The 104877-nt window shown below is 44.8% G+C and overlaps 2 protein-coding genes across 14 annotated transcripts; both read left to right on the forward strand.

The window, feature by feature from the left end:
• The first annotated feature begins 27101 nt into the window (after window positions 1–27101).
• CNR2 (cannabinoid receptor 2) lies at window positions 27102–63832 on the forward strand. Of its 13 annotated transcripts, XM_060410670.1 has the most exons (6): window positions 27102–27250; window positions 39076–39214; window positions 39749–43516; window positions 47067–48018; window positions 48386–48528; window positions 61509–63832. In XM_060410670.1, exons 5-6 carry the CDS (start codon window positions 48520–48522, stop codon window positions 62637–62639), a joined length of 1140 nt encoding a protein of 379 aa, XP_060266653.1. In that variant the 5' UTR covers window positions 27102–27250; window positions 39076–39214; window positions 39749–43516; window positions 47067–48018; window positions 48386–48519; the 3' UTR covers window positions 62640–63832. The 13 variants fall into 13 exon arrangements, with proteins under 13 accessions (XP_060266653.1, XP_060266652.1, XP_060266656.1 ...); XM_060410669.1 differs by lacking the exon at window positions 39076–39214; XM_060410673.1 differs by lacking the exons at window positions 39076–39214; window positions 39749–43516 and adding an exon at window positions 53599–53643 and having other exon boundaries at window positions 47868–48018.
• Window positions 63833–74351: 10519 nt separating this feature from the next.
• Window positions 74352–93561, forward strand: FUCA1 (alpha-L-fucosidase 1). Its single transcript, XM_004005124.6, has 8 exons — window positions 74352–74798; window positions 81624–81758; window positions 83909–84046; window positions 86498–86603; window positions 89271–89471; window positions 90584–90768; window positions 92491–92590; window positions 92809–93561. Exons 1-8 carry the CDS (start codon window positions 74398–74400, stop codon window positions 92947–92949), a joined length of 1407 nt encoding a protein of 468 aa, XP_004005173.2. The 5' UTR covers window positions 74352–74397; the 3' UTR covers window positions 92950–93561.
• The last annotated feature ends 11316 nt before the right edge of the window (window positions 93562–104877 follow it).

Consider the following 104877-nt stretch of genomic DNA (forward strand, 5'->3'; position numbering starts at 1 on the left):
TCCATTCTTTTTAAGACTGAAAATAATATTCCACCGGTAAGGACATACCACATTTTGTTTACTCATTCATCTGTAGATGAACATTTGGGTTATTTCTATCTTTTGGCCATGGTGAATAATGCTGCTATGAGCATGGGTGTGGCAAGCACCTGTTCACGTCCCTGCTTTCAACTCTTCTGTTATGTACCCAAAAGTGGATGAACCACGTGGCAATTATATTTTTCGTGTTTTCAGCGACTACTATTCTGTGTCCCACAGCAGCTGCACCACTTTACGCTTCCATCAGCACGATGCAAAGAGGTGGACACGACTGAGCGACTGAGCTGCGACCGCAATCAGCACCACAGAAGTGTGCCGATTTCTCCACTCCTTGGCCAACACGTGTTATTTTCCGGGACTTTTGCTTTTGTTTTTATAGTAGCCATTCTGATCGTTGTGACAGGATATCTCGTTGTGGTTTGGGTCTGCATTTTCCTAATGATTTGTGATGTAGACCATCTTTTTTCATATACTTCTTGGCCATGTGTGTGTGCATCTCCCTAGAGAAATACATGTTCAGGTACTTTGTCCATTTTTGAATTGGGTCATTTTATTGTTGTTGATTTTTAGAAGTTTTTCATATACTCTGGATATTAATCCCTTATCAGGTATGTGATGTGTAAATATTTTCTCCCATTAAATAAGTTACCTTTTCACTCTGTTAAGAGTATCTTTTGGAAACCATTAGCTGGCTTTTGCAGGGGTGGGAGGGGGTTGTTTCTGAGAAACTCGACTCCTTTATGTCTTGGCACAGAGGGAATTCAGAGAGAGGCAAAGTGATAGATAAGATGATTTGTTAGAGTAGAATGCTTGTGAGGCTTACAAGCAGGTGAACGAGGGGGTGCCACACTGAGAACTTACTGGGCTACAGTTTTCAAATCAAAGGAAAAGTGGGGTGGAGAAAAAGACCGCTTTCTTCCTCATTCTGGAGTAGACATAATCTTCCACCATCAGCGGCTCCTCCAGGTTGGGCAGAGGCGTTTTCTTGTCCCTGCTTGGTCAAATCAGGACTGTCAGGATACTATGGAAATATTATTTCAGGTCTCAGTACAGTGGGGGTCTTTACTTTGAAATGTCACCGTTCAGGGCTTCCCTGGTAGGTCCAGTGGTTAAGAATCCACCTGCCAATTCGGGGGACACGGGTTTGATTCTTGGTCTGGGAAGATCCCACATGCCTTGGAGCAACTAAGCCCTGTGCGGCAACTACTGAAGCCCACGCACCTAGGCCCATGCACCCCAAGAGAAACCACTGCGATAAGCCCACACCACAGTGTAGAGTAGCCCCCACTCACGGCAGCCAGAGAAAGCCCAGGTGCAACAAGGAAGGCCCAGCACAGACAAATAGAAAATAAATCAATGCGTGTCGCCTTTCCATTAGTTATTGCTTTTCATGTGTGCAGAGAGCATGTCCTGGGAATCATGAACTTTCTGAGCTCACTGGGCAGGATGTGGCGCTGAAGCCACCGTTGTTTTATAGTTTGAGGGCACTTCTCAGGCTTCTGCTGTGTGGTTTCGTGGTTAAGCGAATCTGTTTTCTTAAGTGATCATTAACTTACAAGGGTCTCCCATGTCTTTTCTAATCACCTACTTTGTCTCTTTACTTTGACCCTGTCTCTTTGAGGCTCACCTGTTTTTAGTTTTCATAAAGTCCAACTTGCTTAGTTTTTCTTTTGTTATCGGTGTCATAATCCAACAATTTTTTTTTGCCAGATCTAACGTGGTGGAGCTCTTATTTCATGTTTCCTTAAAAGTTTTGCCTCTTTTGTTTAGGTCTTCGATGTATTGGGGGTTATTTTTTGAATACGGCATAAAATGAGAGTCCAAATTCACTCTTTTACATGTGGATATTCAGTTTTCCTTGCACATGTTTTGAAAAGGCTGACGTCTCCCCATTGAATGCCTTGGTACCCTTGTTGAAAATCATGGGACCGTATATTTGAGGCTTTATTTCTAGACTCTCTGTTCTACTCCAGTGTTCTGTACGTCCATGTTTATGCCCTTTTCCCATTGTTTTGGTTACTGTAGCTTCGTAGTAAGTATTGACATCAGAAAATAAGACATCCAACTTTGTTTTTGTGTTTTCAAGATTGTTTTGACTATTTAGGATCCTTAATATCTCATTACTTCTGCTATATTCTGTTTTTTGGAAGCTATTAATAGTCACTAAGTCCAGTTCACCATCATGAGAAGGAAATCACACAAAGGATATAAATAGTTATCCCTCAGTCTCTGCAGGTGATAGGAACCAGGATCCCACTCAGACACTAAAACCTGTGAATGCTCAACTGCTCTGTATAAAATGGTGTCGTATTGCTTATAACCTAGGTACATCTTCCTGTATACTTTAAATCATCTCTAGATTATATAACACCTCAGTTCAGTTCAGTTCGGTTCAGTCGTTCAATTGTGTCCAACTCTTTGCGATCCCTTGGACTGCAGCACGCCAGGCCTCCCTGTCCATCACCAACTCCCAGAGCTTACTCAAACTCATGTCCATCGAGTCGGTGATGCCATCCAGCCATCTCATCCTCTGTTGTCCCCTTCTCCTCCTGTCCCCAATCTCTCCCAGCATCAGGGTTTTTTCCAATGAGTCAATTCTTCGCATGAGGTGGCAAAAGTATTGGAGTTTCAGCTTGAGCATCAGTCCCTCCAATGAACACCCAGGACTGATCTCTTTAGAATGGACTGTTTAGATCTCCTTGCAATCTAAGGGACTCTCAAGAGTCTTCTCCAACATCACAGATCAAAAGCGTCAATTCTTTGGCGCTCAGCTTTCTTCACAGTCCAACTCTCACATCCATACATGACCACTGAAAAAAACATAGCCTTGACTAGATGGACCTTTGTTGGCAAAGTAATGTCTCTGCTTTTCAATATGCTATCTAGGTTGCTCATAACTTTCCTTCCAAGGAGTAAGCGTCTTTTAATTTCATGGCTGCAGTCACCATCTGCAGTGATTTTGGAGCCCCCAAAAATAAAGTCTGACACTGTTTCCACTGTTTCCCCATCTATTTCCCATGAAGTGATGGGACCAGAAGCCATGATCTTCCTTTTCTGAATGTTGAACTTTAAGCCAACTTTTTCACTCTCTTCTTTCACTTTCATCAAGAGGCTCTTTAGCTCCTCTTCACTTTCTGTCATAAGGGTGGTGTCATCTGCATATCTGAGGTTATTGATATTTCTCCTGGCAATCTGGAGTCCAGCTTATGTTTCTTCCAGCCCAGCATTTCTCATGATGTACTCTGCATAGAAGCTAAATAAGCAGCCTTGACGTACTCCTTTTCCTATTTGGAACCAGTCTGTTGTTCCATGTCCAGTTCTAACTGTTGCTTCCTGACCTGCATATAGGTTTCTCAAGAGGCAGGTCAGGTGGTCTGGTATTCCCGTCTCTTTCAGAATGTTCCACAGTTTATTGTGATCCACATAGTCAAAGGCTTTGGCATAGTCAATAAAGCAGAAATAGATGTTTTCTGGAACTCTCTTGCTTTTTCCATGATCCAGTGGATGTTAGCAATTTGATCTCTGGTTCCTCTGCCTTTTCTAAAACCAGCTTGATTATCTAGAAGTTCACGGCTCACGTATTGCTGAAGCCTGGCTTGGAGAATTTTGAGCATTACTTTACTAGCATGTGAGATGAATGCAATTGTGCGGTAGTTTGAGCATTCTTTGGCATTGCCTTTCTTTGGGATTGGAATGAAAACTGACCTTTTCCAGTGCTGTGGCCACTGCTGAGTTTTCCAAATTTGCTGACATATTGAGTGCAGCACTTTCACAGCATCATCTTTTAGGATTTGAAACAGCTCAACTGGAATTCCATCACCTCCACTAGCTTTGTGCGTAGTGATGCTTCCTAGGCCCACTTGACTTCACATTCCAGGATGTCTGGCTCTAGGTGAGTGATCACACCATCATGATTACAACACCTAATACATTGTAAATATTATGCAAATCATTGTAAATGCAATGTAAATATTGTATAAATAGTTGCCTGTGTGTGGACTAAAGTCTCTTCAGTCATGTCAGTCTCTGCGATTTCATGCCCAGCAGGCTGCTCTGTCCATGGGATTCTTCAGGCAAGAATACTGCGTGCAGGGAAGAAGCCGATTTTGACTCCATGTTTGTTTGACTTGCTTTTTGTTCCTTTTGTTATTATGTGCTTAGTCACTCTGTCATGTCCAATTCTTTGCGACCCCATGCACTGCAGCCCGCCAGGCCCTCTATCCATGGGGATTCTCCAGACAAGATTACTGGAGTGGGTTAATTATACATAATAGCCTGCCTCAGAGGATCCTGCCCCTCTGCCTGACTGTAAACTAAAGTGCCTTTGTTCAGCTCAAGGAGCGATAGTTTGTCCCTGCCCACCTGTGAATAGAAGAGATTAACATATGCCTTCTAGAGGCTGGCCATTCTCTTGCAGATGTTTTGCAAGACTGAAGACCCTTTCACTTTACTTTCCCACTGCCTCTCTCTATTCTGCCTTTTGACTTTAGTTCCTTATTGCTTCTTTCTCTCTGATCTATAAAAGAACCTGGCATTCAGACCCTGAGAAGATGGTTGCTTTGAGGTGCTAGCTTGCCATCTTCTTGGTCAGCAGGGTTTCCAAATAAATTCATTTTCCTTGCCTCAACACCTCATCTCTCAGATTCATTGGTCTGTTTTGCCGCAAGCAGAGCAAGCTTGGACTTGGTAACAACTAGAGTGAGTTGCCATGCCAACCTCCAAGGATCTTCTTGACCTCAGGGTTGAACCAGCACCTCTTAAGCCTTCTGTATTGGTAGGCAGATTCTGCTAGGGCCACTTGGGAAGCCACGTACATGTACACATTCTCATTTAATCCTGACAAGAACCCTGGGAATCTCTAACTCATTATGCCTAGTTTGTACTGGACGGTATTAAGTTTTAAACAGATGAAACTATTTACCTATGCATCACAGCTACAAAATGATGGGGCTGAGAAGCTGAAGTTGAATGGTTCTATGAAGACTTACAAGACCTTCTAGAACTAACACCAAAAAAGATGTCCTTTTCATCACAGAGGACTGAAATGCAAAAGTAGGTAGTCAAGAGATACCTGGAGTAACAACAGGCAAGTTTGGCCTTGGAGGACAAAATGAAGCAGGGCAAAGGCTAACAGAGTTTTGCCAAGAGAATGCACTGGTCATAGCAAACACCCTCTTCCAACAACACAAGAGAAGACTCTACACATGGACATCACCAGATGGGCAACACTGAAATCAGATTGATTATATTCTTTGCAGCCAAAGATGGAGAAATTCTATACAGTCAACAAAAACAAGACCAGGAGCTGACTGTGGCTCAGATCATGAACTCCTTATTGCCAAATTCAAACTTACATTGAAGAAAGCAGAGAAAACCACTAGACCATTCAGGTATAACCTAAATCAAATCCCTTACGATTAAAGAGTGGAAGTGTCAAATCAGTCCAAGGGATTAGATCTGATAGACAGAGTGCCTGAAGAAATACAGGCAGAGGTTCATGACGTTATACAGAAGGCTGTGATAAAAACCACCCCCAAGATAAAGAAATGCGGGAAGGCAAAATGGTTTTCTGAGGAAGCCTTACAAATATCTGAGAAAAGAAGAAAAGCAAAAGGCAAAGGAGAAAAGGAAAGACGTATCCATCTGAATGCAGAGTTCAAAAAATAGCAAGGAGATATAGGAAAGCCTTCCTCAGTGATCAGTGCAAAGAAGTAGAGGAAAACAATCGATTGGGAAAGACTAGAGATCTCTTCAAGAAAATGAGAGATACCAAGGGAACATTTCATGCAAAGATGGGTATAATAAGGGACAGAAATGGTATGGACCTAACAGAAGCATAAGATATTAAGAAGAGGTGGCAAGAATACACAGAAGATCTTCACGACCCAGATAATCATGATGGTGTGATCACTCACCTACAGCCAGACACCCTGGAGTGTGATATCAAGTGGACCTTAGGAAGCGTCAACGAATAAAGCTAGTGGAGGAAAAAATAATAATAATAAAGCTAGTGGAGGTGATGGAATTCCAACTGAGCTATTTCAAATCCTAGAAGATGATGCTGTGAAAGTGTTGCAAATCTGGAAAACTCAGCAGTGTCCGCAGGACTGGAAAAGGTCAGTTTTCATTCCAATCCCAAAGGAGGGCAGTGCCAAAGAATGTTCAAACTACTGAACGATTGTGCTCATTTCACCACTGAGCAACTGAACTGAACTGAACTGAGAGTCAAACCTGGCCTGTTTGATTCCAAAACTGTTGTTTTTAGCCATTGTACTTCTTATGCTCACTTGGCTGTTTCAACAGCTCAGAAGAATGTGAAGTGTTAGTGGTTATAATTCAGAGCTTATATTTACCACTGGCTAAAGGTTTAGATGACTGTGCATGAGTAGGAGAATGAGCTCTTCCAGTTGCATTTAGCTCTAGTCAAATGAATCCTATTTTGGTCCTTGTCGACTTGTTAGGGAAGTTAGCTACTCACTGTGGAAAAGGACTGACAAACCCACGAACACAAACATGCTGAAGAATTTCTCTTCTTGCTCCACGGGGAACGATTTAGGCTTTCCAGGCTTCTATAAGAAGAACCTCAGCCTGAGGGAAGCTTGTGGACATGATCTCGGGTGGCTTGGGTTCCCAACCAGAGATGGAGGCTGGGTCACGGCAGTGGATGCACCAGATCCTAGCCCTGAGACCAGTGGTCAGTGACAAGGGCCTGGCCCTTTGGCTTTGCAGAGAACGTCCACAAAGACGGAAAGTAGTGAAGCAAGTAAAGTATTTATCAGGAGGACAAAGAGCGCAGTATGTGTGGATAGACACACGGGCAGGCTTGGGAGAGAGTCCCTGAGTTGCTGAGTCATGCCCTCATGGCAGTTTGAATTACTTTGATGGGGCATTTCTTCCAGGTTTCCTTTGGCCAATCATTATGATTTGCCTGGTTCACAGTCCAAATTTGGTGCATCTCAACATCCTTTCCTGTGTACACACATCTCTCTTAGCCAAGATGGATTCTATCGCAAAGGCCTATGGGTAGAACATCCTTTGACATGACTTCTCTTTGACTTCCAAGGAGCCTTTTCTGCGAGCATTTGGTTGGGGGTCTCTAGCCTTTGGAATGAGAAATGTGTGGTATGTGCAGGCTTCAGCCTCCTCCCTTAATTGCCCTGCTATTCTTGTCTTGGAGTTTCTGTCAATAGAGAATAAATCTCCAATTGCTTTGTCCTGGGGGGCCCATCTGCCTCCTGCCTCAAACCTAACTTCCTGGGCAGCTGCCTCATAATATCAAATCTCTCTCGAACTTCCCCAGAGTTTCTGGGTCAGGTCACACACAAGCTAACTTTGAAAAGACGGGTTTCCACAGAACCTCTGGGCCTGAGAGGATTCTGCTTTCAAATAACTTCCCCCAGTCAGATTTCTGCTACTTGTGAATGGAAGACCCTCTTCCTTCCCTGAGAAATTTGTCCCTGATTCCCTCTGCTTCTCTTTATTCCCCTTCTTTTGAGACCACATCTGCAAACTTTCAGAAAGAAAAGGCTAGGTGGAGTTTTAAAGCCTAGAATAGAAAGTGTGATTTCGAAGTGTATCAGGAACACTGAGTTTTTTTTTTTTAATGTGTTTTGAAAGATGTTCTTGTTTTCATTACATTTTAATGAGCAAATATCATTACCTGAGTGCCTCAGCTTATACAAGGCACCCACACCTTCTATGTTTATTCCTGAGCTCCAGTTCAGTTTTTAGAACTGGACTGAATGTTGTGTGGGTGCAGAGATGAATAAGACATGGTTCTTGCCTTTAGGGAGTTTTGACGGCAGGAGTCAGCAACAAGAGCAACTGTGTACACTATATAATGCAGATCATGAAAAAGCGCTCCGAGGGAGCTACAGCTATAAAAAGGTTTCTGCACCTTTGCACACAGCACAGCTTGCATTTACAGAAACCCTTTCACTTACTTTCACAAGTGTTCCGCGAGTTTCACCCCACCCCACTGGGTCAACATAACGTTCAGAGCAAGGCTCTGGAGCTCAATGGCCTGGTTTTGAATCTCAGCCCTGTTACTCAGGCAATGCACACACCTGGGCAGGTTACTTAATGTCTTTGAGTCAGGTATCCTTGGTAAAATGGAGATGATTATCTCTATCTCACTGGGGGGTATGAGGGGTAAGGGACGTGGTGTGTTTAAAGGGCTCAGAGTGGGACTTCCCTGACAGCCCAGTGGTTAAGACTTGGCCCTTCCAATGTAAGGTCCTTGGGTTTGATACCTGGTCGGGGTATGCTGTGAGGCGTGACCAAAAATATTAATAATAATAATAAAATAAAGGGCTCGGAGCCTAGGAGGTACAGAATACTTAATAATGTCTCAATTTTCTTAATAATATTAGCAGTTACAGCATTTCCATTCTATAAGGAAGGAACTAAGGTTTAGCTGACTTGGGCAAACTGACTTACCCCAAATCACTCAGCTACTAGTCGTGGGACAGGGCTTGAACCCAAAGGTTGTGACCCCAAACCCAGTGCTCTTCCTATTGTTCAGCAGCCCAAAAGTTATGGGAATTTAGAACCTGACCTGGGGTCCGGGAAAAGGAGTTGGGGAACGGGGCTGGTGGTCCACTTTCCCTGCTGGAACACGAAGGCATTGACTCACTCAGGCAGTCATTCACTCATCAAACGTTTGCTGAGCAACTACTATGTGCCGAGAACAGCCGATCCCTATTTACCTAATCTGCGTGTTAACCCTTCAAGGTGAAAGTGAAAGTTACTCAGTTGCGTCCGACTCTCTGCAATCCCATGCACTATACAGTCCATGGAATTCTCCAGGCCAGAATACTGGAGTGGGTAGCCTTTCCCTTCTCTAGGAGACCTTGCCAACCCAGGGATCGAACCCAGGTCTCCTGCATTGCAGGTGGATTCTCTACCAGCTGAGCCACCAGGGAACCCTTCAAAGCCAATTATCCCATTTAACAAGTGAGGTAACTAAGACTCGGAATGGTGCAGTGATTTGCCTGGGATCACACGAATGAATAGAGAAGTAGAGATTTGAACTGTGAACCGCCCATCCCAGAGCCTGTGCCCATTGCTTACACCAGACTCCACTCCCAGCTTCAACACAACCTGGTCACCTTTAGGGCCTTTCCATCTGATCTGCACCTAGGTGAGCCTCCTTGCCCTCCACTCCCTGGGATAGGTCAGCGGCTGGGGAAAGGAAAATGGGAGACACTGGGACCAATAGGAAGATACTCTGAGTCCTGGGCCAGCCAGAGCTTCTGACTGCACAGCACATGATTGGGATTCCTGCCTTTATCGACTCACCTATTCATGCACGGCAAGTAGGGTTTATTTCAGCCAACTCCAGTTGACAGCGGCAGCCTGGAATGCTGCACTCTAGAGGATTGTGAGCTGCATTGGGCTCAGCAGAATAAGAACCTGGATCATGTCTCTTTTCTTATGAGAGGATACGAGGATGTAAGCAGCCTGAGGGCGAAGGTTTTGTTTTGCTCACTGCTGTAACCCCAGCATCTGGAACAGGGCCCGATAGGAATTAGGATCTTGACAAACATTCACTGAGAGACTTCCCTGTCAGTCCAGTGGTTCAGACTTTGCCTCCCAGTGCCGTGTGTGAGTTCCATCCCTGGCTAGGCAGCTAAGATTCCACAAATGTCTTATGGTCAAAAACACAAAACAGAAAACAGAAACAGTATTCTAACACATTCAATAAGGGCTTTAAAAACTCTCTACACCAGGGCTTCCCATGGTAGCTCCACGGTAAAGAATCTGCCGGCTAATGCAGGAGATGTGGTTTCAATCCCTGATCCAGGAGGATCTCACATGCAGCTAAGCCCCTGAGCCACAACTGCTGAGCCCAGGAGCCACACTCCTACTGAAGCCCACGAGCCCACGAGCCCATGGTCCACAACAAGAGAAGTGGCTGCAATGAGAAGCCTGGACAGCACAACTGGAGGGCAGCCCCTACTCGCCACAACTAGAGAAAAAGTCAGGCAGCAGCGAAGACCCAGCACAGCCAAACACCATTCCAGGCACAGAGGATGTTGTTGTTCAGTCGCCAGGTCATGTCCGACTCTTTGTGACCCCGTGGACTGAGACACACCAAGCTCCCCTCCCTCACCATCTCCCAAGGTGTGTCCAAGTTCCTGTTCATTGAATCAGTGACGCCATCCAACTGTCTCATCCTCTGTCATCTCCTTCTACTCCTGCCCTCAATCTTTCCCAGCATCAGGGTCTTTTCCAATGAGTCAGTTCTTTGAATCAGGTGGCCAAAGTATTGGAGCTTCAGCTTCAGCATCAGTTCAGTCTCTCAGTCCTGTCCGACTCTTTGCAACCCCATGGTCTGTAGCACACCAGGCCTCTCTGTTTCTCACCAACTCCAGGAATTTATTCAAACTCATGTCCATTGAGTCAGTGATGCCATCCAACCATCTCATCCTCTGTCATCCCCTTCTCAGCATCAGTTCTTCTAAAGAGTATTCAGTGTTGATTTCCTTTTTGATTGACTGTTTTGATCTCCTTGCTGTCCAAGAGACTGTCAAGCATCTTCTCCAGCACCACAGCTCAAAAGCATCCATTCTTCTGTGCTCTGCCTTCTTTATTGTCCAGTTCTCACATCCATATTTGACTACTGGAAAGACCATAGCCTTGACTATATGGACCTTTGTTGGAAAAGTGATGTCTTTTGCTTTTTAACACACTGTCTAGTTTTATAGAAGGGACCAAAATAGACCCAGATCCTTGCCTTGTGGAGTTTACATTTTAGGGAAGAGAAACAGACAAATGAAAAACTAAGTCAAATAATCAGTGGATATCAGATAATGAGTGCTTTGAAGAAACAGATCAAAGCCAAGGAGAAAGGAAATCCTGAAATAAAGTAGATTTGCCTCCTGGTCTATAAGACCCTTTGCAGATTTGAGTCCAGGGCACAAAGGATGGTAGATCTGGTCTCAGCCAAATCATAGATTGCCTTCTCCCTCCTTCCTAGAGAAGACTATGCTATATTTTCACACACAATGTCATATGGATATATGATCCTTATTGCTAAGTGTTGTGAGATTTTCTTACAAATGAGAATGTATTTATCGAAAAGTTTAGTTCTATGCCTTGACTCCTTCTAGGTCTAACCAAATCCCTTCTTCTATGGATCTTCTCTGCTAGGTCACAGGTCCCACTTCTCAATCTGTTTTTATTTTTTTCTTAGATGGTTATATCTGTCAGTTCAGTTCAGTTCAGTTGCTCAGTCGTGTCTGACTCTTTGTGACCCCACAGATTGTAGCACACCAGGCTTCCCTGTGGATCATCAACTCCCGGAGCTTACTCAAACTCATGTCCTTCAAGTAGGTAATTTCATCCAACCATCTCATCCTCTGTCATCCCCTTCTCCTCCTGCCTTCAGTCTTTCCCAACATCAGGGTCTTTTCAAATAAGTCAGTTCTTCCCATCAGGGGGCCAAAATATTGCAGTTCCAGCTTCAGCTTCAGCATCAGCATCTGTCAGTTAGTTGGTAGGTGTTTATTCGTCTGCTTATGTGTCTAAAACTATGTACAGTGAAGCGTCAATACTTGAAGGTTGTTTTTCTTTTCTTTCCATTTATCCAATGAGCGCTTACTACGTACCTACAGAAAGTCAGAGCTAGGCGGTCCCACCCCGTCCTCTAATGTTATAGGGGAAGCACCTGAGGCTCCGACTTGTTCTAGGTCACACAGCCAGGATGAGGCAGACCTAGAACTTGAACCCGATCCAGCCTTGCCTCCACTGTTGCTTCTTCAACCATCCAGGTGTTCCCCGCAAACTTTTGCTTGTGGACTGTTTTCCGTATTTCCTCATGGGTCCTGAAAGCTACTGGGAAATTGTTTATGGCACGTGTGAGAGATGGTGAGAGACTTCATTTGTGGTGGTGGTGGGCATCCTGGTAAGTGTAGGGGCCACTGCAATGGATGGTTTTCTGTTTGTTTTTTGGCTGCATTAGGTCTTCATTGCTATGTGTGGGTTTTCTCTAGTTGCGGTGATTGAGGCTACTCTTTAGTTGCAGTGTGTGGGCTTCTTACTGTGGTGGGTTTTCCTGTCGTGGAGCCCGGAGTCCAGGCTCTAGAGCTCAGGCTTCAGTGGTTGTGGTGCACGGGCTCAGTTGCCCCAAGGCATGTGGAATCTCCTTGGAACAGGGATAGAACCAGTGTCTCTGGCATTGACAGGCAGATTCTTAACCACTGAACTGCCAGGGAAGTCTTTGCAGTGGGTTTTTGCTGCAGGAGAGAGACTGGATGCAACTCTGAAAACCGTAGGGCCCACATGGGGCCTCATTGATAAGACGGCTTGTTATGTCAACCTCGAAAAACAAAGAATAAATCACAGTGATCTGTGAGACTGACCAAACTGCCCAAATGGCATCCTGTTATCTCACTGGCGCCTATCTTCTCAAAGCTGCAAGACCACCAGACTCCAGACCTCCAGCTATGTGACCATCGCTTCAGAGAACTGTTCACTGGTGGGGTGTAGGAAGGACTCCGTCAGAAAGGGAGAACGCTGGTTCTCCTTAAGAGCCAGTTACCCTCTGTTTTCCCTCTAGTAAATTTCCTTTTCTTACCTGACTGTCCGGCTCACTCTCTTTTTCTCTGCTCTCACCTTACAATGAGCAAGAGGGGATTTATCACCAAGGAGTAGGGTGGGTGTGAGTGGATGGAGAATTACTAAGAGGAAACATCAGGAGTAAGGGGGATGGGGGTTCCGGCTAAACTGATCCAACAGGATTCCTGCTGAAGTCCAGTCAGGGTGACCAATTATCGCCTGAGGGTGGTGGAGGATGAGAAATCCAATTAGATATGGAGGTGGATGGGACACAGAGGGTGAGGGATTCTAACTAAACCAACCTAGCAGGATTCTTTCTAGAACCAGACAGCAGAGATGAACATGAAAATCCAAAAGCTGAAGCCTAATTGAAAAGTCCCAGGGAGCCTGAGCAGAGTTTGGTCAAGGAGAGAATCTTCACTGCTACTCCGTTTCCAATTTAAAACCATGAAGTGTGTGTGTGTGTGTGTGTGTGTGTGTGTGTGTGTGTGTGTGTGTGTGTGTGTGTTAGCCGCTCAGTCCTGTCCGACTGTTTGGAACCCAGTGGACGGTAGCCCACCAGGCTCCTCTGTCCGTGGAATTCTCCAGGTATGCTGGAGAATGGAAGAACACTGGAGTGGGTAGCCGTTTCCTTCTCCAGGGGATCTCCCGACCCAGGGATCAAACATGCATGTCCTGCACTGCAGGCGGACTCTTTACCATCTGAGCCGCCAGAGAATCCCCAAACCGTGAAATAGTCCAGTCAACTTTCTTTTCTTCAAAGGTTCAAGGTAAATGTATCAACAGCTTCTTGAGTCAACCCTGAGTCAGGAGTGTCCAGCCAGTCGGACCCTTCGGCATCTGCCCAGAGTGGAAGCTGCCTTTGCTGACCCTAAGGTTGCTTCATCCCCAAGCCCAGCCAGTCAGGCGGCAGGAAGCGCTTCCCTCTGACCCACTTCCCTGGACCCCTGCACAGAGGTCCCAGGTGCGCCTCCTGTTTGTTCAAGGAGGGGTTCTTTCTGCTCCTCCCCTGCTTTTGTGCTCTTCTGCCCTCAGCCTTCACTCTCCTCGCCCATCCTCCGCTTCTCTGAACAGGGAAGTGAAAAGCGGGTTCTCTCCCCTCCCCGCTTCTGCAGGATATTTCCCCCACCACCCCCTCCAGGCTGCCTGCTCATGCCCCCTGTTCCTCGTGTCTTGCTGATCCCTCCGTGTCAGCACTTGGACCCTGAATGAGTCTTCTGCCTTTCTGACTCCTCCATAGACCTAAGCGCAGCTCTAGACACATAAGCGTAACGACTAGCTAATTGCCAGACAAAAATATAGCCATTTATGAAAAAAACAAAAGCAGGTTGAGAAGAGGAACTCCTGACCTAGCAGGGAAGACCTACAGGGGAAAGGATTTGGTTAGACCTGGAAGAAGGTGGTGGTGCTCTGCTTAGCCGCGTCTGACTCTTGTGACCCCATGGACTACATGTAGCCCATCAGGCTCCTCTGTCCATGGGATTTCCCAGCAAACATACTGGAGCCGGTTGCCATTTCCTTCCCCAGGCGATCTTCCCGACCCAGGGATCAAACCCACGTCTCTTGTGTCTCCTGCACTGGGAGGCAGGTCCTTTACCACCAGGTCTGGGAAGGAGTCCAGACCAAACGGAGAAGCAGAGGGACAGGGCGTTGCAGGCTGCTATGGCAGGATAAGCAAAGATGTGGAAGCCTGGATATGCAGGCAGCTCAGAATTCCAGACCTGGATAGGAGGGCCTCTCGCAAGGGCTGTTTTTGGTGGTGGTGTTGTTTTAAGTTTTATTGGAATATAATCGCTTTACAATGTTGTGTTACTTTCTACTGTACAGCAAATGAATCAGATATATATATACACACACACATATATCCTCTCTCTTTTGGATTTCCTTCCCATTGAGGTCCCCACAGAGCCCTGAGTAGAGTCCTCTGAGCTATGCAGTCAGTTCTCATTAGTTATCTGTTATATGCATAGTATCAATAGTGTATATACTATTGGGATTGTCGATCCCAGTCTCCCAGTTCAGCCTGCCCCCCTTTCCCCTCTTGTCCATACATTTGTTCTCTACATCTCTGTCTCTATTTCCTTTTTGCAAATAAGATCACCGATACCATTTTTCTAGATTCCAAGTGCGAATATATGACATTTGTTTTTCTCTTTCTGACTTACTTCACTTGGTATGACAGTCTCTAGGTCCAACCACATCTACAAATGCCCCAATTTTGTTCCTTTTTATGACTGAGTAACATTCCATTGTATACCACGTTTTCTTTATCTGTGCTTCTGTTGAGAGGCATTTAAGTGCTTCCGTATTCTGGCGATTGTACCTAGTGCTACGGTGAATGCTGGGGTGCGTGTGTCTTTTTGAATTACAGTTTTCTCTAGGTACATGCCCAGAGGTGGGATTGCTGGGTCATATGGTGGTTCTGTTGTCAGTTTTTAAGGAACTTCCATGCTGTTCTCCACAGTAGCTGTATCAGTTTGCATTCCCACCGACCGTACAAGAGGTTTTCCCTTTCTCCACACCCTCTCCAGCATTTATTGTCTAAGAAGGGTTTGCAGATTTCAGTTTGTGACCCACTCGTGGATGATTAAAAAGTATGTTTTTGGCTACAAATAGCATTTTAAAAATAGTAGATTCAAAGAGAATAAAGGAGATTATTACTGTTACATGAAATTGATATTGTAATTTTATACACACTATGTAAATATTATTTTTTGGATAGTTGGTTATTTAAATAATTAAATTACTATTTAAGTACAGTTTTTCTCTTTTACTAATACTTGCTACAAAAGCTAATGGAAAACTTGGACTATCTCAAAGACAAATATCAAGTCTCAAGTCATCCAATAACTGAAGTAATGATGTTTTGACCAGTAAACTCAATCATGGGAAGGAAATATTAGGGATGGTGGTCACTTGGATCTGTGTATCACAAATTCAGAGAGGGGCGCACTCTACACATTCAACAACCTCACCTGATCTTGGCTTAGCCTCAGCTCCATGCAGCTCATAATTCACATGCTCTTCACCAGAGCAGGGCTCCTGGGAACAAAAGTCCTGAAGGGATGTCTGCCTCTGATTAGATCAGTCTAAGATGATCTTGCATCATTCACTTTTATTTCCCTTGGAAAGACCCACAGAACTAAAGCATATTGGGGAGCGGGAGGAAGGTCAGCTGGGCCAATATGGTATTGTGTCCTGAATGCTAATCTTTTTTTATTCTTTAATTAATTTTCATCGAGTGTTGTTGTTGCTCAGCTGCCAAGTTGTGTTTGACTCTTTTCGACCCCATGGGCTGCAACGCGGCAGGCTTCTCTGTCCTTCACTCTCTCCTGGAGTTTGCTCAAATTCATGTCCACTGATGCCATCCAACCATCTCACCCTCCACTGCCCTTTTCTCTTTTTGCCTTCAATCTTTCCCAGCATCAGGGTCTTTCCAAATGGATTGGCTGTTCACATCAGGTGGCCAAAGTATTGGAGTTTCAGCTTCAGCATCAGTCCTTCCAATGAACGTTCAGGGTTGATTTCTTTTAGGATTCACTGGTTTGAACTCCTTGCTGTCTAAGGGACTCAAGAGTATTTTCCAGCACCACAATTTGAAAGCATCAATTCTTCAGCACTCAGCCTTCTTAATGTTCCAACTCTCACATCAGTACATGACTACTGGGAAAAACCACAGCTTTGAATATACGGATCTTTGTCGGCAAAGTGACGTCTTTGCTTTTTGATATGCTGTCTAGGTTTGTCACAGTTTTCCTTCCAAGGAGCAAGCATCTTTTAATTTCAAGGCTGCAGTCAGTCACTGTCTGCAGTGATTTTGGAGCCCAGGAAAATAAAATCTGCTTCCATTTTTCCCCCTTCTATTTGCCATGAAGTGAAGGGACCATATGCCATGATCTTAGTTTTCTGAATGTTGAGTTTTAAGCCAGGTTTTTACTCCCCTCTTTCACCCTTATCACGGGGCTCTTTAGTTCCTCTTCACTTTCTGCCATTAGAATGGTGTCATCTGCATATCTGAAGTTGTTGATATTTCTCCCAGCAATCTTGATTCCAGCTTCTGATTCATCCAGCCTGGTATTTCACATGATGTGCTCTGCATAGAAGTTAAATAAGCAGGAGGACAAGTACACTCTTGTAGTACTTCTTTCCCAATTTTGAACCAGTCGGTTATTTCATGTAATGTTCTAACTGTTGCTTCTTGACCGGTATACAGGTTTCTCAGGAGACAGGTAAGGGGGTCTGGTATTCCCATCCCTAAAAATTTTTCAGTGTCTTTCCACTCCTTTTCCATCCACTCATTGGAAAAGACTCTGATGCTGGGAGGGATTGGGGGCAGGAGGAGAAGAGGACGACTGAGGATGAGATGGCTGGATGGCATCACGGACTCGATGGACGTGAGTCTGAGTGAACTCCGGGAGTTGGTGGTGGACAGGGAGGCCTGGCGTGCTGCGATTCATGGGGTCGCAGAGTTGGACACGACTGAGCGACTGAACTGAACTGAACTGAACACAGTCAAAGGCTTTAGCTTTGTCAGTGAAGCAGAAGTAGATGTTTTCCGGAATTCTCTTGCTTTCTCTATGATCCAACAAATGTTGGCGATTTGATCTCTGGTTCCTCTGCCTTTTCTAAATCCAACTTGTACATCTGGAAGTTCTCAGTTCATGTACTGTTGAAGCCTAGCTTGAAGGATTTTGACCATAACATTACTAGCGTGTGAAATGAGCACGACTGTTCAGTAGTTTGAACATTCTTTGGCACTGCCCTTCTTTGGGATTGAAATGCAAGCTGAACTTTTCCAGTCCTGTGGTCATGGCTGAGTTTTCCAAATTTGCTAGCATATTGAATGCAGCACTTTAACAGCGTCATCTTTTAGCATTTTAAATAGCTCAGTTGGAATTCCATCACTTCCACTAGCTTTGTTTGTAGTAATGCTTCCTAAGGCCCACTTGACTTCACACTCCATGGTGTCTGGCTATAGGTGAGTGACCACACTACTGTGGTTATCCCAGTCATTAAGACCTCTTTTGCATAATTCTTCTGTGTATCCTTGCCACCTCTTCTTAATCTCTTCTGCTTCTGTTAAATCCTTAATATTTCTGTGCTTTTTCATGCCATTCTTACATGAAATGTTCCCTTGATGCCCTCAATTTTCTTGACAATTTTCTTGACAATTTTCTTCTCTAGTCTTTCCCATTTATTGCTTTCCTCTACCTCTTTACATTCTTCTTTTAAGAAGACTTTGATTTTTAAAATCTCTTCTTACTATTCTCTGGAACTCTGCTTCAGTTGTTTATATCTTTCCCTTTCTCCCTTGCTTTTTTCTTCTCTCCACCCTTTTTTAGATTCCTTTTCCCATGTAGGTCATTACAGAGTATTGAGTAGAGTTCCCTGTGCTAAACAGTCCTTATTAGCCATCTATTTTATATATAGCAGTGTGTATATGTTGATTCCAATCTCCCAATGTATCCTTCCACCCTGTCCCCACCTCCCATAACCATAAGTGTGTTTTCTACATCTGTGACTCTATTTCCGTTTTATAAATAGATTCATTTATAACCCTTTTTTTAGATCCCACATACAAATGATATCATATGACATTTTTCTGTCTTACTTCACTCAGTATGACAGTCGTTAGGACCATCCATGTTGCTGCAAATGATATTATTTCATTCTTTTTTATGGCTGAGTGTGAATGTTATAAATGTACTGGGTCATAATGCAAACTGAATTTTTCATGGGTTACAGTAAAAAAAAAAAAAAAAAAAAGTTAGCTCTTTACCAAAGCAGCCTGCTCGTTTCACAGATGAGGGAACTGAGGCTGCAACCCCAGGGACCAGACGCAGATCTCCCGACTCTCGGTGCTCCTCCTCCACAAACCATCCCACACCTGGGCTAAGGCAGTGGGCAGAACTCAGCTCTTACACGCTACAGCTCTCATTCTTTTTACCAGCCTGGGGACACTCCTTACTTATTCATCCAACACATACTTGAGGACTGGGTATTCATGCCAGGTACTGGGATAGTATGAAGTTTATAATAGGAATGTAGGATTTACTACCCGATGCTTATTTCTCTTGAGTTAACTTTCACATTTTTTGTTCCAGTTGGGGAAATTGGAGAACAATTATTCTGATTCTTGTTAAAACAGTGAGGAAGATTTAGCTCAGGAATATTGTGAGAGGAATGTTGCAGCAGAGGAGGGAGATGGGACTCACCTTCAAATACACCAAGTTCCCTACTTACGAACAAGTTCCATTCTGAGAGTGTGTTCATAAGTCCAATTTGTTCGTAAGTCCAACAGTTAGCCTAGGTACCCAACTAACACAAGCAGCTATATAGTGCTGTATAGGTTTATACTTAGCACGCAAATAATGCGTACATTAAAAAAAACACGAAAATAAGGAAAACATTTTTAATCTTACAATACCTTGAAAGATTGAAGCTGAAACTCCAATACTTCGGCCACCTGATGCGAAGAGCTGCCCTGATGCTGGGAAAGGTTGAAGGCAGGAGGAGAAGGGGACGACAGAGGATGAGATGGTTGGATGGCGTCACCGACTCAATGGACACGAGTCTGAGTAAACTCCAGGAGTCGATGATGGACAGGGAGCCCTGGCGTGCTGCAGTCCATGGGGTCACAAAGAGTTGCACTCGACTGAGCGACTGAACTGAACTGATACCTTGAAAAGTACAGTAGTGTAGTACCACAGCTGGTATACAGGGACTGGCATCGGGTGGACAGGGAAGAAAAGTTACTGCCTGGATAAGGGAGAGGAGGTAGGAGATGGTAGAGATGAAGGATCGTCAGCAATAGGAGACCGAGGGCAAGCTGCATCTCACTCACACCTGACATTGGTGGCACCGGTTCTGGTTCCTTGCTGGAAACAGATGCGTGTCTGCATCTTTGAAAGTGCACAGCTTGAAGGTTCATTCATAGGGGATTCACTGCACAGCAAAGGCAGCTGGGGATTTAAAGCCAAGGAACAGGGAGGGGGTGCCAATGGATGGAAAGTTACTAGGAAAAGTCCTTGAGGGCAGGGGGATTCTTGCTAAACTGATCTAATGGGATTCTTGCCAAAGGCCGTCCAAGGACTAAGACATCACGGTTGATAAGATATCAATGATGGGAGGATGATTTAGCCTGCTTGTTTGCTAGGACTGGGCTGGGCAGGCCTAAGGCAGGCTAGGGGCCAATATCAAGGCCAAGTTGAAAAGGGGACTCAGAGGAGGCCACCTACAGTTTTGTGGGGGATAGAGTCTTAGTGACAGCAACTGCATCTGCCTTATTTCTCTTGTGTTTGCACTTGTTCCTGATATGTCCATATGGCTTTCCATCAGTTGATAGGTGGTATTAGTACAAGGGGAGGGCTTCCCTGGTGGCTCAGACAGTAAGTCATCTGCCTCTAATGCAGGAGACCCGCGTTCCATCCTTGTGCCGGGAAGTTCCCCTGAAGAAGGGCATGGCAACCCACTCTGGTATTCTTGCCTGGAGAATCCCATGGACAGAGAAGTCTGGTGGGCTACAGTCCGTGGGGTCGCAAAGACACAACTGAGCGACTAATACACAGATACACACACATTAGTGTGAGCGAAAACTGAAGTTCAAGGAAATCCAGTAACTTGATCAAAGTCACATGGCCATTCAGTGGCAGAATCAGGAATAGGTCCATCCGCTTCAAAGTCCAGAAGCAGTGGACTGCTTAACCACCGTGCTGCCCCTTGCTTCCCACTGCCAGAACCCAGCTGGAAAATGAAAATCCAGTCCTTCGCTCTTGAAGACGCCAGCCACATGCAGGTCCTGGTTGGGAGCCCAGATGTCATTTGCCTTTGTTTGCACTGCTGTCTGAGCCCAGTGGTGAGAGACAAACCGAGGCTATTATTAAACTCTTTCTGGTTCCTGAGCCTGGCAGTCTCAGAGCTGCCCTCAGGCCCTGTCGACATTGTTATTTATAGAGCTGATTATTTCTGCTAGGGCTGGGCCGAGAGCCGGTGGAAATACCCGTGTGCTTCACCTGGGCACCGGAGCTCAAAGTCTGGCTCCAAACTCAGGTTCCATTGACTGGCCCTCTATTTCATCTCTTCTGCCATCCTCTAGCTCTGTCTTTTTTAAACTTTCACCTAGGTGAACCTTGTCTGTGACTTCTGTTTACTTTCGTAATCAGGAAAAAAAAAAAAAAAAAGGCCCAATAAATAACCATGGTGGGGTCTGATGGATTTCAGGGACAACTGTGAATGGATGTGGAGTCACATGCCCCCTTCTTTTGAAATACAAATCCCTCGGAAAAGGGAAGAATAGTTACCCTCGGTAAGGGGATGTGCATATATCCATCTATGAGAAGTTACCAGCTATCCTCACTGGGACGGGCCAGAGAGGGAGAGGTTGGGACAACATGGAAATGCCAGAACCAGAAGGGTCCTCAGGCAGAAGTTGTCAACTGGAAGTGCACAGGATAGATCCTGCCAAAGACATGTTGTTTGTTTAAACATGTTTGATTAAAAAAAAAAAAAAATCTAAGAATTCCAGATTTGAGGGATCTCTCAAAAAATCATGTGGTTTGGCCACCCAGCTGAACTCCCTCCTTCAAGGAACAATCAGCAGGACTTCCATGATGGTCCAGGGGTTAAGAGCCTGCTTGGCAATGCAGGGGACACAGGTTCGATGCCTAATCCAGGAACCAAGGTCCCACCTGCCTCGGGACAACTAAGCCCATGAGCCACAACTACTGAAACCTGTGTGCCGAGAGTCTGCTCTGCAACAAGAGAAGCCACCGCAGGGAGAACCCCGTGCCCCTAACCAGAGAGTAGTCCTCGCTCATCGCAACTAGAGAAAGGCAGGCTACAGCAAGAAGACCCAGCACAGCCAAAATACACACAATACACACATAAATTAAGAAAATAAATTTTAAAAAACAAACAAAAAAAAAATCGCCCCCCCCCCAAAAAAAAAACCAGCAGAGCCGAGAGCTATAGCCTCCTTTCCCCACGGCAAGGGCTCTCCAGCTGGCCACAGGCCTCCACTCTCTGACGTCACACCTATAGCCTCCTTTCCCCACGGCAAGGGCTCTCCAGCTGGCCACAGGCCTCCACTCTCTGACGTCACACCTATAGCCTCCTTTCCCCACGGCAAGGGCTCTCCAGCTGGCCACAGGCCTCCACTCTCTGACGTCACACCTATAGCCTCCTTTCCCCACGGCAAGGGCTCTCCAGCTGGCCTCAGGCCTCCACTCTCTGACGTCACACCCAGTCCTCTGCCTGCCCCCATTGTGCTTTCACTACTTGCCTTGCAGCCCATCAAATTCTTAAAGGGGCCATGACCCCCCCAAACCTTAAGAGCTATATTCCAAAGGTGCCGACCACCACTGCCCCTCTTACACCAGCGAAGCCTCACTAGTGGATCACGACACTTCTTCCTCCTGAGCTTAGATTCAGAATCCTTCTCAACATTATGCTTTAGGCAGCAATGACCAAAATACTGGACTTGGCCCTCAGGGTAAAATCTATTTGCCATTCCTGGAAACCCAATCATCTCATCCTCCGGAGGTGGAGACTTAAGGTCCAGAGACAGGAGGTAATTTCCCCAAGGTCTGCACAGCTTGAGGACAAGGTTGGGTAAGGATCCACATTAAGTGTCGCCCCCCCACCCCGCCGCCCCCGCACAAAGTCCATCCTAAAGGAAATCAGTCCTGAATATTCAGGACTGATGCTGAAGCTGAAACTCCATTACTTCGGCCACCTGATGCAAAGAACTGACTCCTTGGAAAAGACCCTGATGCTGGGAAAGATTGAAGGCAGGAAGAGAAGGGGATGACAGAGGATGAGATGGTTGGATGGCATCACCGACTCAGTGGACATGAGTTTGAACAAGTTTTAGGAGTTGGTGATGGACAGGGAGGCCTGGTGTGCTGCAGTCCACGGGGTCACAAAGAATTGGACACGACTGAGCAACTGAACTGATTGACTGACTTCTTTATCCATTCATCTGTCAATGGACATTTAGTTTGTTTCCATATCTTGGCTAGTGTAAATAGTGCTGTTATGAACATAGAGGGTGCATGTATCTTTTTAAATTAGAGTTTGGTCTGGATGTATGCCCAGGAGTGGGATTGCTGGATCATACGGTCACTCTAAGTTTTCCAAGAAACCACCGTATTATTTTCCATAGTGGTTGTACCAACTTGCATTCCCACCAACAGTGTAGGAGGGTTCCCTTTATCCGTATCCTCTCCAGCATTTGTCATTTGTAGACTTTTAAATGATGGCCATTTTGACATGTGAGATGGTACCTCATTGTAGTTTTAATTTGCATTTCCCTAATGACGATAAGTATCATTTCATGTGTCTATGGGCTATCTGTACAGTGTGTCTGTACTTTAATAAGCTCTCCTGGAGATGCTGATGAAGATAAATTTTGAGAAACGTTGACTGGGACCAAGTTCCTCGTTCCTGGTTGAAGAAACTGAGATCAGAAAAAGTGCTTTGACCAAGCAACATAGATTTGCCCCACACCAGAATCTAAATCCAGGTGTAGTCCAATTCCAGACCCTGCATTCAAGCCACCCCTCTATGTCAGAGAGTTTCACTTACTTTCAGCTTACACTCGCTTATTAAGTGTACAAGAGTGTCTGTCTCACAGCAGGCTTACAAACATTACTATCAAATTTTCGCCCAGTTTAACTAAGTGAGCCACTGTGTCTTAAGCATGCCCTATGCAACCACCTGGGCTTCATAGGTGGTGCTAGTGGTAAGGAATCTGCCTGCCAGTGAAGGAAGAGATGCAGGTTCGATCCCTGGATTGGGAAGATCCCCTGGAGGTGTGCATAGCGGCCCACTCTAGTTTTCTTGCCTGGAGGGTCTCATGGACAGAGGGACATGGCAGGCTACAGTCCACTGGGTCACAGAGAGTCGGACTTGACTGAAGCAACTTAGCACTAAAAGGGTGCTGACAGTAAAAATTTGAAAAGGTATACTAATCCTTTTCCATTTAATAAATGAATGTCAGGATTTTTAAAGCAGAAAACAGCAATGTCTGGAGATAGCATGTTATCCCACAAGCTTACCAGAGCATCTTGGTTTCATTTCCCAGGTTAACTCAGGTGTCCTGTATATGGGAAACTGAGTCATCTAAAGGGGACAGGTGGCCTAGACATTACCAAGGCTGCTTCCCTGAGGCCTGATAGGAAAGACACCACCCAGGGAAGGTGCTATGCTGTGCTAAGTCACCTCAGTCGTGTCCAGCCCTTTGCAACTCCATGGACTGTAGCCCACCAGGCTCGTCTGTCCATGGGATTCTCCAGGCAAGAATACTGGAGGGAAGGTTCCTCTTTCAATCAGGCCCCAAACATGGCAGGGCCCTGGGCCCAGCTATGGGCAGATACACCCAGTAGATGGCAGCACCTCACAGAACAAGGGCTGGTGAAGTGGGTTGTTCACTAGGAGCAGAAAACCAACTCTTGGAACCTCCCCGGAGATCCTGCTCTGACAGAGGAGGAAAGGCGCTTACCCACGACGCTGTTCAGTGCTGCCCAAGGTGTGGACAAGGACCGACAGCATCCCCTGGGACCAAACTCCCCTGGGAGTTTGTCAGGAATTCAGATTCTCAGCCTTCATCCCAGGGTACATAGTCAGAAACTTGGGGCGGGGTGGGCCAGCAGTCTGTTTAAACAAGCCCTTTAGATGACTCTGAAAACTGTACAAGCACCCATTTTTTTCTTTTTTCTTTTTTCTTTTAGAATATAGTTGATCAACAATGTTGTGTTCGTTTCAGGTATATACCAAAGTGATTCCATTACATATATATTAATATACATATATATTATATTCTATACATATATCTATTTTTTGGTCAAATTTTCCCATTTAGGTTATAATAGAGTATTGAGCACAGTAATGAAGAAAAAGAAACAATTTAGAGAAGAGCTCTAAAAATCTGCACAGAAATCCCCGTGAGTATTTTGCCAAGTCCTCAGCCAACATGTGTGTTTTAAAACTAGCGCTATCGTATGATCCAGCAATCCCACTCCTGGGCGTATATGCAGAGAAAATCATGGTTCAAAAGGATGTCTGCACTCCAGTGTTCACAGCAGCATTATTTACAGTAGCCAAGACGTGGAAGCCACCTAAATGTCCACTGACAGGAGAATGGACAGAGAAGATGCAGAGCATACGTACAAGAGAGTATTATTCTGCCATTAGAACGAAATAATGCCACTTGCAGCAACATGGAGGGACCTGGGAGCTATCGCCCCAAGGGAAGAAAGTCCGACAGAGAAAGACAGGCACCATGTGCTATCGCTTACATGTGGAATCTAGAAAAAGTGGCACCTCTCATTTCAGAAGTGGGGAAATGGAGGCCAGGCAAAGGAAGTAACTTGTTCCACAGCCAGGTAGCGGCAGAACCCGGATTCCCAGTGTTGTTTCCACCTTAGCCTCAAAACTAGCTCCCTCCTTTCCTCCAGTCATTATTCATTTCTCATAGACCCGCCTTCAGCCTGCCCTTCCACTCTCTGGGCTGCAATGGGGAGCCAGGCTTCGGCGGGGAGGGCAGCCTCCCCTTCTTCTTGATGGGGTCTCCTCAAAGCCAGGGGTCCAGGAGTCAGTGTCGTGACAGCATCTGATGGATCTTTCCTAGCTCATCCCTGGTGTTCCCCAATTCCCATGCAGACAGAAGTCTGATGTAGGCTGCAGGTGGCCCCCATGCCCCAACTACATCCTATCTCTTTTTCCCTCTTTCTTAATACCCCAGTGTCTCTTCTCATCCTTACTGTCAATTACTTGCTCCTAGGAGTGCCCCCCCCCCCCCAACACACAAGGGAAAAGTTATCAAATGGAAGGCCTTCCAGAGTGGGGTTTGCTCAGAAGGGACCTGGGCTGGGTCTAGAGCCATTTCTCAACTTCAGTGCTATTGACATGTTGAGTATGGATGTGAGAGTTGGACTATACACAAAGCTGTGTGCCAAAAAATTGATGCTTTTGAACTGCGGTGTTGGAAAAGACTCTTGGGAGTCCCTTGGACTGCGACGAGATCCAACCAGTCCATCCTAAAGGAGATCAGTCCTGATTGTTCATTGGAAGGACTGATGTTGAAGCTGAAACTCTAATACATTGGCCACCTGATAAGAAGAGCTGACTCATTTGAAAAGACCCTGATGCTGGGAAAGATTGAGGACAGGAGGAGAAGGGGATGACAGAGGATGAGATGGTTGGATGTCATCACTGACTCAATGGACATGAGACTGGGTAAACTCCGGGAGTTGGTGATGGACAGGGAGCCCTGGCATGCTGCGGTTCATGGGGTTGCAAAGAGTTGGACACAACTGAGCGACTGAACTGAACTAAACTGGATAATCCCTGTGTCCCAAGCATTGTAGGCTGTGTATGGCATTCTTGGCCTCCACCCACTAGATGTCAGTAGGATCCCTGCCAAGTGTGACATCTTCAGATATTGCCAGATGTCCCGTCTGGGCAGAGTTGCCAAATAAAAGTATAGAACGGCCAGTTACATTTCAATTTCAGATAAGAAACAATAATATTTCAGCACATGCAGGTCTCAAATATCACCATAATATAATTTTACTCGCTAAATCTATTAACGCCACCTCAGGGGCAAAATCTCCCTTCTTGAGAATTACTGGCCAAATCTAACCCTTGAGGCCTGGATTGTGAGGGGCAGTAGGTGAAAAGATCTAACGAGCTCATCAAAGGCCATTACCCCAGAAAGGCAAGAACTTTATCATACTCATCTGTGTATCCCTAGGGAGAAGCAGACTCTCATTAAATACTCTATCTGAGATAAGAGGTATGAGAAACGTTTGAACTGTATCAGGTTCAGGACTGGGCATTGGGTATACACTCCCTGCCCTCAGGGAGCCCATGGTCCAGCAGACATAAACTGAAAATGGTGTTTGATTTGACCCACTTAGCACTTTCAGATTTGACTTTATGGTCAACATTCTAAAACTGGAAGCCACTACGTAAAAGTCACTATTTCTAGTGTCTCTTAAAAGACGTGGTACATCTGCCAAATGCTTGGAACGTCTGGCAATTAGATCTGCACTCCCAGGTGGCAAGTCTTGCCTGGAGCTGAGAAATGGGTTCCCCTTTTCCCCATAGTCCCCACCACAGTCCCTCTTGCCCTGTACCAGCACCCTGCACCCATTTACATCAGTTATTTGCCTGGTGCCTGAAGGCAGTTGGATTTCAAAGCTCTGGTCTGATGGGGAAGAAGCATTAGCATAGAATGTCCTGTTAGGTGATCTGCGTGAGGCTGGTACTTGATCCCCGTTTTACAGATGAAGAAACTAAGGTGTAGGGAGGTTAAGTGAATTGCTCAAGATCATGAGAGCAAGGCTGGATTGGAACCCAAATCCCAGGACCCCTGGGCCTATGCCCTGGCCAGAGATCCCCCTGAGAAGCAACTCAACTGCAAGGGCAAGAACACCGTGGCACCGGGAACCCAGAGGGGAAGTGGTGACAGGGACGGAAGACCAGAGCTCCCCACACTCACTCATCTGTGAGAAGCAAATGCGCGAGAAAGCTGGTTTGAGGAGAGCAGCCCCAGGAGCTCTGCCTGGGCCACAGGGTCGGACCTGAGACACGCGATCACCAGGACTCAACGTCCAGCAAGGTCAGGGAGCTCAACCACCAGAAAACTGTGAGTAGATTTTGTTGTTGTTTTATTTAGGGCTTCTTCCTCATTCTAGAAAACCTGTGTTCTCATGGTACCCCTTCCCTCCAGGGTGATAAGAAGCTGGGTGGTCCTGCCTGGGGCCAGGGGATTGATGTTTCTGAGGACTCCTGAAGTTTTTCAGGACTAGCCCCTGGAAGGCTCATGGCCTGTGTGGTCCTCACCCTCTCAGCTAGGACAAGAATCAGCTCTCAGCTCCGCGTGCACCAAGGGCACACAGTGATGCTCGCAGCCTTAGAGAGCCTCGCTGTGTGCCAGGGACTGCTCCAAGGACCTTTCGTGGTTTAATTTTATTTAATCCTCACAACAGTCTGCCACTGGTGCTATTATCATTCCCCACTTTACAGACGGGGCTCAGTGACTCACCTGAAGTCACGTGGGCATTAAATGAGAGCGCTGGGCTTGAACTTAGGCATTCTGGCTCCCCGCACACTTCAGCCACTAGGCTCTCCTGCCTTACAAGGAGCAGGCTTAAATAGGAGATCATGGGCCAAGAAAAAAAAAAAAAAAGACTAGGGCCAGAAGAGATCTTGGAAATCATCTGATGAGTCCTGGCCTCCATTGTACAGATGGGGAAACTGACGCACAGAGAGACCCAGCTTGCCCGGGGGGCATCCCAGGAGTGTAGTGTGGTCTGGTCCACTCTAGACCCAGGAGGCCAGAGATCCACTTCGCTGGAGGTTCCACTCAGCAAACAGTAGGGCTGACAAGTGTACCCCGGAGTCAGTGCCTGAGTGTGAACCCCAGTGCTGCCTCTACTAACCCTGCTGCTGCTGCTGCTAAGTTGCTTCAGTCGTGCGGCCTCAGACAAATCACCCCACTTCTCCCAGGCTCAGCTTCCTTTTCTGAGAAATTCAGACCCGAGACCATCACTCACAGGCTCGTGGGAGGGTTGATGAGATGATGCCAGCGCTGCAGTCGGCACGTGTGCTGGGCTCAGGGAGTGGCTGAGGTGGAGATTCTGACCTTCACCCCATGCACCCTGGCCCTGGACTAGAGATGAGGATGAATGCGGCTGTGGGGCTGCTTTCCCCTAGAATGGGTAGCATGTAGACACCTTCAGGGCATGAAGACCAGGATGAGGTGGAGGAGGGGCTACGGAGGAACTGGGGGAGACCCTGGGATGTGGCACCCTGACAACACTGGCCCCAGCTCTGTAACCACCTTCTGGCTCACCTAGAGGTGGTCCCTGACCTGCCCTGAGCCCAAGCATCCACTTCTATCAATGACGCACGTCCTTTGCCCTTTGGTGGGTTCAGGTCAGATTACGGTGGGAAGGGGGCTTCCCTGGTGGCTCAGATGGTAAACAATCTGCCCTCATGCAGAAGACCCAGGTTCCCTGGGTCAGGAAGATCCCCTGAGGAGGGGAATGGCAACCCACTCCAGCCTTCTTGCCTAGAAAGTTCCATGGACAGAGGAGTCAGATGTGACTGAGCATAGCACACACACAAGGTGGAAAACAGCCCGGTTCAGCTGAGCGGAGCCCTTGGTGCCAGTCTTTCCTCTTCCCTCCTCATCTTGTCACGTCTCTTCATCTTTCTCCCTGATCTCAGATGTTCATAAAAGGTTCTTTTATACATTCTTATTAAAGCACATTCAATAGGACTCCAAGCCCCCATCCTACTGAGCAAGTCAGAAAGTGCATCTCAGTGTGAGGGGAGCTGTCCCCTCCCCTACTCCTCACCCTTAGGGTCACTTACGAGCACAGAGTGAGAGAAGCCGCCTGGGCTCCTCCTATGATGAACACCCCCTGTCCAAAGGGGTTTGATCCCCTGAAGTCCAGCCCTCCTCCTTTCCCCTCTATGCCTGGAGCCCAGATTCTTTGCCAAGGCTGGAATGCCCTGTGTCTTGGGTTCACCCTCCAGGGTATGCCACCCGGCAACTTCCCCCAGAGGTCCCGCCATTGCCCCAGGGTACTTCCAGGCCCCCAGCACTCACAGGACTCGTGACCTCGGGTGCTTTCCCTGTGTGGGGGCACCTCCTTTTTCCTTGGCCTTCGATCGCAGGTGCAGACTCTTCTCTCTCCACCCATGGGACACAAGCTTAACCTTCTCACTGAGCTTAGGTATTTTTTTTTTACAAAGGACAGGAAGAAGGGCTTTCTTCAAACAGCTTCTGCTTTCTGCCCCTGCCCCTGCCCCTGCAAAAAGTCCCCGAGCCGGGAGACACCAAGGGCACTCTTTGAAGGGAGATAGGTTGCGTTACCTTATAGAGAAGGAAAACCAAGCCTCAAGAGCAATGGGGAGTCACTCAAGGTCACATGGCCAAGGAGAAGAGCCAGGGTCAAGTCCTGCGCCGTGGGCTCCAAAGCTGTGCTGTCGATCACTGAACCTAAGGTTCAGTGGAGGACCCAAGTCTCCCTCACCAATCAGCCAGACGACCTTGGCTGACTCACATCTCCTTCGCAAACCTCAATCTCTTCACCTCTAAAAATGAAGCTATGGTAGGATTACCTACCCACCTCAAAGGAGTGCTTGTGTGTTTTCTGAAGTCACCTGATGTGAAGAGCCAACTCATTGGAAAAGACCCTGATGCTGGGAAAGATTGAGGGCAGAAGAAGGGGACGACAGAGGATGAGATGGCTGGATGGCATCACCGACTCAACGGACATGAGTTTGAGTAAACTCCAGGAGTTGGTGAAGGACAGGGAGGCCTGGCGTGCTGCAGTCCATGGGGTCACCAAGAGACAGACAGGACTGAGCGACTGAACAACAGCAACGTTTACTGAGCATTCTAGTACAATGTGCTAGAGCTCTGCTAGACCCTCAGTCTTACCTTTTTCAATTCTCACAGCAGCCTGTGAGGGAGATGCTATCGCTACCCACATTTGAGAGGTGAGAAACTGAAATTCACCCAGGCATAAAGCCTTGCCCAAGTTCACACGGCTGGTCACGTGGCAAAGCAAAGACCTAAACCCAGGTCTATCTGAATCCGGAACTGCGGTACATTGTGGTGAGAATCAGACAGGAGAACAGATGTGGAAAGTGCCTCCTAAGCACTAAGGTGCAAGGCGGGCCCCAGGGTCAGCCCTCCTCCAGCAGAAAAGGACAAGACCTTTGTTCCGTTTTCCCATCATATTCTGGAGAGGTAGGGTCTGCAGGGTGTCCTGCCCCCCACCTCAGGCAGCGAAGACCCCCAAAGGAAGGAAAATGGCAGACCAGGGCAGATAGATGGGGTAGGTCAGGCGGGAGGAGCCTCCCCAGTGTCATCATACCCAGCATGGGAGGGAAAGCTGTGAATATTACGTTCAAGCGGGTGACTGCGTGGGTAGGTCGGGCATCCTGTGGGTTTTGCTGCTTCTCTTCTCCTCCCCCAGCTGCTGACGCCCCCAGAGGGGAGGCCCCGGATCCATTCACCCAGCAAGACAGAGGCAGCCTCTCCCACCAAAGTCCCCCCGCCTTCCTCTCCTGGGGGGTTGGGGCCACCCCAAAGTTCCTCTTTGAGAATCACAGCTGCATTCAGTGTTGCCTCTGTCAGAACGCAACGAGTCCATCCTTTATGGGTCTCCGGGGATGTGTCTGGATCCTGGGGAATCTGATGAAGCCAAAAGCAGGGATTGGAGCTCCATGGACTGTCTCTGAGTCGTCATATAACACCCACTGCACAGGTGAGGCTGCCAAGGCTCAGACCCAGCAGGTAAATGGCAGAGACGAGAGTCAAGCCCAGGTCTGTCTTTCCACTGTTTTCCACCAGCTTATCCCAACAAGGAAGAAGCTATTCCAGAAGGTTCACATTATTAGAACATTTCCATTTAAAAAAAAATTAGTGAATAATTGTTTTGCCATTTAAAAGACATTTTTCTCAATGTGAGAACTTCTTAAGATAAATGGAAGGATTGGGAATTCCAGTGGTTAGGACTCAGCACTCTCACTGCCAGGGACCTGGGTTTGATCCCTGGTTGGGAAACTAAGATCCCACAAGCCACATGGCACAGCCAAAAAAAAATTTTTTTAATAAAATAAATGGAAGAATCAAAAGCAATAGTTAGTGGTGATCAAACAAATGATACTCTCATGACTTCCAACCGGGCGGTTCATCTTTTGACCACTGGAGTGGCTTTGGCTAATACATGGTCTTACACTGATCTTCATCTTATGTTGTTTAATTTATACCTCTAGTGAACCAATGATTAAAGAAAGGAATCAGGGACTTCCCTGGTGGTCCAGTGGTGAAGAATCCACCTTGTAGTGCAGGGGACCTGGGGTTCGATCCCTGGTCGGTAAGCCAGCTTGCCACAGCTGGAGGGTCAGCGCACCGCAACAAAGATCCTCCGAACTGCAGCCAAGACCCAATGGAGCCAAATAAATACATACATTGTTTTTAAAAAGGAAAAGAAAGGAAGCAAAGGGAACTCTGAGGCTGCATAAACAAGGAAGTAGAAGAAGGAAGATAATGACTTCACAGATTTGCCTCCAGACTTATCATTTGTGTTTATCTGATCAAATTCCTTACATGGCTTACCAGGAAAATTCTGTTACGAAATGTCAAAGATGGTTAAAAAGAGAAAACAACATGTACTTTTTATTTTTCTGTGTTGCACAGAAAAGTGATGTATACCTGCAAGGCATATGCAGAGAGGTGCTTATACATAGGGACCTGAGAGCTATTTTATCTTACCATACAACAAGCATAACATTGTTTTTAAAAGCTACAATTCAGCTTTTTAAGCAATCAGATGCAAGAACGCAAAACCTCAACTCACGTAAATGATCCTTCAAGGCTTTTGGGATCTCAGTTCTCAGACTAGGGATTGAACCGGGACCCCTGGCAGTAAGAGTGCCAAGTCATAACCACTGGACCACCAAGGAATTCTCCCTGTCAGTCTATTTTAATGTCCATTTGGTCCCTCCATAAAACATCATTTTAAAATTTGTTCAGCCACCATGCATTTTCTTCGGTCATGAATTTAAAGTAAATCAAGCACATGGGTCACTGCAAAGCGTGGAGAGATAAACTTTTGTTTTTACATATTAGGCATATAAGTTAAATAAATGTTAAGGAAATTTTGGAAAGAAGACACATTACAAACAATACCTTTGACTTAAAACACTTGCTTTTTCATGGACCATATGACACAGTCCATATAATTCTCATTGGGGTTTGTAAAATTATATATTACTGTGAAATAGTTCCTGCGTCAGAAGAGATGAAAGATGGTGTAGTCCAGTCACCTCATTCTATTTCTCTCTTTAAATTTTGGATATGATCCTTAAGTAACCTGGCAGAGAAAATGCACACAAGAACAATAAACATTAATAGCTAATACTGAACTTCCCTGGTGGTCCAGCGGTTAGGAATCTGCCTGCCAGCGCAGGGGTCGTGGGTTCGGTCCCTGGTCTGAGAAGATGCCACATGCCGCAGGACAACCGAGCCCGTGCGCCACAACCCCTGAGCCCGCGCTCTAGAGCCTGGGCTCCGCCACAAGAGAAGCCGCCGCAACAAGAAGCCTTCGCACCGAAACTAGAGAAAGTCCGAATGCAGCAACGAAGACCCAGCACAGCCAAAAAAAAAAAGCCAACATTTACGAGGATTTATTAAGCACCAGCCAGGCAACTTGCTATGCATTTTGTACATACGACCACCCCACTCAGTCTTCACCAGCAGCCCCGAGGGGAGATAATTTCATTATCCCCATCCTACAGGTGAGGACACTGAGGCTCAGGATAGTGAGGTAATTTGCCCAGGAGACCACAGATTTCACAAAAGGCGGAATCAGAACTCACATCTGTGAGTCAGGACTGTCTCTTAAACCTCTATCTGAAGTGAAGTGAAGTGAAGTTGCTCAGTCCTGTCTGACTCTTTGCGACCCCATGGACTGTAGCCCACCAGGCTCCTCCATCCATGGGATTCTCCAGGCAAGAACACTGGAGTGGGCTGCCATTTCCTTCTCCAGGGGAATCTTCCCGACTCAGGGATCAAACCCAGTTCTCCCGCATTGCAGGCAGACACTTTAATCTCTGAGCCACTCGGGAAGCTTCTGAGTGGATTCTTACCTGCTAATCACCTCTCTTCACAGAAGCAGGAGGTAGAAATCCAGGTTACCGTTCAAGTTACTGAAGGAATCAGTCTTGTTGGATCTATCCCAGATCCCAGGCCAGAAATGCTACCGTACTTTCCTCTTCACGGCCACAGAGGCCAGAAGCCAGACAGATTCCCCAAAGCACATGAATGTGCTTTATCATAAAGGGCTATCTTGGAGCGCCCGTAAGGGTTAACTCCCAGATCGCTGGCCTCTCATCTCTCCGTGGCTTTGAGTACCCACACTGAGTTTAATTTATCACCAGCCCCTGTCCAGCCACCCTGGTGACCCTCTAGCCACTCTGTTACCGCTCACAGATCTTGGTGGCCTGAAGTCCTACAGACAACAGAGCCTCTTTGCTGGGGCCAGTTCCCTCAATTCTACAATGGAAGTCATACCAGTTCCCTCACTGGCATGTCCTGTAGAATGCAGGCGTTAAGTGGAAAGTGTGTAGCTTGGGGTCTGGCCCACAGTATACAGTAAGCACTCATTCCATGTTACTTTCTATCTTTGTCATGATCACTGGTGTGTTTCAAGGGCTGAGCCTCCAGGGCTCTCCGCATCATTGCCCCACCACTGCCGCCTCTGAGCCAGGACCAGCCTGAACTGTAACCCCCTCCTGGGCTGCTGCAACCCTAGAAACAACCAGAATCAAGATTAGGGAGGGACCCCACCCTCTGGGATCTGAGCAAGCCAGGAAGAGGCAGAACAGCCTGCAAAGAAACCACAGGGGGATTCAGAATACTCACCACACGCGGTTAACCTTTTCCCACTCTCTGCTGTGCAAAGAAGCCACCACGTAAAGAGCCCTCAGCATATTTTAATGGCCTTTCTGCACCCTGGGGTTACAATGCCTTGCTTGTCCTACAGAGAATACTTCGCAGGTGGAAAGGGTAACCACCCTCTTCCAGGTGTAATTAACAGTTTTAACAATGCTCCCAAACCCATCCACTCCCCTCACCAGGCTTCCCAGGGACTCCTGACCAAGCTTTCACCAGCAGCAAGTGCCCCCAAGGGTAAGGGGAGCCATACCCTCTTGCCAGGCATTTACACTGCACCGATTGGTGGTGGTGATTTAGCCTATAGGTCGTGTCTGACTCTTTGCGACCCCATGGACTGTAGCCCACCAGGCTCCTCTGTCTGTGGGATTCTCCAGGAAAGAATACTGGAGTGGGTTGCCATTCCTTTCTCCAGGGGATCTTCCCAACCCAGGGACTGAACCTGGGTTCAGTTGAACCCGGGTCTCCTGCAGCGCAGGCGGATTCTTTAGCACCTGGGCCACCAGGGACGCCCTAATGACTGAATTCCTAAAATTTTCTGTAGTGGGTTTTCTTTGAAAGAGGACGATAGAACTTTAGTTCCTACTGTAAAGATGAGGCTAGAGACTTTCCTGGTGGTCCAGTGGTTACGAATCTGCCTGTCATTGCAGGGGACACGGGTTCCATCCCTGGTCAGGGAAGATTCCACGTGCCTTGGGGCAGCTAAGCCTGTGCACCATGACTATCGAGCCTGTGCACAACCAGAGGGAGCCTGTGTACTGCGATGAAGACCCAACGTGGCCAAAAATACATGAATAAATGAAAATGAAGCTAAAAAGCACAGAATCAAAGTGATGCCCTGGATCACAGAGGTGCTCCCTGTAGGGCCAGAACTAAGGCACATGTTTCAGACAGCCTGCCAAGGTGCCTTTCTTGAGTCTCTGAACTCTGGGATCTGCTAAAGTAGGAAACAGGGAAGGCTATGTACTTACAGTATTTGAAGAACCACCCCCTCCCCTCCAAGGACAGATTCCTAGGAGAAAGGTACAGGACCCCACTGAGCAGGAGGTATGAGGCTGACGGACCTGGACCTGGGTTCCAGTCGGCCTCTGCTCTCTGTACAACCTCAGGCAAGTCACTTTATCTCCCTGTGCTTCTGTCTCCTTGCCTGTAAACGAGAGGCATGAGAACAGAACCACCCTGCACACCTTATTGCGCGGAGTGACTGTGTTTACAAGCAGAGTCCAGTGCCCAGTCCACTGCCATATTAAGGTAGAGTCCCTCCACCCTGGGATCCCACTCTGGCAGGTATGAGCCAGGCAGGCAGGTCAGGCTCTGAAAGGTTTTTCCTAAGTCTTTTTGCCACGGATCCTTAGCAAGGCACTTTTGAAATGTTAAGCCAGGCATGCCCTTCTTGCTGATATATCGTCCATTTTTTCCCCCTTAAAAGGATCGGTTGTATCTATGCGGGAATTTTTTTTTTTTTTTTAGCTTTTTCTTTATTAATTTATTTTTGGCTGGGCTGGGTCTTCCTTGCTGTGCTCAGCTTCACTTCTCTAGTTGTGGTGTGTGGGCTTCTTTCTGCGGTGGCTTCCTTTGTTGCATGGTGGAGCAAGGCCTCTAGGTACCTAGGCTCAGTAGTAGCGGCTCACAGACTTCATTGACGACAACTTAAAAATGATATTCAATGTGATATTACATGTGAAAGAGATAATGTGTTTTTCATGCCAATAATTTTGGGGGGTATATCTGCCCCCCATGTGGGATCCTCCTGCATGTGGGATCCTTCCAGACCAGGGATGGAGCCCATGTCCCCTGCGTTGGAAGGTGGTTTCTTAGCCACTGGATCCCCAGGGAAGTCCCTGCTCTGAGCATCTTGAAGAAGGGAACCCTCCTTGGGGATTTTCACAAGTGTCAGAGAACTCCTTCAACCAGTTCATCTGACAAACACTCCTTGAGCAGCTTCCGTGAGCCAGGGAGGTCTAAGGCCCCCAAGACACAGCACGAAGCAAACCGGGCGATGAGCCCCAGCCCTCTTGGAGCTGACATTCCAGCGCCCTGGCCCTAGCGGTGGTGTGACAGGCCTTGGTTAGAGGAAGCAGTCTGAGGAGGGAAGGCAGAAAAGGACACCAGGGAAGAGACTGTTACCTGGAGTGTGAGAAAGACCTCCGCCCCTCTCCAGACAGGCCGGCCTGGTCTTCATGGACGGGTTCCGGCGCCAAGTGGAACATAGCATCCTGGCTTTGAGTTCTGACCCCGCCACTTACAAGCCGTCTGACCTTGGGCAAATTCCTCCAACTGAACCTCACTTTCCTGATCTCTGCTGCTGCTGTTGCTAAGTCGCTTCAGTCATGTCCGACTCTGTGTGACCCCATAGACGGCAGCCCCCCAGGCTCCCTAAGACAGTGAAAATAAGACAACTTATCCGCAAGAGGAGTTGGCAGGATGAAGGAGAGAGGGCGTGCAGGTAGGAGGCCTCCACATAGTGCCTGCCACAAAGGAAGAAGCTCCAGGGGACAGCGACAAACCCCCTTTCCTCATACACTTTAACCACAGTGATAGAGCACAACAGACTGAACGCAGAAGCAGAGATGAGACTCCAGCTGCTAGGCAGCAAAGAGATCTGCCCCCCAGAATTATTGGCATTAAAAACACAATATCTCTTTCACACGGAACAGGTCGATTAAATATCATTTTTAAGTTGTCAGCTTTAGTTTCTAACCAGTCACTGTTTGAAAGACGTAACCTGTATCAAGGAAAGCCCTTGAGGATCTGGGCAACTTTCGAGATGGTAAAGGGGTGCTGAGCCCACAGCGTTTGAGAACTGTTGCTTGAGTCTTTCTCATTTGAGCTCTTTTGCAACCTGACAGATTCCCTCACCCACTCTCCGCCTCCACCCTGCCCTGCCCCAGCCCACAAGGTTAATTGCACAACTCACAAATTGAAAGGACTAAATGAGAAGGCTTTTGAGATCTTTCCTGGTGCAGATGGACATTCTGAAAAGGGGACTGTCTTGCCTGAGGTTGCTACACAACAGTTCTACTCAAAATTTGGATTGGAATCCAGACTCCTGTCTCATTAGCCCAGGGCTCTCCCCATAACTGCAGGCTGATGGGTGCTGGCTGCTGCTGCTTCTTTTTTGAAAAATATTTATTTGGCTGCACAGGGTCTTAGCTGTGGCATACAAGATCTTCGATCTTCATCGCAGCATGGAGTCTTGGCCACTGGACCCCCAGGGAAGTCCCTAGGCTGACTTCTTTGCCCTAGCCTGGTTAATAACCCACCAGGCTCCCAGGCACACTCTCAGCTTCCTGTTCACTCAGTTCCAAAAATTCTGAATGGAAATAGGATCTTCTCCCTCTGCTCTCTTAACATTGACCCACCTCTTGTTCCTGTCTCCCAGGAACCACCCCTCTGTACCCATACAGCCCAAGGGCATAGCAGCCACGGCACTGTCATCCATATTCACTGCCAACTAACAAAGAACTTGAGAAAGAGAGGAGACAGTTACACTATGTATACACCTTATAGGTACACGTAAAGCCTGCCGTCGGCGGCAGGCGAACTCTGTGCCAGGCATTGTACTAAGCATGATGTTATCTCAGCTAGTTCTCTTGCTTCACCGTCACTGAAGAAGTATATACCATATGTTATTCCCATTTTACAGATGAGGAAACTGAGGGAAAGAAGTGAACGAAGTAAGTGACTTTATCTGAGGGCGCAAAGCTAATAGTCGGCTGAGCCAGGGCTGGATCTCAGCCTGTCTGGCAGATCTGTTGGGGTGAAGAGATGAGACCGGGCCTTCACCAGGCTGATGGGGACAGGACTAAAATCTAGGCCAGAGAATGCTAGCAATGGAGGCATGACTGAGTGAAACCGATCAGAAGAGGAAAAAGACAAAAAGAGAAAAGAGATGTGATTTGCCCCTGGGATTAAAGACAAAAGACTGCCATGTCTGGTGTCACCTGGGCAGAGTCGCGCATTAGATCCTGCCCTTTGTCAACGTGACTTGGTCAGAACACAAAGGCTCAAGTCCTGGCTTGGCCGGCCACTTGCCGTAAATTGGGGGCAAAGGCCTTGCCCTTTCTGAACCTATTTCCTCAAGGAATGCCACCTGCCTCATATAATGGCTAGGAGCCCTCCCCTGCTGTGCAAACTGTCAAATAAAACATACTCTGAATGTGGGCCTTATGGGTCCATTCTCTGAAAGGGAAGTTGCTGGAGTGTAAGGTAGTTGAAGGCAGGAGGAGAAGGGGACGACAGAGGATGAGATGGTTGCATGGCATCACCGACTCAATGGACATGAGTTTGAGTAAGCTCCAGGAGTTGGTGATGGACAGGGAGGCCTGGCATGCTGCAGTCCATGGAATCATGAAGAGTTGGACATGACTGAGCAACTGAACTGAACTGAAGGTAGTAGAAAAGAAGGTATTGAAAAGACTCAACAAAATTGTCCTGCGGGTAGATTTCAGATTAGTTAATTTACTGAGTAATGGTTTGGAAGCTGTAAAGAATGTAAACAATAAGATAGGACCCTGGGTCTTCAGAGGAATGAATAAAAGCACAGATTTCTGAACCCCCAGCCAGTCTCTTAGCATCCTTGGACCCCAATTTCTTCATCTATAAAATTCAGAAAATAAGATCAGGTTTAAATGAGATATCAAAGAGAGGGTGGTACTACAATACAAAGGCCCATGACTGCTATCCTCCAATCTTCTTTTCATAAGGCAGTTCAGGGGCCACACAGAGTTAGTGACTTCTCCATAGAACTACCAGTCCCAGAGTCAGCTTCAGTAGCTCAGATGGTAACGAAAATGCCTGCAATGCAGGAGACCTGAGTTCAATTCCTGGGTCAGGAAGATCCCCTGGAGAAGGGCAAGGCAATCCAGTCCAGTATTCTTGTCTGGAGAATGCCATGGACAGAGGAGCCTGGCGGGCTACAGTCCATGGGGTTGCAAAGAGTCGGACACAAATGAGCAACTAACACTTTCACTTTCTTTCACTTTCCGTGCCAGGTTCAATCCCAGAGTATCTGCTTCCTAACTTGGAGTCCTTTTCTTTCTACTACATCATACTCACACTCTACCTTTCAGTTAGGCAGCCAAGCTATTGCTCATTTTAAATAATTATCTCATCTGGACGTCAAGCATGCAGGTATTACAGGGGAAATATTTTTGCAACTCAGTAATAAACTTGTGAACAGTTTTTTAAAAAAGAATGCAGGTATTAATTTCCCCGGTTACAGATGAAGAAACTGGGGCTCAGAGAGTTTGAGTAACTTGCCCTAAGGTCACACAGCCCATCAGTGGCAGAGCTGGGATTTGAATCCTACAATGATTCATTCCAAAGTCTTGACATTTAACCTTCACTACAGTGGAAAGAGGCCTCAGGCTTCATGTAGCTCAATTCCTCCTGGAAGAAAGGCTGGAGATGATACAGATGGATGAGGAAGGAAGATCCAGGGAGAATAAGTGCCCAGATAGCAGGAAGTAACTCTGCGGACCCCTGGGTGGGGATGATAAATGACGTGTAGATAGCAGACTCGGGAGAGAACCCTTCAGCCCCACAAGGCAGGCTCATGGGGACTGGGTTTCTTCCACAACCAATAGGCATTTGAGAAAGGAATTATCAAGGAGACCTCAATAATCTTTTGCCCAATTCTGTAAATTACAAATTCTTTCCTAAAAGGACTGGAGGTGGCCTGTGTTATGAATTAGGGCGGTGGAAATAGAAGCAAAGCACTGGAAACCACAAAAAGGACCAACAAGTAAACGAGGAACCAATCTTGAATGACCCAGCACTGCTGGCCTGTATTGCATTCAACTTGGAGCCTCCTGGCAGCTGAGGGGAAAGGAAAGAAGCGAATCTGAAGAAACCCGCTTTTTTTCTAATAGACATTCATTCATTCATTCATTCAGTAAGTTGATTTTAAGATACATAAGAGCCTACTTTTTACCAGGGCCCTGTGCTCAAGGGCTGGAAATCCAGGAGGAATATACTAGAGAAATCAGCTTGGAAAATAACCCCTTTGCAGCTCTTTGTATCTCTCCTCTTAAAGAAAAATTTTTTTTTATTTATTTTTGGCTGCACTGGGTCTTCATTGCTGCTGACGGGCTTTCTCAGTTTTCGGCGTGTGGGGGCTACTCTCTGATTCCAGTGCAGGGGTTTCTCGTCGCGGTGGCTTCTCTTGCTGCAGAGCGCAGGCTCAAGAGGGCACAGGCTTTAGTAGTTGCAGCACTCAGGCCTCGGTAGTTGTGGCTTAGTTGTCCCAGGCCATGTGGAATCTTCCCGGACCAGGGATTGAACCCAGGTCCCCTGCATTGGCAGGCAGATTTTTAACCACTGGACCCCCAGGGGAGTCCTAGGGCAGTTTCTATACTCTGCCTCCCATCAACAACCTTCTCCTCTGATTCATATCATTGGAGAAATTATAAGTTCCTTCCTCCACATGCCATCCCACCTCCACGGCCAAATCCATTTTAGGAATGACTATCCTGGTGGTCTGTTTATAAGGTTAAAGAGCCTGGACAGTTACCAACCTTCTAGTTAACTTTCTGCTCTTGACCTGCTGCTTGTGGTTCCCACCTCTTTCTGGAAGCCTGGATCTGTGGGCCCGAAGCACTATAGTGAGAAACTGACAGTGAGGCTTAGGGCACAGGAAGACTGGGAGCAATGGGCAATATCTGCTGTGGCTTTGGAACGTGGAGCAGTGGCTTGGGGGCCATTGAATTGCCTTGCTTATGTGGGCTGAGTTCCAGCTCTATCGCGCTGCTTTGCTCAGCTCAGGCCCTTCATGAGAGGATCTCCGCCAAGAATCTACTGCAGACTCTTTTTGGTGTAAGGGGGAATAGAATACAAAGATGCTGCCACTCCCTGACCCAGATTCTATTCTCAAAATTAGAAACTCACAGTCCAGGAAGCAATACAAGGAATAGGCACAAATAATGGAAGGTAGGCAGTGATCCCTGCAGTAGGACTCAATGAGTTTCATCCATGTGGACCAATAAGAAGAAACCAGAGAATGCTTCCTGGAGGAAGTGACTTTTGATATAGGTCCTGAAAAACAAATAAGATTTGGGCAAAGGAATATAGCCCACAGTCCAAAACTCCAGAAAAATTTGTTGCAATTGCAACCAAGAGCTACCAAGCATAGAGGGAAGCTAGGAGAAGAAAGGGGTAAGGAAGGCCCCATGACACTCTTCCTATGGTTGGGTATAGTGCCAAGAGCCCAGCCAGCTGGGAAGCAATCTATTAGTAATGAATCAGTTATGCAGCTCAAACAAGGTTGGTTTGTTTCCCTCCCCCCACCCCCCTACCCCCGCCAAAAAAAAGTGTCCCCTAAGGATGAATGGAAAACTTTCTTTTCTCTTTTAAATTTTATTTATTTATTTTTGGCTGCACTTCGTTGCTGCTCGTGGGCTTTCTCTAGTTGCAGCGAGCAGGGGCTACTCTTTGTCGCAGGGCTCGGGGTTCTCACTGTGGTGACTTCTCTTGTTGTGGAGCATGGGCTCAGTAGTTATGGCTCACAGGCTTAGCTGCCCTACAACATGTGAGATCTTCCTGGACTGGGGATTGAACCTTTGTCCCCTGCATCGGCAGGCAGATTCTTAGCCACTGAACCATCAGGGAAGTCCTGAAGAACTTTCTAGTGCCTAAGTTCTCAGACAAAAGTTGAACAAGCCCAGAATCCTGTAAGAATTCTATAAACTAACTCTATTGAGTATTTCCTGCCTTTCATTAGACACATACTGTAAGCCATTGTACATTTTGTAAATTTCTATTACTTGATTGCACAATGGTGTGGTATGGGTAGTGTTTCTCCTGGTTTACAGGTGAATGAAACAGAGGCTCAGGAAGGTGAAGTAACTTGCCCACAAGGTACAGAGCTGGAATTGAATCTAGGGCTGGTTGAATCCAGAGAGGTCTGGTTGCCAAGCCTGTGTGATACTGGGATCCAACATGGTGAGTTTCCCAGAGGAGACCTAAGAAGTGACCCAGCAATCTACTTGCTTTGAAGATGAGAAAAGACCCAGATAGGAGAAAGGACCTGCCCAAAGTCACTCAGTAGCAGAACAGGGACTGGAACCCAGGCCTCCCCATTCCTAGTCAGAGATAAAAAATGATGGTTCCTGGACTTCCCCAGTGGGCCAGGGGTTAAGACTCTGCCTTCCAACACGGGGAGTGTAGGTTTGATCTTTGGTCAAGGAACCAAGATCCCATATGCGGTGGAGTGTGGTCTGATTAAAAAAAAAAAAAAAAAAAGATTGCTGCCAGTCTACAATCTCAGCTTCTCACTGCAGGGGTAGCAGCCACCATCAAAGGCCAGGCCCGGCTCACTCACCTGTGACCCCCAGTGCCTTTGGGCTTTCAGCACAGCAGTACAGAGGAGCCAGCTGTGACTGTGATGTTCTTTCACTTCACACTTTCAGTTCAGGTCAGAAAAACCCCCAGGTGCATCTTTTCTGAGCAGCTTCCTGGCTCTCAAAGCTTTCTTCCCAGACACTCGGCAGAAGTCAGAACTCCAGGTCCTGCAAACCCGCTGCAGAGCGAACATGCTCTCTGGGGAAAGAGAGTCATGTTGTTTGGGGGCTTTAGCATTTTTCTTTGGTGGGAAAAGCACTTGGTTGGTTGTTTCTCTTCCCCGCCCCCCCAATTTTTTTCTTTTTTCCCCCTTTATTATTTTTAATAGAAGGATAATTACAATATTATGTTGGTTTCTACCGTACATCAGGTGGTTTCTCTTTTAATATTACCTGTGTACAAAGTCAGGTCACAAAATTGTTTTGAAAACCAAAACCTAATATTTGTAACGCCATTGACACAACTGATTAAAAAAAGAAGAACCCTTTCCTCCTCCTAACAAACACACAGACGTGAAGTCTCTGTACACTTTGAAAGCACTGGTGCCCCATCATAGCCTCCCCATGGACATGGTTAAAAAGCCATGGGAGGGCTGGGGATGGGGGAGCGGTGGGGATCGTCAGGCAGTTTGGTTTTCCCAGGGAGAATGGGACAGGTTTTGTCATTGTCATTTCACAAATGAGAAGAGGGGCTCAGGAAGTTGGAGGGACTTGCCCAAAGTCACATGACCAGCCATGGCAGAGGTGGAACTGGAACAGCGGCGCGGCGCAGCACCGCGCGTTTCTCTCTGTCTGGGGCTTTCAGACCAGTCTTCGCCCTGGAGGAAGGCTTGTCCAGAAGCCAGAAGCTCTGCCTCCAGAAGAGATTTCTATCTGCCCAGAGGGAAGGCAGACGGGGAACTGGGTTTCCTGTGGCTCTGTGCATCCTGTTGTCGCATGTTTTCTTGTTGGGCCCTCCATCTAGAAGTCTGCACTTCCTGCCCTTACTTACTTTGGACAATAACCGTAGGTTGGTGGCCACGCCAAGCCTGAGTGAGGCACTGATACTGGCCACCACCACCCGAGCATCCCCCTTCTAGGCTGGACTCTGCGTGGGGTAAGCCATTCTTTAATGGGGGCGAGGGGGATGTTTCCTAAGGGAACTAGGGGAAGAGAGTTGGAGGGAAATGGGACTGGAGCTGCAGGGGAGCAGGGAGGAAGCACCCAGCAGTGGCAGAATGGGGGTGTGGGAGCTGATAAAGGCTTACACCGTGCTTCACTCATTCAATCCAGGGCTGAGAACTCGGCTGGCACCATCTCTGCTCTCACTCGGGGGTGGCCTTGGCAACATTCAGCAAAGGGTGTCGGTCTCAGGGAAGCACTCCTCTCCAGCTTTTCCAGCTAAGGTCACTTCTACGCGCACAGCACGAGGGTTTTTATTGTGGCCTGAGGGACACAGACATGCAGTCTAGTTCCCATTTTGGTGCTGATTTGTCAGGTGGCCTTAGAAAATTATATCCCCAGCCTTAGACTGTTTCCTTGATGGTAAAATGATAGAGGTGTATTAAATGAGAGATTTTCTATCTGTTCCTTGGAGCCTGAGGGAATCTGGGCCGCCTGGAAGAGAGGACATAGTTAACATGAATTCAGCTTTTACCTCACTTATGAATACATGTTCCTTTGGGGGTAAAAAGCATTCTGCTCTCTAAAAAAAAAACCCCAAACACTGGATTATAAGAGCTGCCACTCATTAAGCTCTTACAATGCACCAGGCACATTATTCTTAACAACTTCACCAAGCAGGTTGAATTATCCCATTTGAAGATAGTAATAATAATAAGCACTTCCATATGTTTTATTAATTTACTTAAATCCTCACAAAAACCCATTTTACAGATGAGAAATGGGAAAACGGAGGCATTAGGACCTTGGATAAGGTCACTGGGCTAGGATTAGAACCTACCCAACGTGCTCCCCTTTCCCTTTACACTCTTACTGTTGTAGGAAAGGGGACCCCTTCCAGGGCCCGAAACTAGGCTCTTGTCTAACACTCAGAAATGAATTGTCAGAGACACATGTGCTGACAAAGCAAGAGATTTTATTGGGACAGGGCACCCGGGTGGAGAGCAGGAGGGTAAGGGAACCCAGGAGAACTGCTCTGCCGTGTGGCTCGCAGTGTCGGGTTTTATGGTGATGGGATTAGTTTCCGGGTGGTCTTTGGCCAATCATTCTAATTCAGAGTCTTTCCTGGTGGCGCACGCATCACTCAGCCAAGATGGATGCTAGCGAGGATTCTGGGAAGGGGATGGACATGCAGTCTTTCCTTTCGACCTTTCCCAAACTCTTCAGGTTGGTGGTGGCCGATTAGTTCCGTATTCCTTATCAGGATCTCCTGTCATAAAACAACTCATGCAAATGGTTACTATGGTGCCCGGCCAGGGTGGGCGGTTTCAATCAGTGTGCTCCTAACGTTACTTGGGATCTACTGCATTGGAGACAGCCCCTTTCCATCCAAATGGGTTGCATTCACTAAGAACTTTTTGAGCATCAACCACGTAGCAGGCATTGTGCAAGGCACTGAAGACCCAGAAATAATGAAGGCTCAGTCTCTGACCTTGACAAACTGTGTGTCCTCCTTCAAGTAACATCTCTGAGCCTCCATTATCCGAGCAATAACAATAACCACAGTTCTTCTATCAGAGGTTGTATGGATTACATTAGATGGTAGCTGAGAAAAAATATTTTGTAGAAGTTAAATTGCATAGCATGTTGGTTGGTGCAGTTATTAATTTGGCTGCAGAAAAGACTAATCAGAGCAGGTTATAATATACACAGAGTAAGTCTGGGAAAGTGGTGTGTGACTGTGGTTCGAGGAAGACGTCACACGATCAAAGATGAGTCCAGAAGGAAGATGAACTGGGAAAGGAACCCCTGGGGCAAAGGCGGGTAGAAAGCAGAACTAGGACTTCCCTGGAGGGCCAGAGATTAAGACTCCAAAGCACAGGGTGTGGGTTTGGAGCAGAACTATTTGAGGAATGGTTAGGCAAACAGTTACGTCCAACTGGGGTTGCCAGTGGCAGCTGCAATGGAATACTTCTGACTTTGCTGTCATCAGACAGTACAGCACGTTGGGGTGGGCTAGCACTGCCCCATGAGCCACTTGTCATTTTAAATGTTCTAGTAGCCACAGGAAAAACTAAGTACATAAAAAGAAACAGGCAAAGGAAATGTTTTTATTTAGCCCAATTTATCTCGGGTAATTAATATTAAAAAATTACTAATAAGCTATGTTACTTTCTTCCATATGATCTTTGAAGTCTGGTGTGTATTTTATACTCAAAGCACATCTCCATTCAGATTAACCACACTTAGGGTACCGGTGTAGACAGAACTGGACTTGAACCCCAGTTCAATTCAGTTGCTCAGTCGTGTCCGACTCTTGGCGATGCCATGGACTGCAGTACACCAGGCTTCCCTGTCCATCATGATCTCCTGGAGTCTGCTCAAACTCATGCTCATTGAGTCTGTGAACCCCAATTCTCACACTTAAATAACTAGGTCATCCTGAGCAGGTTCCAAGTCAGGAACAGCTCAATAAAGTATAGAGATCTCTTCTATACTTCTTCTAAGTGTTGTTTAAAAATATTTATTTACTAGCCTGCAGTGGGTCTTAGTTTCAGCACACAGGATCTTTCACTGCAGCACAGGTTTATTTGCCCCTCGGCAGGAATCGAACCTGCATCCCCTGCATTGCAAGGCACATTCTTAAGCACTGGGTCACAAGCAAAGTCCCCTATTTTATGTATTAATTCACTAAATCTTTATGATGAGGTTACCAACATTATTGCATTTTATAAATAAGGAAATTGAGTCCAGGTTGCCCAAAGAGTTTATCATTCCTAAGTCTTCTTCCTCTACAAAGTGAGCATAAGCATACCTACCCTGGAGGTTATTGTGAGGGAAGATATGAAAATGCGGTTAAGGTCTTCCCACTCAGACACACCAGGAAACCACTGCTCGGAAAGCCACAGACATCTCTCGTTCCACCTCCCACCCACTGAGAACCTCTAACAGGACCAGAAGTAGGGTCTCACTGGGGGAACAAAATTTAAATGAGTGCCAAAAAATTATAATAAATCCTGTTTTGAATGTTAAGTAAAATATTTACACTTTATAAAATACTATTGTGTTTCAATGTAGCTACTTTTCCACTTTTCAATAATAACTATTTTTTAGTGTTTTACTATTTAACATTTCGAGACCGAAAAACAGCGAGTAAAGAATACACACGACATCATCGACAGAGAGAAGCACGCTTTTTCGCTTTGCCTCAGGCAAGGTGTTGATTTCTAGTCTAGTCTGGAAAAAATCCTGCCCTCCCTCCTACTTCTCTAATTCCTCTGCCATTATCTTCCAGTTCCCTTTATCTGCTTTATAAAACTTCTACATTCTCCTAAGGGACTGGACTTCTGGCTCCACATTGTGTTGGTAAGACTTACCCCTGTTGATGAGTTTAGTTCTAGTTCATTTTTTACTGCTTTATGTAGTTCTTTGTAGGCATGTACTGTAACTTATCTATGCATTTTCCACTTGATGGACTTTTGTGATTGGTGGTGGCTTTTTGCTATTTCAAAAATGCTGAAACTAACACCTTTGAACATTTTCAGGCGCGGAATTGGTGCATTCCAGGGAAGTGGCTGTCTTTGGCTTCATTAGATTTTGGGAAACTGCTCACCACAGTGTTTGCACCAACTCACACCCTCATCACAGCACTGAATTTTCGCCCTCCACACCTCTCCAATACTCAGCGTTGTCAGGTTCATCTTTTGGCTGATCTGATGGTGGTGAAACTTGCCTTTTTGTGGATGCTATTGAGGTTAAACGTCGTTTCAGAGGATAATTGACCATTTTCTTTCATGCCTGATATTTTTCTTATTCGGAGGCTCTCTTCTTTATCTTGAGGAATCTTACGTGAGGTCTGTCTGTTTTATGATGTTCTCAAAGAACTAGTTTCGTTCTTTGTCAGGGCATCTTATTTTCAGTTGTTTTACCGTGTCATCAGTTTCTGCTCTTATTATTTCTGCCTTCTGCCTTCTCTTTATTTTTGCTGTTGCTCTTTGTCTAATTTCATGAGTGGGATGTTTAGCTTGTCGACTGAAAAAAGAGGTGTACAACTTGAGAGTTGCAAGTTAAGTTTTATTTGTGGGGAAATGAGGATTGCAGTCCAGGAGGCAGCATCTCAGATAGCTCTGAGAATCTGCTCCAAAGCAGCAGTGGGGGGAAAGTCAATATATAAAGTTTTGTTGAAGGGGCAGTTGAATACCATGAAGTACTCATTCTACAAAAGGTTTTTTGTTAATCATGAGGATCTGATGTCACTGTGAGGGAATTTAGGGCTTCTCTGGATAAGAGGAGTGCAAGGATGGAGATCATAAAACCCATTCCTGAAAACATCCAACTGTCTAAAGACCTGTCCCACCAGATTCCTTGGAGCACAGAGTGCCTCACTCCACCCTGAACTCCCTTAGGAGGTGTTGAATGTCAGCAGCTGCAGCAGTACCATCTCCATAGAGGAGGATAGCCAATGCCTTTGTTGTTCACACGTTGGCAGTGCCTTTGGTAAGTGCCAATTTGTAGCTCACCCCTTGTGATCATAAATCCGACCATACTTTGGGGGCCACTTCATGACCATTTTGTCCTGCATTGCTGTACAGCTCAAGATGTACAGCTTGAGAGTGGCGAGTTGTTTTATTGGGGGCAAAATGAGGACCCAGCCTGGGAGGCAGCATCTCAGATAGCTCTGAGAGACTGCTCCAAAGCAGCAGTGGGGGGAAAGTCAATATTATAAGGTTTCGGTGGAGGAGCACTCATTTTACAAAAGGGTGTTTGTTAGTCTTGAGGATCTGATGTCACCGTGAAGGGATTTAGTGCTTCTCTAGATATGAGGAGATGCAAGGATTGATAAAATTAAGACCTGTCCCACCAGATTCCCTGGAGGACAGAGGGCCTCACTCCACCCTGAACTGCCTCAGGGGTTGGTGAATTCAACAGCTGCAGCAGCATGGGGCTCAATCTCCATAGAAGCAGGTGGAAAATGCCTTTGTTGTTCATTCATTGGCAATGCTCTTGGTAAGTGACAATTTGCGGTTGACCTGGCCCCCTTGTGGTCATAAGTCTGACCATATTTTGGGGGGCATTTCATGACCATTTTGTCCCGTGTTGCTAGGAAGGCTCGTTCCCAGTTCTGAAGAAGGTGTTTGTTGATAAGACACTCAATGTGCTGTTACTGGATTAGGTCTCAATAGTCAAAGAGCTGTGGACACCTGTCTTCTAGTTTCCTCTCACTACATCTTTTCACACCTAGAGTTACACTATTACAATCATCGATCATATATCGAGCTATACATTGATCAACTGCTTCAAGTCTAGTCATCATTTTTGTTGGAGCCTCAGTCATATACTTGGTAATTCAAGAAATGATAATCTTATGAAACAACCAAAATACAAATGGTATAGTTAAAAACAAATACTTCCCTGGTGTCTCGGACGGTAAAGCGTCTGTCTACAACGCGGGAGACCTGGGTTCGATCCCTGGGTCGGGAAGATCCCCTGGAGAAGGAAGTGGCAACCCACTCCAGTACTGTTGCCAGGAGAATCCCATGGACAGAGGAGCCTGGTGGGCTACGGTCCATGGGGTCGCAAAGAGTCAGACACGACTGAGCGACTTCACTTCATAGTTAAAAACATTAGTGGAATTAAAAGTAAATATTTTAGCCATGAGCCTCCCACACCAAACCAGTTTTTTTTTTTTTTTTAAGATTGTCAAGACTAGGGATTTTTCATTTGGGTCATCAAATGTGTTACATTAAAGATTTGTCAGGTATGAAAATACAGCATTCATTTTGAATTATAGCATAAACATCTCCCTGAGATGCTGTAAGACCTTGAAGTTGTATAGCACTTCCTTTCTCACCATATAGATCTCAGAATTCAATAGGCTAATAGCCCAATTACTATCATTTAAAGCTTATGAAAGTTGTTAAGGCTTAGATATGATCAATTACATCCTCCAGCCCCACTGAAGGCAAACACACACACACACACAAAAGCTGTTAAATGGTCATACTAGTAGAATACAGATCTTTGACCCACTGGGATCATATCAATAATAGATTGTCTGGAGTTACCTCTAATTTGTTAACAAGTATGACCTTAAATTCATAGGAATCCCAGGCTACACCTTCGTATCCATCCCTGTAGATGTCAAGGCCATAAATTAGTGCCACAAATCCACTGAGTTCCATACCAATCACTCTCTTTAAGGGTAATAACAGGCATAGTTCATAAAGCACCCAGCCTTGTCTCATAATTAGCAGGTTGATCATTTTTAGTATGATTTAACCGTTCCCAACATAGAGAAGCCTTAAACTTAAATGACCATAGCCTGTGTTAACCATGTACATCCTCCCCATAATTGTGGGAGTTTTCCTTTTAATGGATGAGAAGTTAATTTTTTATTGAGACTTAGCTCATCACTTAATTGAGTTCAAATGACCCTAAGAGAAAACTTAAATCTATGGCCAGCATCAAAGCAGGTATTATTAATTGGCCAGGTGAGAGGATCCCATCTAGTAATATAATGAATAGATAGAACAGGACTGAACACTCATCTAAAATAAATTTCCTAGGGGGTATCCAATCAGAGCCCTGGAGAACAGAAATCCACCAAGGTAACCCAGAAGTACTAGGCACAGGTGACTGGCCACAAACCAACAATTGGATTGAGTTTTAAACTAGCATAGAATCATGTCCATGATAAACACTTGGTTGATAGGCATAAGTCCAAGGAACCAAGAAAACATTATAAATGATCACACAAGTCAGATCAGCATCTTGGGCAAGCTGTCTGCTTCTGATATCATCTTCTTCTCATCCTAGGATAGTGTAGTTTCCTCTGTTTGAGCATCATTTTAAGGTGAGTTTGAGGTCAGTAGGCCTCTCTATAGACCAGTCCAGCTCAGGGGCCTTTGGAAGTGGGAGGTAACCTGATTCAATTTCACTGGGCATGAGCTAGTTAAGAGTACCATGGAGTTGAAAGGTCCTTCCATCTAGGTTGGAGAGAGTTCCTTAAATTATGTCTTCTTCTAGTCTTGCTTGCAGGTTATGTGTGAGGCAACTGATCTTCATCCAAAGACAGATTACTGAGATAAACTTCAAAAACAGCCCGAGTGTCCTCCAATAATTCAATTAAATTTTACATTAATATACCCTAACAGCAAAGACCTATCCAGGAAATGAGTCTTAGTAGATACAGAGCTGGGATTTAACATTCACTGAAACATCTCTTTCTCCCTAAATAAAGTGAAGTCACTCAGTCATGTCCGACTCTCTGTGATCCCATGGACTGTAGCCCCCCAGGCTCCTCTGTCCATGGGATTTTTCAGGCAAGAGTACTGGAGTGAGTTGCCATTTCCTTCTCCAGGGGATCTTCCCAACCCAGGGATCAAACCTGGGTCTCCTGCATTGCAGGCAGACACTTTACCATCTGAGCCACCATGGAAGCCCCTTCTCCCTAAAATCACAGTCATTTTTACCAAATATAACCTAATTAAGACCTGTTTGTAATATAGGTCTGGTCTCAATAAACTGGGCATGATTTACATAACCAAAATTGATCATAGATTTTTTTGCTTTGCTGAGACTTTTATAGTCTCAGATTGAACTTTTAAAATAAAATCTTTCAGGGCTAGGAAAGTCATGCCAAAGACTTATCACAGATTTTGCCTAACAGATCTAAATAAATTCCTCCCTTCTCAGTTCAGTTCAGTTCAGCTGCTCAGTCGTGTCTGACTCTTTGCAACCCCATGAATCGCAGCACACCAGGCCTCCCTGTCCATCACCAACACCTGGAGTTCACCCAAATTCATGGCTATTGAGTCGGTGATGCCATCCAGCCATCTTATCCTCTGTCGTCCCCTTCTCCTCCTGCCCCCAATCCCTCCCAGCATCAGGGTCTTTTCCAATGACTCAACTCTTCGCATAAGGTGGCCAGAGTATTGGAGTTTCAGCTTTAGCATCAGTCCTTCCAATGAACACCCAGGGCTGATCTCCTTTAGAATGGACTGGTTGGATCTCCTTGCAGTCCAAGGGACTCTCAAGAGTCTTCTCCAACACCACAGTTCAAAAGCATCAATTCTTCAGCACTCAGCCTTCTTCACAGTCCGACTCTCACATCCATACATGACCACAGGAAAAACCATAGCCTGGACTAGATGGACCTTTGTTGGCAAAGTAATGTCTCTGCTTTTGAATATGCTATCTAGGTTGGTCATAACTTTTCTTCCAAGGAGTAAGCGTCTTTTAATTTCATGGCTGCAGTCAACATCTGCAGTGATTTTGGAGCCCAAAAAAATAAAGTCTGACACTGTTTCCACTGTTTCCCCATCTATTTCCCATGGAGTGATGGGACCGGATGCCATGATCTTCGTTTTCTGAATGTTGAGCTTTAAGCCAACTTTTTCACTCTCCTCTTTCACTTTCATCAAGAGGCTTTTTAGTTCTTCTTCACTTTCTGCCATAAGGGTGGTGTCATGAGATTTCTGTACCTGTTATTGAGATAACCTTCCTAACCTATCTGATAAAGTTACTGGAAACTAAGAGATTCCAATCTCTGGAGGGTTCAGATAGAGAGAAAAGATAAATGTTTCAATTTGTTTATAAAATATAATTTTACCAAACTACTGCCATAATTAGTTTGAGGGAAAGGTGTTTTTTTTTTTCTTACTCCTGGAAAACACAGATTCAAATCAGTAATTTTTCAGATAGAAACTATACAAGTTATAAGCATATTCACCAGTTCATTCAGTCCTTTTGTTAACCTTTGTGAAGTCGTCAGGTTTTCTATTAGAATCCTTACTCAGTTCAGAAACTGGCATTTATTCAAAAGTCCTTTTTATAAATCTTCTTAAAGAGGCAAAACTTGGTTAATGCTATGACAATATTGAGATAGTAACTAGAATCCTGCCTGATAACATTTTACCCAAACATATCAGAATTTTAGGAACTCCATACAGTTTCTAGGATATCTATATTAGTAACATTTACCATACAGTATAGGACTTCCCTGGTGGCTTAAACCGAGACTTATTACTCACTGGACAATATTCCCCATGTAATTCTGTATACAAAATGAGCCAAATTAGTGTACTATCTCTCTTTGGGGTGTTTCAGGGGCCCTCTGAAGAATCCAGAAGTTAGCTAGAAGTCTTCTTCATTAGAAGGATTTAGGAAGTTTTGTCAACAAATATCAAAAAGGTTTAGAACTCAGTCAAATAGGATTATATGTCATTGTGAAACAATAGCTATTCACTTGGTGAAAGTAACAATAAAAGATTTTAGAACAGATCATTTAAGAGATAAAGAAAACTTAGTCCTGACTATGTACAAAACTTTCTTCATGGTTTGCTTTTCACAAACCTCATCGCTTTCTGTACCCATGACTATGTTCTTCCTAAAAAGCCACCTGTAAAGCAGGCTTACTTCCTTTTCCCTTCACAAAACGCAGTTCCATTCCTCATACCTTCTTTACCAAAAACATACTTCCTACTTCCCTTAAGCAACCAAGAACTGACTTTTATTTTAGCATTTTATAGACTGATAAGCATAAATACCAGTGATAATTTCTAAAACCTTTGCTTTCTTAAAGAGAACATTTTAGGATGGCCCCAAATATTGTTCATTTTTAATCCCAGAAATCTTTAGTTTCTCTGTAAAAGGAAATTAGTGTTCAGCAGTAAATGTTTCAAAATCTTATTTTATTTGGAAATGACTTAGCTATTCAATACACTTCCAACACTTAATTTAGCACAATCCTTAGAAGTTCAAGTTAAGAATAATTATTCTTTAGGAATGTCTGTCTAAAATAGTCTCTCCAAAACTAATTAATTAATTAATTAATTAATAAAATAGTCTCTCCAGATTGGGGTAACATTTTTTAGAAGTTTCTTCACTCAAGGTAATTTCCTTGCTGACAAACTTGTAATAGATATAATAATAGTTAACTTATATTAAACCTAGGTACAATGAAAATATTCTGCTTAATTTCCAAACTCAGTTATGAATACTAGTTATTTTTTAAAAAAAGGGTTGGAGTAAGATTTTAAAAGGCTTTGTTCCCTTTTTTTTTTCTTTTGGTTTCAGGAATTAGAGATGGTCTAGAGTGATCCAGAGAGCTCTGGTCTAAAGGTATGAAAGAAAGTGAAGTTGCTCAATCGTGTCTGACTCTTTGTGACCCCATGGACTGTAGCCTACCAGGCTCCTCCCTCCATGGGATTCTCCAGGCAAGAGTACTGGAGTGGGTTGCCATTTCCTTCTCTAGGGGATCTTCCCAACCCAGGGATCAAACCCGGGTCTCCCCCATTCCAGGCGGAATTATTTCCTCAGGGCAAGAATTCTTAAAAAGATAATATTTTTCTTTAAGGAGTCTAAAGAATATTGTGACCACATTGTCAAAAATAATATTTTTCTCTGATCATAGTTTTATACCCAGAATTTAGACCAGATAGTGCTCAAGTTGGTCCTTATAACAAGGGCAGATTGGTCCCAGCAGGGATTGTCCCTCTAGGGAAGTGAGGGTCTTAGTTTGATCAGCCCCAGGCTGTTAATTACAGAAGGAAGTCCTAGACATAAGGGAATTTTAGTCCATTTTCCTATCCTATTGTCAATAAAGATCTAATATTTTAGGCCATTTTTCTTGTCATAGCTATAGATTGACCAGTCAAAAAAAAAAAATCTGTTTTCCAAGGGGTTCCCAGGTGGAGTGTGGAACCTTAAAATGAGCAATTCCCATATTAGCTCGAGAAGTATGTACCAGATGTCTGCACACTCAAACCAAACCAAACCAGAACTTCACCAGCCAGTAGCCACACTCTGAAACAAAAGGCAAAGAGATGCCCAGAAATCAAAAGCCAAATGGCGTAAATGCCAAATGTGACTTCCCAGTTCCACTAGACCTGCGACCTGGCAGAATCAGTACTAGCAGCCTTTTTCAGTTCTGATACAGTTTCAAGCAATTTCTTGTTGGTTTCCTGTGAAGAAGTTACTCTATCATTTCCTCTTTTAGAAGCTTCTAGATACCAGTCAAAGTAAGCACAGCAGGCCTTTTCTGATTGTGCATGCAAAAATATCAATTTTGATATATCAAAAGGACCCCTATTTGGCCCTTTTAGGTTGAGATCTCTTTTTGTATAATTTCTTCAGTTAACTAGGTACTTGCAAGTATGAGCTGCATAGGTATTACACATGAATCTGGCTGGAGTGTTAGCAGAGGCTGGCCTTCTGACACTCCTTTGTTTCTATTTTTGAGAGATTCTGTTTCCCATTTTAAGCTGAATTTGTCAGGGATAAAAATCACTAGTGAACTTGTGTAGTGGGCCCATCTGCTGCTTGTGAGCTTAATTCCTCCAGGAGTCACCCCAGAGTCTTTCAGCTGGTCTTAAGTGTCTCAGATTCTGCCTCCGGCAATCTAGGATCACCGTGGCTGCTCAGGTGGCTGAATAGCCAATTCTTATGTGCGACCCCCAGGTGAACAAGTATTTTAATTAATGAGTGGGCTTCCCTATGGGACTGCTGCACGGTATGAGGACTAGGCTTCCACCACTCGCGTAAACTCCTCAGTCAGCTGAGAAAACCGAAACCAACCGGAAGGAGTCTTGCCCCTTTTCTTTGGAGCAAAGCTCTCATATATTCTCCTCACTTTTATCCTGACAAATTCTATAATGGCAGTCGAATTGAGGAAGTGTTAGATCAGCCTCTTACACTTAGCTAAGACCATTCAGTCCCCTACAACAGAGCAACCTCAGCATCTTTCAGCTGAGCCTCGGGTGTTCCTTAATTTTTTTCCTCAGTCGAGTCGCCCTACCCAGTACCTTTTCACTGGGTAGGTAATTCCCTGGCATCTTTCAGCCAGCCCCCCAACCCAGTATCCTTTGCCTGGGTGGGGATTTCTCAGTATCTTTCAACCAAGCCCCACTCAGTGTCTGGATCATGAGTGGGTATGCCCCGGATGTTTCACCTGGGCCCCCGGCCAGTAACTTTCCTACTGGGAGGGGGCAGGTAACCTCCTCCACTGCCAAGTAAAACTCAGAATCTCAACCAACACAGGAGATTCGAGAACTAGGAGAGACTTACCCAAATTCGTCTGCACTCCCCAAGAATGGGCACAAGGGGCCGCTGCTGGTACCAAAGCTCCGGTTCCTCGTAGAGTGTAGTCTGGGTCCCTTCGTGGTCTCAATAACTGTTGACTAAAAAAGATGTACAACTTGAGAGTGGCGAGTTCGGTTTTATTGGGGACAAGATGAGGACTGCAGCCCCGGAGGCAGCATCTCAGATAACTCTGAGAGACTTCTCCAAAGCGGCAGTGGGGGGAAGTCAACATATAAGATTCTGGAGAAGGTGGAGTTCAATACCACAAAGCACTCATTTTACAAAAGGCTTTTTGTTAGTTATAAGAATCTGATGTCACCAGGAAGGGATTTAGTGCTTCTCTAGATATGAGGAGATGCAAGGATTGAGATCACAAAATTCCTAAAAACATCCTACTGTCTAAAGACCTGTCCCACCAGATTCCCTGGAGCACAGAGTGCCTCATTCCACCCTGAACTCCCTCAGGGGTTATTGAAGGTCAACAGCTATAGCAGCAGGGGCTCAGTCTCCTACAGAGGCAGATGGTAAACGCCTTTGTTGTTCATTCATTGGCAATGCTCTTGGTAAGTGCCGATTTTTAGTTGCCAGGATGATGCCTGATTTTTTTTAAGTTTATTGGATCATTTAAAAAGTCTTTACTGAATTTGTTACAATGTTGCTTCTACTGTTTATGTCTGGCCTTTTGGCCCATGAAGCTTGTGGGCTCTTAGCTTCCCAACAAGGGATCGAACCTGCACCCCTTCATTGGAAGGTGAAGTCTTAACCACTGAACCACCAGTGAAGTCCTGACGCCTGATTTTTAAAAGTCTAAATTAGACCATTTCCGTTTGTTACTGTTCAGTCACTCAGTTGCCCACCTCTTTGCGACCTCATGGACTGCAGCACTCTAGGCTTCTCTGTCATTTGCCATCCCCTGAAGCTTGCTCAAATTCCTGTCCATTGAGTCAGTGATGCCATCCAACCATCTCGTCCTCTGTTGTCCACTTCTCCTCCCGCCTTCAATCTTTCCCAGCATGAGGGTCTTTTCCAATGAGTCGGCTCTTTGCATCAGGTGGCCAAAGTATTGGAGCTTCAGCTTCAGCTTCATTTCCAGTCCTTATGATGAATATTCAGAACTGATTTCCTTTAGGATGGACTGGTTGGATCTCCTTGCCGTCCAACGGACTCTCAAGAGCCTTCTCCAACACCACAGTTCAATACCGTTACTCACTTCCTAAATAAAGCTTCAGCTCTATTCCTCTCTATCGGCTTGTGTTACTGTCATTCACAATTTTACTTGCACTCTGTTTTCACCCCCTCCCAATCAGTCTCAGTCACTATTATTATTATATTATTATTGCTTAATACAGACATTTGTTTTTATTTACTCATACATTTATTCACTTATTTGTTCACAGTTCCTTCTTGCCTTTCTATCCTTCCCTCTATGGAGAATTTCCTTCTTCTGATGGCATCTCTTTTAGACTTCCTTCAGTGAAGGTCTGTTAGTGAATAATTCTATTTGGATTATTTTGAGACAGAGGATGAGATGGCTGGATGGCATCACGGACTCGATGGACGTGAGTCTGAGTGAACTCCGGGAGTTGGTGATGGACAGGGAGGCCTGGCGTGCTGCAATTCATGGGGTCGCAAAGAGTCGGACACCACTGAGCGACTGAACTGAACTGAACTGAACTGAATTGATTGACAGCTAGCTTTTTGCCATCTATCTTCTGGCTATTATTATTGCTCTTGGCCAAGCTGCTTTTAAATTTCATTGTGATTCCTTTGCAGGTATTGTGCTTTTTTTAAATCTCTGATTGTTTTTAATTTTCCCTCTTTGTCTTTGGCATTCTGAAGTTTTATTACAATATATGTGAATATGGAATTCATTTGTTTTAAAACTTCTGCTCAACACATGACTATATATAAAGTGGATAAACAAGGTCCTACTGTATAGCACAGGGAACTATATTCAATCTCCTGTAACACCCTATAATGGAAAAGAAACTGAAAAGGCATATATATATAAATATAATGTTATGTTTATAAAAGACTCTTGACTTTTATTTATTTATTTCCTGGAGAAGGGCATGGCAACCCAGTCCAGAATTCTTACCAGGAGAATTCCATGGACAGAGGAACCTGGCAGGCTACTGTCCATGGGGTCACAAAGAATCAGGACAGGACTGAGCAACTAGCACTTTTTTTTTTCTTTTTTCATTGTATAGCATAGGTAGCTATATTCAATATCCTATAATAACCTATAATGGAAAAGAATCTGGAATATATATATACACTGAATCACGTTGTTGAATGTATATATATATACACTGAATCACGTTGTTGTACACCTAGAACTAACACAACATTTTAAATCAACTACAGGTTAAAAAAAAAACCAAACCTGCTCGAAGTTCACTGTGATTTCTGAATCTGAGGAATCACATCCAGGAGAATTCTGGGCAATTCTCCACTAGCATCTCTTTGAATATGACCTCCCCAATGCCCATCACCAATTCCTATTCATCTCTTCTGAAACTCCAGTTGGATATATTTTAAACCTTTTCTTTTGATCCTTCCTGTCTCTTAACCATTTTTCCATCTTTCCCATCTCTCTATCTCCTTGTGCAGCCTTTTGAGAAGTTTCCCCAGATCCGCTTTCTAGATCAGAGCTTTTAGCTGGCTAGTCTCTTCTGGAATCAAGATTGCCAGGAGAAATATCAATAACCTCAGATATGCAGATGACACCACCCTTATGGCAGAAAGTGAAGAGGAACTAAAAAGCCTCTTGATGAAAGTGAAAGAGGAGAATGAAAAAGTTGGCTTAAAGCTCAACATTCAGAAAATGAAGATCATGGCATCCGGTCCCATCACTTCATGGGAAATAGATGGGGAAATAGTGGAAACAGTGTCAGACTTTATTTTGGGGGGCTCCAAAATCACTGCAGATGGTGACTGCAGCCATGAAATTAAAAGACACTTACTCCTTGGAAGAAAAGTTATGACCAACCTAGATAGTATATTCAAAAGCAGAGACATTACTTTGCCAACAAAGGTCTGTCTCGTCAAGGCTATAGTTTTTCCAGTAGTCATGTATGGATGTGACAGTTGGACTGTGAAGAAAGCTGAGCGCTGAAGAATTGATGCTTTTGAACTGCGGTGTTGGAGAAGACTCTTGAGAGTCCCTTGGACTGCAAGGAGATCCAACCAGTCCATTCTAAAGGAGATCAGCCCTGGGGTTTCTTTGGAAGGAATGATGCTAAAGCTGAAACTCCAGTACTTTGGCCACCTCATGAGAAGAGTTGACTCATTGGAAAAGACTCTGATGCTGGGAGGGATTGGGGGCAGGAGGAAAAGGGGATGACAGAGGATGAGATGGCTGGATAACATCACCGACTCTATGGACATGAGTTTGAGTGAACTCCGGGAGTTGGTGATGGACAGGGAGGCCTGGTGCGCTGCAATTCATGGGGTTGTAAAGAGTCGGACACAAATGAGCAACTGAACTGAACTGAACTGAGTCTCTTCTGCTCTTTCACCTCCTCTTAAGGCTTTCCATTTTCAATGAGTTCATTTTTCACATCCAGAAATTCTACTTGATTCTTCTTCAAATCTGCCTAGCCTCTAACTAAGTAATCATGGTTTTGATTCCTTATTGTTTAACCATATTAAACATATTCCGATTTCCCTGTCCAGTGGTTAAGATTCCATGCTTCCAGTGCAGGAGGCATGGGTTCAACCCCCGGTCCAAGAACTAAGATCTCGTGCTGCACGAAAAAGAAGCAGCTTATATACATATTCTATAACATAAACCCAAGAAGTATATGAAGTTCTTGGAAGTCTAATTCTACCATATGACATTTCTGCTAACTCTTCTTCCTATTTACTTGTGCATTTTGTAATTCTGCATCATGACCTCAAATTCCCTGGGCCTTTATATGTGGAAATCTTATGTGACCTGGATAAGAGAGTAAATCCCTCTAGAAAAATTCAGTTTGCTTTCTAATAATGTCCCTTACAATATTGAGGTGCCCTGTTTGTTTTTCTCAATACTTAGGACATACTTACACTAAAGATGATTCATTATCTGACATTCAAATTTATCTGGACTCCTATATTTTATCTGGCATTTCTACTTGTGTGAAACCCAAGTTTTGTCTAACCATCCCTAAAAAGTTGTTAAACCTTCAGCATCTTACCAGAACTGGCAAACAAGACACAAATGCAAAAAGCCCTGCACCCTATCACTCTGGAGTCCATTTCTTCTTGGTTTTGCTTGCTTTTCAGTGTTTTACTGTCGCTTTCTGTGTTTCTTTTTGGCTCTCTGGGTCCTCACTGCTCTGCAGGCTTTCCTCTAGTTGTGGAGCATGGGGCCACTCTCCAGTTCCAGCGCATGGGCTTTCCGTTGCGGCGGCTTCTCCTGTTGCAGAGCGTGGGCTCCAGGGTGTGCAGGCTTCAGCAGCTGTAGCTCGCAGGCTCTAGAGCCCAGGCTCCAGCTGTGGCCCATGGGCTTAGCTGCTCCCCAGCACGTGGGATCTTCCCAGACCAGGGATTGAGTCCGCGTCTCCGGCATTGGCAGGTGGGTTCTTCACCACTGAGCCACCCGGGAAGCCCTCCTTCCAGTTTCCGACCCTTCAGTTCCGTCCAGTTCAGTCGCTCAGTCGTGTCTGATTCTTCGTGACCCCATGTCCATACTTTCAAAATGAAGTCTTTAGCGTAGTTTTTCGCGTGAACCCCAAAAGCTTGCAAGTCACTTTTATTTCTTATTTTACTTTATTGAGGTATAATTCACATGTGACAGAATACTATTTCCAGGTGTACAACATAATAATTTGATATTTGTACGTATTGGGAAATGATCACCGGAATAAGTCATTGAAAAGTGAAAGTGAAGTCACTCAGTCGTGTCCGACTCCTTGCGACCCCATGGACTGTATGTAGCCCACCAGGCTCCTCCATTCATGGAATTTGCTAGGCAAGAGGACTGGAGTGGGTTACCACTTCCTTATTATTACACAGTTGCAATCTTTTTCTTATGATGAGGAATTTCAAGATCTATTCTCTTAGCAACTTTCAAATATAGTATTAGTAACTATCCCCAAGACTTTTTTATAATTGAAAGCTTGTACCTTTGACTCCCTTCAGGCATTTCATCCACACCACCCTCCCACCAATCCCTCCTTCTGGCAACCACCAAGCTAGTGTCTGTATCTTTGAATTAGTTTTGGGGTTTTTCTTAGTTCCACGTATATGTGAGATCATATGGTTTGCAGGTCGCTTTGGCTTCTTGATATACTTTCCTGGTGGCTCAGATGGTAAAGCGTCTGCCTGCAATGTGGCAGACCTGGGTTTGATCCCTGGGTGGGGAAGATCCCCTGGAGAAGGCAATGGTAACCTTGCCTGGAATACTCTTGCCTGGAAAATCCCATGGACAGTCACATGGGGTCGCAAAAAGTCAGACACAACTGAGCGACTTCACTTTTTTCACTTTTTCAGCTTCTTGAATTCCCACATGCCTCTCCTAAGGCAACCAGTACAGACCTAGTACATCCTCACCAGAATGGAGAAAGGGTGAAACAGAGAGAAAGTGACAAAGTGGAAGTGCAGGCCACAAAGTCGTGTCCGATTCTTTGAGGCCCCGTGGACTCTAGCCTGCCAGGCGCCTCTGACCATGGGATTCTCCAGGCAAGAATACTGGAGTGAGTTGCCTTGCTCTTCTCCAGGGGATCTTCCCCACCCAGGGATGGAACCTAGGTCTCCTGCATCACGGGCGGTTTCTTTACGGTCTGAGACACTAGGGACGCCGCAGAGAGCAACAAATATGATCCATCCGCACAGGTGAAGAGTTTGGCTAGAGTGAGTGATCGTGTGAGGTCATTGCACTGACTGAAAAAGACTCATCTCTTCTTCTTCTTGTGCCACAGCAAAGACTTCTTGGCAAGCCCGGCAGAAGCCCAGGGACCCACCCCATGGAGATATGCCTGAAGATAGAGGCAGCCAACGGCTCCAGCGATGGCTTGAATTTCAACCCCATGAAGGAGTACATGATCCTGAGCGGTCCCCAAAAGATCGCGATCGCAGTGCTGTGCACCCTCCTGGGCCTGCTGAGTGCCCTGGAGAACCTGGCTGTTCTCTACCTCATCGTGTCCTCACACCGGCTCCGCAAGAAGCCCTCCTACCTGTTCATTAGCAGCTTGGCTGGGGCCGACTTTCTGGCCAGTGTGGTCTTTGCCTCCAGCTTTGTACATTTCCACGTCTTCGATGGCGTGGATTCCAAAGCTGTCTTCCTGCTGAAGATCGGCAGTGTGACTCTGACCTTCACGGCCTCCCTAGGCAGCCTGCTGCTGACTGCCATCGACCGCTACCTCTGTCTGCGCTACCCGCCTACCTACAAAGCTCTGCTCACCCGCAGGAGGGCACTGGCAACCCTGGGCATCATGTGGGTGCTCGCTGCATTGGTGTCCTACCTGCCCCTCATGGGATGGACCTGCTGTCCCAGGTCCTGCTCTGAGCTTTTCCCCCTGATCCCCAATGACTATCTGCTGGGCTGGCTCCTGTTCATCGCCACCCTTTTTGCGGGCATCATCTACACCTACACACATGTCCTCTGGAAGGCCCATCAGCACGTAGCCAGCTTGGCTGAGCACCGGGACAGACACCTGTCTGGAATGGCCCGGATGCGGCTGGATGTGCGGTTGGCCAAGACCCTGGGGATGCTCCTGGCTGTGCTCTTCATATTCTGGTTCCCGGTACTGGCCCTCATGGTCTACAGCCTGGCTGCCAGGCTAAGCGACCAGGTCAAGAAGGTCTTCGCCTTCTGCTCCTTGCTCTGCCTTGTCAACTCCATGGTCAACCCCATTATCTATGGCCTGCGGAGTGGGGAGATCCGGTCCTCTGCCCACCACCGCCTGGCCCACTGGAAGAAGTGTGTGAGGGGCCTCGGGCCAGAAGGAAAAGGAGAGATCCCCAGGTCCTCAGTCACTGAAACAGAGGCTGATGTGAAAACCACCCCCGGGCTAGATTCCAGAGAGCTATCCTGGCCTGATGAGCTCTGATCACTGATGTGATCACTTTCACAGGGTGAAATCAGCCAAGTCAGAAGTCGTTTCACTCCCCGGAGGAGGAAGAGTGGCCTTGATCCTTTCATCTGACTTGAACCAGCCCCAGAGGCCGGGACACTCAGCCCTTTCTACTGAGTGTTGGTACTGACCCCTGGAAGGTAGCGGGGTCATGCCTGTCTGCATGACCTGGTCACAGTCTGTTGGGTAGCCAGGCCCTGTGAGGGGCGGCAAGCTGGGCAGGAGGCAGGCGGCTTGGGACAGGCTCAGTGCAGGTCAGAACAACCTTCCCAGTAAAACAGCTTAGTGCCTCAATTCTCCAGAGACTCCAGGAGCCAGGTGGAGCTTTCACGCTTAGCAATGAGGGACCTGGAGGAGATCTGGGAAGAGTGGATCATTCTCCTGGGATCTCAGGATATCAGATGTGATGGCTGGCCAGCCCTTCTTCCTGCTTAATTGTTAGGGGCCTCCTTGGTTCTAGAGCTATGAAAGGCCCTACCTGAAGGTCACCCTTCCCACAGAAGGCCAAGAACTAAAATGCGAGGAGGATCAAGGATGTCGATCCACCTCTTGCAGAGGTAACTGACAAGACTCCAGTTCAGAGCATCTTATTATTAGGGCAGTGGCCCTCTCTGACACCCTGATAATCCCCACTCACAGTCACAGTGACTCCTAGGGACCTGGGGAATACAGAGGAGGCTGGGATCGCTTGACATGCAGAATCTTCAGAGAATTCTGTTGGTCTTGCTAAGTCCTTTTTGGTGGTACCACTGGAAGCAGGCAGTGTGCCAGTCTAATCCAACTCCAAGAAAAAGAAAGATATACACAAAGGTTTTATAAATCCCCAAATTGTTCCCAGCCATCCCTTGATTCAGCCCCTTTGTCCCCTCTACCACCCGAACCCTATAATAAATAACAAACAGAGCAAGTGGGAGGAGGGGGAAATTTACTTACTATGTGCCAAGCATAGGGCTGATGTCCCACAGTCCATCAGCTCCAGCAAGGATTCAGCCCCATGCTTTGAAGATCCCAGGATACCCATGTTTTACGTTATCAGGGAGGCTGGATTCCTACCAAAGGGGCTTAAAGCAGTAGGCAGGAGAAATTGTTGATGGTGAGGAGGATGCATAAGAATTCTGATGCAATTGTGTGGGACTACAGATGGAATAAAAGGAAATGTATTGATCAAACGTGTCTTCATTTAATATTTATAAGACAAGGTGTTCGCCATTCATTCATTCATCCAACCATCTCACCAATACACACTAGACTCTGTTAGATCCTGGATGTCCAGCCATAAATGAGACTCTGCCCCTGTCTAATGGGGCTCACATTCTACATTCTGCTGGGAATAGAGTCTTCAGTGAAGAAAGAAAGTTGATGGTGGTACAAAGAAAGAAATCATCAAGGTCGTGGAAGAGAGATTATTTGAGGCAACTTTAGGTAGGGTGGACCTACTATGTGCTTTGCTCATGAGTTGACTGGCATTTATTGAGATGTTACTATGTGCCAGGCACTGGGCTAAGTGCTTTTATGTATTCTAAATTATTTGGCTGTGGTGCGTCTTAGTTGAGACACACAGGATCTTCCATCTCCATTGTGGCACTGGGGATCTCTTAGTTGCGGCATGTGGAATCTAATTCCCTGACCAGGGATTGAATCCCGGACCCCTGCGTTGGGCATGTGGAATCTTAGCCACTGGACCACTAGGGAAATTCCTGGGCTAAGTGTTTTTAAATGAGGAATCTCAGTCTCACAATAATCTGATGAAGAGGGTTTGGTAGCCGCAATTGACCAATGTGGACAATCTCTAAGAGGCAAAAGTCACTTGACTGAGATCACACTACTGATAAGTACCCAAAGCTGGGGTTTTCAACCCAGTTCTGTTTGACTGCTAAGCCTACCCTCTTTACCACTAACTTCTTGGTCCAGTTCAGTCAAATTCTGCTTGATTCAGATAGTAATAATAAACAAGCCTACAAATAATAATCAGACTTCAATAATAATAAGCCTAATAGTGACAAATATGTATAAAGTATAAGTGGTAATATGACTTAATAAATCTAGTAATATTATTAAATTTTCATAACAGCAAATTGCTGCAACCTTATCATTATGTCTCAACATACTTCATTTTGTGCCCTATATTAACTTCCTGCAGCAACTTTCCACAAACCGAGTGGCTTATAACAACAGAAATTTATTCTTTCACAGTTCTGGACTCTAGAAACTAATTAAGTGTCAACAGGGCCATGCTGTCTCCAAAGTTTCACCGGAAGGATGTTGTTTAGTTGCTAAGTTGTGTCCAACTCTTTTGCCATCCCCATGGACTGTAGCCAGCCAGGCTCCTCTGTCCATGGGATTTCCCAGACAAGAATACTGGAGTGGGTTGCCATTTCCTTTTCCGGGGGATCTTTCTGACCCAGGGTTCAAACCTGCGTCTCTTGTATTGGCAGGTGGGTTCTTTAGCAATGAGCCACCTGGGACGCCAGCAGCGGGTGGACGCTTCCTCGCTTTTTCCAACTTCTGGCAGCTCCTGGTGTCCCTCGGCTTGTGGCAACATAACTCCTGCCTCTGCCTCTATCTTCACATGGCCTTTCCCCGCTCTATGTCTGGGTGTCTTTTTTTTTTTCAGTTGCGGTATAGCTGATTTCCAATGTTATTAATACATTAGTTTCAGGTAAAACAATGAGTCAACATTTTTCTTGACAAAAGATTCCATTAATTTATTATAAATATTGGCTATTTTCCCTGTGTTGTACAATAAATCCTTGTAGCTTATTTATTTTTTACATAGCAGCTCGTACCTTCTAACCCCAACTCCTCTTGTCCCTCCCCACTTCTCTCTCCCCACCAGTAATTACTAATTTGTTCTCTATAACTATGAGTCTGTTTTTGTTTTGTTATGTTCATTTTTGTTTGTTTGTTTTTAGATTCCACACATAAGTGATAACATATGCACTATTCATGTTTCTCTGTCTGGCTTATTCACTTAGCATAATAGCCTCCAGGTCTATCCACGTTGTTGCACCTGGCAGGAATTTATTCTTTTTCATGACTGGGTGGTATTCCATTCCACAGCCTCTTTATCCATTCATCTGTTGATGGGCATTTAGGTTGCTTCCCGTTACTGTAAATAATGCTGCTATGAACATTGGAGCCCATGTATCTTTTTGGATGCGGAGAGGAATTGCTGAATCATGGGAGAGCTCTATTTCAGTTTTTTGAGGAATCTCTATTCTATTTTCCACTGTGGTTGCACAAATTTATGTTACTACCATCAGTATACAGAGATTCCCTTTTCTTCACATCCTCATCAACGTTTGTTACTTGTGTTCTTTTTGATGACAGCCATTCTGACCAGATTGAGGTGATATCTCACTGCAGTTTTGATTAGCATTTTTCTAATAATTAGAAATTAGATGTTGAGCTTCTTTAAATTTGTCTGTTGGCTGTATGTCTTCTTTGGGAAAATGTCTATTCAGGTCTTCTGACCATTTTCCAATCAGGGTGTTTTGTTATATTGCACTACATGAACTATTCATACATTTGGGATCAGTCAGTTCAGTTCAGTGCAGTCGCTCAGTCGTGTCCGACTCTTTGCGACCCCATGAATCGCAGCACGCCAGGCCTCCCTGTCCATCACCATCTCCTGGAGTTCACTCAGACTCACATCCATCGAGTCCGTGATGCCATCCAGCCATCTCATCCTCAGTTGCCCCCTTCTCCTCCTGCCCACAGTCCCTCCCAGCATCAGAGTTTTTCCCAATGAGTCAACTCTTTGCATGAGGTGGCCAAAGTACCGGAGTTTCAGCTTTAGCATCATCCCCTCCAAAGAAAGCCCAGGGTTGATCTCTTTCAGAATGAACTGGTTGAATCTCCTTGCAGTCCAAGGGACTCTCAAGAGTCTTCTCCAATACCGCAGTTCAAAAGCATCAATTCTTCGGCATTCAGCCTTCTTCACAGTCCAACTCTCACATCCATACATGACCACAGGAAATACCATAGCCTTGACTAGACAGACCTTTGTCGGCAAAGTAATGTCTCTGCTTTTGAATATGCTATCTAGGTTGGTCATAACTTTTCTCCCAAGGAGTAAGCGTCTTTTAATTTCATGGCTGCAGTCACCATCGGCCGTGATTTTGGATCCCCCAAAAATAAAGTCTGATACTGTTTCCACTATTTCCCCATCTATTTCCCATGAAGTGATGGGACCAGATGCCATGATCTTCGTTTTTCTGAATGTTGAGCTTTAGGCCAACTTTTCGCTCTCCTCTTTCACTTTCATTAAGAGGCTTTTTAGCTCCTCTTCACTTTCTGCCATAAGGGTGGTGTCATCTGCATATCTGAGGTTATTGATATTTCTCCCAGCAATCTTGATTCCCTTATTAGTCATATCACTTGCAAATATTTCCTCCCATTCAGTAGGTTGTCTTTTCAATTTGCTGATGGTTCCCTGTCCTGTGCAAAAGCTTTTAAGTTTAATTTTATTTTTTATTTTGTTTCCTTTACCATAGGAGACAGATTGTAAAAAATAGGGCTATGATTTATGTCAGAGAGAGTTCTGCCTATGTTTTCTTCCATTTATTTTATTTATTTCCACTTACAATTACGTCTTTTATCATGGTGTCTTTTTTTAAGGACACCATTCCTTGGGTTAAGGCATGACTTCATCTTAATTTAACAACTCACATCTCCAAAGAAGGGAACATTCACAGGATTTGAGTGGACATGAAGTTTTGGGGGACACTCTTCACCCAGTACAGCCCCAAGGAAAAAGCCCAACCCCCTAATACACCCCACCTCATGGACTGTGTTAAGTGGGAGTCATGGGCTTGTCTTCCCCCACAAGACGAGCTCCATGTTCACCTCTTGGTTCCCAGGGTCCCTTGAAGAACCATTACAGAGTCTTAAGGGAGCTGGTCAATATCTGCGGCACTGAACTGCTTCTGAAAAGCTTTAATTGCACTTAGGAAAATAGGATTTTATTTTAACTCAAACACCTATCTTTTGTAATGTAAATAAATGGGATGGTTTTCTAAAGGTGAATATGTGACACTTTCTCAAGAGGCAGGTCAGGTGGTCTGGTATTCCCATCTCTTGAAGAATTTTCCACAGTTTATTGTGATCCACACAGTCAAAGGCTTTGGCATAGTCAATAAGGCAGAAATAGATGTTCTTCTGGAACTGTCTTGCTTTTTCCATGATTCAGCAGATGTTGGCAATTCGATCTCTGGTTCCTCTGCCTTTTCTAGAACCAGCTTGAACATCTGGAAGTTCATGGTTCATGTACTGCTGAAGCCTGGCTTGCAGAATTTTGAGCATTACTTTACTAGCATGTGAGATGAGTGCAATTGTGTGGTAGTTTGAGCATTCTTTGGCATTGCCTTTCTTTGGGATTGGAATGAAAACTGACCTTTTCCAGTCCTGTGGCCACTGCTGTGTTTTCCAAAGTTGCTGGCATATTGAGTGCAGCACTTTCACAGCATCAACTTTCGGGATTTGAAATAGCTCCACTGGAATTCCATCACCTCCACTAGCTTTGTGCGTAGTGATGCTTTCTAAGGTCCACTTGACTTCACATTCCAGGATGTCTGGCTCTGGGTGAGTGATCACACCATCGTGATTATCTTGGTCATGAAGCTCTTTTTTGTACAGTTCTTCTGTGTATTCTTGCCACCTTTTCTTAATATCTTCTGTTTCTGTCAGGTCCATACCATTTCTTTCCTTTATTGTGCCCATCTTTGCATTCCCTTGGTATCTCTAATTTTCTTGAAGAGATCTCTGGTCTTTCCCGTTCTGTTGTTTTCCTCTATTTCTTTGCATTGATCGCTGAGGAAGGCTTTCTTATCTCTCCTTGCTATTCTTTGGAACTCTGTATTCAGATGCTTATATCTTTCCTTTTCTCCTTTGCTTTTCACTTCTCTTCTTTTCGTAGCTATTTGTAAGCCCTCCTCAGACAGCCATTTTGCTCTTTTGCATTTCTTTTCCATGAGGATGGTCTTGATCCCTGTCACCTGTACAATTTCATGAACCTCTGTCCATAGTTCATCAGGCACTCTGTCTATCAGATCTAGTCCCTTAAATCTATTTTTCACTTCCACTGTATAATAATAAGGGATTTTATTTAGGTCATACCTGAATGGTCTAGTGGTTTTCCCCACTTTCTTCGATTTAAGTCTGAATTTGGCAATAAGGAGTTCATGATTTGAGCCACAGTCAACTCAGGAAGCAACAGTTAGAACTGGACATGGAACAACAGACTGGTTCCAAATAGGAAAAGGAGTACATCAAGGCTGTATATTGTCACCCTGCTTATTTAACTTATATGCAGAGTACATCATGAGAAACACTGGGCTGGAAGAAGCACAAGCTGGAATCAAGATTGCCAGGAGAAATATCAATAACCTCAGATATGCAGATGACACCACCTTTATGGCAGAAAGTGAAGAGGAACTAAAGAGCCTCTTGATGAAAGTGAAAAAGAAGAGTGAAAAAGTTGGCTTAAAGCTCAACATTCAGAAAACTAAAATCATGGCATCTGGTCCCATCACTTCATGGGAAATAGATGGGGAAATAGTGGAAACAGTGTCAGACTTTATTTTTGGGGGCTCCAAAATCACTGCAGCCATGAAATTAAAAGACACTTACTTCTTGGAAGGAAAGTTATGACCAAACTAGATAGCATATTCAAAAGCAGAGACATTACTTTGCCAACAAAGGTCCATCTAGTCAAGGCTATGGTTTTTCCTGTGGTCAGGTATGGATGTGAGAGTTGGACTGTGAAGAAAGCTGAGTGCCGAAGAATTGATGCTTTTGAACTGTGGTGTTGGAGAAGACTCTTGAGAGTCCCTTGGACTTCAAGGAGATCCAACCAGTCCATTGTAAAGGAGATCAGTCCTGGGTATTCTTTGGAAGGACTGATGCTGAAGCTGAAACTCCAATCCTTTGGCCACCTCATGAGAAGAGTTGAGTCACTGGAAAAGACCCTGATGCCGGGAGGGATTGGGGCAGGATGAGAAGGGGACGACAGAGGATGAAATGGCTGGATGGCAACACTGACTCGATGGACATGAGTTTGAGTGAACTCCGGGAGTTGGTGATGGACAGAGAGGTCTGGTATGCTGCGATTCATGGTGTCACAAAGAGTCGGACACGACTGAGCGACTGAACTGAACTGAACTGAACTGAACTGATGTGATTCCTTAAACTTGGGACACGCCGTTCTTTATTCATTGTTGGGGTCTTATCTCATTTTAGCCAAAAAAATGCCCAAGTGCCTGGCATAAATTGATACTCAGTAAATATCTGTTTAATGAATAAAGCTAGAGTTTAAAAATCATTGAATTAAACGACTTCCACATTGTCTTCCTCTCTCCTTTCACAATCACACCCTATTTCTGCTTTAAGTAAAGAAGTAGAGTTTATGGAGGGGGAGAGCAAGGGAGAAATGGGACCCCAGATATCACTGAGAACCCATTGTTTGGATGAGGGAATAGGCCCAGGCAGTGGACAAGACCTGCCCAAGGAGACCCAACAAGGTGGTGTCTAATGCAAGAAACCTAGGTTTCCCAGCTCCCAGGTTTTCCAGACTGTTACAATGCCTCTCACCTGCGCCTGCAGATTTACATTTTGGCTATGAGGCTAAGGAGGAATAAAGGTCATGGTGTCCTATTTTATATTCCCCAAGATGAGCTCTGTAGCATCAAAGACCATTACTCACCCTGATCACTAGAAGTCATGTACGAATGTTTTGTTGTTGTTTTGTTTAAGTGTCTGGGCTTGCTGTTGTGGACAACATTACAACATAACCTTGCAAAGGAAGTAACAGAAGATAAAATGGCTGTTCACTGAGCAACAGCCATTCTGTTTATTGCTCCTAGAATGAGGAAGTGCTTGCTTCTGTCAACACAGGCTTTGACAGGCTCTCTTGCACCTCCTGGGGTACAAGAGAGAAGCAGCATTTGAGCGACACAGGTTCTGCATCTGCAGACCTGGGTTCTGGTCCCACTGCTGATCCAAACTAGTTACATGATCTTGGACAACTCCAGTCCCCTCTCTGGGTCTCAGTTTCCTCTTCCACAAAATGGGAAGAAGAGTAAAGAACAGGATGGTGTCAAAGATCCCCAGAGTTCCTTCCAACTCCAACCTGCCGCCGTTCTCTCACTGATACAGGGGTACCAAGCGTGCAGTCGGGGTGGTCACTAGACTTCCCACACCTGATGACCTCACCGCCTACGTGAACATGCACAGCATCTACCAGTTGTAGAATCTAGTGACCTTCCGGTCAGACAAGGTTCACAGAGGCACTGCTTAGGCCTGAGGCTCTCAATTTCCTCACTCCGTCACTCTGAAGATACTCCTTTGAGTCTGCCTGTGCATAGGTCTTGTTTTTCTAAGTAGATGTCAAGCTCTTCGAATTGCCTCAAAAGCCCCAAAGCAAGTTCAAGACATGGGCAGGTGTGTTAGCCACTCAGTCGTGTTCGGCTCTTTGCGACCCCAAGGACTGTACCCCACCAGTCTCCTCCATACGTGGGATTTTCCAGGCAAGAATACTAGAGAGGATTGCCATTTCCTGCTCCAGGAGATCTCCCCCACCCCGGAATCGAACCCCAGTCTCCCGCATTGCAGGCAGACTCTTTACCATCTGAGCCACCACGGAAGGCCCTTCAATACATACTAGACAAATATTAGGCAAAATAGTCACACCTGTGGAATTGCAGAGTCAGACACGACTGAGCGACTGAACACACACACAGAAGAGAAAGTCAGGAGGCAGGAATACCAAACGGAAGAACACTGTCACAGCCCTGGCAGAAACGAGGGGCAGAATGATGATGGGAGGAAGCATTATAAGGGCAGAGATGGGAGGACCTGCTCTTCTTCTTTCGGTGCCCACTTTCCTCCCGCCTCTAACCCGATGGGATGCTTTCTCCCATCATCCTTCTGCCCCTTCATTTCTGCCAGGGCTGTGACCATGCTCTTCCTACCGCCTGACTTTCTCTTCTATGTGTGTGTTCAGTCACTCAGTCATGTCTGACTGTTTGCCATCCCAGGGACTCCAGCCATTTCCTCCTTCGGGGGATCTTCCCCACCCAGGGATCAAACCTGCATCTCTTGCATCTCCTGCATTGGCCTGCGAATTCTTTTCACACTACTGCGTCAGCTGGAAAGCCCTTTCTCTTCTGTAGTACAACTCAAAAAGTCCCTTATCCCTGTTTACTTAGCCTACACACAGAGTACATTATGCAAAATGCCAGGCCAGATGAAGCACAAGCTGGAATCAAGATTGCCAGGAGAAATATCAATAACCTCAGATATGCAGATGACACCACCCTTATGTCAGAAAGCAAAGAGGAAAGAGGAACTAAAGAGCCTCTTGATGAAGGTGAAAGAGGAGAGTGAAAAAACCAGCTTAAAACTCAACATTCAAAAAACTAAGATCATGGCTTCGGGTCCCATCACTTCATGGCAAATAGATGGGGAAACAATAGAAACAGCAATAGGCTTTGTTTTCCTGGGCTCCAAAATCACTGCGGACCCTGACTACAGCCATAAAATTAATACGCTTGCTCCTTGGAAGAAAAGCTATGAGAAACCTAGACAGCATATTAAAAACCAGAGACATTTGCCGGGAGCCACGACGGGAGATCCCACCCATGACAAGGTCATGTGGAAGAGAACTGTTAAGCAAGGCTTCAGAACTCTAGGGGCTTCCTAGGCTTTCTCGAGCATCTACCCCAAAACCAGAATCTGTCTGTTTTACTATTTCATGACTTTCACCAACTCCTCTGACATTAACAGGGGGCTAACCCTGAACACCTTTCTCTGGAGAAAATCAACTTAGGGCTATAGCTAATAAGTCTCCTGGACATGAGAGGAATATTTCGAATCAAACCCCCTCTGTTAGCATTCTAGCTTGCTTGGCAGGTATATCCAGACTCTTACAGCTACGCATATGATTATTTACAGCCTCTCAGCTGTGAGAGGCACGGAAAGCCTAAAACATAGAGGCTTTGAAAGAGTTAAAAGTTATTAGAGTAGTGCTAGTGTAGCATTTCATTATTGGGCCAATGCTTGTTGCTAAGTTCCCGTATCTCTTATCCACTGTGCGCCTGGGAATGCATTAGTTAACATAGTGAGAATGTAAGAAAAACAAGCGTAGCCTTGAATTTAACCACATTAGATCTTTGAGCTAATTGGTTCTTTCTTGTAACTCACTGCACCTTTACTCTGTGAAAAATGTAACTGTGGCATTTTCTGAGGCTGACATAGATTAAAAATATAAAGAAAAAACACTTTGAGGGAAAATAAGTTTTCTGGTTGAGCAGCCTTTATCAAAAGAGGGTCATAAAATGTTACCAGGCCTCCAAGGCCACAAGATATTGTATACAACATCATTTGTGGGTAAGGTATGCAGAAAAAATCCTGGTTTCGATAAGGGCAAAACTGCTGGAATGTTTGGGCTGACTCTGTATGACCTTGCATCGTTCATTTCCCTCCATATATAAGGCAAGGTATAAAAGTACCTTTTGAAAAATAAAGCTTCTGGGCCTTGCTCATCGAAACAGCTCGGTCACCCCATGTTTTTTCTTCTATCTTTCTTTCTCTCTCTATCTCCCTCTCCCTCTTTTTTTCAGGCTGATCCCTTGGAGCATAGGGGCTCGCTGCGTTCACTTATCTGCCCGGGTTTCTAAGACCTGAACGGGAAGACGTTCTGCGTCTTCACTCCCTCGGGAGACCGGGAGGGCACCTGCGGCCGGCGTGAAGAGGGCAAACTTCTTGTCTCGGAGTTTTATTGGCTTTCTATGTAAACCAAGAAACATCAGCCTCTTTCTCTCCTCTATTTTCTTATCTTCAACATTCTTTCCTTATCTCTCTCTAAATCAATCGCCAACGCTGTTTCTCCTTCGGGTTTCCCTGGATCCTGTGGGGGCTGGACCCCGGCGGACATTACTTTTCCAGTAGTCATGTATAGATGTGAGAGTTGGACTGTAAAGAAAGCTGAGCGCCAAAGAATTGATGCTTTCCAATTGTGGTGCTGGAAAAGACTCTTGAGAGTCCCTTGGACTGCAAGGAGATCCAACCCATCCATCCGAAAGGAGATCAGTCCTGGGTGTTCATCAGAAGGACTGATGTTGAAGCTGAAACTACAATACTTTGGCCACCTGATGCGAAGAACTGATTCATTGGAAAAGATGCTGATGCTGGGAAAGATTGAAGGCAGGAGAAGGGGACGACAGAGGAGATGGTTGGATGGCATCACCGACTCACTGGACATGAGTTTGAGTAAACTCCGGGAGTTGGCGATGGACAGGGAGGCCTGGCGTGCTGCAGTCCATGGGGTCGCAAAGAGTCGGACACGACTGAGCGCCTGAACAGCAACAACAAACAGCTCCCAACAGTAAGGTCAACGTGGACCCCGCTCAGTTCTCTGCACACACCGTAACTTTAACACACACACCCCGCCCACGATTTCACACGGCAGTGAATTCTCTTCTGAAGTGTTTAGTCACTGGTCACCTGAGCGGCATCAACGCCTCCCTGCCTCTTTCTCCCTTAGAGCGCCAGAGCGGTGGCAGGGACCGCCCGCCCACCGAGAGGAAAGACTCCCGGTAGCCAAGCAGCCCGAGTTGCCCCACCCCCTTTCCCTTCCGAGCCAATTAGGAGCTAGGGTGGGCGTGACCGCTCGCCCCGCACCTGCGCGTTAAGAGGAGGGCGGAGAGGCATCGAGGCAGCCGTGCCGCATCCCGTGATGAGGTCGCGGGTGGTGGGCGCCGGGCTGTTGCTTCTGCTGCAGCTGGTGCTGGTGCTCGGAGCGGTGCGGCCCCCGGGCTGCACCGACCCTCGGCGCTGCACCGGCCCTCCGCGCCGCTACACCCCGGACTGGCCGAGTCTGGACTCCCGGCCGCTGCCGGCCTGGTTCGATGAAGCCAAATTCGGGGTGTTCGTACACTGGGGCGTGTTCTCGGTGCCCGCCTGGGGCAGCGAGTGGTTCTGGTGGCACTGGCAGGGCGCGAAGCTGCCACAGTACGAGAACTTCATGAAAGAGAACTACCCGCCCGGTTTCAGCTACGCCGACTTCGGGCCAAGGTTCACGGCGCACTTCTTCCACCCCGACAGCTGGGCTGACCTCTTCAAGGCCGCCGGGGCCAAGTGAGTGAGGCCGCCGCCCCGGGAGGGCCTTAGGCTGGTGGGAATCGAGCGGGGTGGGGGCGGGGAGGAGGCGAGGAGATTTGCCGGTTCACACAGAAGTCCCTCTGACCTCAGATGTCGGGGGTACTCTGTTTTGCCTCCCGAAAGATGCAGAATTGTATGTGTCACGCCAGATCTTAAGCTTGAGGATTAGAAGGAAATAAAGGTTTCAGGTTGGAGGTGGACTTGGAAAGACCTGAATATGGGGGAGGATTGAGCTAAGTGATACCTAGTCAGTCCCCTGCGGGTCAGCAAGACAATCAAGGTTCCAGGATTTTAACCAGACGTCGGGAGTCTGATCCTAGTTCAACTGTGAACTTGAACAAGGCCTTTTACCTCCCTACCGCCTCCTTCCGTGGCTGTACCCAGGAATTGTGTTCTTCTTTCAGCTTTAATATGTCCCAGAGGGAAGAAAGTTCTGATGCCCAGTGTATTTGGGCAATAATATAGACTCTGTCGTCTGCTCTTCTCAATGCCTTGCATGTAGAGAGTGCTCATGAAATTGTTTTGAGAACTGTTGCAGCTTGCATGTGAATGGTTCAGAGAACTGCCAGTGTAGAGCTTGGATGGGGGAGGCAAGGACTCCCAAGGCTGTTGAAGGCTGGGGCTGGCCCTGAAGGAGTGATCCTTGAAGGCAGAATGTTGCAGGTATTAAGTCAAGGAATGGTGACCCTCAGCTTCAAGGATGAGCTTGGCGGTTGAGCGAGCAGTGGTTTGGAGGAGGGTAAGAATGAAGGCAGGTAGGTTTTCCAGCCTCTGGCTTAGGGCAGTCTCCCACTGTTGTCTTGTCTCAGAAGACTTCCAGCTTTTAGTTTCTCTTGGACTTTAAGTCCTCATGTACTAAAGAGAAATTACAACTGATATTTAGTGTTTGCAATTAAAGGCATGGGAATGTAAGGCTTGACAAAACAGAGGAGGAGTTCACTGTCTTTCAGAAGCCTTAGAAATCCATAATTTTCAAATGAAGAAGTTAAAATCTGGGAGACATTCCTTTGTCTAGGGCAAGTGCCCTTACTATGGCCAAGATGACTGGCCCAGATAGAGGAAGGGAACTAATGGCCCAGACTCCAGATCCCATGACCCTGAGATGAAGGTTCTTTCCGCCACACCAGGGGTCTGTAACCATGACCAGAGGGATTGGTCCTCTGCCTGTTTTTTGTAAGTTTCTTGAGAAGGATTTTTACATTTTCAAAAACCTGTTTTTAAAGAGTAGAAGAAGGATATACCACAGAGAGGACTGTGGTCCACAGAGCCTGAAATACTGTCTAGCCCTTAAAATCCTGAGCTCCCCACATCAGCCGGGGATTAAATTATCACGTTGGGCACCAACTGGTTTTCTGCCATAAAAGTAAATGAAATGTTGAGTGATTTGGTTGTTATTTCAACACTTGCCTTTTCTCCCCTTTTTCTTTTCGCCTTTAGTCATCTCTGTAAATTGATAGGGCTTGATAAACATCTTACTTTTCTGTCATCTGCTTTTGGTAGAGATTTCTTTCTCCTTTAGGGCAAAGCCTTGTGTTTTTTTTTTTTTTTTAATTATTAACATTAATACACAGAAGGGCTCAAGAGCTGGAGAGCCAGTGCATACATTTTTTCCCTTACCTATTCCTTTCCTCCTTCTTTCCTTCCTAGTCTCCTGCTTGTCTGGGAACTAAGGACTGTGGCTTCCTCAAATTTGCTTTCATTCCTGGAACAATACCCAAGGGATGTTGTGACTGAAGCAATTCCCTGGGTATCACTAATATAGTCATTCATATAAGTTCAGTTGACCCTTGAACACACAGGTTTGAACTTCATGGGTCCACTTATGTGCAAGTTTTTTCCAAAATTTTGGGAGATTTGTTATAATTTGAAAAAACTCACAGAAATATCAAAAATTAAGAAAAGAGTATGTCACGAATGCATAAAATGTATAGATACTAGTTTATTTTACCATTTCTGTGTGTCTGCTCAGTCACTCAGTCGTGTCTGACTCTTTGTGATCCCATGGACTGTAGCCGACCAGGCCTTCTGTCTTTAGGCCTCCTGCACTGGCAGGTGGGTTCTTTACCAGTAGCGCCACCTGGGAAGCCCATATTAAATCATAAAATGCATTAAATTAATCACAGTACATACTGTACCTCTCTCATAAGTTTGTAGCCACCTCCTTTTGGTGTCCTGTTGGTGAGCTCAACTGTCGTGTCCACTTAAAACACCAAGTGATGCTAATCTTCACATGAGCGCTCATCCCCCTGGTAAATTAACTATCGCAGTAAAAAGTCATCTCTCATGTTCTCAAGTATCTTTCATCTTGTTTAGTGCAATATCATAAGCCTTGAATAACACCATGACACCCATCCAAAGCTCCCCTAGTGATGCCAGAAGTGCTCCCAAGAAGCGGAGAAACTTAACATTACAGGAAAAAGTTGAATTGCTTGATATGTCCTGTAGATTCAGGTCTGCAGCTGCGGTTGCCCACTGCCCTTCCAACATAAATGAATCCAGCATAAAAAAAAACAAAAACAAAAAAAGCTGTCATTGCAACTATGCCATAAGGCATGAAAACCCTTGCACTTATTGCAAAATATCTTTTTATCTCTTATTGAAAATGCAGCTTTGATGTGGGTGCAGGATTGCTACAAGAACGGTATACATAAAGACACTAAAATGATTCAAGAAAAAGTGAAGTCGTCACATGACAACTTAAAAGGAAGGTGAAGGATCTAAAGCTGGAGAATTTAATGCCAACAAAGGATGGTTTGATAATTTTCTAAAGAGGTTTGGCTTTTTAAATGTCAAGATAACGGGAGAAGCGGTTACTACCAACCAGGAGATGAGTTCCCAGAGGCCATTGAGAAGATCATTGAGGAGAAAGGATTTCTGCCTATGCAGTGTTTGCTTTTTTTTTTCCTTTTGTGTTTTGGTGGCCCCAGGTGGCATTCGAGATCTTAGTTGGCCAACCAGGGATCGAACCTGTGTCCTCTGCAGTAGAAGTGCAGAGTCTTAACCACTTTCCCACCAGGGAAACCCCTGAGCAGGTTTCTAATACAGATTAAAGTGGGCCATCCAGTGGAGGAGAAATGCCTCCAAGAACATTTATTAGTGAGGAAGAGAAGTAAGCACCAGGATTTAAGTCAGGAGGGGACTGGCTAGCTCTACTGTTTGGTGCAGATGCTATCAGGTTTATACTGGAGTGGGTTGCCATTTCCTTCTCCAGGGGATCTTCCCGACCCAGGAATCGAACCCAGGTCTCCCACACTGTAGGCAGGTACACTTTTACCATCTGAGCCACCAGGGAAGTCAATCCTTTTCTATAAACCTACTAATCAATGAGCCTTGAAGGGAAAAGATGATACAAACTGCCAGTCTTTTGGTTGTAAAACAAGTAGGCCTGGACAACAAAGACCCTTTTTCTGGATTGGTTCCATCACTGCTTTGTCCCTGAAGTCAGGAAGTACCTTGCCAGTAAGAAACTGCCTTTTAAAGTTCTTTTAATATTGGACAATGCCCTGGCCACCCAGAACCCCAAGAGTTCAACAGCAAAGACATTGAAGTGGTCTACCCCAAACACAACATCTCTAATTCAACCTGTATATCTAGGGCTCATAAGGATCTTTTCTTTTTTTATTAATTGATTGATTGATTTGGTTGCATTGGGTCTTAGTTTTAGCGGGTGGACTCTCCAGCTGTGGCATGCAGGCTTTGTTGCTCCGGGGCATGTGGGATCTTAGTTCTCTGACCAGGGATCGAACCTGCATCCCCTGCATTGCACAGCAGATTCTTAACCACGGGACCACCAGGGAAATCCCCATAGTGGACTTTAAGGATCTTTAAGGCTCATTACACATGGTGCTTGATGGAAAGGGTTGCCAGCACAATGGAAGAGAACCCCGATATAGACAGCATCATGAAAGTCTGGAAGGATTACACCATTGAAGATGCCATTGTTGTTATAGAAAAAACCATCAAGCCCAAAACAATAAAATTCCTGCCAGAGAAAACTGTGTCCAGATGTTGTGCGTGACTTCACAGGATTTACAGCAGAGCCAACTAAGGAGGTCATGAAAGAGATGTGGATATGGCGGCGGGGCAGGGGTTGGGGGGAGGAGGGGGGAGGTGCAGGGTTTCAAGATAGGGATCTTGGAAAAATTCAGGAGCTGGTGACCTCACACTTGAGGAACCAACATAAGACAGTTTGATGGAGATAAGTGCTTCTGAATAAGTCCCAGACAATGAGGAAGAAGACATAGAAGAAGCAGTGCCAGAAAACAGATTGACATTAGACAGCCTGGCAGAAGGATTCTGATTATTCAGGACAGCATTTGACTTCTTTTACCATATTGACCCTTCTGTGATATGATATGAAACTAAAGCAAACCATGGAAGGATTGGTATCATATTTGTCACTGTTTTGTCATTAAGTCGTGTCCAACTCTTTTGCAACCCCATGGACTGTAGCCCAGGCTCCTCTGTCCATGGAATTCTCCAGGCAAGAGTACTGGAGTGGGTTGCCATTTCCTTCTCCAGGGGATCTTCCTGACCCCGGGATTGAACTTGCATCTCCTGCACTGGCAAGCGAGTTCTAACAGTCAGACAGAAATATATGAGATATTTCCATAACGTTACCCTGAATACCCACCTCTCCTGCCTCCTGTCCACCTCCTTTTCCTCTGCCACCCCTGAGATGGCAAGACCAACCCCTCCCCTTCCTCCTCAGGATACTCATCGTGAATACCTTTATGATGACCCACTTCCACTTAATGAACAGTAAATAATCCTTATGCCATACAGTTAATAAACCTATCTGTTGTGTAAGTGTATAAATGTCTTCATGAGATCTGAGAACTGAATGGCAGAACTGTATGAAACGCTTTGTGTCATCATTGCCATCACCACCTAAGTGTCCATCTGTAGAACATCACACGCAAGATTGGCATGGAAGTAAGTAGCCAGTCCTTACGTAAGCAGAAAGTAAGCAATACTTCATATAAAATTAACAATATCTTCTTACTTTTTAGAAACTTTGCTTTCAAAGAATTATATTACCATACAGTATGCACCACCTTCCAGTCCCCTCTCATAATTAAATAACTATGTATCAGACTGTTAGGGAAATTAAAATGGAGGTAGTCTTGTTCAGCCTTCAGAAGCAAGACAGCAGGCCTCTGACCGACTTCTAACCTTGCCTGGACCCTGCCTGGATGACTTGTCTGCCTGTAAGCACACCAGTTGTTACCAGCAAGTCAGGCAGCACCTTGGATAAGAGAGGATCTTGGAATTTCCTGAGCCCCTGGAGGTCTGGAAAATCTTGTGACTCACAAGGTGAAACAAACAGCGTTGTAAAAGTTAAAGGAAAACCAGAGCTGCATGCAAACTGATGATGATACCAGTTTGTGTCCTGGGGTTTTAAGCAGGAGCCCCCAGACCTGCAATTTGAAGTCTCATGGTGGGGTGGACCCACTGCCTGGGACCCTTCTCCCAACTGGGCCTCCAGATTGCTATTACTCGGGACTTTGCAGCTCTGTTCAAGTCTGGATATAGGTTGGTGGCCCATTTTGGTGATATGCACACTGTTACTTCTGTTATTTCTGTTTTTTTTTTAACAACTGTATGTTGTAATTAAGTTAAATTATCTATTAAATATTGAAATTGGTTATCGTGTATGTAACCAATACACGACCAATATCGTGTATGTTTCTTTTGTTAACAAATCCTTCAAACCTAAAACAAAATTAAAACTTTCAGCGAAACTCAACCGATGTATGAAACAGGGTGCTCAGGGCTGGTGCACTGGGTTGATCCTGAGGGATGGGGTGGGGAGGGAGGTGGGAGGGGGCTTCAGGATGAGGAACGCATGTACACCCATGGCTGATTCATGTCAATGTGTGGCAAAAACCACTACAATATTGTAAAGTAATTAGCCTCCAATTAAAAAAACCCAAAACTCAACCTATCATCACATTCAAGTGACTTTTTAAAAAATGTAACAATGTTTCCAATCCCATATTTTGAATATGAGTGTAATACCATATGCCATAAAAAAATTATAATGATTCATTCATCAGTGTATAAGCTATGCTATCATGAAGCCATCATATTGATTGCATTAGGCTACTATAAAGCAATCATGTGGCTGTTTCTTCATTATCAATGAATGAATCATTATAACTACAAATAAATATGAATTGCTTTTTCACAGTAGCTTTCCAGCTTTGATATTTAGCGTTAGTAACAGCTAACGTCTGCAGTGTTTTGTATCATGTAAGACAGTATTGCTGTAGATACTGACAGGTGGTTCATCTTGTAAACAGACAATGTAAACTTCTGGTATCAATAAATACAGTACTCTGCCCAATCTCCAACTAACGCAACATTGTAAAGCAACTATACTCCAATAAAATAAAAAAATAAATGCAGTGCAGTACTATAATGCATTTTCCCTTCCTTTTGATTTTCTTAACATTTTCTTTTCTCTAGCTTACATCATTGTACAAATACAGCAGATTATACATATAACATACAAAATGGGTGTTATTCGACCATTTATGTTATCGGTAAGCCTTCCAGTCAAGAGTAGGCTATTAGTAGTTAGGGCAAAGTCAAGAGTTACACATGGATTTCCTTCTGCGCAGGGGTCAGCAGACACCTGCTAACCACCCCCTAACCGCCATGTTGTTCAAGGGTCAGCTGTACATTTCCTGTAGTTGAGTTCCCTCAACCATTTTAAAAGCCTCAGGCGTGCCAGGTAAGTTGGTGCTCATGGCCCACTGCCCACTTCCTTGGCTCATATGGTTTCAATGTCCACAGGTATGTAGTCCTGACGACAAAGCATCACGAAGGTTACACAAACTGGCCAAGCCCTGTGTCTTGGAACTGGAACTCTAAGGATGTGGGACCCCATCGTGATTTGGTTGGTGAGTTGGGAACAGCCATCCGGAAGAGGTGCGTGTCCACGGACAGCCACCCCATCATCGCTTTTGATCTAACCACCCAGTACCCCGTGCCTTCCCTACACTTCTGTGTTTTCTAAGTTTGCACTTAACCGGTACATGGGAGGGCTTCTGGCCCTGAATTGGCAGTGTTTGAACCTTGGCAGTTTCCATGTGACCAGAAGTGACGGCATCAGAGAAGTGCACGGCCGTCTCTGGTTTGGTGAAGGATACCCAGCATAGACCACAGCGCTGCACTTGTGCTCTGCAAAGGATTCTCTCTGGGAAGCCTTCCAGCCTAGGGCCTTTCCCAGTGTCTGGTGGAGGCCAGGGTTGTGTCTCATCTTTGTGTCCTTAGCTGTCAACCCAGAGCTTTGTAGGCTTTCCTGGAAGGTTTAGATGGGGGGTAAATGAGGAGAGAGCTGAAGAGGGCAGTTAAAGCAACAAAAAGGGAGGTAAGGCATCACTCGTGATTCTAGGTAATATTTTCTAATATCTGCCACTTAAGATGTAACTTCCCAAGGTCAAAGAGCTGGGAAGGGGCAGAAGTGGGATTTGAACCCAGGTGTTCTGATTTTGGACCCTATTGTTCTGAGTATATTTGCCTGTAAGGAGGAAAAGTGGTATTTGTGTCATGCCCACTCAGCTCTATTGTGATTTGGCAAACTTGAAGTCCTGTTTAAGGGGTAGACCAGCTAATTATTTGTATAAATAAAGTTTGATTGGAATACAGTTGTGTTCATTCACTTAGGGATTGATTCTGGCTACTTTCAAGCTCTAATTGCAGAGTTGGGGTAGACATAGCAAGGCCTGCTGCTGCTGCTGCTAAGTCACTTCAGTCGTGTCCAACTCTGTGCGACCCCATAGACAGCAGCCCACTAGGCTACCCCGTCCCTGGGATTCTCCAGGCAAGAACACTGGAGTGGGTTGCCATTTCCTTCTCCAGTGCATGAAAGTGAAAAGTGAAAGTGAAGTCGCTCAGTCGTGTCCAACTCTTCACGACCCCATGGACTGCAGCCTACCAGGCTCCTCCGTCCATGGGATTTTCCAGGCAAGAGTACTGGAGTGGGGTGCCATCACCTTCTCGGATAGCAAGGCCTACAAAGCCTCAAAGTTATCTGGTCATTTAAGAAAGCATTTGCTGACTTATGTCACCTGTGAAACATTCAGGTTCCCAATGCTGTGCTCTGCTGATAATAGTCCTGCTGTAAAAGTCTGAGACATTGATTAGATCTGAATTCTAAGAGCCTTGATTTTCACCTTCTCTGTATCTAGTCAGTCACTGAATCACATAATGAAATTCTTAACTTCAGTTCTTTCTGCTTTATCTATGCCATTGCAAATGTTATCGTTACTTCTTGTATTATAGCATTTCCAAAACACTCACTCTTCTTAATTCACAAGTTTTATTGTATATGAAAATAGGTAAATTTAACCATATTTTGTTTCAGGTATATTAAAAACTATTAGTAAATCTTATATGAAACAATAAACCTATATTCATTAATTTCAACTGCACAGAAAATGGTACTAGTGATTCTTTCTGAGTGATGAGATTTTGGATATTCTTGGTATTTGTCTCTATTTTCCAGTATCTCTTCAATATGTATTATGATTAACAGAAAACATTTTTAATAGTACTATAAGTTATTGAGATAATTGACTCAAAAGACAGAAAATGGTTTAAATAACATTTTGGTGTCAAGATAATTTATGTATAAAGATAATTTGTTATCTGCTAAGTCAATTCAGTCATGTCCAACTCTTTGTGACCCCATGGACTGTAGCCCGCCGGGCTCCTCTGTCCATGGAATTCTCCAGGCAAGAGTACTGGAGTGGATTGCCATGCCCTCCTCCAGGGGATCTTCCTGACCCAGGGATAGAACCTGTCTCTCTTGTGTCTCCTGCATTGGTAGATGAGTTTTTTACCGCTAGCGCCACCTGGGAAGCCTAATTTGTTATTTATATCATCAAAAACAAAGTAAGCCAATCATTTTGCTTAAGTGAATGATAAGAGATAATTTAAGGAACTGGCTGTGGGTCCTGACCCCTGTATGCCCTATGGATAAATTTCACTGAGATGTAAAAATTCTGGCAACTGATTTTTCTTAAAATATTTTTTCTTTGCTTAATGACAGTTGCTGTCCTGTTTTTCTGTTTCAGGGACATACGCTATGGACTATATCATTCACTTTTAGAATGGTTCCATCCTCTCTACCTACGTGATAAGGAAAACGGCTTCAAAACACAGTCCTTCGTCCATGCAAAAACAATGCCAGAACTCTATGACCTTGTTAACAGGTACAAAACAGAAATTGTTTTAGCCTTATGACTTTCATCAGTGACATCTGAGCTGCTTATACTGTTGAGGGGAAAGGGGTAGGGGTGGAATATGAAAAAACTCTAGAAGACATCAAAACAGTAATGAGTAATCATTGTGTTAAGACAAAGTATATTTTTTCTTTTTTCTTTTCAAAACTTCCATAGTATGGTCATGCTGCTTTTATAAACTGAAACAGAACTGAGGATGGTAGTAAGTCAAAACCTCAGGTAACTCCTTCCATACCACTTTCTGTCAGGAGCTTGGAGAAGGGCAACATGGTCTAATGGACCCTACAGAGGGTTTGGCGTCTGGCAGATTCGTAGTTGAATCCTGGCTCTTTTCCCCTCAAGCATTTTTTTGGCTGTGCCATGCAGCTTGTGAAAAGGATGGCTTAAAACTCAACATTCACAGAACTAAGTTCATGGCATCTGGTCCCATCACTTCATGGCATATAGATGGGGAAAAAATGAAAATAGTGACAGACTTATTTTCTTGGGCTCCAAAATCACTGCAGGTGGTGACTGCAGCCATGAAATTAAAAGACATTTGCTCCTTGGAAGAAAAATAATGACACACCTAGACGGCATATTAAAAAGCAGAGAAATTACTTTGCCAACAAAAGTCCATCTAGTCAAAGCTATGGTTTTTCCAGTAGTCATGTGTGGATGTGAGAGTTGGACTGTAAAGAAGGCAGGCCAAAGAATTGATGCCTTCAAATTGTGGTGCTGGAGAAGACTCTTCAGAGTGCTTTGGACAGCAGGGAGATCAAACCAGTCAATCCTAAAGGAAATCAATCCTGAATATTCATTGGAAGGGCAGATGCTGAAGCTCCAATACTTTGGCCACCTGCTGCAAAGAGATGACTCACTGGAAGACCCTGATGCTGGGAAAGATGGAGGGCAAAAGGAAAATGGGGCGACAGAGGGTGAGATGGTTGGATGGCATCACCAGCTCAATAGACGTGAGTTTGAGCAAACTCCAAGAGACAGTGAAGGACAGGGAAGCCTGGTGTGCTACAGTCCATGGAGTCGTAAAGAATCAGACATGACTTAGCCACTGAACAACAACAATGACCCCAACAGCAGTGCAGCTGGTGGGATCTTAGTTCCCTGACCAGGGATTGAGGGATCAAAGAGTCCTAACCACTGGGCAGCCAGGGAACTCCCTTACAAGCCTTAAACAGGTTACTCGTCTGAGCCTCAGATTTTCACTCTGTAAAGTGACAATAATGCCTTCTAAGTAGGGCTCAGCATAATATATGAAGTTTCTATCACTATGCCTGGTACAGACTCATAGTGGCATTATTATTCTTAATTATCCTTAAAAATGATGACTTTTACTTTGGGGTTTGTCCCTGGTCTTCACCATGTTTTATTCTGCATTTGCCCTTCTTGCTCCTGGGCCCTCTTAGGAGGATGGTGGACCTTTAAAGATTAAGAGGCAGCCATCTGTGCTTGGACGCTCAACTGTAGACCGAAAGACGAACAAACTCCTTGCACCCAGATGACTGCTGTAAGGAGACAGGACAGTTGTAAGAAACCGACCAGCACCAGCTTCAAGTCAGAAATCCAGTTCTTTTTTTCTTACTGACTGTATAACCTCGAACGAACTACTTAATCTTTCGATAGCTCAGTTTCTTTACCTGTTTATACATCACAGGGTGTTGTGGGAATGGATGAGGTTAACGAGTATAAAGTGCCTGCTACAATTTTTCGTACACAGTAAAACACACACCATCTGTGTTTCTCTCGCCTCTTAGGCAGCTTTTTTCTTGGACTCAACTTGGATTAGCTAACAGGCAGATTTACATATGGGTTCCTGCTCCTATTACTTACCAGTTTTGCACCTAAAACAAAGTTTCTGAGCAATACATTCTTGCTTTCTTAAGTGGGACTAACACTGCTTACCTTAGAGGTATAAATACACACACTCACAGGGCTCAGAGTAGTACTATGAGAAAGATGCATCTGTGGCTCAAGGGAATTCAGTAGATTTTTATGATCAAAGCTCTGGGTAGTTGTCCCCCAAAATGCATTTGATGGAACAGTACGTGCTGTTAACACATCTTAAAAGCAGAAGCCGTAATCCTGTCGTTCTGGAGCACCACTCTTTTCATTGGAATCAGTTTCTGGAAGGAAACCAAATTGTATACACACTGATTAAAGCTTTGCTTTTTAATCTAAGACATTTTAAAAAAAGATTGGGAAGAAATATACCAAAATGCTGTGTATTAAACTGTGGTTGTGTTAGCTCAGGGGTGGGTGTGTGTGTGGTCATTTTCATCTCTTCAGTTTTCCATTTCCTCTGTACCGTGGTACTTTCAAAATAGGAAGAAATTAATGTTTAAATATGTGTGGCAAAGATAGATCTGTCAGACTTGACTGTGACTAGATTCAGATAATGAACTTTGTTGTAATTGTGTCTCTCAGGTATAAACCTGACTTGATTTGGTCTGATGGAGAGTGGGAATGTCCTGATACTTACTGGAACTCTACAGGTTTTCTTGCTTGGCTCTACAATGATAGCCCAGTTAAGGTATGTGATTATATGACTTCTCTCTTATTTATCTGTTAGGATAAAACACAATTTGAGGAGCCAAGATCTGGAGTAATAACCGTAATGACAACAATGTCACAACTGTGACAAAAATAAATACTAATCTCAGGACTTCCCCGGGGATCCAGGGGTTAAGACTGCCTTCACCTTCCAATACAAGCTGTCAGGTTTGATCCCTGGTCAGAGAGCTAAGATCCCACATGTCTTGAGGCTAAAAAGCCAACACATAAAACCAGAAACAATATTGTAACAAATTCAATAAGGACTTTAAGTGTAAATAAATAAATAGCAGTATTGATATGGGTGTGGTAGGGATGAGGGAACTTAATGGATCTTAAAGGTTTCTCCTTTAATTCTTTTTTTGCCCCTTCCTTTTTCTTTCTTTAAGCTTTTCTTCCTTAAAGATTTCTTTTTCTCCTTTAGCTAGTTTTCAAGCTTCTTAAATTTAAGTAGTAGGATAGAAATAGTATAAAGAAGCCCTGGACCACTGTAAAGAAAATAAACTGTTAAGCAAACAGACATTGTAAATAAGAGAACCACCCAAAAAATTAATATATAAAGCTTATTAAATGATAGGAATAAAATGTGAGAATCTATGACCTCAGCTACTCAATGTTTTGGGGTTTTTTTTGCTACTCTATTAGACTGTGTAGTTTAACTCATGGGGAAATTTCTTTTCCCTGAGATCCAAATTCTAAGGAAGTTAGAAGGAAACTTCGCCTACCTTATGCTCTCCCTCATAACCAACCTTGGAGAAGGAACTGACAACCCACTCCAGTGTTCTTGGCTGGAGAATCCCAGGGACGGGGGAGCCTGGTGGGCTGCTGTCTATGGGGTCGCACAGAGTTGGACACGACTAAAGCGACTTAGCAGCAGCAGCATAACCAACCTACTATACTGTACAATAGCTGCCCATTCATAGTTCACATTTCAAGACACAAAGAAGCAAAAGTCTCAATCTTCACTGTAGAAAATTTCAAAAATCTTACAGATTCTAGCTTCGTTGCGAATTTTAAAGAAAAATCTAAGACCAGTTTGAGCTCAGCCATCTGGGTAGGTTCCTAAACCTCTTAGGATGTCACTGGCTAACTATTACTAAATTCAGAAAAGGGGAAGAAAGATCCTGTGTGCAAAATGGAAGCACATTCAGATGGGTGTTTTGGAACTTTCGGGCCGCATGGGGACCTCTAGTGGCGAGGTCTGGTGGTTCTTCCCCGGTGGTTCCCCGGCTGGGGCGGCTTAGGTGTGGATCCTCGGGTGGGACACCGCAGACCATGTTCTACCCACTCTTGTCCTGCGTGCTTTCTCACGCGTTAGGAAAGAGGGTTGTCATATACTCATATTAGGAAATGACTTTTAGGAGAAGTAGACAGACCCTGATCCTTACTCCTCTGCTGTCTGTAATTCCCTCTCCTGCAGAGAGGTCTTCTCTGGGAGGTCACACCTTCCTGACCACCCTATCTAAAATCGCAGCATGCCTCCATCAGCGCTGTCTGTCTTTCCTTGCCTTACCTTTCTCTTAAACACTTACCTGGCCTAACATATTTCAGATACCATTTACCTCGTTGCTATCTGTCTCCCTCACTGAAGTATCACCTTTGTGAGGGTAAGAATTTGGGTCTGTTCACTCCTATGTCCCCAACTCAAGGAACAATCCTTGGCCCAGTTAGACACAGAGTAAGTACTGGTGGAATGTACTAAATCTGGCTCCTGGCAATTTATATTCTTTCCTGAAAGAAGCAAGAAACACTCCTGAACTGGTCTTTCGGTGAAGTCCCTAACGCTGATGTGAGGTCACATCATAATTGTCCAGGTATATGTTTCCAGCTAATCGCTGCTGGATCTCTGAGGGCAAGAACTGTGGCTTGTTTACTCTGGATACCCCAGTATGAGCCTCATAGTAGTATTAAATGTTGACATTAAGTTACTCCATGTTAAGATTTCTCGAAGTTCAGCAAAACCTTGAGGGAAGGAAAAGAATGTTTGATTACTGATTTTGCCTTACTTAGGTAAAGAAAGTCAGGGTGATATAGTGAAAAGCATCCTGGGCTGGGTTCGAGTACCAGATTCATAGTCCCAGCTTTCAGAAACTCTGCCTGGGAATGTGATCTCAGGCAGGCCTCCTCTTCTGCATTTCTCTTCTGATAGAATAAGTGGTTTACTAGATAATCTAAACAGGCCCTTCCAGTTCTGACATTACATGTTGCTAGACTGGGGTTAACTGCAAATAACGTTTGGAGTTGGATATTTCTTTGTTGTGAAGGGACAGTTCTCTGTGTTGTAAGATGTTTATGATTTTTTTTTTTTGCCCACACCATGCGACCCTGCAGGATCTTAGTTCCCAGACCAGGGATCAACCCCCACCCCCTAGCAGTGTAAGCGGGGATTCTTAACTGCTGGATGGCCAGGGGATTCCTTTGTAATGTGTTTAGAAGAATCCTTGGTCTCCGCCCACTAGAAGGCAGTAGCACCACCCCAGTTGTGACCACCAAAGAATGTCTCTAGATTTTGCCCTTTAAGTCTCCCCCAGGTGAGAACCACTGTGCTCGACTGAGTCTGCTCCTTGCTTCCAAACAGGCACCTGACTTATCAAACTGAGTTAAATAGTTTTACCCCTGATGACCTCAGTACTCCTTCCTCCTTTAGGATGAGGTCGTAGTAAATGACCGATGGGGTCAGAACTGTTCCTGTCACCATGGAGGATACTACAACTGTAAAGATAAATTCCAGCCAGAGACCTTGCCACATCACAAGTGGGAGATGTGCACCTCCATAGACCAGCGGTCCTGGGGCTACCGTCGAGACATGGAGATGGCTGACATTGCAAGCACATCCACCATCATTTCGGTAAGAGGTAGTTATTTGTTAACTGCAGTCCCAGGCTGCCTTCTGACTAAGAGTGGTGGAAGCACTCTGGATAGACATATGGGCCGTGAGAACCCATCTGGGTTATTGAACATACTCATAACACTTGTCCTAAGGAGACAGGTCTAATTACTGAAGAGTTCTGTACAGAAGTGTTCTCCCCAGGATTATTTTCAGATTGACATTGGGCTGTTTCAGTTCCTGGCAACCATAAAGGAATAATTCGGTAGATTTGGGGATTTTCCTTAACCATGAAAATGTTTCTGAACGTAATATGGATTAATGCTTACAGGGTTGATGAAAAGACAAGCTATGCAGTATCACAACTATATAGAATTAACTGCACGAGAAAAAGACCAGAAGGAAACATCAAAGTTAATGGGGTGGTGTCTTTGGGGTACTCTAACAGAACCTCCTTTTTAAAATTTTCTGTATGTAGCCTTAATTTTTCTGGACTGCCTTGAAGTGCTGCTGTATGGGGTCACAGTAAACACACACACACATACGCATCCCACCCCAAAATCTTAAAGACTATATCTCTTTACAGTGTGTTTTCCTGAAGGGGCAACATACACATTTATATAGCCCCGGGTATTCTGAAATTCATCAGATCTCTTCCACACCTCCCCGCCCCACCCCACCCCACCCCACCCCACACCACCCCGAGTCTCCATAGCACCTGCTCTGAATCTCTCATCTCTGTATTCTCTCTGGCTGGCTCCACAGAATCCTTTCAAGGCCAAGTGCTTTGTTTTCAGCTCCCTGGCTGACAGTCTGTGCTTGATATATGACACTTCCCCCTGCATGTAGCTCTGTGGCAGGTGCCAGCTCACGGGTAAGAGCCCATGATCACTCCCTGGCATCTGAGTTAATATATCTCTCAACCCTGTAGCAGAATTTTTCAATTTTCTCATGTAAGCCTATCCTGCTATGAAAATGACAAAAATATATTGTCCTTTCCAAAAGATAGAGGATTTCACAAAACACAGGGAGAACAGCCTAGATTCTTCTTCTTCCCTCCATCTGTGTGTTTTAAGCATTCAGCCAGGCTTAGCATTCAGAACTGGGATTTCCTTGTTTTCTGCTCCCACCAGCAACTGGTTCAGACAGTAAGTTTGGGAGGCAACTATCTTCTCAACATTGGACCAACCAAAGACGGACTGATTGTTCCCATCTTCCAAGAAAGGCTACTTGCTGTTGGGAAGTGGCTGAGCATCAATGGAGAGGCTATCTATGCCTCCAAACCATGGAGAGTACAATCTGAGAACTCCTCTGTGTGGTGAGTCTGGTCTTCTGTTACAGGTGGGAACAAGGGTGGCCCCTCCTGAGCTGGCAACCCCTTGGGTCCACAGTGGTTACAAGCCAGGCTTCAGACTCATCTGGAGGAAACACAAAAGCTGTTCTGTGTTATTAAATGTGTGCCCAGGTTTATGTTTTAGGCCCCAGGGTATCTTTAACTAGTGAGGGAGGTGGGTGGGCTTGGTGAAGAAAGAAGGAGCTGCAAGGTACCAATTTGCTCAACCCCTAAACACAGTCATAGCTAATATTTGTACAGCACCCACATGTGGTAGACTCCATCCTAAATTCTTTCTCCTCACTTAGTCCCCTCAGCAATCTCACTGAGTGGATAATGTCACTATCCCTAGGTTACAAGGAGAAAGCAGGTCCAGGGCAGTAATCATTGGCTCAGAATCATGAAGCTACTAAGTGAAGAAGGCATGATTCATACTTGGAATTGTGTATCTAGTTATTTGATCTCAGGCTTCAGGTTTTTTTTTAATTTTCAACTGCAAAATGGGGTGATGATACCTAACTTCCTAGAGCGTGAGGATTAAATAAGCTAACGTATGTAAGGCACCCAACAGAGTGCCAGGTACATACTAACTGCTCGATGAAAGACCTCTGCAAATGTGATATCACAGAGCTGAGGGCTTTGCATCAGGAGAAACACATTCAGGGTTCTGTTTTGGGTGAGTTTCTGTTTAGTGATTGTTTTCACCCTCTTCTATAAGCATGGGCTTCCCTGGTGGCTCAGATGGTAAAGAATCTGCCCACATTGAGGGAGACCCAGGTTTGATCCCTGGGTTGGGAAGATCTCCAGGAGAAGGGAATGGCTACCCACTCAAGTATTCTTGCCTGAAGAATTCCGTAGACAGAGGAGCCTGGCGGACTACAGTGTGTGGGGTCGCAAAGAGTTGGACACACCGCGTGACTAACACTTTCACTTTCTCTAAGCACAGGGAAACCTCAGAACAACAGATTTGTCTTGGGAATTCCCTGGCGGTCCAAAGGATAGAACTAGATGCTTTCACTGCCATGGGCCTTGGTTTGATCCCTGATCGGGGAACTAAAGATCCCAAAAACCACATGGGATGACCAAAAATTTAAAAGTTTAAAAAGGAAGTCAAGTTTGTCTTCATTGCACGTCTTGCCCTTGTTATACCCTCAGATGTTTTCATATGGATTTAAAGATAAAGAAAGATATGAATAATGAGGAAGATGGCTTCAGTATGTGTCACTAATATAAGAGTTTAAAAAATGTTTTAAGAAAACTTAGAACCCCATACAGAGAAGAAAGGAAAGATACCACCCAGAAAGAGTCTTCCAGGGCTACATAATGCCCACAGAGCTTAAGCGTGTGTGCTGTGTTTAGCCGCTCAGTCGTGTCTGACTCTGCGACCCCATGGACTGTAGCCCGCCAGGCTCCTCTGTCTATGGGATTCTCCAGACAAGAATTCTGGAGTGGGTTGCCATGCTCTCCTCCAGGGGATCTTCCCAACCCAGGGATCGAACCCAGGTCTCCTGCATTGCAGGCGGATTCTTTACTGTCTCAGCCACCAGGGAAGCCCAAACCTAAATTGGTATCAAGTTATTTGCTTGCTAGTAGCAGTGACAGACTGAAGGTCTTGCAATTGGTAGATAATTGAAAGGGGAATGTATAAAGTCACGTGGCAGGATAATAAGCCAGGTATCTTTGACAACGATGTTTCTTTTTTCCCAGGTATACCTCTAAAGGATTAGCTGTTTATGCCATTGTACTGCACTGGCCAGAATATGGAATCTTAAGGCTTCTATCCCCTATAGCTACTTCAACTACAGAGGTAAAGAGCCTCCGTCAGTCCTGTCGGAGATGTAGCCCTTTGTAAAGGAATTTGGGGGCCTTCTCTGATCCTTCCTTCCTTCCCCAGATCGCTCCTGTTTCCCTTCTGGGCTGTCTTCCCCTTCCTGGCCCAGCGTAGTTGTTTGCCACCATATTCAGGTCCTATTCTGTGCTCATCAATGCATTCGTGTTTTTTCCATTCCCTTTTGCTTTCTGCAGGTAACAATGCTGGGAATCCAAAACGATCTGAAGTGGTCCCCAAATCCAGATAAAGGTCTCCTCGTGTTCCTGCCCGAGTTACCACCCTCTGCTCTTCCAACTGAGTTTGCTTGGACCATAAAACTGACAGGAGTGAAGTGATCATTGGAGTTCAAGAAGAAAGGGACACCGCCTGCACTTTGATTTTCCTCTTTTATCGCCATCTTTATAATAAACGACTCTTCTCTACTCCGAAATCCCTTTTCCAACACATTTTAATAAATGGAACAGATGATGTTACACTGATGTCTCACAGGATCAAAGATCTGAGCTCCAGTGCTAGCATCTCTCTCTGATCAATAGAAGAGACTGAACAGTTAAGCTCAGCCATTCCTAACACTGGGAATTATCTGCAATGGAAACTTCTCTCCATCCTCTCTTTCATAACTTGATTGCTTACTCAGATGACTTCAAGAATAAGCCAAATCATCCCATTGCCTATGGGAGGTGCTGAAAAGGATTTGGCAGACCCCACTATATGCTATTTATTTAGCATCAGCTGTCACCAGGTACCCCCATCTGCCCCCAAAAGCAGGAGAGCCTCGAGGAGAAGGAAAATGCTTCCAAGGCTGCTAATAGTAAGCTTTTTAGAAGTTTCCAAAGCAAGCTAAGAGATCTGATATTCAGTCTGTTTACAGGGATTCTATGAAGAAAATGAATGTGATTCTGCCTTTCTTTAATACAGTCAAATAAATAAATTTGTATGTCAAATCATTTTCTACTAAAAAGCACGTTGTAGCTTTCTTCTTCCAGTTTCTGTATGGACTGCTTATAGCCTTATGTTTCTGTTTAAAAAGAAAAAAGAAAAGTAGAAGTTGGGCACCTGCCAAGGCTCCTTAATGCAGAGCAAGAATGTAATCCCTTTGGTTCTTCTGTTCCTCACTTCTAGTCCCATTCTTGTGAGTTGACCAGGTGGCGTCAGTGGTAAAGAACCCACCTGCCAATGCAGGAGATATAAGAGACGCAGGTGTGACCCCTGGGTTGGGAAGATGCCCTGGAGAAGGGATTGGCTACCCACTCCAGTATTTTTGGACTTCCCTAGTGACTCAGATGGTAAAGAATCCGCCTGGAATGCAGGAGACCTGGGCTTGATCCCTGAGTTGGAAAGATCCTCTGGAGGAGGGCATGGCAACCCACTCCAGTATACTTGTCTGAAGAATCCCATGGGCAGAGGAGCCTGGTGGGCTACAGTCCATTGGGTCGCAAAGAATTGGACACGACTGAGCGACTAAACGCAGCACAGCACTTAACACGTGCGTGCATCCACTCAGTCTCTTTAATTGTTGTAGATCTAATAGTTTTCTCTCTTTTATTTACAAGATGTATTTGGAAATCCTTAGCCTATATTTACAGAAAATCTGTTTTTCTCAAGCATATGTGAAACATTTACAGATGTGACTACCAAAGAAGCAATATCATAAGGATTATATCATATGTCTGCCACATAATTAAAGGACCATAAAAACTTAAAGGAAAAACTATTATGTTAAGAAATTTTAAAACACTTTTAAATACTTATTGATAAAGAAAGCACAAGAAAATTAGAAAGCACTTAGAATAATAATGGAAATGCTATGCACTGAAACTTGTGAAATGTAGCTTTTGAGAAAAATTGCTTTAGGGAGGGTTCCAGGAAGATGGAAAAGAGGAAGCGCCAAGACTCTCTTTCCCCACCTAGAAAACAATTGTACTGGCAGAATCTGTCTGATGTAACTATTTGGAAACTCTGGAGGCTACTGAAGGCTTGCAACTTCCAGAGGAATACATGGATGGTAAATTATGGTTAATTCTGGTCAGTTTCAGCTACCCATCCCTCATCCCTAATCAATGAGTACACAGCTGTGCACGTGTTCCTGGAACAACTTACATATAGTCTGTGAGTCCAAGGTGGGCAAAAGGACTGTGTCGTCCAAATGTCAGGGATTTGTGCTTTTTTGGTGGAGGGGGGTGCGATTTGTGCTCTTGACTGCTGCTTTTGATCACAGAGGTACAGGCGAGAGGTGGACAAACCATTGTTGTACCTTCCCCGTTGTTGCAAACCCCTCCTCCAATAGCTAAAGTAACTTACAGTGGACTTACAGGGCTGGTGCTCATTCCCCACCCCCAGTTCATTTTTTCCCCCTTCTGGGAGCTAGACATTAGAGGTTAGGAAATCCAACAACTGCTTATATGGGAGATATTAGAAAGTGACCATGTCTGCCCGTGGAAAGAGCCGGGAAAGGCCTGAGAAGACCTTAAGTTTACACCTTTGACTTATCCTTGGCACAGAGACAACCTACAACAATCAAAAAGGGGGAAAAGGCAATGAACAAAAACAGTAATGACAACAACAAAATAGCAGACCTGGGGAAGGAGGAGAATCTGGATTTCCAGAGTTGCCACATTGTTAGATTCAAATGTCCAGTTTTCAGCAACAACAAAAATCGCAAGACATACAAGGAAACATGAAGGTATGACCCATTCAAAAGAAAAAAGTAAATCAACAGAGACTTGCTGGAAAAAACCTGATGGCAGATACACCAGACAAAGACTTAAAAAGAACTGTTTTTAAAATGCTCAAATCACTAAAGGATAACGCAGGGAAAGTAAAGAAAATGATGTATGTGTGAAATGAATACATCAATAAAAGGAACATATAACAAAAATTCTGGAGCTGAAAAGTAAAATACCGAAATGAAAATTTCACTAAAGGAATTCAAGGGCAGATTTGATCAGGCAGACGAAAGAACAGCAGGAGGACAGTGGAAATTATTGAGTCTGAGGAACAGAAACAAAAAAAGATAGAAAAAAAAACCCATCTATTTGGCCATGAATTAGTCTCAATAGATTTTTTAAATATACATTTTTCAGAGTATCTTCTATGACCACGACTAAAAGAAATTGTGGGGCTTCCCAGGTGGCTCAGTGTTACAGAATCTGTTGGCCAATGCTGGAGCCACAGGAAACTTGGGTTCGATCCCTGTGAGGGGAAGATCCCCTGAAGGAGGAAATAGCAACCAACCCCAGTATTCTTGCCGGGAAAATTCCATGGACAGAGGAGCCTGGTGGGCCACAGTCCATAGGGTCACAAAGAGTCGGACACGACTGAGTGACTAAGCACACACGCAAATGAAGTTCAGTATTAATAACAGGAAAAGCTGAAAAATTCACAAACTTGTGGAAATGAAATAATCTAACTCTATCAAAGAGATCACAAAGAAAATTAGCAACTACTTAGACATGAATGAAAACAAAAACAACATACCAAAACTTACGGGACCCAGAAAAAGCAGTGCTGAGTAGGAAATTTATTGGTATAAATACATTCCAAAAAAAGAAGAAAGATTTCAAATCAAGAGCCTAACTGTAGAACTTTGGCCACCTCATGCGAAGAGTTGACTCAATGGAAAAGACTCTGATGCTGGGAGGGATTGGGGACAGGAGGAGAAGGGGACGACCGAGGATGAGATGGCTGGATGGCATCACGAACTCGATGGACGTGAGTCTGAGTGAACTCCGGGTGATGGTGATGGACAGGGAGGCCTGGTGTGCTGTGGTCCACAGGGTCGCAAAGAGTCGGACACGACTGAGCGACTAAACTGAACTGTAGAACAGAAGGAAACAGAAAAAAACAAACAAAAACCAGTTAGCAGAAAGAAGGAAACAAAGATTAGAGCAGAGATAAACAAAGTAAAAAGTATAAAAACAGTAGAGAAAATCAACAAAACCAAAAATTAATTCTTTTTAAAGAAATCGAATATTAATCTTGTAGCCAAGTGTACTAAGACTTGGTGAAGACCCAAATTACTAAAATTAGAAATGAAAGTGGGGACATTACTACCAATTCTACAAAAGAATTATAAGAAGAACTATGAACAGCTGAATGCCAGCAAATTGGATAACCTAGATGAATGTGGACAAATTCCTAGAAACACAAAATCTACCAAGACTAAATAATGAAGAAATAGAAAAGTATGAACCTTTAAGTTGTAAACCAGGAGTGAGATGGGGTGCCAAGTACCACTGTTAATATTCAGTGTTGTTTGGGTTGGAAGGTCCCAATAGATGCAGTAAAACAACTTAAGAAAAAAACAAAAAACAGAGATCTAAGAATCAGAAAAAATAAAACCACACTATCATTGTTCTTGGACGATGTGATTGTTCACATAGCAAACTTCAAAGAAGAAATACAAATAAATCATTAGAATTAGGTAAATTCTCTGGTGATAGAGTGTTTAGGACTTGTCGCTTTCACTCTGGGGACCCAGGTTCTACCCCTGATAGGGGAACTAAGATCCCACAAGCTGTGTTCAGTTCAGTCACTCAGCTGTGTCCAACTCTTTGCGACCTCATGGACCACAGCACACCAGGCCTCCCTGTCCATCACCAACTCCCAGAGTTTACTCAAACTCATATCCATTGAGTTGGTGATGGCATCCAACCATCTCATCCTCTGTCGTCCCCTTCTCCTCCTGCCTTCAATCTTTCCCAGCATCAGGGTCTTTTCCAATGAGTCAGTTTTTTGCATCAGGTGGCCAAATTATTGGAGTTTCAGCTTCAGCATCAGTCTTTCCAATGAATATTCAGGACTGATTTCCTTTAGGATGGACAGGTTGGATCTCCTTGCAGTCCAAGGGACTCTCAAGAGTCTTCTCCAACACCACAGTTCAAAAGCATCAATTCCTCGGCACTCAGCTTTCTTTACAGTCCAACTCCCACATCCATACATGACTACTGGATTTTTCCAGTTTTGGGTTTTCCATAGCTTTGACTAGACGGACCTCTGTTGGCAAAGTAACGTCTCTGCTTTTTAATATGCTGTCTAGGTTGGTCATAACTTTGCTTCCAAGGAGTAAGCGTCTTTTAATTTCATGGCTGCAGTCACCATCTGCAGTGATTTTGGAGCCCCCCCAAAATAGTCTCTCACTGTTTCCCATCTATTTTCCATGAAGTGATGGGACTAGATGCCATGATCTTAGTTTCCTGAATGTTGAGTTTTAAGTCAACTTTATCACTTTCCTCTTTCACTTTCATCAAGAGGCTCTTTAGTTCTTTTTACTTTCTGCCATAAGGGTGGTGTCATCTGCATATCTGAGATATTGATATTTCTCCCGGCAATCTTGATTCCAGCTTGTGCTTCATCCAGCCCAGTGTTTCTCATGATGTACTCTGCATATAAGTTAAATAAGCAGGGTGACAATATACAGCTTTAATGTATCCCTTTCCTGATTGGGAACCAAGCTATGGGATGTGGCCAAAAAAAAAGTGATTAGAATGAATAAGATACTTCAGTAGATCATTGGTTCCATCAGTAAAAAACAATTGCACATCTACAGTACAAAAACTAGAAAACAATGAAAAATATCTGTTTACCTTAACAGATACAAAGTATTACCTAAAACAAAATTCACAAAAGTTGTGCAAGAGACTCAACAGCCGGAGCTCCAACTTTGGCCTCTTGTTTCCAACCACCATTTTCCCAGGAAGATGATGGAGGGGCAACCAGATGGCTCCAGGTGGCCCCTGGGACCTTTTGGACTCTTTGGCACCATGGTCTCCCTGACAGTATGGAAGGTCCCCAGTAAACCATGATGAGAGAATCTGAGAACAGATCCAATTCCTAGCAAAGTCACGGCCACAGGTGTGTCCTCGACTTGTAAATTTTTTAGTAGATACTGAACCTCTGGAATGCTTGGGGGAGCATGATTCCAGGATGATTCTAATGACGATGAGTAGACCCAAATTCTTAAAATTTCATCCCAAAGAAGGGTTCCAACTCTGTCTTCAGGATTGCATGCAATGTGATGGGTAAATCTGAGATGTTGGACTTGATTCCAGGATAGTTCCAATGGAGACCAGAAGATCCAACTCCACACCAACTTGAGCTCCAGACTGTGTCTCCAACTCTAGATCGCATCTCCCCCTCACCCCGCCATTAAAAAAAAAAAATACATTCTGGATCTTAATTGCAGCATGCAGGATCTTTTTTTTTTTTTTTTTTTGCAGCATATGTGATCTTTACAGAATGTGGGATCTAGTTCCCTGACCAAGAATCAAACCAGGCTCCCTGCATTGGGAACTTGGAGTCTTAGCCACTGGACCACCAGGGAAATCCCTAGATCAATCCTAAAGTCTGGAGTAAATCCACGCTGTAGGACAGGATTCCAGATTTCAGAAATGGTTACAACAGAGATGAGTAGATCCAACTTCTTACAAAATAGAGATCTGAGGTGTGCTGTTTCCTTTCGCTGGAAGAGCTCAGGGGAGAGTCACAGGCCAGGATGGTTTGCTATGCAACCACATGGATGGACCTCCTTACAAAATGGAGGCTCAAGGTGTGTTCCCAACTCTTTAACTTTCCAGACTGTGTCAGATGTCCTTAATAAGTCCACTATGGAGGATCCTTCTCAGTGGAGAGGAGTCAGTTGAACTCCTTGGGTCTGTCTTCAATTCAAACATCTCAAATAATTCAGTGCTGAGATTACCAGGCCAGGCCAGGCCAGGCCAGTTTGCAGCAAAGAATGAATTGAACCCCTTACAAGATTGTGGCCCAAGGCATGTCTGGAGGCCAGTTCCTTTGGGAGGCTAGTTCCTCCCATCTGCCATCTAGTCCTAAACTGACAAATTGTTTTTTCACTGTGTTTATCTTAGAAAGCTGATAAAAGTGACTCCCACAGCCTGTTAATGGGCTGGGACTATTCTGATAGGAGGTAACCCTGCCATGGCGGCCGCCAAGGGACATGCGGCGCAGCTGGTCAAGGAACTAAGGTCCCACATGCTGCACAACCAAAAATAATGAAATACTACTTTATATAATTGGAAGCATACAATATTTGTCCTTTGGTATCTTATTTGTTTCACTTAGCATAATATTTACAAGATTTACCCATGTTGTAGCATGTATCAATATTTTATTCCTTTTAAAGTTTGAATAACCTAGACTATAAAGAATCTGCCTGCAATATGGGAGCCCTGGGTTCAATCCCTGGATTAGGAAGATCCTCCAGAGGAGGGCAATGCCACTCAATCCAATATTCTTGCCTGGAAAATCTCCATGGAGAGAGGAGCCTGGCAGGCTACAGTCCATGGGGTCGCAGAGTTAGACAAGACTGAAGCTACTTAGCACTCATTCAGCACACGCAACATTCTATTATACGTATACACCACATTTTCTTTATCCATCCATCAGTTTTTATCTGTTTTTGGCTGCACTGGGTCTTCGTTGCTGTGTGCAGGCTTTCTCTAGCTGCAGCAAGTGGGGGCTGCTCTCTAGCTGCAGTCTGTGGACGTCTCACTGGGCTGGCTTCTCTTGTTGAGGAGCACAGACTCCAGTGCCCATGACCTTCAGTGGTCGTGGTGTGCTGGCGTCCAGCCCCGGCGGATCCAGCGAATTTGAAGGTGGGGACGGGCGTCGGCGTCCTTGGAAAAATACATATTTAATTACAGAGATATAGAGAGATTAGAAACGGATAGTGTAGTAGGAAAATTAGTGGAGAAAAAGAGGCTGAATCACTTGGTTTACGTGGAATAGCATCCATGCCCCGGATGGGAATTCAGCCAGAAAAACGAGGAGCAAGAAAGAAACGACATGGGGGAATCAGTCTTTCCGGAAACTGATCCGATTTCTTTATTTTGGGGTTTGCTTATATACCTTTTGTTACATATAGGGATGAATACAGAGTCACGCAGGGGTCAGCAGTCCTGACCTTTATCAAAATCAGGTGCTTCACATAAAAAGGTCTTAGGGATATTACATCATCTTCTGGCCATGAGACCTGCTGACATTTTATGATCCTTTCTTTCTGATAACCAAAAAACTTATTTTTCCAAGGGTGTTTTTTCTTAAACCAGGCACCACCCTCCAAATAAAGTTGCATTCCTATAGGATGAGGGTGTAGTGAGTTACAATCAAGAAAGGAATTTATTTAACCCAAGGTTAACATGATTAATCTTAAAGGTTAATACTTATTTCTCCTATATGCTTAAAGGTTAATGCTTATTTTTCCTATATGCTAGTTATATTCATTATAAGGGCAGGGAACATGGAGATTTAGCAGCAAACATCAACCCAACAAATGAAAATCCTTTCACCAATGTTCCCCTTAAGATCTATTTAGTCTTAAGATAGTGATAAAGTTACATTTTTACATAGCAAGGACACAGTGATTTATAACAAAGTACAGTGATCTATTACAAAAGAGAAAATTCATTAACTCAAAAAGTCTAGTATTGCTAGCATCAAAAACGACTATATTTCCTTTTCTATATTCCAAATACATTGATTAATATATTCGCAGGTGCCTAAGGATATGAGGCCTGGCAGCAATCATTGACTCAATGATGAGAAAAGCCCTTTGCTAATTAAGACTCTCAAAATACTCCAAAACTCTCTGTGCTGTTTATGGTTGAGAGGTAGTAAACAATCATGTGCCCTAGTGGCAGGAGTATGGATAATCCTGTCACACAAGCTAGTCTGTCAGGAGAGAGGTTTGACCTAAGACACCCTTGTCACACCCAGGGCAGGGAATTAGCAGCAATTATTGGCACAACAAATCAAAAACCCTTCACCAATATAATTCCTAACCAACCCACTATACTAATAATTTCCAACTCCCCAAAAGAATTTGCCTTTAGTAAGTCTAAAACATCCCGTGCCTCTCAGGTTGGGAGGCTGTAAACAATCACATGTGGCCAGACGAACCTATACAGGCGGGCTAGATAACCTTCAGAGGAGTCCGTAAGCTGAAACACTCTTGTCACGCCCAGGAATTTTTATTGCCTTGGAGCTGCACGTTTACTCCTTCTCCGAGAGAAATGGTTATGGGGGAGAGCCCCCGTAAAGTCAGAGGTGTAGGTGAGAGCATAAAACAGACTCTGGTTTGGGGGTAGATGCTCGGGAACAGGGGGTTTCCTGAGGCCTGATCACGCCTTTGCGTGTGCCGAGCCTCCTTCCTCATGACCTTTGCCATGGGCGGAGTTCCTCACGCTGGCCCCCGACAGTGGTGCACTGGCTTACTCACCCCGCAGCATTTGGAATCCTCCCAGACCAGGGATAGAACCTGCATTGGCAGGTGGACTCTTAACCACTGGACCACCAGGGAGGTCCTATCCATCCCTCAGTTGATGGACATTTGAATTGTTTACACCTTCAGAATATTGTAAATAACTGCTAAGAACATTGATGAACAGGTTTTCTCTTTGAATTCCTACTTTTCAATTCTCTTGGGTATATACCTAAGACTGGAATTACTGGATCATATGTTAATTTTATGTTTTACTTTTGAGGAACTGCCAAACTGTCTTCCATAGAAGCTGCACCTTTTATAATACATTGCCACTAGTCATGTAATGAAGGTTCCAATTTCTCCACATCCCTGCCAATATTTATTATCTGTCCATTTTATGATAGCCATCCTAGTGGATGTAAAGATTCTTTTATTTTCAAGCTACTTTTAAAAGCTGTAATAGTCTAGGGAACCCATTTCAACCAAGTTTTCAGGTTGATTGTCCATAAACTTGTATATTGCAGAATGCAATGTCTTTCATTCTGTCCTCTTGTTTTATTCATGCTTTTTGTCTTGTGACCAATGTGGTTACATAATGTTGTCAGTTTTATTGGTCTCAAAGAGCCAGTTTTCTTTTCTTGTTTTTTTAATTGGATGATCCTCTCTCAATTGTAATATTTTTCCAACGTCATTCAAACTTCTACCTTCTATTTTGTCCTTCATTCTACTTAGAGTTCTCCAGTTGTTCTTTTTTGTACATCTTGAATTAAGATTCTTCCTCACTCATTTCCCACAAACACTCCTTCTAGAACTCTGGTTGAAATGAGGCTTTTTGAAATACTGCTTAATAGTACAAAATCCGTAAGAGATTTGACAGTACAGCATGGTATTGCCCTGTGGCTTATGTACCATAAATAAGGAATCTATAGAAACTACTATATATAAAATAGATAATAAGTACCTACTGTATAGCACAGGGAACTCAATACTCTTTAATGACCTATATGGGAAATGAATCTTAAAAAAGTTGGTAGATGTATCTATTTTACTGATTCACTTTGCTGCCGGGGTCCAGCCCCGGTGGATCCAGGGAATTCGAAGGGTGGACGGCGTTGGCGTGAGAAAAACTTATTTATTGATTGATATAAGAAATATAAGATTAGATTAGGAAGAAATAGTGCAGTGGAAGAATTAAGTGGAGGATGAGGGCTGAATAGCTTGGATTATGCGGAAGACCAATAAAATTCCAGACAAGGAATTTGCACCACCTACATTGGGCCACCGGCGCCCGCTTGAATATCTAAGGGTGCCTCGCCTTAGGCTCCCTTTCGCGCGGGTCTTAACAGCCAGGGCAAGTAAGTAGACTTGGCGAGCCTCCACGCCCCAGATGGAAATTCAGCCTGAAATTAAAGTAAAGAGCAGAGGGAGGGAAAAGGAGAGAGAGAGAGACACGGGGGGAGCCAGATTCCCAAGAAACCAGGCCAAGAGACTAATCCGAGAAACTGGTCCAATCCTTTATTGTTCAGAAGGCCTTTTATACTTTTGATGAAACACGGAGATCAATGGGTAACACAAAGTTATGCAGCGTTAGCAGTCCAGACTCTTATCAAAACCAGGCTTTTCTCTCTGCATACCTAATTGTATACACAAGTCTTAGGTAATTTACATCATCTTCCAGCCAAAAGGGCCAATTAACATTTTACAGCCTTTTTTCTGATAAGGGTTTGTCAACCAGAAGACTTATTTGTGTTGATCTTCCCAAAGTCTGGTGCCACTCTCAGAAAGCACTAAATAAAGTTACATTCTTACATAGCAAGGACACAAGAGGAGTGCAGTGATATATAACAAAGAGAAAAGTAATTAACTCAAAAGTCTAGTGTTGCTAACATCAAAACTACTATATATCTTTTTCCATATCCCGTTTACATTGATTAACATCCTCCCAGGTGCCTAAAAGATAAATATGGAGGCCTGGCAGCAGTCATTGGGTCAACAGTGAAAACCCTCTACCAATATAATTTTTAACTCTTTAGAAAAGGCTCTATATCTTTGAGATGCTTTCAAGCTTCGTGCCTCTCGCAGTTGGAGGGCTGTAAGCAATTCACAAGCTTTAAGAGGTCTGGGGAACCTGTTAGGCAAGCTAGAGAGCAATCAGAGGCGGTTAACTGAAACATCCCTTTCAAATGCAGAAGACTAAAGCCCTGAGTTGACTTTTTCCAGAGAATATTAGAAAAGCGGAAAAGCAGAGCACAAAAGCCGGCAGATTCTTATTTTTGAGGGGGTGGATGCTCAGGAAATTCCAGGGGGAAAACCTGAGGTCTGATTAGCCTTGCCATCAGAACTCTTGCCGCATGACCTTGTCACGGGTGGAATTCCTCACGCTGGCTCCCGGCACTTTGCTGTATACATGAAACTAACATTGTAAATCAACTATACTCCAACAAAATTTATAAAAACTTTAAAATGATTCCAACTGCAGCAATCTAGTGACCCTAGACAGATTCTCATACATTTGCTAGTATTACTCTTAGGGTAACTACTTAATGCTAACCATGGACCTGGTATTATGTACTCCACAGTGAATAGCCAGTTAAGTCTTTGATCCATTTTGAGTTAATTTCTGTATATGGCATCAGGAAAGAATTCAACTTCATTTTTTTGCATGTGGTTATCCAACCTTCTCAGCAAAATTTGTTGAAAAGACTCTTCTTTTCCCATTGAATGGTTTTGGCATTCTTGTTGAAAATTTTCGATCATATATGCAAGGGCTAATTTCTGAGCTTTCTAACCCCTTCCATTGGTCTGTATGTCATTTATGCCAGTACCACATGGCTTTAATTAATACAGTAAGCTTGGAAATCAGGAATTGTGAGACTTTCAACTTAGTTCTTCTTTTAAAGAACGTGTTGGCTGTTCTGGGTCCTTGAGATTCCTTATGAATTGTTGTTATTGTTGTTCACTCTCTCAGTCGTGTCTGACTCTGCAACCCCATGGACTACAACACGCCAGGCTTCCCTGTCCTTCACTGTCTCCCAGAGTTTGCTCA

The sequence above is a fragment of the Ovis aries genome, chromosome 2, assembly GCF_016772045.2.
Source record: "Ovis aries strain OAR_USU_Benz2616 breed Rambouillet chromosome 2, ARS-UI_Ramb_v3.0, whole genome shotgun sequence".
Lineage (NCBI taxonomy): Eukaryota > Metazoa > Chordata > Mammalia > Artiodactyla > Bovidae > Ovis > Ovis aries.

What these genes read in the sequence shown, in the direction of transcription:
- CNR2 (XM_042244568.2), top strand. Translation starts at nt 56,124, where the DNA reads ATGGTAAACGCCTTTGTTGTTCATTCATTGGCAATGCTCTTG. An exon ending in ATTCATTGGCAATGCTCTTG is followed by an intron (nt 56,166 to 61,508) that starts GTAAGTGCCGAT and finishes CTTGTGCCACAG; the next exon opens with CAAAGACTTCTTGGCAAGCC.
- FUCA1 (XM_004005124.6), top strand. Translation starts at nt 74,398, where the DNA reads ATGAGGTCGCGGGTGGTGGGCGCCGGGCTGTTGCTTCTGCTGCAGCTG. An exon ending in CTCTATGACCTTGTTAACAG is followed by an intron (nt 84,047 to 86,497) that starts GTACAAAACAGA and finishes TGTGTCTCTCAG; the next exon opens with GTATAAACCTGACTTGATTT. An exon ending in ACAATGATAGCCCAGTTAAG is followed by an intron (nt 86,604 to 89,270) that starts GTATGTGATTAT and finishes TTCCTCCTTTAG; the next exon opens with GATGAGGTCGTAGTAAATGA.